Source organism: Stenella coeruleoalba (genome assembly GCF_951394435.1).
Source record: "Stenella coeruleoalba genome assembly, chromosome: 11".
Lineage (NCBI taxonomy): Eukaryota > Metazoa > Chordata > Mammalia > Artiodactyla > Delphinidae > Stenella > Stenella coeruleoalba.
This window is the reverse complement of record NC_137157.1, coordinates 6,618,341-6,759,219: the sequence shown is the minus strand read 5'-3', so window position 1 is coordinate 6,759,219 and position 140,879 is coordinate 6,618,341. Positions and strand designations below refer to the sequence as shown.

The 140,879-nt window shown below is 51.2% G+C and overlaps 4 protein-coding genes across 6 annotated transcripts; 1 reads left to right on the top strand and 3 right to left on the bottom strand.

Annotated features, from left to right (window-relative positions):
- Positions 1–38,467: 38,467 nt before the first annotated feature.
- Positions 38,468–54,228, top strand: SERHL2 (serine hydrolase like 2). 2 transcript variants are annotated; one of them, XM_079937931.1, is made up of 12 exons: positions 38,468–38,561; positions 39,383–39,532; positions 39,646–39,759; positions 40,140–40,181; positions 40,605–40,624; positions 41,066–41,140; positions 42,311–42,420; positions 42,786–42,865; positions 48,745–48,779; positions 51,150–51,232; positions 53,078–53,174; positions 54,103–54,228. In XM_079937931.1, the coding sequence occupies exons 1-12, from the start codon at positions 38,558–38,560 to the stop codon at positions 54,220–54,222; spliced, it is 930 nt and encodes a 309-aa protein (XP_079794057.1). In that variant the 5' UTR covers positions 38,468–38,557; the 3' UTR covers positions 54,223–54,228. The 2 variants fall into 2 exon arrangements, with proteins under 2 accessions (XP_079794057.1, XP_079794056.1); XM_079937930.1 differs by having other exon boundaries at positions 38,494–38,567.
- A 652-nt stretch (positions 54,229–54,880) lies between these two features.
- RRP7A (ribosomal RNA processing 7 homolog A) lies at positions 54,881–62,287 on the bottom strand. The gene is made up of 7 exons (XM_079937929.1): positions 61,986–62,287; positions 60,218–60,360; positions 57,932–58,057; positions 57,085–57,202; positions 56,673–56,770; positions 56,161–56,359; positions 54,881–55,018 (listed from the first exon to the last, which is right to left on the bottom strand). Exons 1-7 carry the CDS (start codon positions 62,236–62,238, stop codon positions 54,933–54,935), a joined length of 1,023 nt encoding a protein of 340 aa, XP_079794055.1. The 5' UTR covers positions 62,239–62,287; the 3' UTR covers positions 54,881–54,932.
- An 11,112-nt stretch (positions 62,288–73,399) lies between these two features.
- On the bottom strand, positions 73,400–97,292 carry POLDIP3 (DNA polymerase delta interacting protein 3). Of its 2 annotated transcripts, XM_079935830.1 has the most exons (9): positions 97,157–97,292; positions 86,311–86,701; positions 85,464–85,550; positions 84,148–84,243; positions 82,211–82,390; positions 81,573–81,650; positions 78,640–78,769; positions 77,506–77,572; positions 73,400–76,491 (listed from the first exon to the last, which is right to left on the bottom strand). In XM_079935830.1, the coding sequence occupies exons 1-9, from the start codon at positions 97,213–97,215 to the stop codon at positions 76,314–76,316; spliced, it is 1,266 nt and encodes a 421-aa protein (XP_079791956.1). In that variant the 5' UTR covers positions 97,216–97,292; the 3' UTR covers positions 73,400–76,313. The 2 variants fall into 2 exon arrangements, with proteins under 2 accessions (XP_079791956.1, XP_079791957.1); XM_079935831.1 differs by lacking the exon at positions 77,506–77,572 and having other exon boundaries at positions 76,359–76,491.
- A 5,050-nt stretch (positions 97,293–102,342) lies between these two features.
- Positions 102,343–127,742, bottom strand: CYB5R3 (cytochrome b5 reductase 3). Its single transcript, XM_079936861.1, has 9 exons — positions 127,460–127,742; positions 118,314–118,445; positions 114,907–114,979; positions 114,442–114,548; positions 112,091–112,220; positions 111,510–111,593; positions 111,217–111,302; positions 107,211–107,310; positions 102,343–103,452 (listed from the first exon to the last, which is right to left on the bottom strand). Exons 1-9 carry the CDS (start codon positions 127,478–127,480, stop codon positions 103,280–103,282), a joined length of 906 nt encoding a protein of 301 aa, XP_079792987.1. The 5' UTR covers positions 127,481–127,742; the 3' UTR covers positions 102,343–103,279.
- Positions 127,743–140,879: the final 13,137 nt, after the last annotated feature.

The window sequence follows — 140,879 nt, the reverse complement described above, 5'->3', positions numbered from 1 at the left end:
TTCTTATTTGTTTATTGTGTCTCCCTGCCCCCCCGTGCAGGCTCTGTGAGGGCAGAGATTTTTAATGTCTTGTTCACTACTGTATCCCTAGTGCTGAAAACACTGCTTAGCACACGGAGGTGCCTGAGAGAGTAGCTAGATGAGGGTGGGGATGCTACTTTGGATATGGTGGTCAGAGGCGACTTGTCTGAGGGGTTGGCACTGAAGTTAAGGTCTGTATCGGTTTCCTGTTGCTGCTGTAACAAAGTACTACAAACTTAGTGGCTTAAAACAACACAGATGTATTATCTGACAGTTCTGGGGGTTAGAAGTCCATGATGCATCTCAACGAGCTAAAATCAAGGTGTTGGCAGAGATTCATTCCTTTCTGCAGGCTCCGAGAGAGAATTAGCATCCTTGCCTTTTCTAGCTTCTAGGGGTCACCCACATTCCTTGGCTCCGGGTACCTGCCTCCATCTTCAAAGCCTGATGGTCGGCCAAGTCTTTCTCATGATGCCATCTCTCAGTTCTGAATCCTCTGCCTTTCTCATCCCAATTTAAGGACTCTTAGGATTACACTGGGCCCACCCAGATAATCCAGGATAATCTCATTAAATCAGCTGATTAGCAAACATCATTCCATCTGCAATCTTAATTCCCCTTTGCATGGAACGTAATATATTTACAGGTTCCAGGGATTGGGACATAGATACCTTTGCAGGAGGGGCATTATTCTGCCCTAGTGGGGATGCTTCTTTGGATAAGGCGGTCAGGAAAGGCCTCCCTAAAGAGTTGGCATTGAAGGCAAGATCTGAAGGACAAAGAGGAGCCACCTGTGTGAAGAGACAGAAGAGGTTTTCAGGCAGAGGGAGTAGCATGTGCAAAGACCCTGGGGCAGAGAAGAGCTTGGCTTATCAAGAAGCAGAAGGTCGCCCAGAGAGGCTACAGTATACCGAGCAAGGAGGAGAGTGGTCCCAGGTGAGGCTGGGGAGGGAGGCAGGAGTCAGCGCAGATGCCATGGTTTTCTCTCTCCCAGGCTAGGTCATGTAGGTTCGTGTGTGAGGCAGCTGCATATTTCTAAATTTAAAAAATTTTTTAAATTTATTTATTTTTGGCTGCGTTGGGTCTTTGTTGCTGCATGCGGGCTTTCTCTAGTTGTAGTGAGGGGGGGCTGCTCTTTGTGAGCAGGGGCTGCTCCTTGTTTGTTTCTCATTCCAGTGGCTTCTCTTGTTGTGGAGCATGGGCTCTAGAGAGCAGGCTCAGTAGTTGTGGTGCACGGGCTTAGTTGCTCCGTGGCATGTGGGATCTTCCCGGACCAGGGCTCGAACCCATGTCCCCTGCATTGGCAGGCAGATTCTTAACCACTGTGCCACCAGGGAAGCCCATGGGCAGCTGCATTTTAATAATATGATTCTTGTGGGTTTGCTCTATGAAGTTGTTTGCAGTCTGACAGTATAAAACAGATAATTGCTATTCATTGACAAGGCCACCTTTTAAACTTGATGAACTGACTGATTTACCCTTCAAAGAGAAGAAAAATAATTTATTCTCTCACAGTTCTGGACACCTGACGTCTGAAATCAAGGTTTCAGTAGGACCCCGCTCCCTCTGAAGGCTCTAGAGGAGGATCCTTCCTTGCCTCTTCTAGCTTCTGGTGGTTCCCGGCTGCTATGAACTGAATGCCTATGTCCCCCCAGATCCAAATGTTGGAACCCTAACCCCCCAGTGTGATGGTATTAGGACACGAGTCCTTCGGGAGGTAATCGGGTTTAGATTAGATCATGGGGCCGGAGCTCCCATAATGGGATTAGTGCCTTTATGAGAAGAAAGACAAGATCTCTCGCTCATCCCTCTCCTCCTCTCTCTGCCACGTGTGAACACAGGAAGAAGGCAGCCATCTACAAACCAAAAGAAGAGCCTTCAGCAGACATCACATCTGTCAGCACCTCGATCCTGAACTTCCCAACCTCCAGAACTATGAGAAATAAATGTCTGTTTCAGCCACCAGTCTGCGGTATTGTATTAGAGCAGCCTGGACCGACTGAGACGCCGGCAGTCCATGGTGGTCCTCGGCTCGTGGCAGCAGCACTCCAGTCTCTGCCTCCATCATCACGTGGCCATCTTCCCTTTGTGTCAGTGCCTTTATGTCCAAATTTTCCTCTTCTTATGAGCACATCAGTCACTGGATTCGGGCCCACCCTAGTGGGACCCCAACTTAACTGGATTACATCTGCAAAGATGCTATTTCCAAATAAGGTCACATTCACAGGTTCCAGGTAGACATGAATATTTGAGGGACACTGTCCAACCCAGGCCACCTCCAGTTCCATATGGCCCTCTGTTACTATCTCCCCAGGCCACCCCAACCCACTCTCCTTGAGCTGCCCTGGCCCAGAGCTACCTTATCAGACTGACATTTTTTTTTTTTTTTTTGCGGTACGCGGGCCTCTCACTATAGTGGCCTCTCCCGCTGCGGAGCACAGGCTCCGGACGCGCAGGCTCAGCGGCCATGGCTCACGGGCCCAGCCGCTCCGCGGCATGTGGGATCTTCCCGACCGGGGCACGAACCCGTGTCCCCTGCATCGGCAGGCGGACTCCCAACCACTGCGCCACCAGGGAAGCCCCAGACTGACTTTTCCTGTTTGTGGATTTGTATACATGTTGCCTCTCCTCTCCATACCCTATCACCCTGCCCCCAATTTTGACTGCAGCCGCAACTATTTTTTTTTTTATCAGTAAGTCTTTTTACAATGCAGTTGCCTAGCAGACTGAATGCAGTTTAAATCCTCCAGATACCTCCTTTCAGGTCCATTTCTCTCTGTAAAGTGCTTGTCTTAGAAAATCTGGGAAGAATCTGAGTTTGCTCTTTATATCAACTAATTAGTATATACAGGCTCACCCTCCTATATGGTTACAGCTATCCTGAGCTGCTGACTGACTTCAGGCCACAGTACAAAGGAGACTTGTGCCAAAGAGGCTCAGGGAAGGAAGAGCTGAGTGACACTGTAGTCAGAATGCTGTTCTCCATCATCTCCCAGTGGACACTCACTGCTGCATCCTGTTACTCAGATGGTCGTAGAACCCAAGGAGGCCACTAGCCATCCTCCATTTGGTAAAGGAGGAAACTGGGGTTTTGGAGGTTTACAGGACTTCCTCAAAGCCACAGCAAGTATGTGATAAAAGGAAGGCTCTGGAGTGAAATTGATAAGTGGTTTCTTAATATGATAAAATATATATACTTTGTTCCTAAAGCTAGAATCTAACTTAATGGGTAAATACTAAGGGCATTTCCATAAGATCAGCAATAAACCAAAGAGGCCCTCTACTATTCAACCCTGGACTGGAGGCATCAGGCATCTCACTACTTGTGAGAAAAGAGAAATCAATAAGAGGTACAAGAATTGGGGAGAAAAGGAGTAAATCTATCACTTGCAAGTGATATGACTGTGTACCTGGAAAGCCCTAAAAGTATTTTGTATTTGTCTTCATTGTTACATTTCTGGAGTTGTTCATTTCTTGGTGTAAATCCAGGTTTTTATCTGGTATCATACACCTTCTAGCTGAAAAACCTCCCTTGATGTTTCTTATAGCACAAGCCTGCTGGGAATTCATTCTCTTGGCTTTTGTTTTTCTAAAAACATCTGTATTTTTGCCTTAATTTTTGAAAGATATTTTCACTGGGTATAGCCTTTTTAAAATATATATATTTTAAAAATATTTATTTATTTATTTGGCTGCGTCAGGTCTCAGTTGTGGCATGCTGGATCTTCCTTGAGGAATGCGGGATCTTTCGTTGCAGTACTCGGGCTTCTCTGTAGTTGCAGCGCACAGGCTCAGTAGCTGCAGCGCGGGCTTAGTTGCCCTGCACCACGTGGGATCTTAGTTCCCCAACCAGGGATCGAACCCGCGTCACCTGCATTGGAAGGCGGATTCTTAACCACTGGACCACCAGGGAAGTCCCTGGGTATAGCCTTTTGAGTTGACAATATTTTCTTTCAGCTCTTTAAAGATGCAATTCTTATCTTTGTTCCTCTGAATGTAATGTATCTTTTTCTCTGGCTACCTTCAAGATTTTCACGTTACCTTTGGTTTTCAGAAGTTTTAATATAATATGTCTAGATTAAAAAAAAAAAAAAAAGGAAGGCTCTGGAATCATGCCTCCACTTCTCTACCCAATCCCCCACCTGTTGGCATCCAAGCCTTGGAAGGACTTGCCACCAACTGGTCTTGTAAGATGACAGCAGCTACCCTTGGTGCTTGTAATAGCCAAGGGTCCCACCTCCAGCTAGCTCAGGTCCTAGAAAATGTGCCAGCTACACTGTGCCACACGGGGCCACAGCCGAAGGGACGTGGGATATTACTGCCTCTGGGGTGGGTAGTGGAAACTAAGAGGAAGAACTTACCAGCTGTTTAGACCCTGTTGCATTCACCCTTCAAACACTCTGGTGGCTCTGGTTCAGTGACCCCCCCGTTAGTTGGTTCCCATCTTTCAGGTTTTCTGAACATGCAAATGAACTGCGCAGTAAATCCCCCCACAGGCAAAGCCACGATTTCCTCAGCAGGTGGACGCGGAACGCTCAATGACCTAGAATAATCGACGCTTTGCAACAAGCACTTTTTCTTCCTACTCACTATCGCTGCGCTTTAAGAGGAGAAAGGCGTAACCGCTCTCGCACGGTTACAAAGAGACACTTGGAAACATGCTGCTGGGGGCCGCTCTGTCACCAGGAAAGACAACGGAATACGTTTTAAATGTCTTTTCCCCTTGCTCTGTCAAGCAAAAGCATCGGAACCCTTCTGGGAATTCACCGGCCCAGGAAAGAAAATGAGGCCCCGCGGTTGGCGCCACTTGCGCGCCCTCCGCTCAGCTCCCGCCCAAGGTCGGTGGCCGCCGCCCGAGGTCGCAGGGGCGGGGTCGCCAGCGCGGGCTCCCAGCGGTCGTGTAGTTGGGACGCGCTCGCTAAACGCAGTCGTTCTCTGCAATGGCTCACGGCCCTTTCTGTTTTGAAGGCGCCTCTGTTCATTCCCATTGAACCGCCTTCTGCAGAGGGCGACCCCGATTGCAAAGTCCCCAAGCGCTGTTTTCCTCTTTTTCTGTCCCCACTGGACAGACCCTTAAGGCTCCGCGTACGTTTGGTGCCCAACAGAGGACCTGGCGCGCGTCGACCCCCGCTAATGCTTGAGGGATGGATCCCTACCTACCCTGTCGCCAACGTGCGATCCCAAAGGAACACCCATTTCTCAGGCTTTAAAAAATTCCTCTTGAAAAAAAAATTTTAAGTCACCAAAGATTCTAGCCAGCAGGAACTTCAAAGATGGAGAGCTTGAAATTACTTGCTCCGAACGTCTTGCTGAACCAGCAGAGTCCTTCTGACCATTGATCTGCAAACCTGCTGGGTCAGGAATCAATGCTGGTCCTGGTGCTGGTGACAATGGTGTGTGACAATGTGGCCAATTTGGCCCACTTGAGGGAAAGGCCAATCCGAATCAGTGGAAGTTCTGAATTAGACAAAGTGTAATAAAATTTAAGCATTTTAAATGACTGATTTACAATCTTATTTATAAATTATTCATGCATACTATAAAGAAAGGGTTTATTAAGGTAAATTTGGGGCAGGCCCCATCAGTCATACTTGAATGAAATAATGTTTTGACTCTTGCTGTAAATACAATTGAGGACCAAAGTAAATCATTTCAACTTTTGTCACTACCCAGGAGGAATGAAGATTCAGTATTTATCACCAAACAAGACACCCAAGTAAAGAAAGTTTTTCTTTCGTTAACTAAACTTATAAAACAGTATAATAAAATCAACAATACTTAAGTAAAAGTATAATAAAATATCTGCGAAAAACATGACCAAATGATCATTTTTTTAAAAAATCAATATTTGCTATTTAGGAGCCAACATATCCTTACCCAGAATATAAGGTTCCTAATACCAGAAAAATCATTTTAACCATGATCTTTGACCATCTTTGCAGCTAGGACTTTAAGAATGTTTAGATCTGGACCTAACTTGTGTTATTCAGAGTTCTGTAGGAAGGTTCACTAGGCAAAAATCAACTCTGAGTTAATGGGAAGTCCCTGGCGGTCCAGTGGTTAAGACTCTGCTCTTCCACTGCAGGGGGCGCGAGTTTGATCCCTAGTTGGGGAATTAAGATCCCGCATGCCAGGCGGCCAAAAAAATTTCAAAAAAAATTTAAATCCTGAATTAAGACCAAGACTGAGCTTGGACTCCCCCCTCGAGTTGCAAAATATTTATTAAATACCTTTAAGGGAAAAAAATATATTTTTTTGGCTGCACTGTTCAGCTTGTGGAATCTTATTTCCCCCACGAGGGACTGAACCCGGGTCCTTGGCAGTGAGAGCACGGAGTCCTAACCACTAGACCAGCAGGGAATTCCCATAAGGGAAAATCATTAAGTCCACTAAACTATGCATCACAGACAACCTCTGTGGGGCATATGTTTCTGTTTTTTTAATTTAAAACATATTCATACACACAAAAAACATTTTCCAGAATCCTTGTGCCTAATAATTGTGTGCTTACAGAAAATGTGGGCCAAATGGCTTAAAATTATTACCTTCAAGAGACATTTCGGGGGACTTCCCTGATGGTCCAGTGGGTAAGACTCCGCACTCCCAATGCAGGGGGCCTGGGTTCCATCCCTAGTCAGGGAACTAGATCCCGCATGCATGCCACAACTAAGAGTCCACATGCCACAACCAAGAAGTCCATATGCTGCAAGTAAAGATCCCTCATGCCGCAACTAAGACCCAGAGGAGTCAAAATAAACAAACAAACAAAAAAAATTTTTTAAGACATTTTGGATAAAGATTATGGAATAATTCATCCCTCAATACCTAACTTCCCCATGGTGTGTTTTTTGTCCCTTTTATTTTCTATTTGCAAGCTTCTTTGGTCAACACCCACTTTATAGACAAAAGAACTGGAGCACAGAGGCCACACACTGAACCAGTGACAGAATTGATCACAGACACATGAGCTGTCCTCTTCCACCAGAAGCCACGGTCCTCGAGGGCTCCACACCCACCCACTTGTCTATCTGTAGGACTGAGTATTTTAGAGATGCATAGAGTTGAACAATTCAGTATTGAAGTGCAAACTTGTTTTAAAAGGCTGCCTACAGTTCCAATAAGTTTTTAAAATCTGATTTGATGTTTAATATAAAATAAATATTGAATATCAACCATATATTGAGGTTTTAATGAAAAATATAATCCAGAAACCAGAAGTCAGGTTTACAGGTGCCTAAAGGACATACAAAGTGTTGAGATGATAAATGATGCCCATGCGTGAGATCCATACTACAAGATTCAGCATGCAATTCATTTATCAGGTGATCTTTTGTGCTGTTTCTATTTCCTTGCATTTTAGGGTTTGGACCCTAAACCTATAATTTTAGAAAAAGTACTGCTAACAATTTTTTAAATCGGGAATACATAATAATATCTCATAGAACTACTATTCCATGAAATAGTTTGGGAAATGGTGTTTTCATATAAATCCAACCAGTTTTAAGAGGATGAAAAAAATTTTTTTTGAGGATGAAAATTTTTTCCTTTACCTCCAAAATTTTAAAAAATCAAATCAAGAATACAATGGCTGGGCTTCCCTGGTGGTGCAGTGGTTAAGTAATCCACCTGCCAGTGCAGGGGACACGGGTTCGATCCCTGGTCCAGGAAGATCCCACATGCCGTGGAGCAACTGAGCCCGTGCACCACAACTACTGAGCCTGTGCTCTAGAGCCCACATGCTACAACTACTGAAGCATGCGTGCCCTAGAACCCGTGCTCCGCAACAAGAGAAGCCACCGCAATGAGAAGCCTGCGCACCGCAACGAAGAGTAGCCCCCACTCGCCGCAATTAGAGAAAGCCCGCATGCAGCAATGAAGACCCAATGCAGCCAAAAATAAAAAATTAATTAATTTAAAAAAGAAGAATACAATGGGCATAGTCTAGAAGAAAAACCTACAGGCTGAAGTCAGGAGGTCCTGGGAAAATCATTTCATTTCTCCAGGTCTTAATCTCTTGTTCCCCAAGGTCCAGGGTTCAGCTTACACCAGACTCTGTGACCTGGCCCTACACCTCATGCCATGGGCCTCCTACGCAGCTATCAATACAAGGCTGCTCCACAAGGGCTCAACATATTTTTGCTAAATGAATCAATGACCCTATAAAAACACATACAAATTACGATGGTATGGCGGTGTTGTGAGGAAAATTGAACAGCCATCTCCCTATAAAGCACTGTCATTAAAGAGGACATTTATCGGGCTTTTAAATTAATTCGGCTTTCCCATCTTTTATCTACGCATTAATATATTTTTGTAATATCCTATTTGGGGCTCACTTGCAGAGTTTGCCAGGAGAAACAGAGAGAGGAATAGTGGGAGGTGAAAAACCCAGACTGCTTTCTGTGTGCTTCTACTGACACCAAAGGTTTATCGTGAAACTGACACTCTGAGCCCAATCTCGCTTGCCACAAAGACTGTCGAGTATATACCTGCTCTGGTTGTCCAAGAAAGGCACACGAGGAGCTGTCTGTAGTAGGAAAACGAGGTATACCTACTGACTGAGTCTTTTTTTTTTTTTTTTTTTGGCTGCGTTGCATCTTCGTTGCTGTGCGCGGGCTTTCTCTAGTTGTGTCGAGCGGGGGCTACTCTTTGTTGCGGTGTGTGGGCTTCTCATTGCGGTGGCTTCTCTTGTGGAGCACGGGCTCTAGGGCACTTGGGCTTCAGTAGTTGTGGCGTGCAGGCTCAGTAGTTGCGGTGTGGCATGTGGGATCTTAGTTACCCAACCAGGGATCGAACCCGCATCCCTGGCATTGGAAGGCAGATTCTTAACCACTGGACCACCAGGGAAGTCCCCAAAAGTATTTCTTGATCAATGTAAACATTCTAAAAATCACTGAAAAGGGTATAAAGTACATTGTCTATATCATTGGGGAAAAGTATGTTGTACTTCCTATTTTACACATATTTCTACCTAATTTTTAAAAGGCTTTCAGGAACCAAATCTTCTGACTCAGATTTTGACTGAAGTCTGAACTCCCAGAGTCACAACACTGGCACAGTACAGTCCCCTGTGACACGAACAGGATTAATTGTAAAGTTTCCAGAACCGAGGCGCACCCTGCTGAGGAGGCCCTTCACCCCTCATGCTATAATGCAATATTCAGTTATCTTCCACGTTGAAATACAAATCCTTCCTACAGGATATTTTGCCCCAGTATCACATCATTAGTGATGACAGCCCTATTGTATATTCAAGCTCACCATGAGCCATAGAACAGTGTGCGCCTTTGTATGAATTACCTTGTTCAGCAATGACTTATCCCCGCTCTGCGATGAGGAACTGAGGCTCGGAGAGGTGAAGTAACAGTCCAGAGTCACACAGCAGGGACTGCCTGGACCAGTATTCAAACCCAGGCCATCAGCTTCCTGAGCCTGAGCGCATACCCTTTGCTGCACCTCCTCACAAAATTAGTCTTGAGAAAGTTACTGCACCATTTTTTGTTTTTATTTTTATAAATTTATTTATTTATTTTTGGCTGCATTGGGTCTTTGTTGCTGTGCGCGGGCTTTCTCTAGTTGGCGGCGAGCAGGGGCCATTCTTCGTTGCGGCGCGCGGGCCTCTCACTGCAGTGGCTTCTCTTGTTGCGGAGCACAGGCTCTAGGGTGCACAGGCTTCAGTAGTTGTGGCGCACGGGCTCAGTAGTTGTGGCTCGCGTCCTCTAGAGCACAGGCTCAGTAGTTGTGGCGCACGGGCTTAGCTGCTCTGCGGCATGTGGGATCTTCCCGGACCAGGGCTCGAACCTGTGTCCCCTGCATTGGCAGGCGGATTCTTAACCACTGCACCACTAGGGAAGTCCCATGCACCATTTTAAAGTGGGGAACCGGAGGCAGAAAGGGCCAACAGCAACTCTCACAGGCATCCAGGTGGCAGGAAGTCAGCAGCATTCAGCAGACACATTTGGGGCTGTCCTGAGCCAGGGGCCCCTAACTTTTTGTGTCCAAGACTTCAGTGAGGGCTCTGGCACACTCTCCACAAACATGCACAAGATGCACACACACAAAACTTCACATAGTCCGTGGGATCATCTAAAGTGCATGGGATCCCAATTAGGAATACGCCTTGCTCCCCTCCCCAATCCTAAAGGAATTTCTGTTTATCTGAAGTTTTAGAATTTTTGATTTACTAATTCCAATAACTGAAATGTCGGGAAAAATAAATCACTTTTTTTCTTCAAGACCAAATGTCGGGACTTGCCTGCTGACACAGACTTCCCTGGTGACACAGCTAAGCCCCTGCGGTGCCACAACTGCTGAGCCTGCGCTCTAGAGCCCTCGAGCCACAACTACTGAAGCCCACGTGCCTAGAGCCTGTGTTCCGCAACAAAGAGAAGCCACCACAATGAGAAGCCCGCACACCGCAACGAAGAGTAGCCCCCGCTCGCCGCAACTAGAGAAAGCCCGCATGCAGCAGCGAAAACCCAACGCAGCCAAAAATAAATAAATAAATTTATTTTTAAAAAAAGACCAAATGTCCCACACATCCTTGCCTCCTTCTATTTCCCCCCTCTATCTCCCCTGCCAATAAATCTGTCTAAAGCCCACCGGTTAGTTGTGGCATGCATATGGGATCTAGTTCCCTGAACTGGGATCGAACCCAGGCCCCCTGCAGTGGGAGCACTGAGTCTTATCCACTGTGGCACAAAGGGAGTCCCCACTTGCGACTTTAGAATCCATTGTAAGGATGCTGGCTTTAACGGAGGGAAAGGAGGAGCCATTGCAAGGTAGGGACAGGGCATCACTCCGGCTGCTGTGTTGAGAAAAGATTTTAGGAAACAAAAGGTTACATAGGGTGAGGCACTCTGGCAGTATTTCAGATGCGAGATGAGGGTGGCTCCAACTGTCTGGCAGCAATAGAGGTGGTGAGGAGAGACGGATTCTGCATTTATTTTAACGCAGAGCCAACGGCATCTCGTGATAGATGGGTTCTGGGGTGAAAGAAGAAGAGAAAGAAAGGATGATTGTAAGGGTTTGGGCCTGAGTGACAGGGGCTGGAGTTGCACTCAACAGAGAGAGCAGGACTGAAAGGCAAGATGAGACATGCGGATTGGGATGGCCCGAGACAGATGTGGACACAGGGATGCTGAGAAGGCAGCGGGGTGCCCGAGAGGAGAGGTTCCAGCCAGAGATAGAAAGGTGGGAGCTGTCAGCCATCACCAAAGCCATGAGAAATTACTGCCAAAGGAGAGAAAAGGTAAAATTTAAAAATTAATTTCTGGTTCATTTATAAATGTTCACTCAAAGAAACAGAAGATCCTAAGTATATTAATTCGGATTTTTACAGAAAATCAAGTTATCACATATAAATTTAGTACAAGCTACAGTGGAGTAGATGACACTTTCAGCTCTTTGTTGGGCCTCTTTCCCTTGATGCTACTCCTGTCGGTTTTTTAAAAGCGTAAAACATTACATGACATCTTAGGTTGTGTCAGCTGTCGGGGTTATGTGTCTATTTTATTCAGCTCAGGATTATGCTGGCCTTTCCAAATGGCCAAAAAGCTTGTAAACTTTTTGATGTCAAATCAGGGAAGGTGCATATAATCTATTTTAAGATAAAAATTAGGTTCTGAATATGTGACTAGTATCTTATTTCAGAACTGCCACTGCTGCATCATTTAATAGTTTTCACCCATGATCTGATCTGATGCTGGAAACACCCATGAGGTGCGTTAGAAAAGCACCCTCCCCGATGGCTGAGGATCACGGAATGCCTGACAATCTTCCAGGCTCTGAATGTGAAGCCTGTGGATTCCAGGACCTGCCCAGGCTCCAGTCAGACCCTCTGGCTCCAGGCCCAGTTCTCACTCTACTTCTTATGGCTCTTCTTGATTAAAAAAGGAGAAACCCATCAACTTGAGGAGAGTCAGAAAACATGGAGCAAAGGGAAGCATAAAGAGAAAAGAGAAAACATTCCCAGATAAGTAAGCATGAAGGCAGCAACAAAACAAGGGCAAGACAGTAGCTCTTAAACTCCCACTATTCACTTAAGACCCCAAATTCAACCATCAGTATTGCAGTTTGGCACATACTAAAAAGATTCTACATTTTAAAGGGTAAAATTCATCCCCTGTCCTACTGCGCAGTAATCCAGAGCCCTTTACCAGATGAGACCAGCTGCTGTCGAGTTTCTTCAAGTGCGAGGAATCACGTGGGACCTGGCCACGCCTTCAGCTTCCAGGAAGCCTTCGTATCGGTGTCCTTGACCCCATTTCCCTCTCCTTAAAAATTAGCCTCCATTTTTACCTCTGAGGAATACTAGTTTATGAATATATAAATAGCCAAGAAGCCTCTATGACCTATTTTAAGACTCCAGAGAGAGCAGCCTCCACCTTTGAACTATTCTCCTACTCACCTCAAAGCTGGATGCTATCTTAGAATGGATCCCCAACTAGAAGGGGAAGAAAGGCTATAATTTCTTACGTGGTTACTTGGTCAGACACGGAGGCGCGTCACAGGAGCTGGATTTGGAATGTGTCCTCACAAGAGTCAGAAGACCTGGGTTATGGTCCTGGGTCTGCCCTTCATTAGCAGGGTGACCTTGGAAAAGCCCTTCATCCCCATCAGATGGTGATGTGGTTTTGCTGGCCTGTCTCAAAAGGATGCTGTGATCCAATGAGAAAATTCACTCACTCAGTAAATATTTGGTAAATCATGCATGAAGAAATGTGGTGTAAATTGTAAAATGCTAACAATGAAAGATATTGTTACTTTTCAACAGAAGGCAATGAACATCGTATTCTATTGGTATACAAGATCCCAAATGCCCATGGCAACCCTCTGAGCTGTCAGTGGAGGAGGGAACAGTTATGAACAAAATCCTACTCACTTTAGGTGCATACTCGCCAGTCTTTTTGTTTTTGTTTTGTTTTTTCTATTAGTATTTAATGCATGCCTACTTTTTTTAAAAATTAATTAATTTATTTATTTAGGCTGTGTTGGGTCTTCATTTCTGTGCGAGGGCTTTCTCTAGTTGTGGCGAGCGGGGGCCACTCTTCATCGCAGTGCGCGGGGCTCTCACTGTCGCGGCCTCTCTTGTTACAGAGCACAGGCTCCAGACGCGCAGGCTCAGTAGCTGTGGCTCACGGGCCCAGTTGCTCCGCGGCATGTGGGATCTTCCCAGACCAGGGCTCGAACCCGTGTCTTCTGCATTGGCAGGCAGATTCTCAACCACTGCACCACCAGGGAAGCCCATGCCTACTTTTTTATATAAATTTATTTTTATTTATTTTTGGCTGCGTTGGGTCTTTGTTGCTGCACACAGTCTTTCTCTAGTTGCAGCGAGCGGGGGCTTCTCTTCATTGCACGGGCTTCTCATTGCGGTGGCTTCTCTTGTTGCAGAGCACAGGCTCTAGGCACGCGAGCTTCAGTAGTTGCGGCTCGTGGGCTCAGTAGTTGTGGCTCGCGGGCTCTAGAGCGCAGGCTCTGTAGTCGTGGCTCATGGGCTTAGTTGTTCCATGGCATGTGGTATCTTCCGGTACCAGGGCTCAAACCGGTGTCCCCTGAACTGGCAGGCGGATTCTTAACCACCGCGCCACCGGGGAAGCCTTGGGGGGCTGTTTAGATGGGATGGCGCAGGAGCAATAAGGGCAAGCGCCCTCGGGGCCCTGGAGGTCTCGGTGGGGAGCTGGACTTAATTCTGAGTGGCTGGGAAGCCGGTGAAGGATTCTGAGGTGAGGTGTAGCCTGGTCTCACTTACATTTTAAAGGGATCATTCCATTTGCTCTGGGGACTGTTTCCCTAGTGCAGGGGCGGGAGGGGGTCGAGATCAGGATGGGCTTTGGGGTGGGGGGAGGAAGAAACGGACCGACTCTGGATTAATTCTGAAGATAAAGCCAGTGGGATTTGCTGATGAACTAGAACACTTTTACCCATTTTTAAACTTCCTGCTACTACCTTATCTGCCGTGCCAGGTCCTACTGGTTCTACTGCATATGCCTCACTCCAGTCAAGGCCCATTTTTCTGCCCAAATGTAAGTGGTCAGGGCAGCCCCTGTTGGCCGCACTGGCCTCCTGCCCTAACCCAGCAGCGCCGAGCAAACTGTACAGGCAAACCCGAGCCCGAGATCCCACTGCGAGGGTTCACGCGCATTCACTGTGTGTGTGCTGTGGCCTTATCTAAAAGCCTAGATGGACGGCAACAACGTGAACGCCCATCCACAGATAAATTATGGTACATCCATGCTCCGAAAACTGACAAAATTGTTAAAAAGAACGTGGTAGATATATACGTGCTGACAGCAGAGATGTCTGCAACATAGATATTTTCAGTAAAAGTAAATTGCATAAAAATATGTACGCTTTCCCTTTTTATTTAAGAAGACATGATCTATATGTTTGCATGAGCATAGAACAGAGAGCTGGGGAGGACACATACCCCATTGTGAACGGTTACTCCCCCCAGGTGTGGGAGGAGAGAGGTCCAGAGGGAGGACCGTATGGATCTCTGCACTGTTTTACTTTTTTACAGTTATTAAGTGTTGTTTTTATAAGAAAAAATGAGATCTTTTCCCCAAAGGTCCTGTCCGGCTCTTGCAGGAACTAGTGGACCATCTCTGCCCGTTCCCACCCCCTCCATCTCTCGGTCTCATCTCTCCCAATACCTTGCCCCCCTAGTCCTGCCAGGCAGTGCCTTCCAGGCTGTTTCTGGCTCTCAGCGTTTGGCTTCGCTCCCTGGACTCCATTAAAGCCTCTTTTCCATCTGGCAGTGCCCACAACCCACCATCTGGGGATGGCCCACACTCCCGGATCCTACCCAGCCTGCCTATAACCCGACCACTAAATGCTCCTGGGCCCCCTTCTCTAACCTGGCCCCCATGCCCCTGCCCTGGAATGTCTAAAACACTGATACGCTTTGAATCACTTCTCTGCTGGGAAACTTCCAAGGTTTCCACTGCCTATGAAATAAAACCCAAACGCTCTGGCATGGCAATAAAGGCCCTTCACAAAACTTGGCCCAATTTCTCTGCCCGCTTCGGGCCAGTCTCCTGCTTCCTGTTACCCAAGCTCAAGCCACAGCAAACCGGTCAAGGTTCCGAATACGCCAGGCCCTGTAGGCCTTGTTGTCCTTATGCCTTTGCTCAAGGAGCCTGGAATCAGCTCCCCACTGGTCCTTCTCCTCCACCCCCTTCAACTGACCCCAGGCAAACAAATACTTAACTGTCAAAGCCTCTGTCAAATTCCCCTCCTCCTGGAAGCATTCTCAATCCTACCTCCGTCCTGCAGAAATAGTTAATCCCTGCCTGCTCTGTATTCTGTAGCATTTTGTCATAGCCTACTCCAGGAGTTGACTCCAGGAGTCAACGAAACGGGGCCCGTGGGCCAAATCTAGCCTGCCACTGATTTTTGTATGGCCTGCAAACTAGGTGTATCTTTTACATTGTTAAGCAGTGAGCAAAAATCAAAAGGAGAATACTTCATGACACATGAAAATTATCTGAAATTTAAATTTCAGTCCATAAGTAAATTTGATTGGAACACAGCAACACTAGTGTACTTAGTTAGCTAGGGTCCACGGGTGCTTTTCACGCTACAGTGACAGAGTTGAATAGACTGTGTGACCACAAAGTCTAAAATATTTACTATCTGGCTTTTTATAGAAAAAGTTTGCCAACCCCTGGGCTACTCTTTTTTTTGTTGTTTTAATTTTTGGCTGCCTCAGGTCTTAGTTGTGGCATGCAGGATCTTTTGTTGCAGCGCGCAGGCTCTTGTTGCCGCTCGCGGACTTCTCTCTCATTGAGGTGTGTGGGCTCAGTAGTTGTGGCGTGTGGGCTTAGTTGCCCCACGGCATGTGGGATCTTAGTTCCCCGACCAGGGATTGAACCCACATCCCCTGCACTGGAAGGCAGATTCTTTACCACTGGACCACCAGGGAAGTCCCTGGGCTACTCTATGTTTGTATTTATATAGATGTCAATTTTCAACAAGACAGTAAACCCACAAAAACAAGAATTTATTGTACTTCTCTGTTTATTTGTAGCCCTTAATACTGTATCCAGCATGTAGCAGAATTTCAATATTTAGTGAACAAACGCATTGCTGTGTTCTTGAAAGGGAGAATGTACTGGGTTCCTAATTCACAGAGGGAATGTCACCATGAAAGAAAGATCAATGCCAGGTGCCATTGGGATTGGAGGTTAGCATTTTTTTTCATGAGGTAGAGAGAGAATAAAACGTGTCACAAGTTCAATTCCACTTACAATTCCTACTGATTAAGGACAAAAACTGAGATGTTAATAAACACTTAAAAGTTGCTTTTCAGGAAAAATTCCCGGGCTGTATTGATTCCACTGATTTTATTATCCTAACGCAGGCTCTTTTAGTAGGGGCCGTATTTACCTACGACTTTGTTTAAAATACACAGGGCTAAGACTTCCCTGGTGGCACAGTGGTTAAGAATCCTCCTGCCGGGGCTTCCCTGGTGGCACAGTGGTTGGGAATCCACCTGCCAATGCAGGGGACATGGGTTCGAGCCCTGGTCTGGGAAGATCCCACATGCCACGGAGCAACTAAGCCCGTGAGCCACAACTACTGGGCCCATGTGCTGCAACTACTGAAGCCCATGCGCCTAGAGCCCGTGCTCCACAACAAGAGAAGCCACTGCAATGAGAAGCCCACACACCGCAACGAAGACCCAACACAGCCAAAAATAAATAAATGAATAAATTAAAAAAAAAAAAAAAAGAATCCTCCTGCCAACGCAGGGGACACAGGCTGGAGCCCCTAGCTGGGGAAGAGCCCACATGCCACGAAGCAACTGAGCCCGCGCACCACAACTACTGAAGCCCGCACGCCTAGAGCCCGCACTCCGCAACAAGAGAAGCCACCGCAGTGAGAAGCCCGCGCACTGCAACGAAGAGTAGCCCCCGCTCTCCGCAACTAGAGAAAACCCATGCGCAGCAACGAAGACCCACTGCAGCCAAAAATTAATTAATTAATTAATTAATTTAAAAAAGAAAAGATACACAGGGCCTCTCCATTTCCTCTCTTATCACATCTAAAGACATGATTAGTTTCCAAAGTCCACCATAATTTGGTCCCGCCCTACCCATCCAACCCCAAATCGGAATTCTCTCCCCACAGGCAAGGCTGGCTCTCCAGTCTCCCCAGGCACCTGTCTCCTGCCAAGGCCACCTATCAAACTCTAAGCATCCTTGAAGACTTACCTCAAGCCCACTCCTCCTTCCCTGAAGATTCTGACTCCTCTAGGTTTCCAGGACGTGTATTAAAAACAAAGCAATTACCTCTGCTAGACCTTTTGGCACTTGATAGAGCTTGGAAAGCTAGTAGCCATAATGGAACTGTATATTCTCTGTGAAAGAAAACTTCATCTCACCCCGCTTGTGTATCCCACATGAGGTGAGACCCTCAGCAAATGCTTAAAGGTTTACTGAGTTGGTGGGGGTCAAAAGATGAGTAGCCAAGATTAGACAAGAACCCAAAGCTGTAATGAATGGAGAGCTAAAGTTAATTCTATAATGGAAAATACACATAGGATGCTAATGGCAAGTCAGTGGGATCAGCAAGGGGTTTAGGGAATAGGTACCTGTGAAATCATCAGTGAATGCTGGAGAACTTTTTAAGATACAGAAATAGGACAGATATTGCACACTAAAGGTACAAAAGCACATAGTCATCCTTGGTCCTTCCCAAGACTTCTCTAGGCCTGGGTGTGGGAGGTGAGAAAAAGTTGGATTAAACTAGTTAACAGTTATTAAGGGCTTTACATGGACTCATTAGCTTAAATTTCACAACAACCCTATGAGATTATCATCCCATTTTACAGATGCAGACAAAGAGACACAGAGTCATCTGGCACTGATAACTTACATGTCACAACCATGTAGGTTATCAGTGTCAGAACCAGGATTGAAACCCAAGCATCAGGCCATGGCATCTTAGGTAATAAACATACTATATCACATACTATATCAAAACTGTGCTAAGTATTACGTATTTTATAAAATTATTTATATAAAAATAAAGTTAAATTAAATATAAGTATTTTCTTTAATCCTACAATAAGTTTTAAGTATGTAGCTCAATTTTTTAAAACACTTATGCATTTTAAATCAGTAATGCCAAAATATAAACATTCAAATGAAATGTATGCAGCTTACAATAACTTGACACATTCTTAAACTTAAAATACATCACACCAAGAAGCTTAAAAAGCAGTTAAAATTGCAACCTTTGAACATTATATGTCAGTTTTCACACAGTAAAACAGAGGAGTTTTGACTGTGTACATAAATTGCATTTCCAATAGGCTAAAGAAGCATTAAGAAGTTTTCTATCTATAGTCTCTTTTCTCACTGAATAAATTTTTCATGCTATTTTTATCTACCATTTATTTTGTGTAGGACACCGAGCCAGGCACCCTACTGGCATTATCTCATTGATTAAATGATTCAGTGCACAAAGTTCTAAGACCCATGCTGGGCATAGCTAGTGCTCAATAAATGTTGGCCATTACGATCTCACTTAATCTTCACATGCCGCGTCATTCCTAACGAGGGAAGGAGTATTGTGCTCCACCACAAATCTGGACACTGTGTTCAGTCCAGAGTGACCCATCTAGTACGCGGCAGAGCCCAGCCGAGGTCAGGTTTGTCCCTTCTTGCACTGCCACTTCTCACTTCGTACTTGATTTCAGAACATTCTTGGAAAGGATTTGGTGGCTTGTCAAAAAATATAGTCCATTTCAGACACATGGCATAACGTAGATTACATGTGGACTGGAGACTACTGACTCATTCCCTGTGGGAATTGGAGGAGATCCGTGGAAGAGGGAACACAGGGTGCAGAGACTGCCAGAAGAACAAATGAGACCTGGTCCTACCCTGAACACAGCTTCTGAGAGGGCTCTGCCTCTGTGCCAGGCAGAGGACTGATGCTGAGGTGCTGACTGCCCTGGGGAGCTAACTGACTAGCAGCAAAACAGCCCAAAGACAAAGAGAAAATAGCTGCAAACGGGGATGAATGACGAAAGCAAACAGGGTGCTGAGCTGGGGACCAGAGTTACAACTTTAGATGTTCAGGTAGCAGTTTCTTATACTTTTCCTACCAAATGTTTTATAATCAAATGCTATGGACAAGGGAAGCTATATACTCTCCTTCTTCCCTATCCACCTGGCACTTTCCATAATGGTAAACTGAATGGATACCTTTTCTTTTCTTTTTTTTTTTTTGACTTCATAGGACAAAATTCTACTCTTGGGTGACAAGTGCCAGAGTATCAAGAAAGTTTTGTACGTGCCTTGACAACGAAACGTCTAGAACGGGGCAGGGAGGGGGGGAGGCGGCGGTGGCGGCGCATTTGCTAGATTAAATACCTTTTTTTTTTTTTTTTCATGTTTGCTTTCAGGATCCTCCAACTGGGAGTTTCTGGGGCAAAGGGTAGATGCCCAGACATTCTTCTTTGGAGCTGTCTCCACAGACAGCGATTGATAAGAGGCAAAGGAAAACACAAAGACCTCAAGGCAGATTTAGACACTGAGTAGGTGTGTGCTGCCCCATGAATTAGTAATGAACTACAAACCTCCCAGGATGAACCGAACAGATGAGGGCTTTTTTTTTTTTTTTTTTTTGGTGTTATAAACTTCAGTTACTCTCCAACTATGTATCTAAAGCATAAGGCTCCAAAAAAACAAAAAAAAAGCATAAAGCTCCCTTGGGTAAAGCCCACAGCATTTGCCTCATTGTCTTAGTAAAATCCCAAGTGAGGAAAGCAGAGTTTTATTTCAACTGAAGACATTATTTGACCTGAAAACAGTTTTGAGAAACAGCTATATAAACAATATCCAATCTATTTCCAAGCTGAAGGCAGGGGGTAGCGTAGTGGGTGCTGGGAGTGGTTGGGTGGCTATTTCCACATATACTTGGTCTAAAACTTAGGACTATGAATTCTTCCAATAGGAGCTGGTCTCCCACTGTCTCCAAGGATATGAAGACATATATGCAATGTATAAAGATGGCATTTGGGATGCTTAATTTACATATTCTTTGTGAGCATTATTATTATAATTATTATGTATCATTGTACAGTTTCATGTTTGAAGATGGATGAAAAAAGCTAGAGAGAGAAGAGACAGAAAATACATGATATGAAGATAGGTTAAAGACTTTCATTATTTAACCTGGAGGAAAGAAGGTTGAAGCGCATACAATTAATAATTGTCTTCAATTATTTGGAAATTTATCACGTAGAAGTTGATAAATTGCCCTCCATTTCCAAAAGCAACAAGAGATGGTGTGCTAAAAGTGTAACAGAAAGTGTTTAAGTTAGAACTTCGGAAAAATAAATGTTATGAGACCAAGGAAGAAGGTGAAATCTATTTCTTTCTAGCCCTGTATCGATGGACCAATAAGTACGTTCTTCTAAATGATGCAGGTACGGTGGGTCTTATCACTCAATCGGTTACATTCGGAAGCCCTTTCTGTCTTACACTACTTTGATAAACCGTACTCTATCAACCGCTAGCCCAACGTGGGCACAGTTCTAGAATACTCCGAGGTCCCAGAATGTCCCTGGTACCATCGATTCAACCTAAAACAAACTGACGATCCTTACAATTCCTGCCTGGTGAATCAGAAGTATTCTCCAATACTGGTTCTGAGTTGACCCCGAAGGTCCTCCCGGCAGTTTAAGAAGCAACGTTCAAAGAATCAAATCACAAACGAATCAACAATTTGTAAAAACATTATTCTGTTTTCTGTACATATCTGAAACCCCATTCCCAAGTGCCAAATCTAACTTTTCAGTGACTGTCCAATTAAAAGCGCCCTAAGACTTTGTACGGCGGCAGCAGGAGATGTGCTTTAGAATCTTTGACCCCGAAGTGGTCCTTGAACCAAAAACGTCTAGAGAACCCCACCGGAGTGTATGTGTATTCCTCTCCATTTTCTCACACAGGGGTCGGAAGGAAGACCCTTCCTCCCTTTTCTCTTTAAATTAAGGCCAGATCAGTAGCAGCCTAAGCGCGAAGGGACTGCAGGCCTTGGTAGGAAGCTGCTGGACGCTCTCGCGGCGCCTGCCCGGGTCCCCGCGTCCGCCCGGGGAGGACGCGGGCAAGGGCTGCAATAAGGAGGGAGGCCGCCAGGGGCCGCTCCAGTCCCGCCCGGGAAGCGCCGCACGGCTTCCTGGGGGTTGACCCGCGCACGAGGTCCTCACCGCCCGAGGTCCGCGCGGCGCTGCGTGTTTGGCGTCCCGCGGCGGCCGGGGCCTCCGTGGACCGTCCAGTGCCCCCTCATGCGTCTCCCCCTTTCTGCTCGCGCTCACCCTAAACCCCGCAGCGCCCACCTGCGTCCTCGCACCGGCCGGGTGCCGGTGCGGCCCGAGCCGCTCTCGAGGGGTCGAATTCCGGGTCTGCAGGAGGCGGGTCTTCTTCGAACTCTATGTCCCGGTAAGGATGAAATGCCTCTCTCCCCTTCCATTCGGCCTGTCACCCCACTGCCCTCAATTAAGGAAGCTTTCTTTCTCCAAAAAAGTGTCGCGTAAGTCGCGGCCGGGATGGAGACTCGCCCCGCCCCCGAAGGGGTTCTAGAAGGAAGGAGAACGGGGGTGGGGGGGGGCGGTGAGGACCACACACACAAACACACACTCGCTGTCTCCCTCCCTCCTGCACCCCTTCACCCCACCCCCCAGCCACGCAGGCAGCCCCCGGCCCCAGAACGGCTCCTCTGGCCCCCACCCGCCCCCGCTCCCCTCCCCCACGGTACCCGCCCGCGCCCCGCCTTCCCCGCGCCCCTTGCGCACCTGGAAGCAAATTCACGCCTGGAAACCATCCAAAGGGCGGGAGGCGGCTGGTGCTGGGTGGTGAGAGAATCAAATTGAAACGAACCTCTCAGTCGTTGGAAAAGCATTTCCCCACCCGCCTGTCCCGACCTGCAGGATTGGTTAAAATACTTCTGTTTACTCAGTGGCAATACGAGAGGTTTGGATGAAATTTTTTTCTGGAGCCCATCTGAGGGCCTCTGAGCGTCTATACCGCGTTCAGCCTGGAGACTTTTCCAGATTTTAAATGGGGACTGAGCTGCTGTCTCACGAGAGGAGGAAATTCCTTGAGACCAGGAACAGGAACCCAAGGGAAAGCACCGTGGTAAAAATGCAGCTGGTGGGAATTAATGCACGTGTGTGTCGCCTACTGCAGGCATCAGAGATGGGACCTGGTCTAGGGCACTGTGATGGTGAGATGGGTAAGGGAAGGAGCCCCGCACCTTGTGGGCCCTCAGTCCTTGTTGAAAGAGAGAAGCCGGCTGGGCTGGGTGAAGCACCTCACATCTCCGCCCTAGGACGGTGGGGGGACCTGATGGGCTGTGTGAGGGAGGTTCAGAAAAAGGATGAAGTGCCAAGGCCAGACTTTACCTCCCTTGCAAAGTTTTCCCCCGGCCTACTCTGCTATGCTGGAGGCTGAAATGATTACCACCCTGACCTCCCTCAAACTATGTTCCATTTAGTAAACATTAATCTAGGAAGACCCAACACTAGAGCCAGCAAGGAAGCAGAGATGCTTATTGGGAGGAACTACGGCATCGTCATAGCAACCATCAGTTATACCACCAGTCCCTTTCAACTATAAGCCTCTTATCTTAGGTTGGGTGCCCTGGGAAACAAAGCTGGAGTCTCTTATTCGTGCATGCAGACAGCTTATTGGGCAGCCTCTGAGTAAATCAGAGAAGCTGCACTGGACAAAAGTTGAACTTCGATGCAGCTGGGAGCCTGACCCAATTCCATAGGGAGCTCAGAAGCTGGGATGGTCCTTCAGCGTTGTCCTGAATCAAGGTAGGGGGCCAGCCCTTTGTACCCCTGCATGGACCAGTCGTTGGTGGTGGACTGCGCTAGGGAGGTCATATCCTTGGTCATGGCTGGTCCCTTCAGTAAAGGGCAAGTCTCAGGGAAGAACTCAGCTGTGAGCTGTCACAGCCGATGGCTGGAGGAATGGCACCCCGGCCCTCGGAGGATCTGGCTGGCACACCACAGCACCCCCTCCACGCCTTGAGGGCATCCTGTTTCATTCTCTGCTGCTCTACGCACATCTGATTTTTTTTTTTCCCCCACCGCTTAGGTTGCAGGGATAGATGATGGTCATACTACAGCTCCTAATTTTTTAAAAAAATGTGTTCCATTCTGAAGAGAGGCCTAGAGTAAGGCTGGAATATCAAACCCAATTCCAGATTTGCGGGACAACTTGGCCCAACTTGGATCAGGTTGCCCACCCCAGTAACTGGTTAGGGACCCGGGTTCGATCCCTGGTCAGGGAACTAAGATCCCACATGCCACGGGGCAACTGAGCCCACGTGCCGTGACTACTGAGCCTGTGCACTCTGGAGCCCTCACGCCACAACTAGAGAGAAGCCTGTGCGCTGCAACGAAAGATCCCGTGTGCCGCAACTAAGACCTGATGCAGCCAAATAAATAAATAAATATCTTTTAAAAAATAAAATAATGTAGTGTAGGCAGAGTTGACCCTTGTCACAGTTATTGAGCAAAAAGAAAGAAAGAAAACCCCACTTATTCTGTTATATGGTAGGAGTTGAAGAATTCTAGTCTGTGTTGCTCTGGTTGCTTAATCAACTAGGAAGAACCTACCCCCTTTTACTGTAGAGACCATGGCGGGCAGGATGCAGGATTCAGGGCAAGGACGTTCCCTGAAGCTGACTGGGGGGTGCTAACACGTTAGAACTAGGAGACACGGAGACCATACACTGCTTCATTTTACAGCAAGAAAACGTGTTGCATACATGACTTGGAGCCAGAAGAACTAAACGCAGTTGGGCTCCCTGTTCTGTGCTCCTTTCATAACTCAGGGAAGCTTTGGGTCCTGGGCTCCTCTGTCTGACTCTGGCAATAACTACATTGACAATCTGTCAGCCCTCCTCACTCCTGTCCCTCTCCCCGAGCTCCCCCCTGTGGCTTGAGGATAATGATATCGCCTATTATTGAATGCTGACCGAGTGCCATGCATCGGGCTAGGAGCTTTCTCTGCGTTTTCTAGTCTACCCTGTGAATCAGGTGTTAGGGATCTACTGGATTGCTTCTCTTCTCTTCCCCTGCCTCTTATAAGACAATCGATTTAATAAAAGGTAATCCATACTATGAATTTTTATAACAAGGATTTATTCATTTTGTGATTAAAAAGGTAAAGCAGTTATCCATATGTGTGACCATACGTGAGCCCAAGCTGTAACGACATTTTAAGGAAGGAAGGACACCCTAGAATGCAGTTCCCTTAATTGTAACCTTTGAAAAAAAGAGAAGCCCAAAGTGAGAGAATCTCTGACTGCCTGTCAGGATCGTATTTCCTGGGCAACAGCAAAGGTCTGTGGGTTATGCAGTCCTCGGCAACTCAAGGGTCTATGGCTAATGCCCAGGTGGCAGCAAGGGTCTCTGGGTAATGCCCGGGAGGCAGCAAGGGTCTCTGGGTAATGCCTGGGCGGCAGCAAGGGTCTATGGGTAATGCCCGGGTGGCAGCAAGGGTCTCTGTGTCATTTAGTCCTGGAAAGCGCAAGGGTCTTTGGGGCATGTGTTTCTGGGTAACAGCCAGTGTCTGTAGGTAACGCAGTCTGTCGCTGGGATGTGACGTGAATGACATGGTTTTACTTAAACACCCAGAACATGTTTCCGGTGCATTTGGCTACACCCCCTCTTCCTCGTGGAAGGACTCTGTTTGGGTCAGCCCCTCACCCACTTTGCACTTGCTCATTGTCAGGATGGGTAACGGGAAGCCCTTCTGGAGGCTCACACCACGTGGACTTCACCGTAGAGGCCCAGGCGGCTATCATCCTGTCCCAAAATGTCCGTGACCAGGCTCCAAAACCAGAGATGCCTATGTATCGTGTTGTGTATAATTTTTGGTTATTAATTTACTTTTAAACATTCAGTAATTCTCATCCCAGCATTCTTCCGCCTTTGTTTCATTTACGGGGGTACCGTGTTCTTGTGCCAGCCGGGGCCTCACGTCAGAAATCTGAACCTCAGCCTTGTGGAGCCTCGTGCCCTAAGCTTCCCAGTCCTTCCTCATTCACGTTTACCTCAGCCCCAGAGGTGCTCGCCTCTGCTGGGTTGCTACCTCAGTTACGCCTTCTCTTTTATTCCACCCAGTAGTTAACCATCTTTTACCTCGTTAATAATTCTTTGTATTGAAATTTTCCCTGTTCAAATCACTTGTATGATTTTTGCCCCCTGCCTGGACCCTGACAGATAGATACTGGTAGAAATTCCCTGTTTGACTCACAGACTTAGAGAACAAACTTATGGTTACCAGAGGGGAAGGGATAGTCAGGGAGTTTGGGATTGACGTGTATACACTGCTTTATTTATTTATTTTTGGCTGCATTGGGTCTTCATTGCTGTGCGCGGGCTTTCTCTAGTTGTGGCGAGGGAGGGCTCCTCTTCATTGCAGTGCAAGGGCTTCTCATTGCAGTGGCTTCTCTTGTTGCTCAGCACGGGCTCTAGGCGCATGGGCTTCAGTGGTTGTGGCACGCAGGCTTCAGTAGTTGTGGCTCGCGGGCTCTAGCGCTCAGGCTCAGTAGTTGTGGCGCATGGGCTTAGTTGCTCCACGGCACGTGGGATCTTCCTGGACCAGGGCTCGAACCCGTGTCCCCTGCATTAGCAGGTGGATTCTTAACCACTGCGCCACCAGGGAAGTCCCTACATTGCTATATTTAAAACGGTTAACCAACAAGGACCTACTGTATAGCACAGGGAACTCTGCTCAATGTTATGTGGCAGCCTGGATGGGAGGGGAGTTTGGGGGAGAATGGATACATGTATATGTATGGCCGAGTCCTTTTGCTATGCACCTGAAACTATCACAACATTGCTAATCAGCTATACTCTAATATAAAATAAAATGGTTTTTTTTAAAAAAAGCCTGTTTGAAGTAGGTTCAAGACAGCTGGGCAGAGAGGGGGCAAGTCAGCGGGAGGAGACATCGCTGAAGGAATTTTGATATGAAGCTGAATTGAGAAATGGGGCCAAAGTTGAAAGGGGATTGGGGGGGGTTGTTTTGTTTTGTTTTGCTTATTTAACATTTTATTATGGAAAATTTCAAACGTATACCAAAGTAGAGAGCATACACCCCATATATAAAAAGAGTATAACAAACCCCCATATACCCACGTTATGGGTTGAAATGTGTCCCCCCAAAAATATGTTGGCATTCTAATCCTCAGTACCTGTGAATGTGACCTTATTTGGAAATAAGGCCTTTACAGAGATAATCAAGCTAAAATGAAGTCCTAAGTGTGGGTCCTAATCCAATATGACAGGTGTCCTCATCAAAAGGGGAAATCTGGACACAGAGACAGGCACACACAGAAGAAAGAAGATGTGAAGACACAGAAATCACCATGTGAAGATGGAGGCAGAGATCGGAGTGATGTATCTACAAGCCCAGGAACACCAGAGATCGCCAGCAACCCCCAAAGCTGAGAGAGAGGCCTGAAGAGATTCTCCCTCAGGACCAGCCTTGCTGACACCTTGATCTTGGACTTCTAGCCTCTAGAACTGTGAGACAATAAATGTCTGTTGTTTAAGTCCCCCAGTTTGTGGTACTTTGTCCCGGTGGTACTTTTGTACCCAGGTGGGTTGGGTACAACCCATCACCAAATTTCCTCTCCACCCACACCCACTTCTCCTTCTCAGATGCTTTAAAGGCAACAGTAAGGGGGAGGAGACATCCCAAATGGAAGGCCATCCTGGGCCAGGGCCTATGCTGGGGTGGGGATGGGTGCCATGGTGGTCCCAGGAGCCCTCTGGAAGGAACATGCAGAGGAACTGCAAGCATTCAGTTGTTTTAGTGATGGGGAGACAGGCTTGGACGGGCCTTTCCTTGTGGAGTGCAGTCCTCTCCACTGCAGAGGCCAGGCCGAGCCTTACTAACTTTTCCCTGAGCCTTTGCACCACTCACTCCAGACAGGTGGCCAGGATGTATGAATACATAATTATAACACAAGTATACAAATTCAACAAAGATGCTTCCTCTTCCTTCTCCATTCCACTCTCTAGACAAACCCTAATCAGTTTCAGTTGGCAGGGATGTCACTTCACCCTTTTTTGTGACACTTGTCTTTCCTCTTCTACTGTTTTGATTTGAGCTTTACTACATTTTCTTTCAAATACTCCCAGGTCCCTATGTACCTTGTCCTGCCCTTGAGATGGAGCCTGGCCTTGTTGCCTTCCCACCTCACCTTCTGTTCACTCCTCAATGCACTGTATCAGGATACTGACCCCATCTCACCAGTGAACCGAGTGATAACCATCCCCTAACCTTACACTCCCATTAGCACAGCTCCAGCTTCAGCTTGTGCTGTTCTCTTTGCAGTGCTTGATTCTGTTGACCACTCCCTTCTTTTTTTTTTTTTTTTTTTTGGCTCTGTAGATTAGACCACTCCCTTCTTGACAGTCTCCTCCTTTGGCTTCCCAGAGATCGCACACTTCTATGGGTGGCAGACCACTTCTCCTCCCAAGGGTCTGACTGCACTGCGTAAGACTCCCTTTGTGGGCCCCCCTCCCCTTGCCTGTCCAGGAAATGCCAGGGCTCCTCAGGATCTCCCAGACCTTTCCCCTTCCTGCACTGCACGCCCTCCAAGTAGACCTCATTCATCTCCATGGCATCACCTGCCAGCTGTAGGCCCATGGTTCCAATTCTATATCTCCGTCGTTAAAGACACTAAACATTGTATTTTAAATTGTATGTCATATATAGAAGAGTATGTAAGATATCTGTAACACTTTGAAGATTTATGAAAATAAGGCAAACACTTATATAACCACCAAACAGTTTTGGAGCTAGAACATTGCCATCATTTTAGATGGTCCCTATGTGTCTCTCCCTGATCACATTCCCAAGACTAATATTCCTCCCCTTGTTATACCTTATAGTTTACCACTATGTATTAATCCGTAAGCTATATTTTTTAGATATTCCACTTCTATTGAACCAAGCTTCCTCAGGTAACAATTGTAAATTCTGGGGAAAAATATAAAAAACAATGACCTGAAGGCACCAGAAAGCAACCGAAACAAGCAGATACTGGATGGGGGTTGACACTTGGAAAAGAAAGGAACCGAGTGAGTTTCCCACTTCTTAAAATAGATTTAGGCTAAAAGCAGGCCCCAATCCTCACAGCTAAAAGAGGTATACAGACAGCTAAAACCTGAATAGAGCCCCACAGTCTTCCTAGTTTGAAAACTGAAAAACAGATTGTGGCAAAAGCTGGCAAGTTAAGTAGGGGAGTTCCAAAGGAGAGAACGAGAGTTGAGGAGCCCCAAAATCTGTATATATATCCTGTCCAGACCTCTGATTGACCACTGAATTATGTAGGCATGGGGTAGACTCCAAGAAGCCCAGCTGAGGCTAAAAGAGCAACACTGAAATTTGAGCTGCTTTTTACTAAAAGGGAGACCAAATTTGCAGAAGGAGTTCAGCCAAGTTAATTGCTAAAATAGATAAATCAATATTCTGTGGAAGAGCTGTATCCAGACTCTATATCATGTATTATTCACAATAACCAGAACAGAATCCAAATTACTCAACATATAAACAGGAAAATATGACCAAGAGAAAGAAAAAAAAAAAAAGCAATGGAAACTGACCCCAAGAGAACCCAGATGTTGGAATTAGCAAAGATATTTAAAGTAGTTGTTATAAGTGTGCTTAAGGACATAAAAGAAAATACACTAATGACTACTGGAAAGACAGTAAATTTGAGCAGAGTAATAGAAGCTAGAAAGAAGACCCAAATGGAAATTCTAGAACTGAAAAGTACAATATCTGAAATTTAAAATTCATTGAATGGGCTTAGCTACAGATTGAAGATGACAGAAGAAATAAAGAACCTGAAGACAGATCAATAAAAATTATCCAATCTGAAAAACAGAAAAAGATTGAACAATATATATGTATTAGTTTCCTATCACTGCTGTAACAAACTTAGTGGCTTAAAAACAACACAAATGTATTATCTCAGAGTTCTGTAGGTCAGAAGCCTGACACAGGTCTCACTGAGCTGAAAATCGATGTGTCCACAGAGCTGTGTTTCTTTCTGAGGCTCTAGAGGAGAATCCATTGCTGGCCCTTTCCAGCGTCTCGAGGCCACCCACATTGCTCGGCTCATGACCGCTTCCTCCTTCTTCTAAGCCAGCAACATTTCACATCGCTGTGCCTTTCTTCTGTAATCACATGTTCCGCTCTGACTTTTCTATTTTGCCCCCTTTTCTGCTTTCAAGGACCTTTGTGATTTCTTTGAGCCCACTTAGATAATCCACATTAATCTCCCCATCTCAAGGTCCTTATTATTGCATCTGCAAGGTCTCTTTTGCCACGTGAAGTAACACATTCACAGGTTCCAGGTATTAGGACACGAGCGTCTTTGGGAGGCTTTTTTCTGCCTACTACAATGTACTTTATAGTTTTTCTCCTTTTTGAACTCCTTGTAAAGTGTATTACACTGTCATTCTCTCTCTTTTTTTAAAAAAAATAAGTTTATTTATTTTTGGCTGCGTTGGGTCTTCGTTGCTGTGCAGGCTTTCTCTAGTTGTGTCGAGCATGCGCTGCTCTTCGTTGCGGTGCACGGGCTTCTCATTGCGGTGGCTTCTCGTTGCGGGGCACGGACTGTAGGCACGCAGGCTTCAGTAGTTGCAGCATGTGGACTCAGTAGTTGTGGCGTACAGGCTTAGTTGCTCTGCGGCATGTGGGATCTTCCTGGACCAGGGCTCGAACCCGTGTCCCCTGCATTGGCAGGCGGATTCTTAACCACTGCGCCACCAGGGAAGTCCCTGTCATTCTCTTTTGTGTACTGCTTCTTTCACTCACCATGATGTTTGTAACTTCCATGTCTGGTAATGTGTGTAGCGCTCATTCATTTTTTTGTCATTGCTATATTGTAGTCCATCGAATTTCATATACCACAATTTATTCATCTTTGTTGATGGACATTTAGATCATTCATCTTTTGGCTTTCACAAGCAATACTACTTGTACATATATCTTGATGCATATGTATACCATTTTCTCTACGTTTTATACCTAAAAGATAAACTGTTGGGTCATAGAGTATCAATCTTCAACTTTAATAGCTGATGTCAAACTGTTTTTCAAAGTGCCTCAATTTATACACACACACACACACACCCCACCCCTGCCACCAGCAGCTTCAATTGCTCCACATCCTACCCAATACTTGGTATTATCAAACTTTAAAAATGTTGCCAGACTTCCCTGGTGGTGCAGTGGCTAAGAATATGCCTGCCAATGCAGGGGACATGTGTTCGAGCCCTGGCCCAGGAAGATCCCACATGCCACGGAGCAACTAAGCCCATGCGCCACAACTACTGAGGCTGTGCTCTAGAGCCCGCGAGCCACAGCTACTGAGCCCTCGCACCACAACTACTGAAGCCCACGCGCCTAGAGCCCGTGCTCTGCAATAAGAGAAGCTACCTCACTGAGAAGCACGCACACCGCAATGAAGAGTAGCCCCCACTCGCCGCAACTAGAGAAAGCCCGCGTGCAGCAACAAGGACCCAACGCAGCCAAAAATAAATAAATAAATTGATAAAATTTAAAAAAAAATTTTTTTGCTGATCTGGTGGGTATGTAATCACAGCAACCAGTGTCTAGTTAAGTCAACAGAAAAACTAGGTATTTCAACAGAGGGAATTTAATGAGGGAAATTGTTTACAAAAATGTTGATACAGAAGGAAGGGCAAACTAAGAAAGATTGCAAGATTAGTAATTGCAAGAAGCTGACACAGCTCCTAGGGCTGATGCAACAGGAGGAAGGTTGACACATCCTCCAACACTGGCTGCTCAGAACTGATAGAGGCGCACTTGACATTCTCTGGGAACACAGAAGGGGCTCCTCCTATGATGCTGTTCCTGCAGTTCTGCAAGGACAGTCACTATTTCTGGTACATTCACTGTAGCTTGTGAGAGCACCTCTTTGTAGCCGATGGCTCAATCCCGTATCCACCCGGTCACCCTGGTCAGAATCCTTGGAGCCATCCTGATGCCCTCCTCTTCCAGTCTCTTCCCCACTCCTCAGCCACCCCAAACCCTGTCTGTTCTACCTTCCAAATCTCTCTAACCTGGGCTGTCTCCTCTCTCCTGTCATCGCGGACTGCAGGGACTCCTGACACATCTCTCTACTCCAGCTCCCAGCACTGGGTCTGGCGAAAAGTGCCTGCCCACAAAATGTTTCTTTGATGATCTGAAAACAGAAGGGTTGGGGGCAGATGAACCATAAGATCCCCTCCAGTTAGACATTCTGGGATAAAGAGAGAAAGCGGCTTCCCTTTCTAACCTGAGTCAACAGGAGGACAGTGGTGGCCACACTGATGGTGCAGCTGGACCAGTTGTTGAGCTACTGAGATGTTCTCACACCTGCTAGTGAGGAGCCTCCGCGAGCCCCTCCAGGGACGCCCTGCAGACCTCCCCAGCACTGAGGGGTTAAGGTGGACCCCAGCCTGGCGAGTGCTTAAACATTTGAACATCGCTCTGGAAGGGTGAGTCTGGGAGGAGAGTTAGTTTCACTGAGTCAAGATCTGTTGGTTTGGGTGAACTCTATTCTGTGACTTTTAAAATTAATTAATTGATTGATTAATTAATTAATTATACAGTAGGTCCTTGGTTATCTATTTTAAATATAGCAGTGTGTCTTTTGTGACTTTTTGTTTTGTTTTGTTTTAATAGAGGTATAACTGACATTCAATAATAGTTTTAGTTTCAGGTGTATAACATAGCGATTCAACGTGTGTACACATTGTGAAGTGGTCACTACAATAAGCTTAGTTACCATGTGTCACCTTACAAAGTTAATACAATATTACTGACTATATTCCCCATGCTGTACATTGTATCCCTGTAATTTTATTTTATTAACATCTTTATTGGAGTATAATTGCTTTACAATGGTGTGTTAGTTTCTGCTGTATAACAAAGTGAATCAGCTATACATATACATATATCCCCATATCCCCTCCCTCGCACCCTCCCTATCCCACCCCTCTAGGTGGTCACAAAGCACCGAGCTGATCTCCCTGTGCTATGCAGCTGCTTCCCACTAGCTATCTATTTTACATTTGGTAGTGGATATATGTCATTTTGTGACTTTTAAAGTCTAAATGAAATGAGGTGAAAACCCAGACTCCCTGGGCAAAAGGGAAGCTGTGGGTATTCTCAGAAGGGGCTTGCTATTTAGCCCCTCAAAGAAGGGGCTTAGGCTTAGTTGCTCCGTAGCATGTGGGATCTTCCCGGACCAGGGCTTCCCTGGTGGCGCAGCGGTTGAGAGTCCGCCTGCCGATGCAGGGGACACAGGTTCGTGCCCCGGTCCGGGAGGGTCCCGCATCCCGCGGAGCGGCTGGGCCCGTGAGCCATGGCCGCTGAGCCTGCGCATCCGGAGCCTGTGCTCTGCAACGGGAGAGGCCACGACAGTGAGAGGCCCGCGTACTGCAAAAAAAAAAAAAAAAAAAAAAAAATGTTTCCTTGCCTTGTTTGTGGCAAGGAAACAGAGAGCAGAGTCAATTCCCTCCATCTCATCAGTCACCTTGGGGCTCTAAGGAAACAGGTCAGGCCCTGCCTCAGGGCAGGAAGGGGAGGGGAGGAGGGAACAGCTGGCTTGGCAGACGGTGCTTAGGCCTCTGTGCTTCAGGCCAGTAGGATAGGGCAGGCTGGCAGCCAACTCAGCCTAAGGACAGCAGGGCAGACGCAGCTCTTGTGACTACACGTAGTGGAGTGACAGAGTGTATTACCCGCCCTGAGCTCAGGTTTCAGCAAAGGCTTTTAATAGCTCCGGAGGGTTTGCCAAGCTGCCCTGGACTATGTCACTTACTCTGAAGCTACTTGCCCAGGGCCAGGCACACCACAGGGACCCAGCATTTCTGTCCATCCCCACCTTCAGGCATTCAAGTACCCCTCGCCGAGACCCCGGGCACACCAGCCCCTCAGTCCGACCAGGTTGGGCCAACACCCGTCACTGTTTCAGTTGGCTCTGGCTATACCCTATGTCCCCTAAGTTACAACCAGCATCCCTGAATCCGTGCCCAAACCAAAGAGGATCTGCTGCCCTGAAGCCTCAGGAGTGTGCGGGCGCCCCCTCCACGCAGAGCCCCGTCTTCAGGGGGTGGAGGGGGGAACTGCCCTGAGCCCATGAGGGTCACCCTCTGTCAGGGCCCCCGTGACAGGGTGTGTATTTGTGTAGAGTAGGGAACTCCCTAACGTTTTTTTCTAACGGTGTGAAACTACCTGACCCACAGGGGACTGAAAATGAGATATGCGCAACGTCCCACACAGAGACTGACCCACAAAACTGGAGACCAGAGGCCCACTCTCCGGGCACTCTAAGGAACTAAAAAGAAAAATACAATTTTTGAGGTGCACTGGTTTTCCGAGGTTATGTATCATTCCTTATTCTTTCATTTATTAATTCATTTAACAAACAAACTTCCAAGCTCCTTTCACGTGCCATAGCTGTTCCAGTAAACCTACTGCTGTGTAACCATCCACCCAAGACTTAATGACAAAGGCCTTTCTGCGGATGACTCAAATCTACAAGTGAAATAAGAAAAGATGGCTGATTTGACTACATAAAAATTTAAAAACTTCTGTGTGGCAATAGATTCAAATGACAAGCATTTAGGAAAAAAATATGCAACTCATATCACAAAAAAAGAACTAATCTCTCAAATAATTAAGAGTTCTAAGAAATGGGGGGGGGTGGGAATAGCAAAAATAGAGACAGCACATTCTAAAAACACAAATGGCCCTTAAGTTCGTAAAGAGATCAAGCCCATTAACCCAAAAAGAGAACTTCTAATTATAAGTACCCTGTGATACAATTTCTCATCTATCAGACTGACATAAATTCAAAAGCTGGATACTGGCCCCCTCTGTCAAGGCCACAGGGGAGTAGGCAGGCTTGTCCAGCACAGGTAGAGGGCAGAATGAGACAGTCTGGCGATGTGGAAGCATCCAGCAACATCACGGTTGTGTTAGCCTTTGCTCCAGTTCTCCCTCCTCTGGGAGATTAACTTACAGTGATCCCTGACCGCGGTATACTATGCAGCATTGCTGTGAAGCAAAAAAATGGGAAACATTTCTTTTGAGAGTCAATTTTCTCTCCGTAAGGGACAGATAAATAAAACTGTGGCTTATTCACACAGTTGAAGACTACATAAGTGTAAAAATAGCATGAGGAAACATGTTTTTTTTTTAATGAATGTGGACAAAGCTCAAGGATATACTGCTAAGGCACAGAATAGTGAGTATAGCAAGCTAGTGCCAGAAAAGTGGGAAGATTTGCCCACACGTACATTACAAACAAAAAACAAAAAACCCCACGGGGCTTCCCTGGTGGCACAGTGGTTGAGAGTCCGCCTGCCGATGCAGGGGACACGGGTTCGTGCCCCGGTCCGGGAAGATCCCACATGCCGCGGAGCCTGCGCGTCCGGAGCCTGTGCTCCGCAACGGGAGAGGCCACAACAGTGAGAGGCCCGCGTGCCGCAAAAAAAAAAAAAACCCACGAAGAATACTAAGAAATTAATAGAAGTTTCCTGAAGTGAGTGGTGGGAGTGGGTTGGCCAGGGATGGGGTGAAAACAAGATACCCCACTGCACACCTTCTTGTGTGTTTCTTCTTTGAACTACATGAGTGTGTTATCTCTTTAAAAAATTAAATATGCATAACTCAATGAGAAGGAAATATACCATGTCGAGTTATATGGGACACAGCTAAAATCGTCTTTAGAAGTTTAAAGCTTTAAATACATTGAATAGGATACAAGGGGGAAACTTTTTTTTTAGTTAAAGAAAGTTGGAACAGAGCAAAACAAGCTTGTTAATAATGGCTGTACATTTCACAGTGCAACACACAGGCTATACTATATTTAATCAAATTAAACTATAAGTCAAGTTTCTTGTCAGGGTTGTTTTTTTTTTTAATGAAACTCTTAAGTGTTGGTATAATTTTAACTCACAGAAAAAGTTGCAGAGGTACTACAGAATTTCCTCTATGCCCTTCACCTAGTTTCCTGTGATGTTAATGCCTTGCATAACCATGATACAAAGCTAGAAATTAACATTGGTACATTACTGTGAACTAAACTCTAGATTTTAGATTTTTCCAAGAATGTCCCTTTGCTGTTCCAGGATCCAATCCAGGATACCACACTGCATTTAGTATCAAGGATTGCTTTTATTTCATAAACTTAGCCGAGGGACTTTCCTCTTGCTGATGAAGGAGGAACTCCTGGGCACATTTCTGGCTCTCACTTATTAATCCCTTCCCACCTCTCTGGATGTGGTCACTATTTTAACCGGAGGAACACAGCAAGGTAGTAAGGACGTAAGACCTTAAGACTTACTCCCTGACTTCCCGCACTGTGTGCTGCTGCTTTCGCGAGCCCAGAGGGACAGGCTGGGAGGGAATGTTCTTTGTAATTCTCAGCCAATTCAATCGGCAGAAGTTGACTGAGCCTCAACGGTGTGCAAGGCACTCTGGTAGATGCTAAGGGGGAAAACAGAGTTGAGTAAGACCTTTTCCTAATTTTAGGAGCTGACCCACCCAGGAAGTGGACCCAGTTGAATACAACACCAGACAGGGGGTCAGAGGCAGCATACCAGCAGCAAAAACAAGAGATGGGGAGATGCATCCCACCTGAGAGGACTGAAGAGGGCTTCCTGGAGCAGGTGACTTTCGAACCATGCCTTGAAAGAAGGGTAGGGTTTCAAGGGTTGGCAAAGGGGAACGGAATTCTGGACTGAAGAAATGGTGTAAGCAAAGGTGCAGCAGCGTGAAAATGTGGGCACATGCAGAGAACCAGTAGCCCGGGATTCCTGGTGCTGGATATGTGTGTTAAAAGGAGGGAGACTGACCTCAGGGAGGGCCTCCAGTGCTGGGCGGGAGATCCACCTCCCTCCAGAGGGTAGTGATGCCAAAGGTCAGAGCTGCAGCCATGCTGTAGGGTGAGCTGGTGGCAATGGGATACGTGGGGTGGAGCAGGGGGCCTGGGGGAAGGGATTTCTCTTGTCTTCCTGGGGTGATGGGCACCCAGCCCGGGGGGGGTCAGTGGAATGGAAGGGGGCAGAGGCAGGCAGGGAAAGGCCGCGGTGGGATCACGGTCAGGATGTGAATGTGAGGATGAGGAAGGAGGCGGAGGTGGGTGACTGAGGCGAGCCTGAGGGACAGATGAGGTAGCGGATATGGTCTGTTCTGAAGGGGCCGGTTGGGCTGAGGGAATTTGAGGTCAAATGTGCTAGAAGTCCCCACTCAGAGGTCAGGCTGGAGCCTGGTGCCAGGTATAAATGTGGCATCGTCCATGAAGAGGTGGCAGTGTGTCCCCAGGGCAGAGGAGGAAGGAGCCTCTTCACAGGGGCCATGTCCCCATTACTTCTGTCAGCTAAAAAAATATATTCACAACCTAAAAGTTGAGAGTTATGTTTTATTCGGTGGGAATTTTTTAGGACTTCAAGCCTGGGAGGCAGCATCTCAAGTAACCCTGAGAGAACTGCTCCGAGGAGGTGAGGGGTGGGGGGACCCAGGATAGATGGGAGTTTTGCAACAAAGGGCAGGTAGTCTGAACATCAAAAGATTATTGTTAATTAAAGAAAACCAGGGACTTCCCTGGTGTTCCAGTGGCTAGGGCTCCACGCTCCCAATGCAGGGGGCCCGGGTTTGATCCCAGGTCAGGGAACTAGATCCCGCATGCTGCAAGGAAGATCACACATGACGCAACTTGAAAAAAAAAAAAAAAGATCCCGCATGCTGCAAGGAAGATCCCACATGTGGCAACGCAGATCCCTCGTGCTGCAACTAAGACGCAGAGCAGCCAAATAAATACATAAATATTAAAAAAAAATAAAATAAAAAATAAAATCAGATATCTCAAGTTAAGGAATTCAGTACTTTTCTGTGTATGGGAAGATGCAAGAGTCTGGGCTCACTGAAATTATTCCTTTGATACACAACCTCAGCTATCTGGGGCCAGTATCCCGTGTTTTCACATCCTGAGTTTCCTCAGGGCTCACCGTAGGGAGTGGCTGCAGTCTGATGGCTGCTAGATGGCAGGTGTTCTTTCCTTCCTAAGTCTGCTTAGGACTCTCCAGCTCACCACTGGCTGTGGCTGCAACGGCTGATGAACTGTGACATCCTTTGTTCACTGATATGGCGGTCAATATTCCATTGATCACTTCTGTCACCTCAGGATCTGTGACCCCCTGCATAACTTGTCAAGGAAGCCAAAGCATTTCTGGAACTCATGGACACCACTGTGCATGTAACCACCTAGAGATGGTCTCGTCAACCCCAGCTCCCAGCCTCCCCAGACCCCCACCATTCAGTAAGGTCCAAACTCCTTAGCTCCACACTCAGACCCATCCTCACCCTTATCCACATTTTCCAGCCACCAACTTTCCCTGCATTGTGACCCGCCCCCCAGCATGTCCACCAGCCCTGTCTTCAGGACCAGGGTCTCTGATCACCTCCCCCCCCCCCCCCCCCCGGCACACACACACCCCAGGGAGAATTTACTGTACAGCTCTCTCTCCAGCCCTCAGCCGGCTGGATTCTGGTTCCAGTTAGGAGCTCTGCTGGACTGTGACCCCTCAGGGACCACATGGATTCTCTCCTAGGCCTTCCAACTAGCAAATGGTGCTGAGTGAATAGGAAATATTTTCCCTTACTTGTCCTAGACTAGCCACTTTCAGAGACTCAAAGGATGCACACTACACTGCCTTTATTATAGGATTTAGCACCCCAAACATCCCCTTGGGGTACTTGATCCTCTCCAGGCTCAATGTCATCGTCTATAACCCTTCCTCACCTGGGGGGTTCCTCATGTTCCCAATTTATACATTCATTCCTTCACCCATACAACAACTATTAAGGCTGGCTCATGCCAGGCAGGGTGAGGACCCCAGGACACAGTGAGAATACGGTGGACGCAGCCCCTCCTTCCAGGAGGACATTAAACCACTAAAAGAGAGTCACCCCACCTTTAGGCCTACGGTACTGGTCAGTGAGGACCCACGGGGTGCCCCGCTCGCTGGGGCAGCTCCTGGGCCTTCGCCAGCTCCTGGTCCCGCGCAGGGGCAGGGGTGGCCATGTGGACTGTCCAAGGGTCGCGGTTCCACCACCCACGTGTCAAGCAGGGCCGGCTCTGCTCCCTGCGACGCGGCCCCGGGTGTAGCCCGAGATTTTGAAGGTCGTTTGGCCACAGCCCCCGGGTTCCCCAGCGGCTCGGCTCACAGCCTGCGCCGGGCGGGCGGGGACGGCTTTCCCCGTGCGGGCGGCGGCGGGAGCTGAAGGTCAAATCCGACCACCTTCGGGATCCAGCCAGCCCGCCGGAAGTCCTGCGGGCGGGGCGGGCGGGGCGGGGCGGGGGTCTGGCCGCCGAAGGGCGGAACCCGGAACTCTGGCGTCCCTAGGCTCCGGCGCGACTTAGCTGGATGGAGAGACGGCCGCCTTGAGACCGCGGGACGCGAGCGATGGGTGAAGGTTCCCAGTCCGGGGCCCCCGAGACCGGAGTGTGATGGGGGAGGCCACGTGGGCGCTTCCATCCGCCCACCCACTTACTTGGGACCGCGGTGGGGGGGTGCCCGCCGCCCTCCTGGCGGTAGCAACTCCTGCGTCCGCAGCCTCTGGAGCAGGCCGAGCCACACCGGCGGTGGGGGGCGCGGGGGGACGGGGGGGCGGGGACCTGGCCTCACTTGACCTCCCAGGGTTCCGGGAGCCCCAGGTCAGAGAGGCAAATTCGCGGGCGTCTGGGGGTAGGCAGGTCTCAGGCCCGGCCGGGAGAGCCTGAAGGGCGAAAATGTTAGCCCTGGGCGACGGAGGAAGCAGCCCTGACTTGAGCAGGCCGGAGACAGTGTAGTGCCCGGTGGTCGGGACTGGGGCCTGGGGTCGTGCCGCCCGCGCTAAATCCTCGCTCCGCCCCATTCTCTCTGTGTGACCTGGAGAATGGCCTGCACCTCCCTGTGCCTCAGTTTCTGGGTTTGCGAAGGGACAGAAAAGGAAACTGAGGGTTGAGAGGTTTTACTAACTTGCTCAAGGTCACACAGCCAGCAAGTGGCAGAGCCCAGGCCTAGCTAACCCCCCAACCTATTCTAGAAAGTTCTGCTGTGAAGCCCTCCCAAGGTTTTCCTCACCCAGTGGACCCCGCTTAGCTTTCCTCATCTGGCTCTCTCCCCATAACCCCCGGGGGCAGCGCAGGCAGCTGAGCCCCCTGGGTACTGCCAATGCTCTGGACACCTTGGGTGTGGATGAGGGGCTCCGGAAGTTCAGGCTCCATGAATGGTCACTCTGTGTTTCAGGTCTAATCTCAGAGCTGAAGCTCGCTATGCCCTGGGGCCACATTGCTGCCAAAGCCTGGGGCTCCCATAAGAGCCCCCCAGTTCTCTGCCTTCACGGGTGGCTGGACAATGCCAACTCCTTTGACAGACTCATCCCTCTTCTCCCGAAAGGTGGGCGTGAGGCTGAATGGAAGCCAAGGGGTGAGGCAGTGGGACTGCAGGAGAATCAGGAAGGGGAGGTGGCTGACCTAGACGCCTTCCCCTACCCTTTCCCTCTGTCTCAGACTTTTATTACGTTGCCATGGATTTCGGAGGTCATGGGCTGTCATCCCATTATAGCCCAGGTTTCCCGTATGACCACCAAAACTTTGTGAGTGAGGTCCGAAGGGTCGCAGCAGGTGAGTAAGAGACAGAGCCTGTATGTTCATCTCTGTGTGTTGTGGGGGGGTGTGTGTGGGGGGGTGCTCTGGGACATGCCCTCATCCTTGGAGTTGGTTGTGGTGGCCAGGAAGCAACGCTGGCTTGGGCGTGACTTGAGGTCTGGCCCCAGTTCTGCCAGGAATTCATGGGTGACTTTGGGAAAGCTGGAGAGAGCTGGCAAGAAGAGCACACTTCTTCCTGCGAGTTCCACCCCTGCTGTGGAACTGGGACTCCTTTAAGTGGGTTTCCTGAGTGGGGCATCCCAGATGCTGGGGAGGGATTTCCAGAGCACAGCGACTGCAGGACAGAGGGTGCGGGGAGGCTGGGCCCATCCAGACCTGGCTCCGTGTGTTTTCAGCCCTGAAATGGAACCGTTTTTCCCTCCTGGGCCACAGTTTTGGTGAGTACGCTTTGGCCAAGACCTGACTGGTCTTGGGCTGTGGGGCTGTGAGGAAGGGAGGGGAGTTGGTACACAGGTATCTTTCCCTTGCACTTCTGGAACCGCAAGGGGAGATGGAGGGGGTTCATCAGACATTGACCCTTGGGCACCATGCCCTCTGGCCTCAGGTAGCTCCCCAAGGACACGTGGCCCCGTAGATAGCAGTCTCCGGATCTGACGAGGGAAACAGGGTCATGTCTGATGCAGGGACCCCGTGGCCCCAGAGAGGGAGCCTCAAGTTTGATAGTGAATGCAGAGCCCGGCCTGCTGGTGGGGGCCAGGAGCCTGGCCCCTGGCTCGGGGCTGGCTCGACCCCTGGGAAGGAGTTTTAGAAGGACTTTGAGAGCTGGGGAATATCAGCTAACTACTCTTTCGTCCCCCCAGGTGGCACTGTGGGTGGAATGGTGAGTAGCTTACAGTGACCGTCCCTGCTCGTGCTCCAGGTGGGTGGGGAGAGCAGGACGACGAAGGGGAACTTGCCTGGAGAGGGGGGTGCCTCCTCGCATCGGGGGTTCCAGGCGCGTTTTAGTGACTGTGCCAGCTTCCTTTGTAGGCCCGTGATAATCACTGTTGTGAGGGCATTCCTGATGGAGTTAAGTGTTCCAACAGTGCCCGTCTCCTCCGTCACAGAGAACCCTGGAGTCCAGCCCCAGGGTCGGGAGCTTGATGCTGAATGCAGATGGGAGTAGGGGAGAGAAGGGTGCCCTGAAGGGACAGGAGATTCTTGCTGGCCTCTTGGGCAGCACCCTTTCCCCAGCCTAAAACACCGGTGTCCCCACAGGAAAGTGAGTCCCTTTCCCTGCCTACTCTCCCCTTCATCTTTCCCCTTTTGTGTCACATTATAGTTTTCCTGTATCTTCCCTGAGATGGTGGATAAACTTGTCTTGCTGGAATCCTCGCCATTTATCCTGGAAACTAACGTAAGGACAGGGCTTTTCATGCATGCTGTCGCTGGGGAAGACCTGGGTCCGGTCCCAGGTAGTGCCCTCAGCCCTGCCTCCCTCAGTGGGGCGGGAGGAGGTGGCAGAGGGTAGACAAAGGGCCTCAGGGCCCCCCCCCCACCAGAGGACAGGGTTATGCTACTTACACCCTAGGAGTGGGCAAGGAACAGGGCGTGTGGGCCTGGGTCATCCTTGGGAACCCTGTGTGTGGCCTGGAGTCTGCAGGATGCCAGGTGGGTCACGAGGCGGCAGGGGTGAGAGAGGGTAGAAGCAGTGGGTTGAGGAAGCTCTGGGGGCGCACGGTTGGGTGCGCCCACCTGCACTTGTGCTCAGTCAAGTACCTTTGAGCTGTGCACACACTGCACAACTGCACACAGTAGACCTGAGTGTGGACCCGTGGGAAAAGTGCTGACCCCTCTCGCCACCACCACCAATGACAACAACCAGAGCTAACTCTGCATCTGAGGGCTGGCTCTGCCGTTTCCCTGCTCTGTGACCCTAGGCAGGTCACTTTGCCTCTCTGGGCCTCAGTTTCCTCACCTGTAAAATGAGGAGGTTGGAGTAGAGGACTGTGGAGGTGCCCTCCAGCTGTGACAGGTGGTCATTCTGTTCCTGAGGGCTCAGCCTCACATGGGTCCTTCATCAGTTTCAGTTTTCTTGTCCATAAAATGATCACAGATTCCATAAGGGCAAGAACCATAGCTGTCTCTTTACCACCACCTGCCGAGTCCCGGCACACAGTAAGTGCTTGATAAACGTGCGTTGCATGAGCAGAGAGCTCGTAGGTTACTGCGAGGATTCACTGAGACAGCGGTGGCTGCCACTCTTGCTTCTTTACCGGTTTCACCCACTGAGTTGACACACACAGTGCCCCCAGGGGCTTCCTCCATCTTCAACCTGATCCGTCCAGCTGTCCCGGGCCTCAGGCAGGGCTGGGATGGCTGTGACCGAGGCAGTCACAGGGCTAACTGGCAGGGACTGATCCCATGCCGCCGCCCGCTGGGTCAGAATGCATCTTGGGCCAGGCGGGTGTGCAGCTGAGGGGCTCTTGAGGGTGGAGGGTGGGGCTGGGCGAGGGAGCAGGCCCCTTTGCGTGCGTGCAGCTGGGAGCCCCGCCCTGCCCACCCAGCAGAACCCATGAATCCTTAGGAACTGGAGAACATGCTGAGCTACAAGCGGAAAGCCATAGAGAACATGCTGCAGGTGGAGGCCTCCAAGAAGCCCTCCCAAGTGGTCAGCCCGGAGGAGATGCTGCAGGGGTGGGTGCCGGCGGGTGAGACCGGTAGCGTCAGAGGCCTGGGGGAGCTCTGGACCACGGAGGGAAGAGATCTCTGGGGCACGGAGGAAGCTTCCTTCTCCTACTGGCAAATCCACAGCAAGCCTGCTTCTCCCTGTGCTCACCTGGCGCTCCTTAGCCGCCCCAGCTGGGGCTTGAGCTGCGTTCTCCCCACCCCTCCGCATGCTCTCTGCCCCCCTCTCCACACACACACACCCCCACACCGATGCGAACATCCCCATCGGTACAGGCCTGTGTCCTAGTGGGGTAGCCTTTTCCCTGCCCTCCTCTCCTTTCATCTGGCCTCCCCTGCCCCAAGGCATCCAGTGTCCTCCTTGTCTCCCCCAGGTTCCTGAAGAACAACAGTCATGTGGGAGAAGAGTGTGGGAAACTCCTACTGCAGAGAGGAACCACACAGGTGGCCACAGGTAAGGGACTCGCTGTCCAAGGCCGTTGCTTATTGGCACTGTGCTTACTGAGGAATGATGATGGCTGGGCTTTATGGCTGCTTGCTCGGGCCCAGGCATGATACTTAGTGCTTTACAAAAAGTATCTCCTTTAGCGCTCCTACTGCCCTATTTTCATCCCGTTTAAAGCAGGGGAAACTGAGGCTCAGAAGGGCCAAGCGGCTTGTGCCAGGTCAGGCGGCTACTGCCTATCCTGGAAAGCCACGTCCTGTGGGGAGCTTGGTCAGGGGTCTTGGGACTAAATGTTGGGGTACAGCACAGCCCTGCTCTGCTGATCCTGTGTGGTGGGTGCCTGGTGTCCGAGGCTAGGCTTTGAGGACTCCCGTGGGGCAAGCGACTTTGAAGGTGGTTTTCCGAATGGAGAAGCGGAGGTGGGGGCACCTTGGCTTTGAAGGTGGTTTTCAGAATGGAGAAGCGGAGGTGGGGGCACCTTGGCTTCAGGGCAGCATCAGCCCTGTGTTTTCTACACTTTATCTCCCAACATATTCATTGAAGAAACCTTTTACTCGGAGTCCGCTCTGTGCCCTGCCCCTTTCGAGGCTGCAGGAGCATGGTGAACCAGAACAGACACCCGCCCTCTCCTGGTGGCCCAGTACCCGGCCAGCACAACTCCAGGGGGCGCCACCCACAAGCGCCCTTGCTGGCAGCGACTGCCCCAGGAACTCAGAGATTGTGGGCAAGCTCCTTCCCACAGTCAGACTCCCTGGTCTTCTTAGGTGACTTCAGTTTGTAAAGAACCAAACGAGGCAGGGGTCAAAACCCCAAATGCCTGTGGGAGCTGAACAAGTTGTGAAATTATGCCGGCTGCTGGGAGTGGGGCCGTGAGAAGTGGTGGGGATTGTGGCACTGAGACCGTGCGCCCTGCAGGAGGGCGGCTCCCAGGGCTTATCACATGGGAACTCGGGGCTCCTGTGGCCAGAATTTCTAGCTGCTCAAAAGGAGCCAGAGGTCTGCTGTGCTGTAATATTTTTTTTGGCCGCACCACGTGGCACGCAGGATCTTAGTTCCCCAACCAGGGATCAAACTCATGCCCCCTGCAGTGGCAGCGCGGAGTCTTAACCACTGGACCGCCAGGGAAGTCCCTGCTGTGTTGTAATGTTTCTCAGAAGTTGCCAGCACACCGTTAGGTCAAGTGCAATACACCTAAGGAGGTTGGAGACCCGTTCTTGTCTTGGTTACCGTCTCTGAGCGTTTGTCTGGCCCTTCCTGCAAATCCATCATGGAGGAGGGAGGTCAATGGCAGAGGGCGTGGGCCCCAGCTTCCCTGATGTGCTGGTACAGATGGCGGGCCAGAGGGGCCCCCGTGCAGAAGTGGGCTAATCCGGAATTAGACGTGCACCTGGCCTGGGAAGCCGATTTGGCCAGCCCAGGGTCACATGAAACAGTGAGCAGAGGTCCGCTGAGCCACTTGTCAAGGGGGTGGGCAGAGGGGGTGGGAGGGGTGGGCAGTGGGCAGGCGGCTGGATCGTTGTGTCGGGCCCAGCCCCTCCGCAGCAGTGTGGCCCTTTGAGGCCCGGGGTTAACCTAAAAGAAGACCAAGCAGCCTCCCAGACCCAAGTGGGCGGGGTGACAGCGGGGGAGCTGGCATTCCAGGACCCTCCTGAGCCTGTTCCCTCAGGCCCCAGAGCCTCCGAGAGCCCCCATTCCGTTCTGGAGCCGCACACACTTCCGTCATCCAACCCCATACCCCCCAACTCTGAATTCCTTCCCTAGGGCTGCCGTCACAAAGTCCCACAGATGGGGCAGCTTCAACAGCAGACGTTTACGTTTACTGTCTCACTGTTTCAGAGGCCAGAAGCCAAGGCCAGAGCGCTGGCAGGGCTGTGACAGGCTGTCCGTGCCTGTCTCCTGGCTTCTGGTGGCCTCAGGTGTTCCTTGGCTCATGTGTGACCCTCTCCCCACGTCTTCACAGGGTGTGAGGTGAGAGCGCTTTGGAAAAAACGGGGTAAGGGGCTCAGGATGTTCAGTAGAAGGGCCTGGGTTGGCCTTGTGGAGAAGGTGACTCCTGAACCCCGTGATGCAGATGAGCTGCCGGCAAGGGCTTGGTGCACGAGCTCCATCAGGCTTGTGGGAGAAACGAGGCCGTGAGCCAGGGCGAGGAGGGAGGCCAGCTCCTATCTTATCTGCCTCTTATCTGCGTTCCCATCACAGCCCTGGCCCAGGCCTTCGGAATGAGGTCAACGTGTTAGCGTTAGCGTGAAGGAGGGAAGGTCCAGCTCCGGGTGGGGTTAATGACCAAGGACTGTCTGTTGTCAGTATCCACCGCCTGCAGCCGGCCCACCATGGGGGTGCTCAGACCCTGTCACAGGCTGGGCTGCCCTGGGGCTGTGGGCATGATTTCTTTTGACTTGCGCAGTTTAAACACAACAATTTGGCGCGAGGGGGATTTTGAATAGGTTGTTCATATTTAGAATGGAGAGAGTTTATGTAAAAATGGAGATTTCCGGTTTCTTTTGAAAAATGGCAACACCTGGCAGCACATTCTGCCTTCCACATAGGCAAGAACAGCTGCGCGGAGACCCTGCTGTGTGCGAGCGGGCGCTGCACCCACTCTGCCCAGCCTCTGCGGTGAGTCCGTGACCTTGGCAGGCCCCAGCAGAGGAAGCGGGTGGTGCACCCACCATCCTGATACCTCCTGGTATCCACCAACACAGAGGCTCTCCAAACTCAGAGATTTTTATGGGGGCTTTATCACATAGGCGTGAATGATGGTTAACCCAGGCTCTAGCCGCTCTCCCTTCCCCGAAGGGCCGGGCTGGAAGTTCCACGTTCCTAATCATGGCTTGATCTTTCTAGTGACCAGCCCCCATCCTGAAGCCATCAAGAACCCACCAAGGGTCACCTCATTAGAACAAAAGACACTCCTATCGCTCAGGAAATTCCAAGGGATTTAGGAGCTCTGTGTCGGAGATCAAATGTTCGGACAAAAGATGCTTCTTGCACTTTCACCACTTTAGGAAATAACAACAGTTTTTAGGAGCTCCGGCTGGGAGCCAAGGACCAGGACTAAAATACATGTTTTGTTATATCACAGTGTCACAGTCCCTAACTGTTGGCAGGGAAGCGGGGAGTCTATGGTCCTGATAATATCTCCTGCATTCAAGACCATTTCATTTTTTAAAATTATTTAATTATTTGTTTAATTATTTATTTATTAATTTTTGGCTGCGTTGGGTCTTCGTTGCTGCGCACTGGCTTTCTCTAGTTGCGGCCAGCCGGGGCTACTCTTCGTTGCGGTGTGCGGGCTTCTCATTGCGGTGGCTTCTCTTGTCGTGGAGCACGGGCTCTAGGCGCACAGGCTTCAGCAGTTGTGGCACGAGGGCTCAATAGTTGTGGCTCGCAGGCTCTAGAGCACAGGCTCAGTAGTTGTGGTGCACGGGCTTAGTTGTTCCACGGCATGTCGAATCTTCCTGGACCAGGGCTCAAACCCGTGTCCCCTGCATTGGCAGGCGGATTCTTAACTACTGTGCCACCAGGGAAGCCCCTGGACTCCTTATTTAAGTGACATCTGTGCTGGCCCACTGGTCTGAGAAACACCATTCCTGCCCTCACAAAGGTCATTGTCACAGGAGAGGCAGACAGAAAAGCAGCCGGCTGCGGGAGTGCCTGGGGCTACGTCAGGATGTGTCAGGTGGAAGCAGGCTTGAAAAGAGCTGGAGGACTTGACCACAGGGAGGAGCAATTCTTAGGGCAGAGAAAACAGCACGATGGGGGTCCCCAATACCTGGGGGGTCACCCCACCCCCAAGAAAACCCCCTTTTTAAGTCTTTTCACATCCTCTCAGCACCTGAAACCCAGGCCTGGAGGAAGGAGGAGGGCAGTGAGCCTGGGGGCAGGGGCACCCAGGGGTCACCCCTGGTCCTGCACATGCAGCAGGGCCAGTCATCTGTGCAGGGAGGTCGTGGCTGGAGCTGAAGGCAGCCCAGAAGCCTCAGCCGTGGTTTGATCAGGCTGAGATGATCTAGTAGTGTGGAAACCAGAAAACCTTCCAACGACATAGTCCTTCTAAGTATTTTGAGTCACAGATGTCTAAGAACCTCTATCAACAATTAGCTGTGGGGCTTCCCTGGTAACGCAGTGGTTAAGAATCCGCCTGCCAGTGCAGGGGACACAGGTTCGAGCCCTGGTCCGGGAAGATCCCACATGCCGCGGAGCAACTAAGCCCGTGAGCCACAGCTACTGAGCCTGTGCTCTAGAGCCCACGAGCCATAACTACTAAGCCCGTACGCCACAACTACTGGATCCCACGTGCCTGGTGCCCGTGCTGCACAATAAGAGAAGCCACTGAAACAACGAAGAGTAGCCCCCGCTCGCCGCAACTAGAGAAAGCCCGCGCACAGCAGCAAAGACCCAACGCAGCCAAAAATAAATAAATAAATAAATTTTAAAAAAGAAACAGCTGTGAGTTAAAAAGAGCCCAAACCCCTTGTTGTCCTGGAAGATATGATCTAGCAGAGGGTAAATGATAGAGTGCATTAGAAAGTGCCGGGAGGGACTTCCCTGGTGGTCCAGTGGTTAAGAATCCACCTTCCAGTGCAGGGGATGCGGGTTTGATCCCTCGTCGGGGAACTAATATCCTACATGCCACGGGGCAGCTAAGCCTGCGCCACAACTACTGAGCCAACATGCTCTGGAGCCCGTGAGTCACAACTAGAGAGAAGCCTGCGCACCACGATGAAGATCCCAGGTGCAGCAGCTGAGACCCGATGCAGCCAAATAATAAATGCTAAAGAAAGAAAGAAAGTGCTGGGAGTTACGGAGAGAAATAAATCAGCGGGGGATGGAGGGGCTCTGGTAAGATGTTTGTGGGTGTAAAGGGGAGGTCCAGGAGGCCTGGCTGGGATGGTGGCATTTGAGCAAAGGTGTGTAGGGAGGAGGGAGCAGCCTTGCTTCTCCTGGCCGGCGCGTTCTCCTGGGGTGACCCACGTCACCGTATCATCTCCCTTTCTCACTCCCTGCGCTGCTCACATCAGGCAGCCTCCAGGGTCTGAGATTCTGTGACCTCCCTGAGACCCTGCAGCCCTTTTTTTTGTTTTTTTTTTAGTATTTATGCATGCATGCATGCTGCGCCGGCTCTTAGTTGCGGCACGTGGGAGTTTCGTTGTGGCACACGGGCTTCTTAGTTGCCGTATGTGGACTCTTAGTTGCGGTACGTGGACTCTTAGTTGCAGCATGCAGACTTTTAGTTGTGGCAGGCATGCGGGATCTAGTTCTCCGACCAGGGATCGAACCCGGGCCCCTTGCATTGGGAGCACGGAGTCTTATCCACTGAACCACCAGGGAAGTCCCCTGGCAGCCCTTCCTTGAGGAGACATTGCCCAGGCGGGAACTGCTGGGTGTCCATCCTCATTAGGTGAGGCCAAGTTGCCCCCACTGGGACCGTGGCAGAGAACCCAGCTGGAGCTGGGACGACCCAGGCCTCTCAACCCCTCCAGCCTTTCTTTTTTGGCTCGATTTCTCTCCAACAAGTGAGGATGCAATCCTTAGCTCTTAGGCACTTCCTGGTGCTTAAAGATCCGAGTGAACATTTTAAGGTTCTCAGAGATGAGACTACGATGCCGGGTGGGTAATTGTCCCACCACCATCATTCTGTGCTGCCCTCTGGGATGGCCGGGGAGGCACCTGCATGGGCGTTCCTGTCCGTGGCAGGGTAGCTGTGGGCAAGCTCTGCTCTGGCTGAACCCCAAGAGGATATTGGGGGTGGTCTCTGCAGGTCCAGGCTGAAGAAATGAGCCCCGGCTGCACGGGGCCCAGGGTCCCAGGGGAGCCGAGCTGAGTTCCCCCCGCCCCCCGCACCCTAACAGGCGGCGCTGAGGCCATGTCTCCATGCTTCCTTCCAGGTCTGTTTCTGAACAGAGATCGGAGGATCACTAGGGTGAGTGCTGCTGTCTTCCCACCCTTCACAGTGTGCCTGTCAGCTTCTTTCTTTTTCTTTTTTTATGGTAGTAAAATATACATAGTATGATATTTATGCTATATGTAAATTCTGTGCCCAGTAATCCCAGCCCTAGATATGTGCCCGGCAACAGTGTGTGCTGTGCGCTCCATAAGACATGGATGAGAACATTCCTGGCAGCTTTATTCATCATAGCCCCAAAGGAGAAATCACCCAAATGTCCATCAACAATAGAATGCATGAACTGTTACACAGTCATACAGTGGAACACCACACAGGAATGAAAAAAGCACAGTTACAGAGCAAAAGCCGCCCAAACCAAAGAACACAATGATTCTATGTATATGAAGTTCAAAAAGTGGCAAAATTGATCTAGGGGGGTGCCCTTGGAGAAAACCCCTGAAGGGAGCCTGCTGGGTGCTGAGGGGTTCCAGGCCTTCATCCGGGTCATGGCTGCACGGCCGCATCCGTATGTCAAAGGCCATAATGGGCTGACACCCAGGTCTGTGGACTTCGCTGTAAGTTATACTTGAATTACAAAAGAAAAATACAGATCTGAGGATGTAAGTGGACTAGGAAAAGGAGGTCAAAGGAGAGATGGAGAGGAAGAGAAAAAAGAAGCCAGAGGGACTTCCCTGGTGGTGCAGTGGTTAAGAATCCACCTGCCAATGCAGAGGACACGGGTTTGAGCCCTGGTCCGGGAAGATCCCACATGCCACGGAGCAACTAAGTCCGTGCACCACAACTACTGAGCCTGCCCTCTAGAGCCCGCGAGCCACAACTACTGAGCCCACGTGCCACAACAGCTGAAGCCTGCGCGCCTAGAGCCCGTGCTCTGCAGCAAGAGAAGCCACCGCAATGAGAAGCCCGCACACCTCGATGAAGAGTAGCCCCCGCTCGCCGCAACTAGAGAAAGCCCGCGCGCAGCAACGAGGACCCAGTGCAGCCAAAACATAAATTAATTAAAAAAACGAGGCTGAGAAGCTGGGGTAGGAGGTGAGGGGCAGTTCACGCCTGAGCTGAGTCCTGGCACCACCTCCTGTTAGCTGTTGACTGTGACATAAGGACTTAGCGTTTCTGATCCTTCGGGGAGGAGATAATGTGTGACGTGTCTGGGTCCTCAGTAAATGCTCATGCATTGGGCCTCGTGGTTGATAGGGGAGCCTCTGCTTCTGGAAAAGCCCCTGAGGTCACTGTGGCCCGAGGAGCAGGAGGTGGCTGGGAGGGGTTAGTGCAGAACGACGACAGTAAGTGGCTGAGCAGGCAGCTGTGTGCCCGTGTCTTCACAGGAGTCGTAGCTTCATCGTGATGCTGTAGCACAGCGCGACAGTCGGTCCGTATGGGAGCTCTCTTGAATTAACCCGCTCAGTACACGCTCACTGAGCCCGCCTCTGTCGCGCCGTGTGCCGAGAGCTGTGAACACAGAGAAAATCCTGAGAGCTGCTGCCCTCAGAGGCTTCTTGGCCTAGAGCGGCACAGTCCAATAGAAGTATAATGTGAGCTCGTGTTAATGTCACGTCTTCTAGTGGCCGTATGAACAGTGAAAACAGGTGAAATCAACTTTAATAATATTTTCTAACTCAGTGTATCCAAGGTGTTACCACTTCAGCATGTAATCAACATAAAAAATTATTGAGATATTTGACATATTGTTTTCTTATACTAAGTCTTCGAAATCCAGCGTGCAGTTTACACCTACAGTGTGTCTCAGGCTGGACTAGCCCCATTTCAAGCTCTCAGTAGCCACAGATGGCGGATGGTTACCGTGTGGACAGTATAGACCTAGACCTCTTAAATGGTCCTAAGATGGGGAGGTCAGGGCTGTGATGGAGGCCAGCAGTGGCTGCGGAGACACCAAGGTGCACTCTTTCTGCACTGTGGCCTAAGCAGGTTTCTTTCTCATGGAAACAGTCGGTGGAGGTAAGTGGGCTGTGCTTGCCGAGAGTCCAGAGCCCAGGCTGGCTGGGCAGCGTTACAGGGCAGCCCGTGGACCGGGAAAGGAGGTGTGGAGGGGCCACGCCTCAGTCCCAAACCTAAGCCCAGAAGTAGCCCAGGTCACTTGTCTGCATTTAGTTGCATGGCCACACCTGGCTGAGGGGAGTCTGGGACATGTCTAGCTGGGCAACCATGAGCCCAGGAAGAGGGAGAACAGATTTGGAGGTGGAGGGGGGAAGTCTCTGGCCTGAGGGAGTTAAAGCCCTCTGTTGAGGCAGTGATACGGTTGGGCAGTGGGCTTGGTCCTGGTTAGGTGGCCAAAGGGGCCCCCACTGTTCCCAAGGGAGACCGGTTTCTGCCCCCGGCAATGCCAGAGCCTTGTGGTGAGAATTCTCTGGGGTTTTGTCTCTGCAGCCAGAGTATTACTTCAATTTCATCAGCAGGGAGCTGTTTGTGCATTCCATCAGGAAGCTGCAGGCCCGCGTCCTGTTCATCAAGTAAGTCTGAACCAAGCACCCCAGACAGACGTGAGTGCCAGGAATCTCCAGGTCTCCTGGTGTGGGACCTCTTCGCCATCTTTCTTGGGCAGCCCCCCGGCCGCTGGTGTGTGGAAGGCAGGCAAGGCAGTGGGAGGGCTTGGGCAGCTGGGGATGGGAAAGGACTGCACCGCACTTTTCAGCAGGTGTCTGTATCTGTGGGGGGCACGCCCAGGTAAGGCAGAGAGACTGGCAGACACTGGAGTCTGGCCCTTGCCCTCCCCAGTCCTCCAGCCACCCTGGGCCCCTGACATCCCCAGACCTACACTGCTCCTGTCTGCTGTCCTCCCTTCCCCCACCTGCTAGCCAGAAGCCATCCACTGCCTCTGGGGGCCACGGCACAGTGAACATCCTTTGGTGTGGCTTAGGTGCCACCACCCACTCCACTGCAGCCATCCTGGACTGGCAGGAACTGTGACTTCCAGGGACACATCTGCCGAGCACAGGGGTTTAGAAGGCATGGACTCGATAGGGGCAGATCCAGACCACAGTGAGATACACTGCACACCCCTAGGATGGCCAGACTCTAAAAGTGAGATAGCAAGTGTTGGTGAGGATGCGGAGAAACTAGAACCCTTGCATGCTGCTGTAGGATTGTAAACTTTTTTGTTGTTTTTAAATGGCTGCATTGGGTCTTCGTTGCTGCGCACGGGCTTCCTGTAGTTGCGGTGAGCGGGGGCTACTCTTTGTGGCGGTGCGTGGGCTTCTCATTGTGGTGGCTTCTCTTGTTGCAGAGCACGGGCTCTAGGTGCGCGGGCTTCAGTAGTTGCAGCGCGTGGGCTCTAGAGCTCAGGCTCAGTAGCTGTGGTGCACGGGCTTAGTTGCTCCACGGCATGCGGGATCTTCCCGGACCAGGGCTCAAACCCATGTCCCCTGCATTGGCAGGCGGATTCTTAACCACTGTGCCACCAGGGAAGCCCCTGGTATTGTAAAATGGTGCAGCCGCTTTGGAAAAGTCTGGCAGTTTCTCAAGCCATTAAATTACCATGACCCCGCAGTTCCACTCCCAGGTGTTTCCAGCGTCTGTGCACACAACAGCTTGTACTGATGGCACACAGCAGCGTCTTTCCTGATCGAATGAATAGTGTTGGAGGCAACCCAGATGTCCATCAATGGACAGATAAGCAAAACATGCTCCATCCGTACAACGGACTCTTGTTCAGTGACAAGCGGAATGAAGCACTGATACACACTGTGACGTGGACGGACCTTAACAACATTAGGCTAATTGAAAGGAGCCAGGCACAGGAGTCCAGGGAGCATATGAGTCCATTCACATGCAAGTCCAGATAGGGAAACATACAGAGACAAGGCCGATCAGTGGTTGTGTAAGACCGGGAGCTCTATGTGGAAACTGTAGGTGCGGGATGTTTTGTTGTTGTTGAGGTGATTAATTATGTTCTAAAATTGACAGTGGTGATGCTTGCACAACTCTGAATATACCAAAATCCATGGAACTGCGCACTTTAAATGGGTGAAATTATCTCCATAAAGCTGCTAAAAGAGAAAGAACGCACGGACTCTGAGCCCGTTCAGATCCCAGCTCCGCCATTCAGTGGCTGTGACCATGGCCAGGTCCCCTGAGATAAACCTGAATTGCTTCACTTGAGCAGGCCTCAGTGAGCTGTGAGTGCCTGCGGGGACTGAATAACTCAATCCTGAATTAAACCTGGGCTCCAAGGGACCCAGCTGTGGGAAGATTGGAGGGACGCCCAGGCTGGTCTCAGTCTCAGAGCCTGGAGCCCAGGGCTAGGGGAGAGCATGCAAGGAGGTGGTCCCAGATGAACCTTTCTTCTCGTTTCCCAGAGCAACCCAAGGGTTTTACGATCTGAGGAGAGAGAATGATGCCAACACGGAGCTCGTGCTATTCGTGACCAGCTCACTGAGATCCACCCTGAAAGAGGTGGGTACGTAGGGCTCAGGGCAGCTGGGCTGCAGGAGGGGCTGCCAGGCCGCCCCGGGCTCCAGCTCACCCATCTCTTTTCTTGCACTGGGACCTCTGGTCTGGCCCTAGGTCTAACAGGTGACCCCCCAGGAGCTACCAGGCCTCACTCCCTGCTGCGGTCCCTGGAGACCTGGGGTCACATATAAATCAGCACAGAAAGCAGACTTCTCATTGGCAGAATCTCCTGGCTTTATTGTCCTCACATATTCCCTACGCCACACCCAACTCAGCACTGCCACGATTTCCTAGGGTCCCACATGGGAACAGATGACCAGTCTCATCAGTGGGTGCTGGCCTCCCAGTTGGAGGGCTGGGACGTGTGCTGTGACTTTGCCCTTTGCCTGGGTTCCTGGGAGCACCTGGCATTTTATGACCATCATCCACCATAAACACCTGACCCTGGGGCCTGTGCAGACGACTGGGTGTCACTAGAGGGAAGCCCGTGTGGCTGGCTGGCCAACTGCAGTGCCTTCCTGCCTTGTCGGCCTTTCTCCCGGGCAAGGGCGAGTTTGAAAGGCTGATGGTCTATTCCTTTTGCAAGTGGACCTTATAAGATGCTCAGAACCAGCAGCAGCCCCGACTACCAGCCCCCTCCCCAGCCTAGCTCTACAACTTCAGCTCAGAATGGCCTAGAACCCCAGGGTTTGGGCTCCTCCCTCCCAGACAGGCCTTTCTCACTGGTTTTGAGCCAGGCCCTGACACCCCCCAGGGGGTGCTGTGACTGACTGGGGCCCGCGAGGCTACGGGTCAGGCACTGCCAAGGCTCCTGTGGTGGACACTTGGAACCACTGGGAGGCAGCAGGCCGTGGGAAAGCCCCAGTGCGCCAGAGGGGCCCGCAGAGCCCTCCACTGGATCATCTCACCACGTGTCCCCTCCCTTCCCCAGAGGTTCCAGTACGAGCAAGTCCCCGGCAACCACTACGTCCACATGAACCAACCCCAGCACATGGCTGGTATCATCAGCTCCTTTTTAGAGAGCAAGGAGAGGATCCCAGCCCACCTGTAGCCCTGGGCCAGGGGCTACAGACGCCTGCTCAGCCCCCGACTCCCAGCTCCCAAGCCCAGGCCAGGCGTGGTGGGGACAGGGCCCCCTGGTCCTGAAGACCAGCGTGGCCGGAAGAGAATCCTGTGGCAGAGCTGGGGGGGGGGGAGGGGATACAAGATTCTGACACTAACATCTGTGACTTCAAGGGGGAGACGGTGTCTGGGTGTGGGAGTTACCTGTTTTGTGACTGGGTAGCAGGCAGAGGGAGGGGCTGGGATAGGCCCACCGGTCTTTTGTAGCCTTCTCTTGCCGCCCAGCTGGATGAAAAATAAAATGTTCTTGTATTCTTTCTGCGTTTGAGGCTGTCTCACTGCCCATGGGGCTTCTCCGTTAGGCAGAAGGGGAGAACACAGCAGACACTCAGCCCTGAGAGGAGAGTCCAGAGACAGGCTGGGGACAGAGCCCATGACAGGGAAGGAGCCACTTTCTGGGCCAGTGGCTTCCGGAGTCCAGGTCCTTGCGCCGGGCCCCAGGACTGCCGAAGCACAGGAGCCAAGGGGTGACACTGTCCTTTACCCCACATCACGTGGGCTCAGATCTCTGGGGCTGACGTGTGGTCCCTCAGCCTGGGCACGGCCGCTGAGATGAGTGCTGCAGGCCCTGTGTCCTCGCTGGCCACGCACTGCCACCCAGTCCCCACCCCTCTCCACGGGGCCCGCGGAGGGTGAGGCTCAGTAGGGTCGGAACTTGCGCTGGGCCCGCATCAGCTCGATCCTCTGCTTGTCCTCCTGGAACTTCTTGCGCAGCTGCGCGAGATCTGGGGTGAGAGGGGGTAAGACGAGACAGGGCCGGGATCAGACAGGCCGAGCGGAAGCTGCCCCCGCTGCCCCCCACTCACGAGGGCAGCAGCCCCTCCCTCAGTCCCCACTCCCCGCTGGGGGCACTCCGCACAGCCGCCCCCCTCCCCCGTCGCCTCTGCGGTGGGAACCGGAACCAGACTGCAGCCCAGTTGGAGGGCAAAGGCTGAAGTGGAGCAGAAGGGACACCCGAGGTTTCAGGCGGAAAATTCACCAGGACGAAGAGAAAGCAGAGAAAGCCACAAGGCACTTGCTCCCTTACTACCCCGCCTCCAACACGCCCCCCAAGGTGAAGGAAGAAGGTTCTGGGGCTGCTGGGAGACCCCCGGGACATCTCTCCCAGCCCCTCCTCACGGCAGCTATCAGGCCGGGGGCGCGCGTCAGGAATAAGGGGCCTCCACCCCGAGACTGCCACAGAATTCACGCGGCGACTCCGGTCACCAAGGGTGACCGGGTCGGGACACCGGGTGTGGGGTTTTGAGCCCAAGGGAGGGGAGGCTGGTGGAGGCCCGTCAGGCGGGGCCAGAGGAGCGCAGAGCGAAGGAGCGGTGGGCACGGTGTGGGCAGGAGCAGTGAGGCAGGTGAGGGCGCGGTGTGACCGGGCGGCGGGGTCAGGGCCTCCCCCGTGCAAGGCCAGGACCCTCTCCCGGGTCCACGGGGAAGCCGTCCTGCCAGCAGGAGACCAGGCAGCCCGGGCTGCGAGCTCAGCATCATAGCCCCCGAGAGCAGCCACAGGTGGTCAGGGGCTCCCTCTGCGTGTGGCCACCCTCTGCGTGTGGCTCCTTGCCGGAGGCTGACAAGGGCCTGGAGGTGGGGCCTACATCCCAGGTGCCTGTGCAGCCTCAATACCCAGAAGCACCCGCAGCTGCCTCGGGAGCAACAGGGAGCCCACGACACGGGGACGCTGCCAGGCTGGGACCGTAACCCCAGAGCCTGTTAGGAAGTCTGCGCCCAAGAACGCCCTACCCGCCCGCAGGCCTGGCGCCTGCCGTCAGGAGCTCCGTGTCCGGCCAGGGCTGGCAGAGCGGCCACAAGACCGCGTCCACAGCCTGGGCGCCCAGGGCAGGGGGCCGAAGGACAGGGGCCTGGGGCGCGCCCTTACGCTCCATCTTGGTCTCGCGGTGCTGCCAGGCATAGAAGTTGAGCAGCTCCTTGCGTGCACGCTTCCGCTTCTCCCTCTCCAGCACCCGCAGGCTGGCCGCCTCTGTCCTCGGGAGCACCGGCCGCCGGCCGCGGCGGGTCACCTTCACCCAGCCCTCCTCGTCAGGGACCCCTTCCTCCTCCTTGGCCTTAGCCTCCTCCTGCAAAGAACGTGGCCCTGGGATGGGCAGGTGCCTGGGAGCCACCCTGCGGCCCCAGGAGCACCTCACCTCCCCCTCTCCGCTCTCCCTCCCGTGCCCAGGACCGCCCTGGCGCCGCACCCAGCACCGTGTGAGCGGCTGAGTGTGGGGGAAGGGCGGGGGGCAGACGTGCCAACGCTGCCTCCTCCTCCACCCTCGACCGTCCTTTCCCTAGAGACCATTCCGAGACTAGATGTTACCCAGCCAGGAGGCCCAGGGCTCAGCAGAGAGAGAGGAGCCTGGACTCCACCAGCTGCCCGTGCGGAAGGCCCACCTCAGCCATCTTCTCGTCGTACGTCTCCATGAACGTGTCCACCTCGACTCTCAGGGCCTCCGGGTCCGGCACCGAGTCTGCGTAGTCTCTGATCCACTCTGAGGGAGGAGGGAGCGAGAGAGAGACGGATTCCAGGCCCGCCCCTCGGGGCCCCGCCCAGGACCTTGCAGGCCAGGTGGGGTCTTCTTGCACAGGCCGCAGGGAGGGAGACTCGTGGGCCAGGGTTTGGGGCGTGAGGAAGAGCCTAGTGGTGGCAAGCTGGGCCCTCACCTATGCCCACCCCGAGTGCCAAGCTCAAGCCTCCCACACCTGCTCTGAGGGCGAGGGGACACGGCAGACGCCAGCCCACAAAGCTCCCCTCCCCGACCCAGGGCCCAGGAAGGAGGCGCCCGCTGGCACCCGGGGTACTGACTGTGAACGCCGCTCTTCACAGGGTGACTCTCTGTCGAGACCAGCAGAGGGCCCTTCAGGGCCAAGGCAGCTGACACCCCACGTGGCTTCTGGAACACCACGTAGGCCACCTGGAACCCCTGGGAGGAGAAGAGATGTCAGTGCCAGGAGCCTTCCCATCCTCCCAGCCATCCCAGGCCTGGCCCAAGGGCTCCCCCCTGCCCTCAGCCTGACTTGTCGCGGGGCCGGGGGAGATGTGCTGGGCTGTTCCTGAACGTGAAGGTAACCAGGAGGTTGTTCTAATCCAGGGGAGGGGCGGCCACACTCCTAGTTATGCAACTTCTGCTAAAAATGACCCGATCCCACCTCTTCACCAGGGAGAGGTGAGACACTCAGGACTTTTGTTCCAGGTGTGGGAGGGACTCAGGGAAGAGCGTGTCTCCCTGGGCCAGGAGTGGACAGACAGATGGGGCGCTCACTAGTTCAAACTCCACTAAACAGGAGGAGGTGTGGACTCAAGGCACACAGGGAAACGAGGCCCAGGCCACCAAGCCTAAGAAAGAATTGACCTCAATGCGGGACACAGCGGGTGGCTCAGGGAGGCCCCTTGGGCAGTGAGCAGAGATGCCCCTGAGCTTTCACCCAGGACAATGGAAAGAGCCAGACAGGACACGGCAAATCTGGGAAAGGAGTGGAGCTGTTTACCTGACAGCCCTCCTAGACCACACAGGCCAGGACTGGCCTGAGCACAGGGAACGCTTGCAAGTCCCACTGCCACCCCTGACACCACCTTCCCCTTACACACTGGGGACACTACCCTAGCCCGACCCACATCATCCTTCAAGCAGACCCCAGTGGTGGAGGCTCACAGGAACTGGCTTGGGGTGAAAGAACTTTGACTTTGGCTCCTTTGGGCTCTCAGCAAGATCCGGCTTCTCCTGTAACTCCACCGACTGGACAGGGCCGCAGGGGGACAGCAGGCGGGACAGGCACTCCTGCCGTGGCCGGAGAGAAGCACAGTATGAGCGGCTACAGGGCCTTTCTGGAGCCTCCCTCTGCCCTGGGCGGCACTGCCAGGGGACCGGGGCCCAGAAGGTCTCGGAGTCCAACCTGGGGGCGTGCACAGAAGGCCTGGGCAAGCCACCACCTCCTCAACACAGAGGTCACAACCCCGGCCCCCCCACGGCCCCAGACAGCAACCTTGTGAATTTTCATGTTCAAAGCTGTGGGTAAAAAGTCCAATGGCCGGGGACTCGGGAGGGAGGACACAGAGGTGAGACAAAATTCAGGTATAAGCTTTTTGGTTTTATGACAGGACCCTGCTAGAAGCACGTGCCCAGGATACGCTTGGTCTGTTCCTGAAAGGGATTTCTCCGTTTGAAAGTGAATGATCCGGGACTTCCCTGGTGGCGCAGTGGTTAAGAATCCGCCTGCCAATGCAGGGGACACGGGTTCAAGCCCTGGTTTGGAAAGATCCCACATGCTGCGGAGCAACTAAGCCCATGCACCACAACTACTGAGCCTGCGCTCTAGAGCCTGCGAGCCACAACTACTAAAGCCCACGTGCCTAGAGCCCGTGCTCCGCAACAAGAGAAGCCACCGTGATGAGAAGCCCGCTCACCGCAACTAGAGAAAGCCTGCGCGCAGCAACAAAGACCCAATGCAGCCAAAAATAAATAAATAATAAAATAAATTTTAAAAAAAAAAGTGAATGACCCGTAAAGTAGGAGTGGGTTCTCAACTTTTAAAAAAAATTATTACAAGAACAGGTGGGACATTTTTACTTTTATTCTGAGTACTCTGATTTTATACAAAAACCAACTAAGTTTTACTACCTGAATCAGCCATTTAAAAAGAGTTAAATCTGGGAATTCCCTGGCTGTCTAGTGATTAGGGCTCCATGCTTCCACTGCAGGGGGCACGGGTTCAATCCCTGGTTGGGGAACTAAGATCCCACATGCCGCGAGGCACAGCCGGAAAAAAAAAAAAAAAGAGTTAAATCTACTCCGCTGGAATCAGGATGCTGGTTATCCTTGGTGGGGGGAGGGGCATGACAGGACTTCTGGGGGTGCGGGTGATGTTCTGTTTCTCCACCTGGGTACTGATGCCACAGGTTCACTCAGTTTGTGAAATGCAGTGAGTGCTACACTTGGGTCCAGGCCCTTCTCCATACATACACTAGTCTTCAGGAAAAGTTAAAAATGACACCCTCTCCTCTCACTGTTACTTTTTCTCTTTAACTGTAGAGGAATCTTTTAGAAATTAGTATTTCTTTTCTGTAAAAAAACATCGAAAATCCAGCAATTCCTTTAGTTTCTCTTCTGTAAAATAATGAAATACTAAATTTAACAGCTTTTTTTTTTTTAACAGCTTTTGTGAAAAAAAATTAACAGACATGTCTGCATAGTAGACTCAGAGGTAATTTTATTTTCTTCTACTTTTCCTATTTTTTACTATGGACATGTATCAGATTTTTATTTTTTTTAACATTTATTTACCTATTTGGCTGTGCTGGGTCTTAGCTGCGGCACGAGGGATCTTCGTTGTGGCATGCAGACTCTTAGTTGCGGCATGCGGGATCTAGTTCCCCAACCAGAGATCGAACCTGGGCCCCCTGCGCTGGGAGCACGGAGCCTTAACCACTGGACCACCAGGGAAGTCCCGTCCCTCAATTTTTTTAAAAAAAGACAATGATTATGTTGTCAGATGTCACACAAGTAGTTGGCACAACTTTCACAATACTCAAGAAGAATGTTTGAGAACATGTGCCTCTGTCTTCGTATGGAATTATGGTAGACAGAGACAGTTATGCACCGATCGCTTTAAGCAACAGAACATTTCAGCTGTATTATTAACAGTACCTGCAATGGACATGTATCAATTTTATAATCAGGGGAAAAAAAATACATAACTCAAACAATTCTGGGTAACATACAAAAAGCTCTGGGTTCCCTAGGGAATTATATTTTTTACCACACACCTTTAAAAGGCCAATCTCCTGTCACAAGAGAGGCAGCCTTACAGATACCACCCCTCAGGGCTTCAGTTAGCTGTTTCCACTGCACCACTAAGGACTTGGCGGGGGGCCCATAGGAGCCCAGCTCTGCCTGGAGCCCCCGCCCCAGGCTCAGGTTCCCTCCCAGGCACCAGTTTACCTCTGTGCAGTATGGGGGCACATTGAGGACAAAAAGGGTCCGTTTCTGAGGCCAGGAAGACTTGGTGCCTTCTCGAACTTTGTGCTCTCTCACATAGAGGTAATGAGAAGACTGCTGCTTTTCAGAGAATTTGATGGGAATGGCTGGAAGGAAAATGGGGACGGGGAGGGACAGCATGAAAGTCAGGTTCAGGCTGTCCGCTTCCAGTCCTGTGTGTCTGTCTGTCCATCCATCCTTCACTGAGCCCTTCCCCTAGGCAAGGCCTGTGCAGGGTATTATGCAGGCTGGGAGGGTGAACAGATAATCTGCCCAGAAAGGGCTCCCAAGCTTGCGGGAGAGAGAATGTGAACAGGATGCGTAAGGAGAGAAGTTCCAACTCCGCTGCTCTTGGGGTAAACAGCCAAGTCCTTACCATGGCCGCCTCTGCAGCCTCTCCTCACCCCACCCTCCCCCCTCCACACCACATGCTGGCCCCTCCGGCCTCCTCTCTGTTCCTCCAATAAGCCAGGGCCTCACACATGCTCTCCCTTTCCTGAAACATCAACCCTCGTCCTTCCACCCATCCTTCAGGTTTTCACTTCACTTCCTCAGGAGAGCCTTACACGCCAGGTTAGATCCACCTGCTCTGCGCCTTCTTACCTTCTCTCACGGTCTCTATGTCTCTATTTGTGTGATTTTTTTTTGGCCACACCATGGCATGCGGTATCTTAGTTCCGCGACCAGGGATCGAACCCGTGCCCCCTGCAGTGGAAGCACGGAGTCCTAACCACTGGACCGCCAGGGGAGTCCCTTGTGCGATGATCAGGCCGATAGCTGGCATTCCCATAAACTTTAACCCTCATCAAGCTAAGGAATGTTCTGCTTTTCTCACCACCTTCTTCAGAGCACAGTGAGGATACAGTTGCAACCCCTGCGCTCAGGAAGCTCACATGGCGAAGGGAGAAAAGGACAAGAAGTAAGCATGTAACAAGGTCGTATCAAATAGGAAGGAAACACACAGAGTGAAGTAGTGCAGGGTGATGGGTGGCAGAAGCCTGAGGACAGGCCATCGATCGGGACCAGCTCTTCGAGGAAGAAACATTAAAGCTTAGACCAGAATGACAGGAAGCCGTGGAACAGCGCAGAGCCGTCTGAGGAAGAAGACCCAGTAAGTTACAAAAACGCTGAGGGTGTAAAGAGCTTGTTGCCTCAGAGGAACAGAAAGAGCTGTAGGTTAGCAGGAGCCAGGCTATGCGGGGCCACGCAGGTCAATGGTGGGAAGTGTGGATCTTGTTTTAGGTGCTAACTTTCGCCTCTGGAGGGAGTTCAGTGGGTATGGGCGTGTGAGGCAAGCTCTGATTTAAATCTGACTTTAGAAAGAACATTCTGGCTCCTGGGTGGAAAACGGAAGGCAGGAGAACCAGTGCGGAGGGCACAGGCCAGGTGAGCGCTGAGGGGGCTGGACTAGGAACTGCAAAGGGGAGCTGGTAAGCGGACGGGCGCACCTCAGGGGGAGAGTGTAGACGGACGCGGGTTCGCCCTGAGAGAGCGTAGACAGAGGTGGCTTCACTCAAGGGAAGCGTTAACCAAACTAGGCTCGTCCCGGGCGAGTGGAGCCAGATGGGAACAGGGCGCCGCGCGGGTCTTGGGGGGCCCCGGGCCTCACAACCTTCCGGGCCTCATGTCCAACTGTGTGGCTGCTCCTGGGGGCCCAGAGCCACTGCCGACCCCGAGCCTCCTGCCGACGAAGCCTGGCCGTCCCCCGGCCCCGCGTCCCGCAGCCCCTCACCTGAGTAACCCGGCGGGCTCAGAATCCCCTTCTCAGACTCCCGCGCCGCACGCTTCCTCCCGCGCGCCACCATCTTGCCAACCGGAAGCCGCGGCGGCCGCTGGGAGTTGTAGTTCGGCTCAGGGAGCCGTTTCCGTGACGACGGCCGCGCCTGGGGGCCCCGCCCCTCGGTTCCAGGCCCGCCTATCCCGGCCCCTACTCCCCGACCCCCCCGCCACTCCCTCCCGCCGTGCTCCCAGGGCGCCACCTTCATTTGCTCGGATTAAAGTCTGACCGTGAATGTGGGGGTAAATTCCGTAGAGCTGGGCCGCTCACGGGTGCGACCTCTACTTTCCGTTCATTCATTAATCCATTCCACAAATAGCAGTGAATACTCCTGGCACTGTCCTCAGCGCTAGAGATACAGGGGTGAAATAAAATAGAGCCTTCCCAGAGTTTATTTTCTAATGAGGGAAAAGAAACTATGACCACTGGGACTTCTCTGGTGGTTCAGTGAGTAAAACTCTGCGCCCCCAATGCAGCAGGCCCAGGTTCAATCCCTGGTCGGGGAACTAGATCCCGCATGCATGTCACAACTAAAGATCTCGCATGCCGTAATGAAGACCCGGCACACCCAAAAATAAACAAATAATTTGAAAAATTATAATAATAAAAAAGAAACCAGTAAACATCTAAGAAGCAACATATAAAGCACACGCATCAGTGCAAAGTGCGGGGAGTGTGGTGAGAGAAGGTGTTGTCATTTTAAATAAGACGAAGCCCTCATTGAAGTGACATTGAACAAAATACTGAAGGAGGTGGGGGAGCAGGGCGTTCAGGTGAAGAGATTCTGGGCAGAGGGAACTGGCGAGGGGCCCTGAGGCTGGAGCCTACCTGGTGTGGTAGAGAAATAGCAGAGAGCACAGGGAGCCAGAGGAAGAATCGGTCAGGGGGCAGGGGCCTTGGTGGGTCAGGTAGGATCGGGTAGGCCACTGGAAGCACTTTAACTGTTACTCTAAGTGTGATGGGGGCCACTGTGGGATTTTGAGCAGAGAGGAGTCACTGTATTACAGTTAGACTGTGGGGGGCAAGGGCAGCAGCGGGGTTGTTTAGGACACCATCGCAATAATCTGGGGGAAAGATGATGGCTTGGTCACCAAGGAAGTAGTAGTGGAGGTGGTGAGAAGTAGTTGGATTCTGGGTATGTTCTGAATAATTCCAATGGGATTTGATGACCGATCGGGTATGCAGTGTGAGAAAAAAGAGAGATCCAGGACTACTGCCAGGTTTCAGTGTCTGAGCAACTAGAAGAATGGTGTTGTCATTTACTGAGATGGGAAGACTGTAGGAGAGGTGGGCTTGGAGCAGGAAAAGGTGGGCAGATCTGGACTTTGCCGTGGACCACGTTGAGATGCCCATTAGACATCCCAGGGGAGAGGTCAGGTGGGCAGAGAGATATGAAACTGAAGATCACAGAAGAGGTCTGACTTGGGAAATACATGTGGGAGCTGGTGATGTACAGATGTTATTGAAAGCTGTGAGAGAGGGTGTCATCACCCAGGGAGTGAATGTAGACAGAGGAGAGAAGTCCAAGGACTCTATTTATCTGATGACCAAAGGCCCACTCAGACCATGTACCCAACTCCCCTTGAAATTTCCAGTATTCCCCTTGTCCCAGTGTACAGTTACTTCTTGGAAGTGGCTGTGGGTCCCTTTGGGGAAGGCCTGGTGGAACTGCTACTACAAATGTTTGCTCTGGTATTATAGCATTCTTCTCAAGGGAACCCAGCCTCCCTTTCAATCAGTGACCTCTGGGTCTGAGGACTGACTTGGGTCTGGAAACTGGGTGAGGGGTTGAGATTTTTTCCATTAGCAGCTGGCGTTAGCCTCCTGTTTACTTGTTTTCCTTCTTTCTTTGATGATAAAAGTCAAGAAATATCATGGTTGCCATAGTCCCTGGGAATACCATGGTCTGCGAGCCATCAGCACAGAACCCTGCAGGCCCACGCTCCCTGGCTGCCGCTTGGCCTTGCTCCCGTTCTGGTAGTTACATCAACCCCAGCCTCTGCTCTCTGGAATCCTGTCATCCCCACTGACCTCTGGGAGCCCAGCTCCAAGGTACTGTCCACCCCTCTGGCCTCAGAGGCAGCCGCCCGAGCCCCCTGTGGCATCAGTGATCCTCACTCGTGCATCCCTTGTGCTTGAGTGAAGGCAGCTCCTGTGGGCCCTCTGAGCATGCAGCCAGCTGGGTTCTCTGGTCTTACGTCCACCTCTGAGCCTTTTGGTCCCTTCTCAATACCCTGCCAAGATCGTCCTGTTACCTCCCTCTTATTTAGTGGGGCCACCATTTCTTCCACACTTCAAGGAGCCATCTCAGTGGCATATCAGGACTGGCTCCAGGGCTCTTGCCAGATCACATCCTGAGCCTCGGGGGAGTGGCTCCATGTCTGTGAACCCTCCCTCACCCAACCTAATATTCTGCTCTCTTCCCACCGGAGCCCTCAAGACCCACCTTGGACATGGTCTTGTTCTGCTGGCACATCTCGGCCAGTTTCTGCAGCCAGTGTGGGGAATCATCTCAGTTCTCTCATGGCAGGGGCAGGACTTCCCCAGCTGGGCTGTGGGGAGACGCGATCATAATTATTGGTCCAGAAGCAAAGAGGGAATTTAGGGAGCAGATCTTGAGGAGGGAAAGCATTGCTTCAAGGCTTCTACCTTAGGGGGTGTATTAGTCAGGGCTCTCCAGAGAACAAGAACCAGTAAGATATAGAGATAGATACATAGATAGATAGATAGATAGATAGATAGAAGAGATTTATTATAAAAATTGGCTCATGTGATTATGGAAGCCAAGAAGCTCCATGATCGGCTGTCTGCAAGCTGGTGGTTTGGTTAAGTCTGTGTGTGGAGGTCTGAGAACCAGAAGCGCGGATGTCTGAGGGCAGAAGAAGATGGATGTCCCAGCTCAAGCAAAGGGAGCCAATTTACCCTTCCTTTGTCTTTTTGTTCTGTTTGGGCCCCCAACAGACTAGGTGATGCCCACCCACACTGGTGAGGGCCATGTCTTATCCAGGCTACCACCGATTCAAATGCTGATCTATACTGGACACACCCTCACAGACACACCCAGAAAGAATTTGTTTACCAGTTATCTGGGCTCCCTTATCCCTGTCAAGCTGCCAGACAGAATCAACAATCACAGGGAGCTCCCTGCTGGCCTAGTGGTTGGGATTCTGGGCTTTCATTGCTGGGGTCCAGGTTTGGTCCCAGGTCAGGGAACTGAGGTCCCGCAAGCCTCATGGGAAAAAAAAAAAAAAGAATTAACCATCACAGGGGGGACTTTGCGTGGTCTCCAGGTAAGAGGCTGCTATTCTTAAGCAAGAGGGAATGGGCCACTTCTACTGGCTCAGGGGGTTAATGGGAATCTGGGGTTCAAGATCCTTAAGCCCATCTACCAGATGTCCCCCTGCTAGGTTTCAGTGTCCCACTCCTTCCCTTCTGTGACCATGACTGGAGCACAGGCTTTAGCAGAGTCATCTTTTTGGCCTGCTTCAGAACTCCACTCTTCTCAGGCAGGTTCTGGGCCTTCACCAGTACAGGCTGCAGTAGACAAGAGTCTTTAAACACTGATATTGAAACCTCCTGGCTTTCACACTGGGCCATGGATTGATAAATGTCTGTCCTGAGCCTGTTATTTTCTCCCTCAGCACATCATTGCCACTTAATAATAATCAAGTTCACTTTCCATATAAATTACCATTGCCCCATGTATCTCAAATGTTAGAGACATTACCTAAGCCAGTGTACCCCCTTCCCCAATGTGCCCCATCCCAGGGCAGAAGAGATGAGTCTTAGTAATTATGAGATTCAGCATGCCAAGTGTTATCACAACAAGTTTCAGCTAGCTGTTGCTGCATAACAAATTTCCCCACAACTTAACTGCTCAAAACAATAGCTGTTTTATTACCTCTCATGATTTTGTGGGTTAGGAATTTGGGCCAGGTGATTCCTTTGCTCCATATAGCATTGACTGAGGTCATTCAGTTTGCATATGGTCTGGTCTGAAGGGGCCAAGTCAGGTTCACACATATGTGGCATCTTAGCAGGGATGGCTGGAAGGCTGGGCTCACGTGGGACTGTCAGCTAGAGCACCTACCCATGGCTTTCCCAATATATGGTCTCAGTAGTGAGTCTTCATACGTGGTGGCTCAAGGCCACCAGAGGGTGTTCCGGGGGTAGGAAGTGGGGAAGTGGCCAACGTTTCAAAGTCTGGGGCCAGAAGCTGGCTGAGTCATGTCTGGTCAAAACAGTTACAGAGCCTACTCAGATTCAGGAGGGGCACAGACCCCACCCCTTGAAGGGAAGAGTGTCAAATAATTTGCAGCTATCTTTAATCCACCATAATACCTACTCCAGTTACTGTCACCAACTGGATCTTTGTTGCCATCTAGCTGTTGAGCCTTCCAATTCCAGAATCTAATTCTGAGTATCTATTTCTTAGACTCCCTTCTGGTACCAATTGTTCTAGAGTGGGTTCTCCCAGAAGCAGACCTTGGAACAAGGATTCAGGCGCAAGTAGTTTATTTGGTAGGTGATCCCAGGAGACACCACTAGGGAATTTAGTGCATGGCTGTAAGTTCCAACACTCCACCTTGAGTAGACTGATAGCTTTGTCTCCTCTTCCCTCTTTAGCCTTTGAAATCCAGTATTTAAGTCCCTGTATCAACAAATACCTGTAGGGTAGCTATAGCTTCCCTGCTAACTTAACATTCCAATATCTAGATTCTTCATTTTTGTGCCTGGAGATATTCCTTATTTTCACAGGTGTACAGCACTGAAAGGAAGGTTGTTATATGAAGAGTTTCTAGGTGTTTTGTAAGGAGAAGGTTTTCCATGTAACTTAGTTCTGCTTATTGCTGGAAGCAAAGGTCCTATTTTTTCAGCTTCATATGATCTCTGGGAGATTTTTTCTAAAGATGGCTGCCAACAATTCCTCCCACCCCTGCAAATACCTGCCACTCCTTTCATCAAGAGCTGGAGGCTATGTCCCCACTTGAATCTGGCCAGTCTTGTGACTTGCTTTGACCAACAGATTGTGACAGAAGTCATATACTGGGGTTTTCAAGCCCAGGATTTAAGTTTATAGCCTCCAACCTCCTGGAATCTAGCCATATAAAGAAACTTGACCTAGACTTCTGAGAGAGAGAGACCACATGGAGAGAGGGAGGCCGCCAGCTGAGTCGTGTGAATTAAGTTGTATCAGTTGTTCTAGCCCCAGCTGTACTGATGGAATGAAGCTGTAGGAGTGAACCCCACTAACACCATGTGGCGGAGAGACGAGTCATCCCTGCTAAGCCCTGCCCAAGTAGCAGAATACTGAGAACATAAATTATTCTTGCTGTTTTAAGTCACTACGTTTTTCATAACAGCTTTATTGAGATATAATTCACATACCATAAAACTCGCTGTTTCAAAGTATGTAATTCGGTGGGTTTTAGTATATTCACGAGGTTGTGCCACCATCACTGCTATCTAATTCTAGAACATGTTGAGAATCCTAAAAAGAAACCCCATATCCATTACCAGCCACCCAGTCTTCTCCTTCTGCCTTCAGCCCCTGGTAACCACTAGTCGCTGTGGACTTGTTTATTCTGGACATTTCATATATATGGAAACGTACAATATGTGGTCTTTTGTGACTGGCTTCCTTTGCTTAGCATAATTTTTTCAAGGTTCATCCATGTTGCAGCATGTATCAGTACTTCATTCCTTTATTTAAAATTGTGGTAAAATAAACATAAAACTTTACCATTTTAATCACTTTTAAGTGCACAATGTAGTGGCATTTGGTACATTCACATTGTCGTGCAACTGTCCCCATTGTCCACCTCCAGAACTTCCTCACTCTCCCAAATTTAACGTCTGTACCCGCTTTCCCCTTTTCCCAGCCCCTGTTAACCACTATTCTACTTTCTGTTTCTATGAGTTTGACTACATTAGGTACTTCATATAAGTACCTTATTTCATCTTATTTCATGCATCTTATTTCACTTGCCATGTTTTCAAGGTTAATTAATGTTGTAGCATGTATCAGAAGTTCCTGTCTTTTTAAGGCTGAATAATATTTCATTGTATGTATATACCACATTTTCTTTATCCATTCATCTGTCAATGGACATATGGGTGTTCCTACTTTTGGCTGTTATGAATAATGTTGCTATGAATATTCATGTACAAGTTTTGTGCAGACATGTTTTAATTTCTGTTGGGTATATATCTAGGAGTGGAATTTCTTGGTTATATGGTAACTCTATGTTTAACTTTTTGAGGAACAGCCAGACTGTTTTCCAAAGTGACTGTCCCATTTTAAAATCCCACCAGCAATGTATGAGGTTTCCAAGTTCTCCACATCCTTACCATGACTTGTTATTATCTATCTTTCATTAGAAGTATCTTACTGGAAGGTACTGTACTGAAGTGGTATCTTACTGGAGTTTGATTTAATTTCCCTAATGACTAATGGGTTTGAGCATCTTTTCATGCGCTTGTTGGCCATTTGTGTATCTTTTTTTTTTTTTTCTTTTCAGAAATGTCTATTCAAATCCTTTGCTCATTTTGGGAGGTTATTTGTCCTTTTATTTTTATTTTTTAAACTATATATTTATTTATTTGGCTGTGCTGGGTCTTGGCTGCAGCACGCGGGATATAGTTCCCTGACCAGGGATCAAACCTGGGCCCCCTGCATTGGGAGCACAGAGTCTTAACCACTGGACCACCAGGGAAATCCCAGTCCTTTTATTGCTGAGCTTCCGTTATTCATCTTTTCTGAATACAATTCCCTCATCAGATATATGATTTGCAAACATCTTCTCCTATCTCCTGAGTTGTCTTTTCACTTTGTCAAAGGTGTCCTTTAAAGCACAGATTTTCAAATTTTGATGAAATTTATTTTTTGTGGATATCCAGTTGTCTGCACCATTGTTGAAAAGACTATTCTTTTTCCTCACTGAATTGTCTTGGCACCCTTGTCAAAAATTGATTGACCAGGGGAATTCCCTGGTGGTCCAGTGGTTAGGACTCCACGCTTCCACTACATGGGGCACGGGTTCGACCCCTGGTCGGGGAACTAAAATCCTGCAAGCCACCGGACGCAGCCAAAAAAAAAATTAATTTATCGGATATGTGAGGCTTACTTTTGGACTCTCCACTGCATTCCATTGATCTATATGTCTATTCTTATACTAGTACCATACTATTTTTTTTTTTAATTTTCTCTTGGGCTTCCCTGGTGGCTCAGTCGTTAAGAATCCGCCTGCCAACGCAGGGGACATGGGTTCGAGCCCTGGTCCGGGAAGATCCCACATGCCACGGAGCAGCTAAGCCCGTGCGTCACAACTACTGAGCCTGCACTCTAGAGCCCGTGAACCACAACTACTGAGCCCGCGTGCCTAAAGCCTGTGCTCTGCAACAAGAGAAGCCACCTCAGTGAGAAGCCCATGCACCGCAACGAAGACCCAACACAGCCAAAAATAAATAAATAAAATAAATTTTTTTTAAAAAAGAATTTTCTTCCGTTTTCAAGACTTTCTATACTTTAATAGTTGGGGTTTTTTTTTGGGCCACGCCACACGGCACGTGGGATCTTAGTTCCCCGACTAGGGATCAAACCTACATCCCCTGCATTGGTAGTGTGGAGTCTTAACCACTGGACCACCAGGGAAGTCCCATTACCACACTGTCTTGATAGCTTTGTACTTAAATTTTGAAATCAGGAAGTGTGAGTCCTTCAATTCTTTTTCAAGACTCTTTTGGCTACTCAGGGTCCCTTTAAATTCTTTAAAAATATGTTTTATAGTTTTCAGACTATGCGTTTAACCCTTGTTATATTTATGTATAAGTATTCTAACACTTGTTACATTTATGTATAAGTAGTTTATTCTTTTTGATTCTATGCTAAGTGGAATTGTTTATTTTCTTGTGATTTTTAGATTTTTCATTGCAAGTGTATCGATTACATACTTTTTTGATTGTTTGCATGATATATTTTTCTATCCTTTTACTTTCAACCTTATAGTTATATTTGAAGTGAGTTTCTTGTAGATAGCATGTAGTTAAGTCACACTTTTTCATCCACTTTGCCAATCTCTGTCTTTCAATAGATATACTTAGACCACTTGCACTTAATAGAATTAGTGATGTTAGGGCTTGAGTCTCCCATCTTTTTTGTTTTCTGTTCTTTTCTTTTTTCTGCCTTCCTGTGGGTTACTTGAATTTTTTTTTTGAATTCCATTTTGATTTATCTATAGTGTTTTGGGGTGTATTATCTTTTTTTAGAAGTTGTTATAAGAATTACATTAAATACACATAAGTTACCACAGTATACTGTTAACATTTTATCAATGTTGTTGACATTTCTAAGTGTAGAAACCTTCCTTCTCTTGATATCCCTTAGTACTTTCCCATTTATAAAGTAATTGTTTTAAATATTTCCTTTACATACATTGAGAACATCAATTTTATAATTTTTGCTTCAACCATCAACCATAATTTAGAAAACATAAAAGAAGGAAAATATTTACCCAAGTTTCACTATTTCTGCTGTTCCTTCTTCCTTCCTTTTTGATGCTCCAAGTTTTCTTATTTTCTCCTTTATGTTCAGAGCTCTTTTTGGCTGTGTTGGGTCTTCATTGCTGCGCACGTGCTTTCTCTAGTTGTCGCGAGTGGGGGCTACTCTTTGTTGCAGCACACGGGCTTCTCATTGTGGTGGCTTCTCCCGTTGCGGAGCATGGGCTCTAGGCATGCAGGCTTCAGCAGTTGTGGCTCGTGGGCTCAGTAGTTGTGGCTCATGGGCTTCAGTAGTTGAGACGTGGGCTCTAGAGCACAGGCTCAGCAGTTGTGGCGCACGAGCTTAGCTGCTCCGTGGCATGTGGGACCCTCCCGGACCAGGGCTTGAACCCGTGTCCCCTACATTGGCAGGCAGGTTCTCAACCACTGCGCCACCAGGGAAGCCCTAGCCATTCTTTTAGGGTAGGACTGCTGGTAACAAATTCTCCTAGTTTTCCTACATCTAAGAATGTCTAAGTCCCCTCTACGTTCTGAAGGATATTTTTCACTTGATATAGAATTCTCAGTTGACGATACTTTTCTTTCACTACTTGAAGTGTGCCACTTCCTTCTGGCCTCATGTTTTCTGATGAGGAATCTCCTGTCCCTTTATAGGTAAGATATCATTTCTCTTTTGCTGCTTTTGAGATTCTCTTTAGTTTTCAGTTTAGCTGTGATGTGTCTTGGTGTGCATTTCGTTAGGTTTACCTTGTTTAGGCTTCTCTGAATTTGCAGGGGTATTTTTTCTTTTTTTTAATCTTTTGGCCATGCTGCGCGACATGTGGCATCTTATTCCCTAACCAGAGATTGAACCCACGCCCCCTGCCTTGGAAGCGTGGAGTCCTAACCACTGCCAGGGAAGTCCCATGCAGGTTTTCATCTTTTGCCATTTCTGGGAAGCTTGCAGCCATTCTTTGTTTTTTTTTTTTTTTTTTTTTTTGCCATGCCACATGGCTTGTGAGATCTTAGCTCCCCAACCAGGAATTGAACCCAGACCACAGCAGTGAAAGCCCAGAATCCTAACCACTAGGCCACCAGGGAACTCCTGACAGCCATTATTTCTTCAACTGCTTTTCAGTCCCACCCTTACTTTTCTCCTTCTGGGACTCTGATGACACAGACTTTAGACTTTTTGTTTTAGTACCATAGATCCCCATAGTCCTTCATTATTATTTTTTAAGTCTATTTTCTCTGCTGTTCAAGTTGGGTAGTTTCTATTGTTTTAACTTCAAGTTCACTGATTCTTCTCCATTTGGGGGGGGCGGTAATTGTATTTTTCAACTTTATTTGGCTGCACCGCACAGCTTGTGGGATCCTAGTTCCCTGACCAGTGATAAAACCCACAGCCCCAGCAGTGAGAGCGCTAAGTCCTAACCACTGGACCTCCAGGGCATTCCCTGTTTTTTTTTTTTAAATACATTTAAAATTTTTATTTATTTTTGGCTGTGTTGGGTCTTTGTTGCTGCACACAGGCTTTCTCTAGTTGCCGCGAGCAGGGACTACTCTTCGTTGCGGTGTGCAGGCTTCTCATTATGGTGGCTTCTCTTGTTGTGGAGCAGAGACTCTAGGTGCGCAGCCTTCAGTAGTTGTGGCACGTGGGCTCAGTAGTTGTGGCTCGCAGGCTCTAGAGCGCAGGCTCAGTAGTTGTGGTGCACGGGCTTAGTTGCTCTGCAGCATGTGGGATCTTCCCAGACCAGGGCTCGTACCCGTGTCCCCTGCATTGGCAGGCGGATTCTTAACCACTGCGCCACCAGGGAAGCCCTGTATTTTTTGACTTTAAATGGTTCTTTACATTTTCTATTTCCTTGCTGAGACTTGTTGCAGTGTTAATTGCTCATCAACACATTTATGATGGCCACTTTTAAATCCCTGTCAATAATTCTAACATCTCTGTCATCGTGGTGTCGATGTCCATTGTCTTTTCTCCTTCAGGGTGTGATTTTCCTGATCTTTGGTATGAGTGACTTTTGACTGAAACATGGACATTTTGGGTATTATGTTAAGAAGACTCTGGATCTTATTTAAATCTTCCTACAGCACACCTCCTCTGACGGGCATGAAAAGGCACTGCTTCATTACTGCCAGGTGTGGGTGGCAGTGAGCTCCATCATCCCACCACACCTCTACTAAAACCCTGGTTGGGAGGGGCTGGGGTGCCCCATTTCTCCTCCCGTGGCCTCCACGGACATCAACTTAAAGTCCCAGCTCCCTATCCGGCCTTCTCTTGACTCCAGCCCTGCAGAGATTTGGGGGTGCCCCCAGTACAGCCTAGCAAGGATTGGAAGTCTAGGACCCAACTTGGCATTTACTGGTGAAGGTGGGGCTGCAGTTCTTCCTGTGGTGTTTCACTGGAGTTTTCTTTCCGTCTTGTTAAGCTAACCCCTTTCCGGTCCTCACCTGGGTTTTTTGGTTGTTGGTCTGCTTCTCTAGCACCCAGCTTGGCTTGTATGAAGCAAAAAGAAAACCCAGGGAACTCAATGCCAGTCGTTCACTGGGTCCCAAGGTCCCCAGCCAGTCTTTCTTCTCTCCACCTTCCAGTCTTATGTTTGTTTTATATAAAATATCCAGGGCTGTATTTAGTGGAAAGGATACGGATAAGTACTTCCATCCCATCTTCCCATATAAGAATGTAAAATGGTGCAGCCACTGTGTAAATCAGAATGGTGATTCTTCAAAATATTAAAAATAGAACTGCCACATGATCCAGCAATTCCACTTCTGGGTATATAGCCAAAGAATTGAAAGCAGGGTCTTGAAGGTTTTGAAGAGATATTTGTACACCCATGTTCATAGTATTATTCACAACAGCTAAAACATGGAAGCAACCCAAGTGCCCAACAGATGAATGGATAAGCAAAATGTGGTATATACATACAGTGGAATATTACTCAACCTTAAAAAGGAAATTGACACATGCTACAACATGGATGAACCTTAAGGACATTATGCTAAGTGAAATTAGCCAGTCACAAGACGACAAATACTGTCTGACTCCACTTACATGAGTAGTCAAAATCATAAAGACAGAAAATAGAATAGTAGTTGCCAGGGGCAGGGGAGGATCTCAGGAGAGGAATGAGGAGCTGGTGTTTAAGGGAGAATTTCAGCTCCTACAAGATGAAAAAGCTCTGGAGGTGGATGGTGGTGATGGCTGTACAGCAATGTGAATGTATTTAATACCACTGAACTGTACACTTAAACATAGTTAAGATGATAAATTTTGTGTGTATAATTTCTTTTTTTCTAATGCATAGTTGATCTAAGAAGTAAATTTCACCCGTAAGTGTAACTTCAAGGCAAGGGCTCCCCTGTTCCCTATGAACAGACCTTACTATGTTGGAGCTGACCATGCTTAATACACAGTGAGGCACTTTAGGCCCAGAAGGTACCGAGTTCCTCTGCCAGGTGCTTCCAATACACTGATGCTCACATTCTCTCAGCTGCGGAGACTGCAGTTCAGTGAGTCCTGGGAACAACTGTCCCAAGGTCATAGCTGGTGAGCCGTAAAGCAGAGGTAAATCCTCGTTTCCTTGTGCCAAATTCCATGAGGCCTCTTAGCATAATCTTTTCAGAAATGACAGCTCTAAAGTAGGAATAACAAATGTTTATTCAGAAATGGATAACACAGTCTCCTCCATCCCTTAATGCCTCTTCCTCTCCTTTTGAACAAAAGAGACACAGATGGGGAATGCAGGGGGGTGGGAGGTGAAGGACACAAGGATTGGCCTACCACCTTCTGTTTCCCACGATGCCATCCTGTAGAACAGGGGGGCAAACAGGCTCTGCCCTGCAATGTACCATATGGCCAGCCAGAGGACAGGGCCCAGATGGCCAGGCAGCTGCAAGTGGGCTCACTGAAACCCTGTGATAAGCAGAGCAGCCTGGCATGGTACTGGAAGGGAGACAGGAGGATAAAGCCATGCAGTCGGGATACGTACCGTCCCTCCCGAAAGCAGAGTCCACGCAGTGATCTGTCTCCAGTACCTGCGAAACCAGGTCCTAGTGTCTTATGGACATTCTCTGGGGCCAAGGAGGGGAAAGTGTAGGAGGCGTGTCTCCCAGCTGCTGAAGAGAACTAAGTTTGCACCCATTCAAAGAGGGAGAAGGGAACGAAAGCAGCCTTCTTTAAAGTACTAGAAAGTGGAGCAGCAACAGGCAGATTCCTCGGGCTTCCCAGGCCTGGGCAACCTCAGACCTGGAGGACTGAGCTCGGTTCAAACCCTGGGTCCCCCCTGCTTGACAGATTTAACTCTGTGGAAACATGAGTTTCCAGGTTTTTCTTCACTGGACTGGCCCCAAGTAGGTCATGAGAGATCCTTAGTGTCTCAGGTCCCGTTTATACTTTCTAGGCTTGTGCCTTCCATACCACCTGCTACTGATCTGTAGCCCTCCCAGAATCCCGCCCCCCAAAACATGCCAGCTCTGCTAGGCTGGCTTCCCTTTACAGTCCCAACAAACCGGCAGGAAACTGAGAATGAATGTCACTGGAGCGATGCTGTGCTGGTATATTCTGGGGCTACCCCAGGTTCTACAGTTTTGCCCCAAATGCCTGGAACCATACTGAGGGAACAACTCACCAGCTTGCCTGGAAAGGCTGCTTTGCTCTTTCACCTCCCTCCCCACCACCCATCTCCCCTACCCCGACTGCCAAGGCAGGAAAATACCCTCCCATCAGGGTGGGTCCCTCACAACAGTGGAGCAGTGCCCCCTGGTGGCTGCTGGATATATGCCGCCTCTCAGCATCCCTAACTATTGTCCTGTTCCTGTACCTAAGGCCAGAAAAAAAAATCTAGCAGTAAGTCAACAACTCCTATTCAAATAACCCCCCAGACCCAGAGTCACAGAACAGGAGGCAGACCCTTTGAAACACCCAACTAGCAGAGAGCTGGCATTTGCACCAAAACCAGGGTGTGACAATGCTGTACTGCGTGAGAAATGGCAGGCTAATGATGAAAGCCCCTCCCAGCAGTGACACCCAGAAGGCCAAGAGAGCTGGGGTGGGGTACTCGGCACAATTCAAGGGAAGAGGGGAGTGTGAACTCAAGAATTTACTCTAGGTTGACAGAGACAGTACAGGTCCCCCAAACCAAGAGCCAGCGGTGCACTCTTCCTAGCGAAGCAAGTCTCACCCTGCCCTTGCCACAGGGTCCTCTCCAGACACACTGGTCTGGAGCCAACTGCGGTGAGAGGACAAGGGGCCTGTGACCTGATCCCCACCTAGGCCACCTCCACTGACCAGGAGAGTGAGCGGCAGAGATCTTGAGCTGACCTGGTTCCTATTAGGATGGCAGGGGCTTCCATTCCCCACTTCGAAAAGTTTAAAAAAGAGAAAGGGGAGTCAAACCCTCACCCCTGAAGAAAGAGCAGTGTCCTTCAAACAGCCCCTGGCCTGCATTCCATTGGGCCTCAAGAAGGCCACCCAGAGAATTCAGGGCACCATTTCCAGATAGAAAAAAACAATTTAGGGCTGAGTTTAGGGGGAGACACTCTGAGCAACACAAGCTTACCTTGGTGATGAGGTGGAGAGAGAAGAGACATACTACAGGAAATGTTAACATACAGAAGAGCACGGGGTAGAACACAACACAGAAAGGCGGGTACCATCCAGTGAGGAAGCTCTCTACCCCCGGCGACCCTTCCCACGCTCAGGGGCCTCCAGTCCAATGGCCCATAGGTCACAAGCTTTGTTTTGGGAAACAGAGCCACCCTCCTCTGCCCCCGCTTCTGGCTGTCTCGCTCCCCAGCTCAAAGTTTGATTTTGAATTCTGTGGGCTGTGTGGTCACAGAGGCCCCTGAGGACTTGAAAAGTGCCTTCAGGATGGTGTCAGGGTCCACTTCGGCAGGAGGGTTGGATGAGGCGGCAGAATTCACCCTGCGAGGCAGCTCACTCTCCTTTTTCACTGAGGGGCTGTCGCTCAGCCGTCTGTAGAGAGCAGAGAAAAGTCAAAGTCCTTGTGGGTTTCCCGTACGTAGAGAGCGTTCCCACTGTTAGCTGAGGATCTCTCAAAAGCTGAGCACCAAACATAATGCTTTCTGTACCCTTTTACTCCATTTCTTACAGCAAACCTATCATTTTTTAAATTTGCTGATGAGACAATTGAGATGCAGTCTGCTATGATCTGGGGTTTTAAGTTTAGGAAACACTGCATGTCCCTCAGGGATGGTCAAACACACATCGGCATATTACACATTCTGAGAAGTCTTATAGATTTAACTGGGTTTAGCCCAGTGGTTCCCAAACTCACTAGGTCATAAAACGCACATTTTTCAGAATACAACTTAATCCTGGAACACCGTTTAAGAAACTTATGTAAGTCACACGACGCAATATCCAGGGTTCAAAGTGCCGTCTTTCGGTATTTCAAAGTCTATTTCAGGCCTGCCCCACACTACCCCTCCCACCTTGGCAAGGTTAACATTCTCCCTGGGTCTGTGTATCCTTGTCTACAAAAGGACTTCCTTCTGAATGTCAGTCTAGACATTTTCTGCATCTCAGGCTTCAAAAAGTCCTCAGTCCTAGACCAGGCAATGTATGCCTGGGTATGTAACAAAACAAGGGGTAGCACCCAGCACTGCCCCCCAGAGTCAATCATGAGGAGGCAGGGTTTTCCGCTCACCCGGACAACGCACACACAGTTGTGCAAAGAGGGACACAACTGGCCTGCTCGCCACTTTCTTCTCAGGTGTTTCTAAATTATAAGGCTGGGAACGAGGTCTTAATGTTAGCCCCTGTGGGGTTAATCCCCTGCAGAAGTGATGTAACAAGCTACTTTGTACAAATTTAAGCTTCCTGATTGTCTGCCTGCTATCAGAGCAGAGGAAATGGAATGGAGCTGTGATACAGGCAGTTTACCCCTCCGAACAGAGAGATGATCATGCAGAGTAGGCAAGCAGAAAAGCTCCACTTGGTCCCCAGCACCCCACCTTTGGAACTTACAGCAGGATGGGCTGGTCTGAGGTGATAACATTCCCATTCATGTGGAGGTTGCATTTCATTGGTTGCCCTGAAAAACCAAAAAAGAAAAGGCTCTGCCATGGGACTTCAGCTCCTCACACAAAAGGACATGGACTGCCATTTTCATTACCAGGAGTCAAAGCATACACCACTGGCAGCTCTGGCTGCACAGCTAGGGATGGGGCTGTCAGGTTTTGGCAAAGCCAGAGACTAAGAAAACCCCAGGGTTATGAGGTCCATGAAACCTTGCCAATGATGGCACCAAGAAGCCAAGTGGCAACAGAACTGGCTTCATGCAGGAGATCAGAGTCAAAGTAAGGGAAAAAGTGGACTCAGCATGAAGCAATCCAAACTTGTTTGTGAAACAAGTAGTAAGGGAAAATGCTTACGGTATAAAATTAAGTGAAAAAAAGATTCAAAGTCTATGTTCAGATGTCTACTTTGTCCATGAAGGATTAACCTTACAAGGACTGGATTCCCACTTTATATAGCATGTGATAAGTGTAACAGTAACAGCACAAAAAAAGGGGAAGAGGGAATAGAGCCCTATAGGAGTAATATTTCTAAATCTCACTGCAACTGCGTTAATACTAACCTGAAATAGATTCTGATAACCTACAATGTATACTGTAAACCCTTGAGCAACCATTAAGAAAGTGACTCAAAAAATATAGTGGAAAAAAATCATTAAAAGAACTAAAATGCTGCACTAGATTTTCATATAATTCAAAAGAAAGCCACATAAAGTGTAAACAGATTAAATAATCCAATGAAAAAGCAGAGGCTGAGATAACCAACAAGGATCTACTGTATAGCACTATACTCAATATTTTGTAATGACCTATATGGGAAAAGAATCTGAAAAAGAATGTGTGTGTGTGTGTGTGTGTGTGTGTGTGTGTATCTATCTCTGAATCACTGTGCAGTACATCTGAAACTAACATTGTAATTCAACTATACTTCAATTAAAAACATAACATCTCTGCTTGCTCTTAGTACACAGGTGGGCCCGGAGGGTTTAATGCACCAGGAGGTCAAACCACCCATCTCAGAGGAAGGCCTGCTGTGAGCAGTGAGGAGCAGCAAGGTGAGGTGGCTGCTTTCTCCCTGACTTACCATCCAGACACCGGTTGTTATACTTCTTATATGCAGTGATGGCATCGTCCTTCTTCACGAAGACCACCTCTGCTACCCCAGGATGGACCAGCCGAGCTCGCTTCAGGGCTCCACAAACACAAAAAAGCTCCTGTGAAGAACAAGACGGGTTAGTTAGGGTTGAGGGAGAATTTTGGGCAGTCATCCTTCCAGCCTGCCATTCACACACTCCAGACAGGGCTCTGGGTTGACTGGTGGCCGCACTCTGACTGAACATGCCCAGCAGCCAAGATTTCAGGGAGGCTCCATTTTAGGTGGTCCTGGGACATCCACAGGCCTCAACCTGGGACCAGATGAGGGGAAGAGCTGTTCTGGCAGTGAGAACTGAGTCTGGGCTTACAAGCCTTGGAGTCCCTGTGACTCCAAGTCACCCCCAAAGTCCTCCTGCCTCAGTGCCCACTTCCTCAACAAGGGTAATAGTTATGGAATATGGAATTTCTGTCAAGAGTGTCTGTAATGAGAATGGACAGACATATAGGCTCATCAAAGACAGTGGCTAATATATCATCTGGGAATCAGTTAGAAACACAAATTCTGGAGTTCTATACAGGGTGACCAATCATCCTGGTTTGGCTAGATTGAGGGGTTTCAACTGAAATCATTTTCAAGGCAGTGCTTTGTACACTTGTGTCATCATCATCATTTATTCCAACTCCAATCCCTCCTCATTTCACAGACTGAGGCCAGAGAGGGAACCCAATATGGATACAGACTGCAAAGGCCAACTAGCACCCAAGCCATTTCTTCACCTGCAACTGCCTTCACAAGTTGGTTATAGGGACAAAAAGAAGATTTACGAAAAGGTCGTTGAAATGATTTGTTTCTAATGATAAAAGGGAAAATGCTACATATCAAAACCAAGATACGGAACTGAATACTAAGTGTGATTCTAACTTTATTAGTTTTTCTTTTAACATTACCTATTTGGGTAGAAAAGAGGTGAGGATGACTATTATTGGCAGTTCACTATGATTATTGGCAGTTTACTATGAGTAGTAATCATTACAGGTAATTCGTTTTTCATTCCTCTGTAATTTCAAAGATCCTGCATACAAAATGCCTGCCACACAGTAAGTATATAAATAATAATAGCTATAATTAACTCAATAAATAAAAGCTATTATTACTTTTATAATCAGGAAAAAATTGCTTTCTTTCTAATTTGTCAAGTCTTATACAAAGTAGGCAACAATTTCTATTCTCATGTGCACTGTTCACAAAGTGATCACCCAGCACTCACATTTCACAATTAAAACCATTAACAAACGTGGCGGCCAGTGTGGGCTGTTACAGAACCTGGGACTCAGCTGCAGGGAGAGGCTGGAGTCCAGCTGCATTCATTCTGTGATCTATCAGTTGAGTAAAAAGGGCACCTGGGTTCTTTAACAGTCTTATTGGTGCCTGAATGAAAATGAGGTTGAAAAGTCCTGGCTGAAAGAGAAATACCGTATGCTAACACATATATATGGAATTTAAGGAAAAAAAAATGTCATGAATAACCTAGGGGTAAGACAGGAATAAAGACACAGACCTACTAGAGAACGGACTTGAGGATATGGGGAGGGGGGAAGGGTAAGCTGTGACAAAGCGAGAGAGAGAGGCATGGACATATATACACTACCAAACGTAAAATAGATAGCTAGTGGGAAGCAGCCGCATAGCACAGGGAGATCAGCTTGGTGCTTTGTGACGGCCTGGAGGGGTGGGATAGGGAGGGTGCGAGAGAGGGAGACACAAGAGGGAAGAGATATGGGAACATATGTATATGTATAACTGATTCACTTTGTTATAAAGCAGAAACTAACACACCATTGTAAAGCAATTATACTCCAATATAGATGAAAAAAAAAAAAAAAGAAAAGAAAAGTCCTGGCTAAGTCTGGGCCACCCTTCACTAGGTACCTGAATTGGGTTTTGCCCATGACTGCCAAGGGTGGGACAGGATGGACCAGAAGCGCAATCCAGAGGGGCCAACCACTAGGTAACACCAGTCCATTTCATCCCTTTTACTTTGGAGCTATCATGAAAACCCCTAAAGGAGGAAGAAATTCCAAAGACTGAGGAAAATATGAACCACTGGATTTTGCACAGTGGGACTAAATGATCCCATTCTAGCACAATTCCATGGCCCTGAGATTTAGGTTGGGCACCTGGCTCTGTTTTTGTTTAGGTTTTTTTGGGGGGGGGGGGGCACACTGCATGGCTTACAGGATCTTAGTTCCCCGACCAGGGATTGAACCCAGGCCCCGGCAGTGAAAGTGCCGAGTCCTAACCACCGGACCACCAGGGAATTCCCCTGGCTCTGGTTTAGAAGCTGTGAGGAAAAGGGTTCACATACCTGGCCTGACTGCTCTCCTTTGGAAGGTCTGCTTCCAAGGCTGGCCCTTGGCTGGCATCTGGGAACTTAAGATTCTGGGAGGGCTCCCATAACCCTAACTGATAAGAGTGGCGCACTGAGCCTAAATTGTTTGTGCCGACAATACAGTTTATGCTAAACACTTGCTTTCCTTCTGAGTCTGGAATTTTGGTGCTAGGCAGAGGGTGCCTACATGACTCGTCCCTGATAAAAACCCTGGGCACTGAGTCTCTAATGAGCTTCCCTGGTTTCACACATGTCATTACAACCAACCGCTGGGGGAATAAAGTGTATCCTGTGTGGCTCCAATGGGAGAGGACTCCAGAAGTTTGAGTGTGCTTTTCTCCAGCCTTTGCCCCACGAATATTTTCCCTCTGTTAATTTTGCTTTGTTCCTGTAATGAATCTTAGCCCTGATACAACTCTATGCTAAGTCCTGTGAGTCCTCTTAGACAATCAGCTAACCGGGGGGTGCTCTTGGGGACCCTTGAAACAGAAGTGGCTTGAGAGTTGAACTTCTGGCAGGCCACAGTACTCACAACAATGTCCTCCTCGGTGACTCGAGGGTGCAGATTATTCACGGTCATCTTGGTGCCTTCCAAAGGGCTGAGGACAGGCTGCCACAGACAAAAGAACGTTACCAGAAGTCAGTGAACAGCAGAGCTCACTTCAGGCAAACGACCAGGAAGGCCCAGAGGAAACCCCCATGGAGAGCCTGTCACAATTGGGCCCCTCTAATCATGCCCCCCTCACCCTATGCCAGGGAATGGAACCTCTCATCATCTCCCAAATACGCCGGGCCCTTTCGGGCCGAGCCTCTGCCTGGAAGGCCATTCACGTTTCACGACCCGCCCGGCTCAGATGGCGCTTTCTCTTTAAAGCCTTCCTGTATCTGTTCAGTTGAATTAGATGCTCTTTCCTCAGTGCTCCTGGCAGCCCTCTGTTGTATCACCAGGCACAGTGCTCTGTCTGCAGCTCTGTTTTCCCTATTTGCCTGTGAGCTCTCTGAGGGCAGGGGCCACTGGATCTTGGTTTGCTCATTTGTAAAACGGGGGTGGCAACGCCCACCTCAAAGGCACTATGAGGACCCAACCGGATGCACACAGCACACTGCCCACCCAGCACAGGCTAACTCTCAACTAGTGTGGTCACTTCCTCTCCTTCACCTTCACCTCACCTCAGCAGGCGGCAGCTCTTTGGGGGGATCCTCCTTGTTCACTAACGTCCGGGACATGTTGGTCAAGGCTTTTGTTCGAACAGAGGAGGGGAGAGCAGGAGCTGTGTATGCATCATTCTGAACCACTTTGGTGAGAGGAAGGGCCTTGGACATGGAAAGCTTGGAACTGCTCACCCCAGCCTAAACAAAGAGGAAGAGAGGAATCTGAAAAGCTAGGGACCCAGACACCCCAAGGGGCTGACAACCCCCAGTATCTCAAGGCCTCCCACCTCCCAGTTCCATTATCGATCTAAAGCCAGAAAGGTGCCAGCTGCCAGGGAAGGGGCAGGAGGAGAGAAAAACGGCCTGCACGTGTGTTCACAGAAGCCACTTTCCAGTGTGGGAAGCCCTTTCCAAGAAGCTTCCACGCAGTCCTGAACAGGAGCCACAGGCTCACCCATACCGTTTAGACTTTATAAAAACCCTACAATTTGGAGTTAAGAGGCCAAAAACTCGGGGTCAGGTTCACTCCTAGATACGCTTCTATCACGATGGGCTGGCTGGGAATAGGAACTCACTCTTAAGAAGGCCTGGACTCCCAGCTTTTTGGTCCCTGTTCTGCACAGAGGAACAATGTGTAGCCCTGCCTCCTCAGCTCCCAGACTGTCAGGGACATGCTGGCAGAGTCAGCATGTGCAAAGCAGCAGAAACAGCTCCATCCCTCACTCCCCTGTTACCCCTAAGTGCGGATGTGATCCCTTGGAAATATAAACCAGTGAACTCCCTGGTTTTAATGTGTCTGAGGAAAAAAAAATGCATGAGGCAGAAGTGGCAGGTGGTCTTGTCGTAGGAAAAAGGAGGAATGCAGCAGCCAGACAGGCAGATGATGGGACAGGGTCAATTCACCAGCTTCTGCCAATCCAGGTGAATCTAGATTCATGCTGGATCCCACATTTCTCAAGCTGTTTTCTGAATCTCAAGAGCCAGTGAGTGTAGTGGTTAAACACATAGCCTGGGAGCCAGACTGCTTAGGCTTAAATCCTTGATCCACTACTTACAAGCTGAGCAGATTTATTTCACCTCTCTGTGCCTAATTCCTCATCCGTAAAATAGGGGTAATAATAGTACCCATCTCACAGGGAGGGAAGGAAAGGAAGTCTTAAATAAGTTAATATAAACACAGGGTTTTTTCCAATTAGGGTTAGCCACTAACTGAGTTAGGAAAGGCCCAGCCCCTTTGTAACAAACTGGCATCATTCAGCTTCACACATCACATTAAGAGCTTCAACGGTAACCAGGAAATTAGTCCACATATTCAGTGCAGTGACCAAAACTGAGTCTTTGGGTCTCTGAAGACCAAACAAAGGCACTTAGCTTGGGCACCCACTTGCCTCCCTATGTGTAATCTGGCCGCATGCACTGAGCTGAGCGTGATGTTCAGAGGTCCCTGATATTCCGAGGAACTACTTTCTTTCCTTCTCTGCATCAGCATCCTAGTCCATCGAGCTTTCCCTGCATGCAGGCTGCACCTGGTGCAGCCTTCAGGCAAGGCTCAGTTTATTCTTGCTAACACACTGCCAAGGGAATCCAGACTCAAGAATGGAGCCAGAGCTGCTGACCATGGAAGGAAGGGGACCAGGCAGAATGTCCTGCCACAAAGGAAATAAAATGTGATTCTGTCCTGTGGGATCACTTATATTTCCCCTGCAGTGACTCAGACACAGCAATTGGGAGCTGCAGCTCTGCACTTCACTATCTGTGGGATCTTGAACAAGTCAGTGGACGTGCTGCTGGTCTCAGCATTTATAAAAGCCAGGGGTTGGACTAGTTCCGGTTTTGATAATCTCATGACCCAAATGAAGAAATATTTCTGAATTGAAAGGCCCTACTCTCCACCACCTCTCCCATGAACCTGATCAGACACACCCAGAGTGTAGGAAGAAGGTAAGATGTCATACCACGTGGTGGAGAAAGCTGCCTGAGGCTGCAAATTTCATCTGTTTACTAGGAATGGGAGCTATAACATCATCATCTTCATCCAGGTCATATAAATTCTGAAAATAAAGAAATATAAGCTAACGTGGTATGCAGGCTCTCAACAGACATTTGGAGTAAGGACAACAGGGAGATGAGGGCTGGAGTAAGTGAGGTGGGGAGAGAAGTGGGTGCAGGGGGAGTGCCTGGGGAAACTGGTCTGGGAGACTGGGGCTCAAGTCCTGGCAGGCTGCCTCCCTGCCCCCAAGGGCGCAATGAAAGTGCTGCAATTCCAGTTACATCAGAAGTACCTTTCTACAAGTGGGTACCTTGTAGTTACCTATCAAGGGCCCCTAAAATGTCTGTTTATATCCTTTGGCTTACAAAGTCTGTGCCAGGCAATCTGGCCTATAGAAATAAACCCAAACTCTAGAAAAAGCTTTTTTCCTCCAAGATGTTCATAGAAGGATTTCTAACAGTGGAAATTACAGGAAAATGGTTGAAATAAACTCGAATGTCAACTCAATGGATCAAGCAGTTATTAAAATGTTTACAGTAAATGTGAAACAGAAAAACGCTTGAGTTATAAAGTGAAAACAAACAACATGAAACTGGATAATAACATAATCACAACTACAACTATGCATTAAATAAATAATAATCACACACACACACACACACACACACACACACACACACACACACACAACACAGGAAGGAACCAGGGCAGAATTTCAACAGGGGCTGGCTGTAGAGAGCCAGAGCGTGAGGACTTTTTTATCCCCTTCCTTAACCTTTCTCTGTTTTGCAAAATTTCTGTATAAGCACATACTACTTTTATAAAAAAAATAAAAATAAAAAAAATTTCAATTTGCCTCTCTCTCCCTATGCATTTAAGAAATTTCTTTTTAAAACTCATACACTGCAAAAAGTGTCAAATGTAATTAATCCCTCCTCCAACTCTTCAAATTGGAACCTTGGGCCAGGCCTCAGTTAATCCACTTGGAAGGCCACATCAAAACACGCAAGTGTGGGGGACTTCACTGGTGGTCCAGTGGGTAAGACTCCGTACTCCCAATGCAGGGGGTCTGGGTTTGATCCCTGGTCGGAAAGCTAGATCCTGCATGCGTGCCGCAACTAAGAAGTCTGCGTGCCGCAACTAAGAGTCTGCACATCGCAACTAAGAACTCCGCATGCTGCAACTAAGACCCAGCACAGGCAAAATAAATAAATAAATATTAAAAAATTTAAACAAACAAACAAAACCACACACGTGTGTATACACACACACACAGTCCACCTGTTTGGCCTGGTGGTTATTGACGACGTTGATCTTCATTCCAGCAGGATGGGCATGAGTTGGTGCCATGGCCTTCTGCTGTGGAACCTAGAAATACCCAGTGGTCACAATTCATCCCACAGGGCCTGCATGTGTTCTCTATATGAGTAGAGGATCACTTAACTTAAAATATGGTGGGCACTCAGTTTTGGTCTGTGGTAAAAGGCCCTACAAGACCGCCTTATGCCCAAAGCAGGAAAGCGACAGGAAGACTCATCATCCCAGAGATCATGTGACAATGCATTTGCAGGGCTCAATGAACCTGGCTTAATAAATGTTCACTGCTGCTGCTGTTCCTTTTACCAAAGATGCTGAGAAGATTAAATGATATTGTTTCCATTCCCTTTGGGGCAGCGGCTGTGCAAGTGGCCAAGACCCTGCACTAAGAGCCAGGTCTGATTGGGCTTCTATCCTGGTCCTCCCTCCCACTGACCGGTTGTGTAACTGTGCACAATTACTCACATCTCTGAGACTTAGATTCTTCTTTTATAAAACTGGGGTAATAATCCATGGTTGCAGTGAGGAATACATGTTAAGTACCTGCTACATAGCACGAGCTCAGTCAATGTTTTGTCCTTTCCTCTCACTTCCCTCTACTACTATCTCACTTAGAAAATCACTTAATTTCTCTGGACTACCCCCCACCCTTTTCTTTTACAGAAAAGTGAGATGATATCTTGCCTACCTCATATGGTTACTACACAAACAGCTGGGGGAATTGTCACTTTGCCTAAACACTCCTGGTCCTTGGCCTGAAACTACAGCTGTTACTGGTTTCCAGGAATCTGTGACAGGAGCCACAACCTACCTGGATGGTTTTAGTGAGCTTCAGAGCAGGAGTCACTGTCCCAATGGGTGGGCTCATGAAGGCAGCAGGGGAATTCCGCTTCAAGCTGATCTTCTCCCGGGCATCAGCCACCTGGTGGGGCTTCTGGGGCACCGTGCTCTGCTGCTTGCGGGAATTCAGCATCTCTCTGGCATCTTGCACTTTCCCTTTGATCCGGAACCTGGCATCTTTCTGCAAAAGCTTTTCCCGGGCATCCTTGACTCCCAGCTTGAGCCGGGCATCTGAGAGGCCAATCTTCTGCCGAGCATCAAATCTCTGCTGGAAGGTGGCTGTGCGTGCTGGCTGGCCGAGAAGGCTCTGTTGGATCCCAACACGAGATCGGACACCTCCAACTCCTGGTCTGGCATTGAGCCTGCAAATAAAAACTGCAACATTAAGAGGATCTGGATATCAACAGCAGGCTGTGGAAGTAGAGCCATGGTAATACCGGAAACAAAGAAAGTCCTGGAGAAACCAGAAAGCTGCTCCCTGTCAGAGGAAACAATGAATAGAGACTTCCGTAGTTTTATGACTTTTAACTCTGCACTGTAAACAACGTTAGGAGGGAGGGCCTGCTGGTTTCTATCACTAGGTAAGACTGTTTTTGCTCCCAGACCAGGTGTTTTTAGACAGTATGATAGACACCGCCAAACAATACCACAAAAAATAAGAATATTTCCCAGATATCAAAACCCCACACACTTGAAGAGCAACTTCAGTTTCCAAAGTGCTTCCACATCCTTGCTCTCAATCAGCACTCTCAGCACCCTGTGAAGCAGGCATTATTATGCCCATTTTACAGCAGAAGAAACAGGCTTAGAGAGCTTGAGTGATTAACGAAGGGTGCCCAGCTGGCCTCTGGCAGCCTCCTGCCTCCAGGGCAGGCAGATATCCCCACTGGGCTGGGACCAAGAAAGCCAACACATGGGTCTGGCTTGGAGCCAGAGGACTAACAGACTAAGATATAAAGACTTGGTAGACAGAAAAATAATCACTCTGAACTGTTTCTATTCACAATACTCTGACTCCAAATGTGTAGGTTTTTTCCTCACGCCAACTAATTCTCTAAGTCTCTAGACACCAACTGGGTGTCTGACAGCTCAATTCTGACACTAACTACCTAGAGTTGGCACAGACTCCACAGGTTAAAGGCTCAGTCCCACAAGACTGCCCTCAAGTCAGAGGTCAATTCCAAGTCCTGGGCTTCCTGTTCATCTGATCGACGGGCTATAAATGGAGGGTTCACACGACCCCCCCTCCTCAAGTTACATAATTTGCTAGAATACCTTACAGGACTGAGGGAAACAGTTTACTTATTATTACCAGTTTATTACAAAGGATACAATTCAAGAACAGCCAAAGAGAAGATATGTGTAAGGCAAAGTACAGAGAAAGGGTATGGCAACACCACCCTCCTGGCACATGGATGTGTTCACCAACCCAAAGTTTCTCCAAACTCAATTGTATAGGGGTTTCTATGGAGGTTCCATTACCATAATTGATCAAATCACTGGCTACTGATGATAAGCTCAATCTCTAGCCCCTCTTTTCTCCCTGGAGGTCCAGGGTAGGGAGTGGGGTGGAGCTGCAAGTTCCAACAGGCTAATCATGCCTAGGTCTTTCTGGTGACCAGCCCCTGTCCTGAAGCTCCCTAGGGGCCTACCAAGAGCTGCCTCATTAGAACAAAAGATGCTCCTATCACCCTTATCACTCAGGAAATTCCAAGGGTTTTAGAAACTGTGTGCCAGGACAAAGACCAAATATATACTTATCACAGTCTGCAACAACAAAAATGTCAATCCAGAAACTGTTAAAACTGGAAAGGAACGAAACTCCATAAAACAAGTCCCATTCTCTTCTGGGGCTCCTTCGTTGGCTCTTCTAATGGCTTGCGAGGAAACAGAAGACGCTTCTAGTCCAATCCTGGAAGTCCTCTCTGGGATCTGTGGGCTTCTGCCCACCCCACCATAAGGCTTCCAGCCACACAAACAGTCCTGTGGCAGGTGCCCTGCCTGGGGACACCAACTCCTACGCCTCCTCTTTGGGAAACCCTCTCTGATTCTTCCAGGACAGCCCTCCTTTGTGTCTATTATCCTTTGTGTTCTTCCTTTCTCTCCCTACCCTGGACTGGGAGGGAAGTGGCGGATGGGGCTCATTCCTGATTCACTGCCCCGTGCTTTGTAAGTGTTGCTGAGCCCTGGCTCAGTATCAGAAACATCTAAGGAGCTTCTTAAAAATATAGATAGCTCTAAAAAAAGGAAAGAAAACTAACAAACAAAAAAATACAGCTCTCTAAACCCCACCCCAGAGCTACTGAGTCCAAAATCTGGGTGAAGGCCTGGGCATATGCATTTTTCACTCGACAGGTGATCCTGGAGAACAGCAGTGTTGAAAATCTCTGACCTGGAGTTAGAAGGTAAAACTACTGAATAAACAAGTTCCTATACCATGTCCCACATCACTGCGCAGGCCTCCCAGGAGGCATCCTTCATAGTGGGCAAGCCACTGGGTTCTCCTACTGCCTCTTTCTTCCTCAGCCAGCGGGAGTGAGACTGTCCACCAGCTCCTCTGCTAACAGCAGGAGTGCAACCAAAGGTGAGTCTTCCTGGCACCAGTAAAAGAAAACCTGGACCTTCATCTTGTTATTCTAAGCATAGTGGAAAAACACCTGCTGCCACTACTATGCCAGAGCCAGACCTAAGGCAGTGATGCATAACGTCATTTTCTTTGAAAAATGGCAAATTAGGATTTAAGTACTTTCCGGTGGGTTTATACAAAAAACAGGTGGAAGGGACTTCCCTGGTGGTCCAGTGGTTAAGACTCCGCACTCCCAATGCAGGGGGTCTGGGTTCGATCCCTGGTCAGGGAACTAGATCTCACATGCCACAACTAAAAAAAAGATCCTGCAGGCCACAACTAAAGAAAGATCTCACACGCATCAACGAAGATCCCGCATACCACAACTAGGACCTGGAGCAACCAAATAAATAATTAAATAAATAAATATTTAAAAACAACAACAACAATAAAAAAACAGGTGGAAGAGAGAGTGGAAGGGATCATTTACAGAATCAATCAGATTAGGTTTAAGGTGGGTAGGTGGGACTGCTTGTCCATCCCTGCTCTATTTTCTCATGTAGAGACTCTGGGAGACTGAGGGGACTTCCCTGGTGGCACAGTGGTTAAGAATCTGCCTGCCAATGCAAGGGACACTGATTCAATCCCTAGTCCGGGAAGATCCCACATGCCGTGGAGCAACTAAGCCCGTGCAACACAACTACTGAGCCTGCGCTCTAGAGCCCATGAGCCACAACTACTGAAGCCCGCGTGCCACAACTACTGAAGCTGCGAGCCTAGAACCTGTGCTCCGCAACAAGAGAAGCCACCGCAAAGAGAAGCATGCACACTGCAACGAAGAGTAGCCCCTGCTCGCCCCAAGTAGAGAAAGCCCACGTGCAGCAACGAAGACCCAATGCAGCCATAAATAAATAAATAAATTTATATATGTTAAAAAAAAACCCAAAACTGAAATTGAGTTATTTGTAGTGAGGTGGATGGACCTAGAGTCTGTCATACAGAGTGAAGTAAACCAGAAAGAGAAAAACAAATACCGTATGCTAACACATATATATGGAATCCAAAAAAAAAATGGTTCTGAAGAACCTAGAGGCAGGGCAGGAATAAAGATGCAGACATAGAGAATGGACTTGAGGACACGGGGAGGGGGAAGGGTAAGCTGGGACAAAGTGAGAGAGGGGCATGGACATATATACACTACCAAATGTAAAACAGATAGCTAGTGGGAGGCAGCCACAAAGCACAGGGAGATCAGCTCGGTGATTTGTGACCACCTACAGGGGTGGGATAGGGAGGGTGCAAGGGAGACGCAAGAGAGAGGGGATATGGGGATATATGTATATGTATAGCTTTGTTGTACAGCGGAAAAAGAACACTGTAAAGCAATAATACTCCAATAAAGATGTTAAAAACAAAACAAAGTCTGTGGGGCCATGGGAGGGCTTAGAGGTAGCCCAGGGTTTCTGGAAAGAGTAGTGTCAAAAGGCACCCTAGGCAGACCAAATGTGGAGAGCGCCCCCTACAGCCCACAGCTTGTAGTGTCTTTGCTCTCGCAGAGGGGGAGGGGGGAGCTGAGGAGGCGTTTAAGTTCTCCCCATTTCCCCACCCTCAAGAGCATTCTTTCACTTCTCCCATATAACTTCCACAGCTGAAGGCTCTCTCCTTGGAGCCCTCAAAGCACTGAATAAAGCTTCTATTAAAGCACTTACCACGCAGCATCACAATGATTTGTTTACAAGCCTGCATCATCCACAGGATTAAGAGCTTCCCAGAGGGTACATCCTACAGCTCTTCCCCTATGTCAACAGTGCCCCAGGGGAATGACAAAGGCTCAGAGAGCTATGTCAGGGATCCTACAGGCTACTAACTTACATTCTCCTTTTAGGCTCACAATCTCTGAGATCACCTGCCATCACTTCCATTTTACAGAGGAGAAACCAAATCAAAGAGCTAGTGGCATGGCTGGGACTGGACCCCAGACTCCAGACTCTTTCCATTATAACAGATTCCAAGCTTCTCTCTTTCCTACTCCAAGCCCCAGGGGAGGTAAGACGGGAGAAGGGGTGGCTGCCCTGGAAGGGCTTCTCCTAGAGAAAACTGCCCCTGCAAAGCCAGTCCTCCACCCAGCCCTCACCAACTGGTCCAGTGCCCTGCTAGGATCCTGGCCACCAATTGCTCTCCCAGCTGAGAGAGGGGCACCCACACAGCCATGGCACAGGGCCACTCTGGCCCTTACTCCAAAAGTGGAACCCACAAGGATCTTGCTGAGCTGCAGGAGCTTCAGGAAAGGTCTCCCGGAAGAGAAAGCAGCTGGTCTCTTTGTAATGAGTGGACATTACAAAGGGAACCAGGCTGCATACACACTGACAGTAGAATACTTCATTGACGACCAGGTCCACCACACAGTGGACGTCAGACACATCCTAACCCAAACCTGAGCCTGGCCTCCTGAATGAAGATGTCCTATCTTCATCTGTCTTCTCCAAATCCCACCTCCTCCCATCACCAGGGTACCCCTACCAAAGGTTCCTGATATTTATAACTACAGGAGGTGGGATGATCTTATCGTGTGATACACCATGATTTTACAATACCATAAAATTGGGCAAATCTAGACCCAATGGCATAATTATGCTTTCAAAAAGTCAAGTTACCCAATTTCACCAGTCATTCAAGCAATTAAACATTATTGCCAAGAAAAAAAAAGAAAAAGCTACTGAAAGCAACTATTTTGAATAATTAAAGGAACAATGAGATTCTTTTTTAAATGGATGTAGGATTATCAGCTTATCTCTCTTTTTTTTTAAAAACAATTATTTTATTTATTTGTTTTTGGCTGCGTTGGGTCCTTGTTGCTACGCAGGCTTTCTCTAGTTGCAGGGCGTGGGCTTCAGTAGTTGTGGCACGTGGGCTAAGTCGTCGTGGCTCACGGGCTCTAGAGCGCAGGCTCAGTAGTTGTGGTGCATGGGCTTAGTTGCTCCGTGGCATGTGGGATCTTCCCGGACCAGGGCTCGAACCCGTGTTCCCTGCATTGGCAGGTGGATTCTTAACCCCTGCGCCACCAAGGAAGTCCCAACAATGAGATTCTTGAAAACAAAATTCATATCCTTGAACAGAGAATGAAGAAAGGGGCAGATTCAAAAGTTTTCTGGTTCATTCCAATTGGGTCTGAAAAGTAAACCTTTGCAGAAGGAAGGGCGGGGGAGATTAGGCTTCTGAAACCTTAATTTATTCATATTCCTCAACAATTTCCCTTCTCTGATAATTTGTAATGGCTGTTTGAAGTGTTGCCATTGAGAATTCACAGAAGTCCCTGGTTGATAAGCAATGTCTGCCATGGCCACACAAGGGGCAACTGGCTACCACGGTTTATGAAAGATTTTACAAAGAAGGCACTCTCAACTAACAGCTTTGAGCACTTACTACAGATCCATAAACTTTGACCCACCTCCTTTAACCCTCACAACTCTGAGAATTAGGTTATTATCCACCTTTTATAGATGAGGAAACAGATTCAAGGAGAGTAACTATCCCAAATAACAGAGCTATAATGGTGAAACCTGGATTTGAACTTCACTATACCTAGTTAAAATACCAATAAATCAAGCGTGGGTCAAAAATAAAGAACAGGACTCAAGGAGTTAAGGAAGGGTGAATACTGTCCCCAAGCTAAGGAAAAAATTAGGACTCCAGTCACATCCAGGGATATAGCGTACCCTCTAGTGACGAGAGGGTGAGCACACACACTGAGGCTGGCGGACAGGGTGCTCACCAGAAACCCACACACCATACTGCTTGTCTAGCAAGGAAGACCACCAAGATGTCCCGTGCTGGTATTTTTATCTATTTGAACAGCACAAAAAGGTACATTTTGGGGAGGGAGGTGATACAGCTGTGGACGCAAGAGCACGAGTAAGCTACTTTCCCTCAATTCCATGTATTCAGTTCCCTGGTTACACCAGTTCTTTCAACTCCTTTCATAAGCAGCTTTAGGGGGTTTCAGTGTTCAGGCTTTTTATAATCATTGCTCCTCTCCCTGCATGAAAAGACAGCCATTCATCCCAGCAAGCAGCAGTACTGCTTATATGGCAGGCATTAGTCATCAGGAATTTTTCAAATAAACACTCCTGCTAGAAGCAGGTCTCTAAAACATAGAACCAGTTATGTTACCCTCCTGCTCCAAGAACTGCTAAGAGTTCTCTAACAAAGCCCAACCCCTCAGTGGAACCACTAGTCTGGCCCCCACTGCCTGCAGCCTCACCTCCCACGGCGGACTATCTGATGTTCCCGAAACACATTCTGCACTTCTGGCCTCAGTAAATGTTCGGGATGGGGAGAGAGGGAGGTTTTGAGCAAGTCTCTTAACTGCCTGGCCCCATCACACCTTAAACAGTGCAACTGTACACTGCTTCCAGACGCTCCCCAGGCACGCCACCAGGTCCTAGGAAGAGTGGTGTGGGCGAGAGGGCAAACGCCCTCTGGAGCCTGTGCCCCTCCCCCAGTCCCCTGCTGGAGCCTGGCATACACATGACCAGGGAGGGTCTGTCTGAGGCTAGGAATGCCTCACCCTCTTGGATCTACCTGTGGAGAGCAGAGTGGCAGCTGGCTCTGGACAGATGTCCGGTCCAAAGGATTCGGGCCCACAAGGGGGACCCTGGACTATTCTAAAGTGGATTTTAATCCATGGGGGTCTCTGGGTTAGAATGTATGTGTTGAGGTCATCTTAGGGAGGAAACACAGTTTAGTTCTAACAATTACTGAGGGTCAATTCTGAACTATGTGCTTTAGAGACACAAGGAAAAACAAGACATGATCCCCTTACCCTCCAAGAGAGTCTTGTGCAGATGTTTCATTTTAAATTATAATTCTTCCCTTCTAAGCTAATGTAGCAACTCATTTACCTCCTCCTTGTTTTAGATCTATTTTCCTTCACCTTATTTCAATAAGGAAACCAGCAGTGAGTACCAGGACCAGAGCCCTGGCCTGAACTCAAAAGTTCCCTAACCTCCTCTCCCCACGGCTCCAAGGACTCTCACATATGCATCTGGCCCAGAGCTGCTCACCTCCAGCACACTCAAGGCCCAACTTCCCTACTAAGGCTGCCGTGTCACCTTCATCTAACGACATGGAGGGAGTGACAGACAGCTATCCTGTGAGGGGTGAACTGAGCAAACCAAAGACGAGGTGACTTGACTAACCAAATCAGTGATACTCTCACATCTAAAGGAAGAAATCGACAAGAGGGGCAGGCCCACGCCACAGCTGGTGCCCAGTGCTGCCCTGGAAGGACTCATCTATGGGTCTTGAACAACTGAAGCCACTAGAGATGTGCTGTGTGTGGGGAAGGAGAGCACCTCACCATGGCCTGGATAAAGTACCATGAAATCATTCCCCCCTTTCTCTAATTTCATATTAATCAAGGAACCTTTTGATGATTAACTGGGGGCCAGGTAATAACAATGATGATGACACCTTTCTTGACTCACACAGTCCGATGAACACAAAACAGAATGGCTGCTCTGAAGAACAAGCAAATTCCATGACCTGTGAAAAGGGGTTATTCACACTTCCACGGGCTCAGTCCTTTGCTATTTCCACTAAGAAGAGGAAAGAAGTTTTCTGAGATGGTCATAGGTTCTTTCTTCCTAAATTATTAAGCACAAAGTTCTTCCTGGGACATCCATGCTACATTAAACCAAAGTTTCCAGTAAGGTGATTTCTTCTAGAAAGCATGTAAAATACCCATTTGTTTATTGTAGGAACTGACGTTTGTTCACTGAAATTTGTTCAGACCTTTCAGTCCTTGCTGGGGACTCCCTCCCCACCCCATCTAGTTTTTCCCTTTGCTGGCTGTGCAAGCAAACTAAAAATGGAGATTCCAGCAGGTTTAACCCAAACACAGCATGCAGTCCAGTTTCTTCTACACTGTCTCTTGGCCTGCACTTCCCCCAATCCAATCTTCACATAAAAGCAAAGCAATATTCTCACACTGAAGACTGGATGTTACTTCTGTACTTAAAAGCCTTCCTTAACGATGATGATAACTAACATCTATTGGGCACTCAGTACCCATCAGATGCTTTCTGATGTACTTTAGATACACTGATTGACTAAGTCCTGACAACACCTAATGAAGTGAATATTATCCATGTTTTATAGATAAGGGAAGAGAGGCATGAAGTGGTTAAGTAATTTTCATAAGATCATATGGTAAGTGGGAGAAGCAGGGATTGAAACTTGGCAGTCTGACTCTAGGACCCCAATGCTTAGCTATTATGTCCCCTGGGGGAAGGGATTTGGGCTTCTAGTCTTTTTTTCTTTTTTTTGCGGTACGCGGGCCTCTCGTTGTTGTGGCCTCTCCCGTTGCGGAGCACAGGCTCCGGACGCACAGGCTCAGCAGCCATGGCTCACGGGCCCAGCCGCTCCACAGCATGTGGGACCTTCCCGGACTGGGGCACGAACCCGTGTCCCCTGCATCGGCAGGCGGACTCTCAACCACTGCGCCACCAGGGAAGCCCTGGGCTTCTACTCTTTTAAAGTCATTTGCTAAACCCTTACTATCTGGTACAAACTTTAAAATATACATTCTTACATTCTCATTTAATTCTCTCAACCACCTACCAGGAACCATTATTACAAATGAGGAAACTGCCCAGCTCAGAAGTCACCTGGCCAGGGAGGTACAGACCCAACAATGGGCCTTGCCAAGGGACCAGGTCTGCCTGGCTGCACAGTCTCTGCTCTTCCCAGGGGTCCACATATCCTCCCTTCCCTGCATGCCCACCCAATGCCCAACACAAGACTGCACACATCAACACCAAAAAAAGTACAGACGGCCTGCAGTCAGGAACTGAGGGAAGTGACTGCAGGAAGCGCAGGTCCTGGGAAGCTGGCTCATTCGGCAACTGTCGAGCAAACCTGTGAGACCTGGATGGGCTTAGAAGTGGCCCGAGGACCCAGCACCAATTCCACACCAGTTACTAGAGGGAAGACCTAGGAGAGAACCACTCACACGTAATGGTAGAGTAAATTAATGCTGGGTGCCTGTCATGAACCAGAAGCCAGGTGAAGCGCTGGCTGGTGAATTCCGTGGTGGCGGGCGCAGTGGCTATGTGTGCAGAGGTGAGGGTGGGGGGATACCTTTCAGAGAGTAAAAGAATCCATTTTCTAGCCACAGGCACGCAGGCAGTGTTAATAAATTCACGTCTGCTGAGTGAATGACTACCTGAGAAAACTACATCTACCTTTACAGCCCGGCTGTTTACAGGACATGTGAACTAATTTAACGCGTGCTGGAAAACTACTGGCCTAAGTTCCCACTCTTTCATACAGGTGAACTGGAGCGCACAAAGGCTGGAAATGACTAACAACGTTTGAAGGTCCAGGGGAAGTCCGGAGCACCTAACTGCGAACCATCCCCGCGACTCCTCACCCAAATACAGAACAGTCTTCTCTGCGAACCATCGAGAAACAGCCGGCCTCCAGCCCCGTCCCACCTGTTTCTCTGCCCAAGCCTGAGGCCAACTCAGCCAGCTCATAAAGTGCACTCGGCACCGATCTCAGCTCTCCGTGGCTTCGGGCAACTCACTCCGCCTCCAGCTCCTCATCTGGAAAATGGGGAAAACATTAAGAGCGGGCCAGCAGGGCTGCGAAAAGAGCAAAGACCGCCTGGGCAGCAAAGCGCTTAGAGAACCTGAAATGCCGCACAAAGGGAGTCGAGTGTTAGAGAACAAGCAGGCGCAAGATTTGGAAATTAAAGGTCTGGGTGTGGATCTCGGCTTCGGCACTAACAGACCGGCAGAGTCTGAGCAAATCACTTGCCCGCGCAACTCCAGTCGTCCTAACTCTGAGGCCGCGCTGAGACCGTGGGGCAGCGCCCGGCTCCTCAGACGAGGGGCTGCGCCGGAGAGACCCTCCGGGCCGCGGACAGCGCGTCCCCTCCACAACCGCAGCTCCGCCCCCCGCGGGGCGCCCCTCGGGCCGCTCCCACAAGCCCCTCAGTCCGGCCCCTCCGCCGTCAGCGGTCCGACCGGCCTCTCCCCGGCCCGCCGGAGCGACGGCGCCTGCAGCCAGTGGGCAGCCGGGCGGCCGGGCCCGCGGCGGCGGCGGCGGCCGGGCCAATGGGGAGCGCGGCTGTGGCAGGGGGCGGGAGCAGACGGACCTCCGCGTCGCGCCCAGACCGTTCCCTCCTCCGCCCCGAGCCCCGCTAAGACTCGGGCCGTGAACCCCGAAAGGAGAAAAGGCCGCTCACCGCCCCTTCGCCGCAGCCCCTCGCTTCCGGATGAGCTCGTCCAGGGAGATGTCCGCCATCTTGCACCGCCGCGCGAGCCGCGAGCAGCTAATCGTCCCTCAGCCCTGGAGCCCGCCCCTTCGGCCGCTACGGAGCAACTAGCGGCTTCCGGCGTCCGGCTGACGAAGTCTCGCGACAGATCAAACCGAGCAAGAACCGGAAGGGGCGGGGCTCTCCCCGTGAGCCTTTGCGACGTCCGCTGCTTATCTGCATACGGCGGGTCGTAGCCCTACCGTTCCCTCTTTCTCCAGACGAGCAAATAAAATGAAAAGCAACAGAAAAGAATTAAATGAGTAAGACAATCTTCAAAGGAAAGAGGTTCTCGGTTCGACGGTCAACTTTGCCACTCACCGTAGGGCTAATGAGAATGGGATTCATTACCTAGGAAGTAAGCGTTAGTAGAGGTTTATGCCTTAAACTTATGAGTAAGGAAAATAACGATTCGGGGTGACGCCCGAATCCTCACTGCTAATGTGAGACGAATTTTTGAGCGGGTAAAGGTTGCCCCTACGGTGACCCGCCTACTTTGCGGGATGCCTGGGTGTTGCGATCTGCCCGTACCCCTTGCATTTAAAAGGTAGAATTTAGAAATTAACCCATTTGAGGAAAGTTAAAAACGAACTAAGGAATTACGTTGTCGATTAACGGTGGTGGTCAAACCTCGCGCCCCTATCCGGGGTTGTTAACCCGTAAAAGGGTTAATATTGGGTTAAAATAATACAGTCAGTTCTTTGGAGCTTACTAGCGGCGTCGACTGGGAGTGTTACCAGTTAATTGTTAGGGGGAGACAACGTGCACTTCACGGGAGCCTCGTTGTGTGGGTTATAATGCAGTGCTTACGTACCACGGCTCACACTTCTGGGCCGTAGAACGTTTACAACCGAATGTTTTTGCCAGCCTGACCGTTGTCTTCCTGATCTGCACAATGGGGCACATGAACTACGTCGCTGCGAGGGCCAAATGAAGTGTTCCGAATCTGTATTTTTTTTTTTAATTTATGTAATCTCAGTCTCCAGCACTGATCCCGGTGGGAGATTCAGTATGTCGAACCAGTGAATGAAAAATACAACAACAGCAGGAAACGGAATTCCTTGGCGATCCAGTGGTGAGGACTGCGCGGTTCTGCTGCAGCGAGCCCGGGGTTAGATCCCTGATCGCGGAAGTAAAACCCCCGCACGCAGCGCGGTGTGGCCGAAACACCGCAAACAGAAACATAAAACAAAGACTAAACGTGCAACGCGTTTTAGACCAGCGCCGAACAAAGATTAAGTGCCCTATGAATCACTGCTGTAAGTACAACGGGTGAGTGGAGTTATGTGTTCTCGACAGAACATCACACCGCAGATGAAAACCTGGCATCAGAAAGAAGGTCCGTGGAGAGACGAGCTGGTGAAGATTGGGCACCGGAGGAGGGAAATCCAGGTCCCCGCCTTAGCAGCCGTGATTGGCTGCTGGCTGGCCCTCCTTTTCTCAGTCGTGAAACAGGACCATTAACTCCTCCCTCCGCGAGGTGCCGGGAAAGAACGCGGAAACCAGGAACCAACCCTTGGCCGGCTGCACAGCGAAGGGCAGGCAGGTGCGCAGGATTAGGAAAGGGCCAGAGGAGCGCGGGAGTTAAGGCCCTTTCGCACCTCCACGCGAAGAAAGCGAAGTGTAAAAATAGCGCTTAAATAATTTCCTTAAACTACCCCAATAGTGGAGTCATTGATGTCATGTAATTCTGTGACTGCCGGATTGCCCTCCTCCAGAAGCGTTTCGGAACTTCGTGGGGTCTTATTTGGGTGTCGGGACGGCAGGGATCCGGTCACGTGGAGGCGGGGACGGGATGGGACGTCCCACTGGGTCTCCCAACGCTCGGGACATTCCCGGGGCGGAGGCGCCGGTTACGATTCTTTGATCCTGGGTTTCGCTCCATTTCTTGTATGAACACGCAGGACTTTTTTCCTGGTGTAAACAAATATGGGATTGCCAGCAACGCACTTGCGCTGTAGCCAAAGGAACTGGGTCCTGCCTTACTTGGAGACTAACCAACAATTGTGACCCGCCTGGGAAAACCGCACCCCTGTCGGCAGAGCGGGGAAGGCGGGCGGCATTAGAGGCTGCGCCAGTGCGGGGACCATGCGTCCATGCAGACTCCTGATGCTTCCGTCTACGGGCCTTGGGGCCACCAGCATTTACATGCTGAAATGTGCATCATTTTATGAAGTCCTTTCCTTTTTTGCTTTTATAGTATGTTTGGGTTTTGCATTTTTGTTTTTAATATTCATTTATTCGGCTGCGTTGGGTCGTAGTTGTGTAGGCTCTCCGTTGTGGCGCTCAGGGCTTCCTCTCCAGTTGTGGAGCGCGGGCTCCAGAGAGCGTGGGGTCAGTAGTTGCACGCAGGCTCTAGAGTGCGTACGGTTAGTTACCCCGCGGCATGTGGGCTCTTAGTTCCCTGACCAGGGATCAAACCTGCGTCCCCTGCATTGGAAGGCAGATTCTTAACCGCTGGACCACCAGGGAAGTCCCCTTTGTGTTGATTTTTTTAAAAATTCTGTATAGGTGGGTGGTATCAGCGGTGACTTCAGGAGCGTAAAGCGGCTGTTATAAATGTTGTTTTTAAATGGTGTCACGTCTGAGAGGGTGGAGAATCACTGGCTTATTCACTCACCCATTTTACAGGTGGGGAGACAGACTTACAAGAGGGTAGGGACCAGGTCCAATTTACGTCCTTCTTCCCAGCTTCAGCAGACAGCCTCTTGTGGGCTCAGGCTGTGTGCAGCAAGTCTCAACGCTCAGGCCCGTTTTCTTATCCTCCAGATGGGGACAGGCACCAGGAGACCTAATGTGTGTCAGACGCTCAGCAGTGTCCTCAGCAGACGGTAGGTGTGGAGAGTCAAGCGCTCAGCAGAGTCCTCAGCAGACGGTAGGTGTAGAGAAGAGCCATCAGGGCCTGAGAGGCCCAGGCTGAGTCCTTCCCCTGCCCACTGAGGAGTCCCAGCCCTGCTCCAGGATGTGTGAGGGCCAGAGACAGAATGGAAGGTGAGAGATGAAAGGGGAGAGTGGCTCTCTAGCCCGGAGGCCTCCTGTGAACTCCCCTGTCTTCTCCTCTTCCCCACTCCACTCCAGCCACACTGGCCCTCACTGTGTCCCAGGGCCTCCGCACTTGCTGGTCACTCCCGCTGGAGTACCCCTCTAGCCCTGCCTCCCTCTCCAGTCTCATCCTCACTGTCCCCTCAGCCACCTGCCTTCCTTGATCTGTTTCTGGAAGTTTCTTCCACAAGCTTGTTCTAGCCACAAGGCCTTCACACTTGCTGTTCCGCCTTGAACACCTACCCCAGTGGGGCCAGCTCCTTCCCTTCACATCGCAGCACAAAGGTCACCTCCTCAGAGGGAGTTCCTGCTGCCCAACTCTGAGAACAGCCCTCATTCCCACACTGTCCCGCCTTTTTTTGTTTTTTAATTTTATTTTTATTTTTGGTTGCGATGGGTCTTTGTTGCTGCACAGGGACTTTCTCTAGTTGCGGTGAGCGGGGGCTATTCTTCATTGCAGTGCGCGGGCTTCTCATTGTGGTGGCTTCTCTTGTGGAGCACGGGCTCTAGGCACGTGGGCTCAGCAGTTGTGGCTTGCAGACTCTAGAGCGCAGGCTCAGTAGTTGTGGCACACAGGCTTAGTTGCTCCGAGGCATGTGGGATCTTCCCAGACCAGGCCTTGAACCCGTGTCCCCTGCATTGACAGGTGGATTCTTAACCAGCGTGCCACCAGAGAAGCCCCACACTGTCCCATCTTTAACTTCCATCTTGGCATTTCCCATCACCAGTTACTTGTCTAGTGTCTTTCTTGTGAACACCCCAGGAGCAGGGAAGGGTGTGTCTGGAGCAGCCTTGGCCCTGGCCCTGGCCCTGGAAGAGTGCCTGAATGAATGAAGACACTCCCTTCCTCACCTGTAGCTTCCCCAGGACAGGGCGACACCTGCCTTGCCTCAGGCCCGACCTCCACCCTGAAAGCCATTCACTGCCCTGAGCCTCAGTCTCTCTGTTGGAAATAGGTGCTACTGACTTCTCTCTACTTCTCTCAGGGCTCTCCAAAGGACAGAGTAAAAAGGAAAACACTGGGGACACACAGGGTTGTCCAAAGTTGGGACTGGGGACACCTTTTAACACGGCTGAGATGATGTGAATAAGGCTGGGTGTAAGGGGAGGGTTAAAAGTTGGACCCCCCACTGTCCACACTCCATCTATTCCCAGGAATCTACCCTAAAAGAAGTCATAAGAAAGGAGGGTGAAGGACTGCCCTACTGGTGCAGTGCCTAAGAATCCGCCTGCCAGTGCAGGGGCCACGGGTTCGAGCCCTGGCTTGGGAAGAGCCCACATGCCGTGGAGCAACTAAGCCCGTGTGCCACGACTACTGAGCCTGCGCTCTGGAGCCCGCGAGCCACAACTACTGAGTCTGCGTGCCACAACTACTGAAGCCTGCGTGCCTAGAGTCTGTGCTCCACGACAAGAGAAGCCACCGCAATGAGAAGCCCACGAACCGCAACGAAGCGTAGCCCCCGCTCGCCACAACTAGAGAAAGCCCGCAAGCAGCAACGAGGACCCAACGCAGCCAAAAATAAAAATAAATTTAAAATAAATTTTTTAAAAAAAGGAGGGTGAACATGGCCACTGTTATTTACAAAATCTGCAAACTGGAAACAGCCTAACTGTCCAACAACAGGGATTTGCTACATAAGAAGATCATGATCCATGTGGGCCTACGGCGAGTTTCTGACCACAGCGGGAAAGCACATCTGACATTAGGGGAAAGCAGAGGCCACACAGTGGATGTCGTGGTGTCATCCAAGTTCTAAGTGCTGGCCTCTAGCTTCCGGCATTTTTTCCCCTGTGTATACTCTTCTGAACTCTCCCAATATATATACATATATTTTTTGGCTGCACCACATTAGCTTGTGGGATCTTAGTTCTCCGACCAGGGCTCAAACCCAGGCCCCCTGCAGCGGAAGCACGGAGTCCTAACCACTGGACTGCCAGGGAAGTCCCCAAGTTTTCTACTATAAACACAAACGTCAGAAATAAATGCCAGGCCTTACACAGCCCCTTCCTCTCCCCCTCCCTCCCCCACAAGGACATAGGTCACAGAGCCTCCAGGAGCTACAAAAGTGTTCAGATTAGCAAAGTTTTACTTCAACGTTATGTGTGCTCATAAATGACTCTGAAAAGCCGATATGCAAGAGGATGACACGCTGTGGTCTAAAGGCAACGTCGAGGCCACTGAGAATGTCCCTCAGACAAGAGGCTCTGCTCAAAATCTCCCCCACCTGGGGTGAGGGCAGCAGGAGGGGGGTCTGGGACAGAGGGATAAACACATCATCTCAGCTCTCCCATCAGGACTGGCGGCCCGGGACCCCAAGCTGGTCGATCAGAGGTCAACTGCTTGGAACTCCCAAAGCTGCCTGAACGTTCTGGTGTTTCAGGGAAATGCGAAGGCTCCCGGAGGGCCCGTGTGCCGGATGGAAGGGCCCTTGGTCAGCCCCCTCCTAGTCCAGCCCCAGGGGGAGCCCAACTCCCTGCTGGCCGGGCCTGTGCCCTGGGGTCAGGGCAGCCTCTCACCCCAGCAGCCCCGTCAACAGGACGTGTTGGTGTTACCCACCACGTAGTGTCAGGTGCCGAGGCCTGGCTGTGGCCCTGAAGCAGGCAGTGGGTGGGGCCTGGCACCTGCAGCTATGGGCTGCCCGTATATTTATGTTTATTTCCAGAGTGTGGTATGCTCTGGGGAGGGTGGGCAGCATGGTGCTGGCAGCCTCGGCCCAGTAGTGTGTGTGTTTTGTGTGTGGGGGGGACATCTCCAGTGAGGCCCAGACAGAAATCTGCCCTAAAGGTGGCCGACAGCAGCCACCTGTAACAGAGCCCTGCTCCCAAAGGGGCCCCTCGGGGGGCCAGCCCAGCGGGGTGACCTCCCAGGCACGGGCAGGCCAGGCTGAACCCGGCTGCAGCAGGAGACGTGGGGGAGAGTGGTGTTAACAAACGACAGCAGGAGGAGTGGGTACGGACAGGGCGACAGGGCGCGGTGAGTGTGGGGCGGAGCCACTGGCCAGGGCCCGCCCATCAGAAGGCGAAGCAGCGCTCCTTGGGGTGGCCCACGCGGTCCAGGTTGGGCAGGCAGGCGTACTGGATCATGGGCGGGGGTCCGCACATCAGCACCAGCGGCTCCTCCTCTGGGGGCGGAAGGTGGTCCCGGATCATCTCCTCGTTCACGAAGCCCTGGCTGTAGTCCCAGGCTGCGGGGTGGGAGACCAAGTGAGCCCGAGTATGGCTGTGTGACCAACTGCCAACTGCCCACCCGCCCAGCACCCTCTCCTCCGTGACGAAGTTCCTGTGCCATGAATTCCTCCCTTCTTTCCACAAACACTGAAGAGTGAAGAGGCTGAGCCAAGTAAACCCTCAGCCCGATCCCCTGCCCCCAAGCCTGGCTCACCTGTGCCACAAAGGCAAGCCCATCAACTTTCCCCACCACGCTTCCCAGCGTGCAATGCATTTCATTTCCACTGGCCTCTCATGTGGCCCTCAGAAACGCCCTGTGGGCGGACAGGGCAGGGGTTACTGATCCCGTTTTACAGATGTGGGAACTGAGGCCAAGAGGACCCAGAGTTGAGTTGTCCCAGGTCACACAAAAAGGCATGGACAGGGCTGGGACGTTAGCCCCAGGTCCCAGAGGTCCCCCAGCCAGTGCCAGGCTGGTCAGGGTGACATTTCCTGGCCCACCACCCTCCATGCTACCTACTGGCCCTGTGCCCACTGTCTGGCTCTTCCCTCTACTGCATGTCGGTCCACGAGGAGCTGTGTCTGGTCCACAGCTGTAGTCCCAGTGCCCAGACAGCCCCATACACAGTAGTTATGCAATAAATGATGAGTAACGGAATGCGTCCCAAATAAGCAATCGGTGAGCCTGAAAACAGCAAGGCCAGGACCCAGGCTGAAGCTCCAGATGCAGGACCCTCGTGGCAGCAACAGCTCCTCTAGGTCCTGCCGGCCTCCCTGTCTCGCACATGCACGTGTACATGCGCAGTGTGTCTCCAGGTTTCACCTGAGATCCAGAGCCACCTTTTATTCCTACAAGTCACTGCTGGTGCCCGCGGCGAGAACCTGGTGCCCCGAGGCTGGCAGGGCTCTCGTCCCACCCAGGCCCTCAGGACTGACCTGCCAGCAGGGGCTGCTCAGGGAGGGGAACCAGCCAGTTCCAGGAGCACGGTGGGCCCACGGGGACGGCAGGCTGGCAGGGCTCCGCCAGGAGAATGGGGCTCTGATGACTGGGGCCCGAGGAGAGGCGGAGGAGGCGACACCCAGCCCGGCTCCACTCTGGCTCCGATCTACGCCTTGGCTTCCACATCTGCGCTCAGGGCCGTAACTCCCCCATCACGGCAGACAATGCTCTCTGCATCACATCATGTACACTCCATGGGGGGGGGGGGGTCCCTTGCGAGGGGCCAAGCCAGTCCCAGCTGGTCTTGGGATGAGGAAGAGTCTGCTGTGCTGAGCAACGGGGTATTCTTTACCTCATGGACACTGAGCTGAGTAACTGACCCCATCTCCCTTTTCACTTTGGCTGCTGGGAAGCTCAGAGTGATATACATGGCCACCCACAGCAAGTGTGCATCACAGCCCATGCTTCTGTACAAACCTCATTCCCAATTCCATTCTATGGCCCTGCCCTTGTTTTTCTTTCACTCCCACTTTCCATTTATACCACTCCGACTCACTCTATGAGTCTTTGTAAGGTGCCTAAAATCCCTCTGGAACAAGGCGGGACATAGGTAGGTAGATAACATTTTATTAACAGATCTAAAATTACTTTGAAAAAACCTGCATGGGACTAAACCATATTTGCTAGTGTAATGAATGTACAGGTATGTAAGACACATCTCAATTTCACAAGGACGTTTTTAGATAGTGTATTTTTCTCTACTTGTATACTGAAGGTGACTCTGTAGGGGAAACAGGGTCAGCTGGCCCCTCTCCCCTGTTCTTTTGCTTAGCTCCACACTGCCTGCTGGCCTGGTGCCATTTTCCTCCTCAGCGTCTACCCTTTTCAGCTTATACCTAATGTTACGGCAATACCCGAACTACCCTCGAACTGTGGTCAGGGTAATAATAAACGTAAGTGTAGAATACCGGGAGACTACCCAACTGCATTTCTCCTTGGCCAGTAACTGGTTACTCTTAAAACTGTCCCCAGGAGGCACGTCAGTTTGGCGTTGCCAGGTGTCACCACCAGAGGGCAGTGTCCACTCCTCCTGTGGCCAGGCCGTGTGCAGGCAACAGGAGTAGAGACCCCTGCAAGGACACTCCCATCGTGGCCAATGAGCCTACCTGACCACACTCTAGAACCTGCAACCAGAAGGGAGCTAAACCAGCTTTCATTTCCCCCTTTTGAATGAGACGTGGGTACAAGATAAATATTCCTTTCTTGGGCTTCCCGGGTGAGGCAGGGGACACGGGTTCGTGCCCCGGTCCGGGAGGATCCCACATGCCGCGGAGCGGCTGGGCCCGTAAGCCATGGCTGCTGAGCTGGATGGGAGAGGCCACAGCAGTGAGGGGCCCGCGTATCGCAAAAAAAAAAAAAAAAAAAAAAAATCCTTTCTTTACTGGAAGCTCGGACTCCCAGAACCAGTGCCTCCTGTGCGACCTCCAGTCTCTATGACTCCACTTTGTCTTTTCTGGGTCTCACTAATCACCTGCTACTGTACTTTATAATTTACTAATAAACCTGTTTCCTGTTCATCCTCCCCAGCTAGAACATCAGCTCGGGCCAGGCTGGTTTTGGGAACACACAGAGTGAAGGGTCCGACCAGGAGAAGACCCACTGAGACACGGGTGGGCCCAGGACGGCTGGTCCAGCCAGAAGCCCTGGAACAAGACTGTCAGGTCCATGGATCCACCAGGGGCCCAGGATTCGATTTGGTCAACCCAGGAGGGTGGCTCCTCTCTCAGGGATGGACCCTGTTGAGATGGGTACCCCCAGAGCCCGCCTGCTCATTTCTGGGGGAAGCAGAGGGTGGCCTGTTCCCCACACTGTGGTGGTTGAGTCCCAGGGGACCGGGTGGCTGTGTGAGGAGGAGGAGGCAAAGCAAGGGCAGTGTGGCAGCAAGCTGGTGCCCACGTGGGTGCTTTGAAAACGTCCAGTTTCCAATATTTAAAAATTTCCCATGAAAATGCAGGCCCCCAGCTTCCCCTGAAAAATGGAAAGGCTGGCCTCCAGGGCGGTACTCCTGCACAGCAGGGCTGCCCGCAGCTGGGAGGGGGCTGCCCCTCTGCACAGGCAGATGCTCTCCAATTCGTCACAGTCCCCACCACTCCCTATAGTCTCCTAACCCTGAAGCCAAACATCACTGGTGTTATCTACCAAGAAGCCTCAGCTGCTGCTTTTCTTACAACAGAGAAGAAGTTAAGATATTTTTTGGAACCACATCTACCTAAGGCATGAGAATGGAGTACAGTTTAGCTCCCAGAGGGCAACCTTGTTTCAGGTTTTAGGGGCAGCCCTCATTCACCGCCTCCTATGTGACCTTGGCAAACAGCTTAAACACCTGGATAAGTAGAATGAAGGTAACTGTACATCAGCCCAGCCCACACTCCAGGGCTGATGATTAGAGAGAAAATGGGTGTAAAGTGCCTTACAGGGTATACACTGCAACGTGGAAACACTCACCCTCACCCCAGCACTGGCCCTGGAGACCTGCCCCACAGTGAGCCCCGGCCCAAGGGGAGAACGCTGGCCTTGTTTGTCCAGCTGAGAGCAGGGCAGGCAGGGGAAGGTCTGGGGCTCTGGAGGAGGCGGGTGTGAATTCAAGCCCTAGCTCTGGGGTTTTCCCACTGTGTTCCCTCTCTAATCCCTCCTTCCTCATCACCTTCCTCTCACAGGGCCACAGTGAGCACCAAAGGAGACCATGCAAGCAGAAGCCTCCACAACGGCAGAGGGCTCCGCCAGGTGAGCATGGGCCGGCACCTCCACCCAGCCCACCCGCCTGGACGCTCTCACCTTCAGGGGCTTTGTCCACTGTGTACCAGAGCTTGAAGCGCGCAGAATGTTCGTTCCTCAGTTCCTCCAGCTCCGGCCGCAGCAGGATGTCCTTCTCAGTCTGCAGGGGGACAGGACCCAGCGGTCAGGAGGGACAGCGACAGGGACTGCTTTTGGAGACCCTCGTCATCCCGCCCACCCATGGGCCGCACACTTGGCAAAGCTTCCAGGGAAAGTATAAGTCTTTCTATGTTCTGGCGTCTCAGCTTGTACGTCCACAGTCTAGGAAATACAGATACTACTTCCCCAGATCACACCTGGCCCTCCGCAGCCTTGCCCACGCCAATCCCTCTGCTTGGCCTGCAGCTCCCCACTTTCCGTCCCCACTGATTTCGTTTAGCCAGCCCCACGTGGCCCTGTAGAGTTCAGCTTGTCACCTCCTCCAGGAAGCCTTCTCAGACCCCCAGGGAGCATCAGCAATCTGCTCCTGAAACAGCCCCTCTTTCCATTCCTAACCACAGACTTTGCCCTGTATGTCTGCAGGTCACTCACAGACGGACAGGGCTCCTCAGGCCAGTGGGTGGCGTGACTGATCTCATAAGACTGTTGTGAAACTGGGGGCCAAAGAGCCCTGTCGATCAGAAAAGGTCACAAACCTCTCCTGAGCCCCAGGCTGGGTGAGGGAGACCACGGGAGAGGCGTGGAGATTGTTCTGAGCGACCTCTTCTCCTTTTTTTTTTTTTTTAACATCTTTATTGGAGTATTAATTGCTTTATAATGGTGTGTTAGTTTCTGCTTTATAACAAAATGAATCAGCTGTACATATACATATGTTCCCATATCCCCTCCCTCTTGCGTCTCTGAGCATCCTCTTTATGAACAATGCCTCTCTGACCGCCCTCACTGCCCTGTTCCTGAGGATAAACTCGAGGGAGCGGAGTTCAGGGTAGAAAATTCCACATGGTTAGGGCGTTCAACACAGCAGCTGCTTTACAATCCCCGGGTAGGTTACACCAAGGCGCACACCAGCAGCGTGCCCAGGAGTGTCCACCTCCCTACGCCTCTGCCAGCACTGGGTAATGATCCTTTAAGCTTTGGCAATCAGGTTAATGGAAAGTAAAGCTTATGTTTTATTTTTTATTATTAATAAGTAAGTTTGTCACTGGTCTAGTAATATCTTATTAGTTTGTAAAAACTTTTTATATGAAGGATATTAATTTTCATTGGTGATGCATTATGTCTCATCCCCAGTTACTTATCTTTCTACCTTATTTATAGTTTGTGTTTTTCCCCAGGGGAGCTTTTCATTTTTAAGCAGATGGTTCCATCAATCTTCTCCTTGACGGGCTCTCCCTGGTGTCTTGCTTAGACTGACCATCCTTGTTCACTCATTCATCAATACTTCCTGTAAAAATGCTCACCTTCTACTTTTTTTTTTTTCTAAGAAAAGGGCATATGTTGAACTCATACTTTATTTATTTTTTAATTAATTAATTTATTTATGGCTGTGTTGGGTCTTCGTTTCTGTGCGAGGGCTTTCTCCAGTTGTGGCAAGCGGGGGCCACTCTTCATCGCGGTGTGCGGGCCTCTCATTATCGCGGCCTCTCTTGTTGCGGAGCACAGGCTCCAGACGCGCAGGCTCAGTAGTTGTGGCTCACGGGCCTAGTTGCTCCGCGGCATGTGGGATCCTCCCAGACCAGGGCTCGAACCCGTGTCCCCTGCATTGGCAGGCAGATTCTCAACCACTGTGCCACCAGGGAAGCCCTCACCTTCTACTTTTAAAGCTTCAATTTTTTACATGTGTATCTTTAACCTAAACTTCATTTTGGTACAAGGTAAGGTAGGGATCTACTTCGTTTTTTCCAAGTGCATAGCAACTAACTCAACACTCCTTTTCCTTTCTCTTTTCACGTTTGGTATGTCACCTGCATCAGATACAAAGTCTCTCCTACACTTGGGTCTGTTTCTAGGCCAGGGCTGTTCAACGGAGTTTTCTACAATGATGGGAACGTTCTACAATAGATCTGTGTTATCCAACAGGGTGACCACTGGCCACATGTGGCTATGAAACCAATGAAATGTGGCTAGTGAGACTGGGAGAGCGCGTTTTTAACTTTGTTCAATCGTGTAACTAGCCACATGTCCCAGCACAGTCTAGATTTCCTGTTGTGCCATCCAGACGTGCAGTTAAGTCCAGTAAGCCCAGGTCTCACGTGTGGCTCCAGAACCATGCCATTTTTATCACCGACACTTTCCAGTATGTTCTAATATCCAGTGCGCTAAGTTCTGCCTTGTCACTCTTCTTTTTCAAAACTTTCTTGGCTGTGCATGTGTACTTTGTCTTCCAGGCCATACTGCATCATTTTGTCATGTTAAAGGGGAGAAAATATCCCCACTGGGACTTCGAGTATTACTTGATGAAGAACTGACACCTTCGGAATATCTGTCTCCCTGTCCAAGAACCAGGTCGCCCCGCCGTTTATTAACGCTCCCTAATGCCCTTCTGAAAAGTCGTGCTTCCCTTAGGCTGGGGGCAGAGCCCCGGCCTCCCCTGGACTCAGGATGCCATCCTCAACCTGCCTCCCCACCAGCCTCCACTCCCATCACTAGGTCACTCCAGGAAGAATGCACACGTCTGCAACGTAAAACGCTCCTATCCAAGGCCATCTCAACCCTCACAACCGTCCCAAGAGGTGGGTCCCCCGTTATCCTACATTACGGATGGGCAAATGGAGGTGCTGCGGCCCCCGTCCAAGCCAAGCACGGAGGTCACTGAGGACGGGGGAGGGAGGGGCAACGACTCAACTGGAGCAAAGCAGCAGTTCCCACAGTGTGGCCTGCAGACCCCTGGGGTCCCCGAGACCCTTCAGAGGGACCTTGAGGTCAGAACGATTTTCATATGATACTTAGTTGCATTCTTCACTCTCCTCCCTCACGGCTTCCAGAGGCTACAGGACTCGTGACACTGCACTGACTAAAGTGCAGAGAGAGATACAGAATCCACCGCCCCTGCTAACGGGCACAAAGATGCCCGTCCAGGCGACAGAGGGCTGACGGCCTCCACAGAGACTGCCCCAGTACTACCAAGCTGAACGCTGCCCACCCTCTCAACCCCACCAGCCAGCTTGGAATTTCTGGCTGCCTCCACCCACCCCTAGTCAAGGCCACCTCAGTTGGCCTCAGAGCAGTTTTCTGCAGCTGTGTGGGACCTCAGCCCGGGGACCTCAGCCCGGCCCCCCCGCCTCCAGGCTCAATGTCCTCACAGATGACATGGAGTGGAGCCTGGGCCAGATGGACCCAGAGGCAAACTGACCTGAACCACATCTGAGAGGCGCAGGGGGCCTGGGCACGGCCCCCACACAGGCAGGGGGTGCCTCGTCTTAGCTTCCCCCAAAAGGGGCATCACTGTAAGATCCACGTATTCAGTCATGAAACACTGAACCTAGAAAGACCCTTGTGATGACCTTGCTTCATCATCTCATTCCACAGCGAGGGAGCAAAGCCCAGAAAGGGAGAGTGACTTGTCCAAGGCCACACAGCAGGCCGGGGCGGGCAGGCAGCGGGTGTGGGGAGGAGGACATGCATTCAGGAGCCGGGGAGCCCAGGTCCAAACCCTGTCCCAACTCCCCCAGCTCAGGGACCTCGCGCGGGTGGGACCTTGGCACGTCATCTGTGAAAACGGCCCTTCGGGCTCCTCCCACTTCACTGGTGAGTTCCAAACTCTGTGTACGGTGAAGGGAACCCTGAGGTGCCAAGGAAGCAGCCAGAGGAGCTGTGGGTGCTCCAGGGGCCTCACCCCTCCACCAAACAGCCCCACTCGGGTGAGACGCTCTGAGCTCCGCACTGAAAAGCCTGACCCCACCAGCCCCTGTGAGGGCTGCTGTGCACAGAACGTTCAGAGCACCCCTCACATTTCAGCCTCCCTGAGCACCTCCGCAAAGCTGTGCAGACCCCTGAGCAGTGCCTGCTGGGCCTCGCCCCCTCTCAGCAGGAGTCGGGTTTGCAGACCTCAGGTCCACCCACTGACCTGGTTGGCAAAGAGCAGATGGCACACGGTCTGATCATCCGGGTCCTTCATGATCGCACGGATCACCTGCAGCATTGGGGTGATGCCTGCAACACAGCCACCCCCCACACACCGCGTGAGCGCCTGCTGCATACGCGCAGGCCCAGTGCCAGGCAGATGCCCAGAGCTGCCAGGACAACTGGGACCTTGGGAAGCTCCCAGTCACTTGTAATCTGTGCCGCATCCCACACCCTGGCCCCGAACCACGACATCCGCCCGCTAGGGACTCAGTGAGGGGCTCCGGGTCCACATACCCGTTCCTCCTGCAATCATGCCCACAGACTTCACCGTTGTGATGACAGGGCTGGATTTCTTGTCCGGACGGATGGCAAACGTTCCTGGGGAGAGGAGAAGGGGTGAGGCCCAGTTCTCAGACATGCTGTGCCTGGGGGTCGGAAGGGCTGGAGAAGCTGCCCCCGCCTCAGGGGTTGGGGCGCGGCGGCCACCACAGCCCCCAGCCAGTCAGGGTGAGGGGGATGGGAAGGCGGCACCGGGACCAGCTCAGATGCAAAGAGGAGCTCGAGGACGAGTTCCTCACTGCGCATGGCTGGGGAGCAGGGAGGCTGGAGAATCAGGGGCGGCCCAGCTCAGCCCTACCCCTTGTTCGTTCTCAGCCAAGCAAAGCTGGTCTGTGGGCCGCATCTGGCCCCCAGAGGCAGCTGGTCTGCAACCCCTGTGCCGGCCACCTTGATTCCTAACAGCCAGGGAAACGGAGGCCCCAGAGAGGAGATGGCTTGCCCTGCGAGAGTCACCCATCCAGACAGCAGCAGAGTCGGGACCTGCACCCAGCATCCACCGCCCCCACTGGGTCCTCGGGGAGTCCAACCCGGATCACCTTTGCCCTGGTAGACCAGCAGCCCATTTGGGCCTCGGAACTCAATGGTGTCTCCAATCTTCATGCTTTCCAGGTACTGGGACATCTTCCCTCCAGCGGGAAACTTGGGGTGGGTGTCTTTGAAGTAAACCTGCAAGACACCCACAGTCCTCAGCTCCCCGTTCCCAGGGCTGCCGGGGTGAGCTCTGGGCCACAGTGGGAAGACACTCTTCTGGGGTCTTCTGCGGCTGTGTGTGGCCTTCTCACACGATGCCCCTTCCACCCATCAAAACTTACCCGTCTGTGTCCCGTCCCCCGCAGTGGTCTGCCCTCCCCATAACATCCCCTTGGAGGGCAGCGCATCAGCCTGGTGTCCGAGGCAGCGACCCGAGGGCCTGCTGCATAATGTTCTGCCAGGAAGCATCTCTGTGACCACCCCCCACCCCCTCCCCCGGCAGGAGATCCCCATGGCTGTCAGCTCAGTAAAGGCTCTGGGAAGCCGGCTCACCAGGCCCTTCTGGTGGATGTTCAATTCTTTCCACTTCGAGCTGCCATAAAAACATCACTCTTGGAACAATTTCCTTCCCGGTGCCTTTTGTGATTTCAGCTTTGGAAAAAGGGATGTGCTACAACGCTCGTACAGAGAGATGGGCAGACAGGGGAGGAGCTCCAGGGCTGGGATGGCTGCACCACGGGGCATTTCTGCTGGGCTTTGAAGGGCAAGCAGGAGTGATGAGCAGAGAAGGGGGAGAGGCAGTGGGGGAGGGACAGCATGGGCAAAGGCCAGGGCTTGGGGCCTCGGGGGTGGGGTGGGGAGAAGAGCTTGCGGCTACAGCACAGGGGATGTGTCTGTGTGTCTGGGGTGCGGGGCAGGGAGAGTGGAGGGAGAGTGGGCAGAGCCCACTGCGTGCCAGGCTGGGGGCCTGACCTTTAGCCAGGGCCAAGGGGGCCAGTGAGGTCTCCAAGCCAGGAAGGGCCTGGTCCTGGTGAGTATTCCATCTCTACTTGAATCCCCCCAACACCTCCTCCACATCTGGCTCGAGAGACTTCAGCAAGAACAGATGCTGAACTCTCACCACCTTCCCTTTCCTTCCGGACAAAGCCCCAGACTACCAGGGCCTCCAAGGATCTGCCTGGCCCTGCTGACCTCTCCCTTTTCGGTCCCTCAAGTCCTCAAGCCTCCTCCTGACCTCAGGGCCTTTGCACCTGGAAGGTCCTTTTCCTCCGTCTCCACCTGGCTGCCGCCTCCTCAGCCGCCAGACCTTGCCTCGCTGTTGCCTGCTCAGGGGGGCAGCTCTCATCACCCCACCCCCACCCCAGCTCTGGTGCCCATTCTAGGTGCTCAGTCTCTTGTGCTTGTCCCCTGAACAAACACTGACCTCTGTGTGACCACCTGTTCAGTGTCCATTCTCCAGCCAAAGACAAGATACCGAGGCCGGTGGGCCTGGGCACCCAGCACAGGGTCTAAATGACACCAAGCGAAGAGGAGATCCAGGCCAGAGCCAGGACTGACAGGCCCAGCTCCCTTCCTGCCCTCACAGACACAGCGCCCAGCCCAGGACCCTGTAAGACCCAGGGCTGAAGCTGAGGCCCAGCGGGGGTCTCTGCTCCTGTCCCCCCACCCAAGGGTCCAGTGAGGGGGCCCTGGGGCCTGCACAGTGGAGTTGAGAGAGCAAGCCTGATCCCCGGGGGTGCTGAGCCAGGGCAGCCATGGAGGTTTGGGCCTTGACTAGGGAGGGTCTCTAACATCCAGCCCACCGGCCTGGGCTGGTTCACACTTTTGGGTGGGTGTGTAATCAGAGAACACGGATCACTGCTGGAAAGTTTGTGTTTCTAATTTCCATAAAAATGTGCCGGGCTCTAGCTGTCATTTCTCCTTCTGTTCAGCATCTTGTTTTTTAAGATCCTTGCTGGTTGCTCTACGTCTCTCTGGTCTGTTGCCTCTAATGGCTACATCTTCCCACAGCGCACACCCAGCCCCCTGCCGGTGATGGATCCCAGAAAGCCCCTCACCCCGGCTCCCGGACACCGTCCCATGAGCTCCTCATACTGCACCCCCAGCGGGCCCGTGGGATGCTTCCCAGGGGAAGAGCAGGTGCCCAGCTCACTGGGCTTCGCCAGTCCGAGAGCAGGAAGGTGAGCCCTCCACGGGCTGGTGGGCCTGCCTGGTTCCTCTTCTGCAGATGCACAGCCTGAGCCCGACCCCAGCCCTCTGCCGAGACCCCAAAGCTTGGCTTGTGCTAAGAACTATGATCTGCTGTTCACTCGGGAACCAGGCACAGCGAGCACAGGGCCTTCAGAGATCAGACTGTGGGGCCTTGGCTGCGAGGTGGTCACCCCCGCGCCAAGCAGCTGTGGCCCCAAGGCCTCACCTTGATGACCAGGTCCACGAAGCCCTTGTCGTCATCGCTGGAGACGGGCGTGTAGGGCCGAATGACTAGGTTCCCGTCGATTCGAGCCGAGAGGTAGATGTGCTGGCCTGCAGGACAGCAGGGGTGAGTGTGGGCTGACTGCCCCTGCAGGGCCCCCTGGGTCTTGTCAGCCCACTTCGCTGCACCCCGTCCAGCATTCAAAGCCTAGCCTGACCTCGGCTCCCACTGCTCCCTTCGCCACCCCCAGGGACTCCCATCACGTCCCATCTCTTTGCCTTTGCTCGTGCTCGTGCCACTGCCGGGGACACTGAAGCAACTGGCCTCTTATCCTGACACTCACCCTTGAAGGCCCAGGGTGGCTGTCACCTCCTCCCTGAAGCCTTCCCTGCACTAACTGAAATGCAAAGCCCCCACCTCTCTGTCCCAGCACCGGCTCCACGTGTGCTGGGTTGGGGCCGCACTCACCGACAGGGAGGCCCAGGATGTGCTGGGGTGACGGCAGAGCAAAGCGGAACCGGCGGGTATCATGGCTGATGACCTGCAACGAAGCGTGAGCTGCTGCATGGCACCCAGGGCAGAGGGGCCCCCAGACTCAGAGTGCCCACCCCTCCCCAGGACCTGCACACGCGTGTGCAAGGGCACAGAGGTCAGATGCACACTGGGTGTGCCTCTGCTCTCACTGGCCCAGAGAAGGGCACTGACCCACCCAGGGCCACAGGGCAAGGTGGTCGGAGCAGGGAGTGAGCTCAAGATCCCAAAGGGAGGGACTTCCCTGGTGGCGCAGTGGTTAAGAATCCGCCTGCCAATGCAGGGGACACAGGTTCGAGCCCTGCTCCGGGAAGATCCCACATGCCGTGGAGCAACTAAGCCTGTGCGCCACAACTACTGAGCCTGCGCTCTAGAGCCCATGAGCCACAACTACTGAGCCCTCGTGCCACAACTACTGAAGCCTGCGCGCCTAGAGCCTGTGCTTTAAAAAAAAAAGATTCCAAAGGGAGGCTGCCAGACAGCCCAGAAAATTCCAGGGACAGGAGGAAAGGATCCACCTCTGCCACAGCTTGAGAAGTGTCCTGGGGAGGCAGAAACAGCTCAGGGACTGGGCCAGCAGTGGGGCAGAGCTGAGACAAGGCCCCATGTGCCCAGGCCTGGGACTCAAGAGAGGGGCTCTAGAAGCCACTACACTAACAGCCGTCCCCGCCCCGAGAAGTGGGACAGCATGACCGTGGCTGGGCTGCAGAGGGCAGGAGGCATGGCAGCCTTGCTGCCCAGGAGGTCACTGGGGCTGGCCATGGCCAAGACAGGGTGTGCACCCAGGGTGTGGTCAATGGGTGAAGGCCATTCCCCCTCCACGGTGGGGCAGAGGCTGCTTAAGAGTGAGGCTGGGCTGAGGAAGGAGCCCAGTCTTGACTGGGGCCAGGGAGGCGAGCATCCCACAGTGAGCTGTGTCAGAGCTGGGAACCGAACCCAGTGCCCGCACTCCGACCTGGGCTCCGGAAGGCCCCTGTGAGGTCTCCCCTGCACCAGGTGCAGCAGGATGGTGGGTGTCGAGGGGCCGTTTGGAAGGCAGGCAGCTAGCTGTCCAGCACATGTTGACGCCCACACGAGGAAGGTCCAGTGATGGAGAGTGTTACCACCAGGGGGGGAGACGCCAGACCTCTCCAAAGGGACAGAGCGTCACTCTAAGCATCACTGAAGCATGTGAGCCAAGGCAGGTGGCCTGGATCTCAGGAGAGACGGTGCCCAGCCACCACTTAGGACGCAGTGCTTGTCGGCGGCCAGTGGGCCTCTCTGCCCCACAGTCCGGGCCTGAAGCTGCAAACGGAGCCCCAGGGCCTCCCGCAAGCGGATCCCAGGATTATCAACTGGTCCTGGGGCTCAAGGTCAGAAACCCACGTGCCAGATGTTTTTTGGGGAAGAACAGAAGTGAGAGAAAGACACTGATGATTACTAGCCCAGCACAGCAAAAGTCATGAGGCTAACGTGTGTGAGGGCGCGGCACGGTGCTGGCCGTGATGGCCCGAGCAGTAGACTCAGAGCTGTGGGCAACCTTGCTGATCGCCTGGTCCAGTCCCGTTCAGAGAGGGGAAGGGCCGACAGCCGGGACCCCTCCCTGGGCCACAGCAAAATAACCAAGAGCAGGCCCACCTGCTGGCCCACCACTAGGCTACAATGGGGGAGGGGAACTGCTAGCACGTGTGCCTCCTGATCAATCCAAGGGGCCTGGAGGGTCCACCGTGTGACATCCTGTGACAAAATACCAGACAGTCATCAAAACTAATGAATCAGGCCTTCCCTGGCGGCTCAGTGGTTGAGAGTCCGCCTGCCGATGCGGGGGATGCGGGTTCGTGCCCGGTCCGGGAGGATCCCACATGCCGCGGAGCGGCTGGGCCCGTGAGCCATGGCCGCTGAGCCTGCGCGTCCGGAGCCTGTGCTCCGCAACGGGAGAGGCCACAACAGTGAGAGGCCCGCGTACCGCAAAAAAAAAAAAAAAAAAAAAAAAAAAAAAAAAAAATTAAAAAATAATGAATCAGCTTTGGGTTAGACATGTAAAGGTGTCCATATTGTACAGCTCGGTAAAAACTCAAGTTATTAAAAAAGAGAAACTAAGTATACACACACCTGAACCTCCACACATCATGTACACAGGAATGTACTACCAGAACGGCTCATGGTGACCCGTGAAGGGGACCCTCTGCAAAGGGGTTATGGGGGAGGGGAACGTTCACACCTCATGAACAGAGCACATATAAACATGTGCTTTTATTTTATAAAAGTGAAATTTTTATAGCGAGCACATATAAATCATACATTACTTTGGGAATTAAAAAACAACAACAAAGAAAAAGAACTTTATAAAAGGAAAAGCTTTTACAACATTGTTATTTCATTTTAGTAAGAAAAAATTGTGTATAAGATATATTGAGAGGATAAGTGTGGTCTCATCTGGGAAGCAGTAATTTTTTTTTCTTTTTCTTTTCTTTTTGCCTCTCTCTGGTTTTCAACTTCTATGAAATCCTGTTACAAGTACAGTCACAGGAGCCCCAGCTCTCATGGGGAGCCCGGGTGCAGACTAGAGCCCAGGACTCAGGCTTCCGGCAAGTGACTGACTTTCTCTGCCCCATGACTCAGTTTTCCCTGTCACACCCCTCCTGAGGCAGCTGTGGTGGCCAGAAATAGCACATGGGAGGGGCTCTGATGAGAGAGAGTAAGGAGGGAAACAGCCTTACAGGGTGGGCGGCTGGGCAAAGGAGGGAGAGGATGGTTTTAAATCACGATCAGAGGTCTGAAAAAGAAAAGCATCAAGTGGGGAGGGCAGGAGCAAGCCTGTGGGAGGAGCAGATGGAGCCGCCCCGCCCGCCCGCAGGGAATCTGACAGATGCAAAAGACTCTAGGGGCCCTGAGTGGGTGACCCTGCGGGCGGGGAAGGAGGAGGGGAGGAGACCTTATCTTTAAGGAAGGGGCACTGGGATGGGAGCCGCGAGGCCTAGGTCTAAGTCCTGGTCCTGCCCCTAACTCACAGTGTGACCTGAGTTTCTCCTCTCTTGTCCTCTGTTTTCACAGCCATTAAATGGTTACTTGGACCCAAGAGTCCTTACAGGGTCCCTCCCACTCTGACCTTCTGGGGAATAGTGAGTGTGGTTCAAAGAACCAGCTCTGTGGGCAAAGACCTGAGTTCAAAGCCCTCTGCCGCTTACTGGTAGCCTTAGAAAGGGACCACCTTGCTTTCCCCATCTGTAAAATGGGCAGATAATGGGACCTACTTCACAAGGGGCCATGCCCCGAGCACATAGTAGGTGCCTGTGAAATGCTGTGATGCTGACAAGGACAGAGAGGTGCCCATGCCCCACGACGCCCTCAGGCCCCACACTGACCTCCTTGTCAATCAGCCGCAGCGGGTACTTGATGTCCGGGTTCTCGAGGGTGATGGCTGGGGTGGAGCGCTGGAACAGTTTCATGAACAGGCTATACAGGAACCAGACTGGGGAGAGGACCACGTGGCCCAACTGAAACGACAGGACAGACCCACGAGGTCAGACTGCCCCCTGCCCTTCCTCCAAACACACCTCCGGGCCTCTCCCCTACCAGGAATGCCCTCTCCCCATCATGTTCATTCAGGGAACCCCAGCTCCATTTTGGTGCCAGCTGGGAGAAGTTACAAAAATCAGACTCATGAAACCCATCACTGTGTTACTGAGTCGTTGGAAAAGCTCCATTTTCCCTGAGGAATGGGGACAAAGAAAGCTACATAACTGAGCATGTAGCCCTTTTCACTTTGGCTGCCAGGAAGCTCAGCATAAAGTTCCCAAGTACCTGTGCTTAATCTTGAGCACTGTGTATCTGTGCTCCCTCCCTCCCTCCCTTTAGTCAATTTCCCTGGCCCTATTAAGTGATGTCAAGTGCTAGCTCTATTTAGACAAACAGACAAACCCCTGAGCCCTGGGGTTCTGCCTTCAGATGCGGGGGCAGCCGAGGCACTGAGCTAGACACTAGGAAGCTCTGCTCCTTGCTGGCTGTGTGACTCTGCACAAGTCCCTTCCCCTCTCTGAACTGAACTGGACCAGGTGATCTGCAAGGTCCCCTGGAGCTCTGAGAGTCTACTCCTAGCATCATGCAGAGCCCTGCACAGGGGTTAACCTCATGACAACCCTATGGGGTAGGCACTGTCATCACCACCACTTTACAGATGAGGAAACAGCTCAGAGAGGTGAAGCAACTCACCCACAGCCACACAGCAGGCAGGTGGGGAGCTGCAACTCAAACCTGAGTCCACCTGCCTCCCCAACCACACTCTTAAACATCAGGCCTCACCCTCATCATCACTCACCCTCTTGCGTGGCTCTGAGAACCTCTTCCTTGCCAGCCCCCTGCCCCCCATATCGCAGCCTCACAAAGACCCTAGAGGCGGTTTGGATTTTTTAAAAACAGAGAAAGCCCACATCCCATGGCCAAATAAAACTGCTTAGGTTTACCTGGAGAGGACACCCTTGCAAGGAAAGACAACCAGCCTGCTGCTCTTTCTAGCTATTTTTGTCCCTGCGAAAAGCACTTAGCCTCTCTGCCCTGTTTCTCCATCTGTGAAATGGGAGTCATAAGCTACACTCTCTGGCTGTGAAGATGGAGATCGGCTAACCCAGGCCGTCCCCCAGCAGGCACTTGACCTCACTGGGTATCTGTGTGCAGCAGCTACCTTTGGCCATCCGGAAGTCGAGTCCTGGGCAGCCTCCACTATCTGGACCACAAGTGAGACTCAGGAAGAGAACAACAGCCTCAAGACCGCTCAGACCAACCCTACAGTGGAGAACCTGGCAGACCCCACCCTAACCAGGGAGCAGCACAGGAAAGGGGCCAGCTGACACCGTGCACCTCCTGACACGAAGCAAGAAGGGCCCAGCACCGCGCTGTGCCTTCCTTCAGGAGCACACAGCCTGCCTCTGACACAAGGAAACACCGAGCGCCTTTCGCCGCGAGAACTGGCACCACTCTTCAAAAACGTCAAAGCCAGGGCTTCCCTGCTGGCGCAGTGGTTGAGAGTCCGCCTGCCAATGCAGGAGACGCGGGTTCGTGCCCCGGTCCGGGAAGATCCCACATGCCGCGGAGCAACTAAGCCCGTGCGCCATGGCCTCTGAGCCTGCGCGTCCGGAGCCTGTGCTCCGCAACGGGAGAGGCCACAACAGTGAGAGGCCTGCGTACCGCAAAAAAAAAAAAAAATGAGAAACGAAGGCCGAGGAATGGGTCCAGATTAAAGGAGGCTCTGGTGGTTCGGAGGGTGCTCCCCTAAAACTCATGTCCACCCAGATCCTGGGGATGGAAAAGGGTTTTTGCACGTGTAATTAAACTAAGGATCTTGAGATGAGATCCTCTTGGATCCCCCTGGTGGGCCCCAGATCCCACGACAAGTGTCCTTCTAAGACAGAGGAGAAGACTCAGAGGAGAAGGTCGTGTGAAGACAGAGACTGGAGTGATGTGGTGACACGCCAAGGAGGCCAAGGACTGCTGGAAGCCACCAGAAGCAGGATGAGGAGGAAGGCCCCTCCCCTAGGCCTCCAGAGAGCACACCCTGCCAAAACCTTGATTTCACACTTCTGGCCTCCAGACTATGCAAGAATGAATTTCCATTGTTTTATGCTACCTAGTTTGTGGTAACTTATATGCAGCCGTAGGAAACGAATACAGTAAGTCCCCTACATATGAACGAGTTCTGATCTGAGAGCACGTTTGTAAGTCCAATTTGTTTGTTAAGTCCAACAAAGTTGGACCCAACTAACACAATCAGCTATACAGTACTGTACTGTAATAGGTTTATAATACTTTTCACACAAATAATACACAAAAAAAAACAAACAAAAAAATAAAGAAAACATTTTAAATCTTGCAGTACAGTACCTTGAAAAGTTCACTAGTATAGTACAACAGCTGGCATATAGGGGCTGGCATCGAGTGAACAGGCAAGAAGAGTTACTGACTGGAGGAGAGAGAGGAGGTGGGAGACGGTAGAGCTGAAGGATCGTCAGCCATAGGAGACGGAGGGCAAGCTGCAATTTCACTCACGCCTGACGTTGGTGTCTTTCACTCACACACGTTCGCACCTTTGAAAGTTTGCAACTTGTAGGGGACTTACTGTACAGAGGCCAAAGAGACAGAACAACTGAATACAATGTGTGGTTCTGAATTTGATTCTGGGCCAGGGGGAAAAAAAACAGTTGTAAAAGACAATCCTGAGACAATAGGTGGCATATGCATGAAGGCTCACAGATTAGACAATAGCACCGTATCAGTGTTACATTCCTGATTTGATCATCGTCCTGTGATTATGCAAAAGAATGTCCTTGTTCTTAGGAGATAGATGCTGAAGTATTTAGGGGCAAAGAACCATCATATCTGTCGTTTACTCTCAAATAGTTTAAAATACACACACACACAATAAAGTAAATATAGCAAATGTTAATATCTGGTATATCTTGATGAAGAGTACATAAGGGCTCTTTATACATCCTTTCAACTTTACTGTAAGTCTGAAATTATTTCAAAATAAAAAGTGAAGAAGGAAGTCCACACTAGTGGTTCATATAGTGGGGTCAACAACCAAAAGGTTTCCCAAAATACTGGTTCTCAAGAAAATTGTTTCACAGCTTGTTCACTCACCCTCCCTAGTGTACCTCCCTGACTTTAGTTCTCACAGCAGATGACCGTGTGTATTCTTCTTATCATAACACTACAAATTCCCCTTTTTGCCTTGGCTGCCAGGAAGCTCAGAGTCAAGTTCCTTGCTTGCATGGAGGCCTCTTTGCTTCCTCTGCAGGCCTCTTGAGGTAGCATGTTCTACAGAGAACAGACCTGGAATGGGCCCCTGCCCTATTGAGGATCAGGTGAGAAGATTCTCACCTCTCAAGGCCCAGCCTCACTGCTCCCTCCCTTCCCAGAAGCCCTGCCAGGACCCCCCACTCTATCAACTGGGGAGGACACTCTGGCTGAGTACCTGAGGCCTCTCTGAGCCTCGTTATTCTTGGCTATAGAAGGAAGGTGAGGGCCACTGCCTGGCCAACAGCCCAAGGGAGCTGGGATATGAGATGAGATGGGGGGCTGAGGTCACCGAAGGGTCTATAACCTGTGGAATGTGGGCATGCACACAGGTTTTTCTACCACCCTCGTGGGGCCCCCATCACCCAGGAGACGGAATACCCAAATGAAGGAAGGGCAGAGGCACCAAGATCCCACACCGGGCCTGGCCCTGCCCCCAAACCGGCCCGGCTGCTTCAAGTTGCCCAGCCGAAGCTTTGGTTACAGGCCTTTTGTCGGGCTCAAAACACCGTGCCTCTCCCGCAGACAGAGCCTCCAGGCTGGCTGCAGCCATGGCCTTGCCCCACGGGGCCCCTCGTCTGTTAACCAATGGGTCTAAACAGAAGGCCTGAGGGAGCTGGCCCCAGCGCACCCCTCCGGCCCGCACAGGGCCACACACAGGGTCTCTGGCCACCTGCCCACTTAACCCGCACCTACCATGTCCTGGCTACCAAGTGGTATTTCACCCACCCTGGGTCGCATTTAAGGCCCGTTGGCAGCCCTGGACTCTGGGGTCAGGGGACTTGGGTTTGAGACCCAGCTCAGGACTTCAGGAGAGAATCTTCACCTCTCCAGGCTCCATCTTCCTCAAGTTCATGAGGACAGTCCCACCTAGGGCTGGGGAGGAATCGAGGCTGCAACAGGCCATGTTACAGCAGACTGGCCAGTGTCCCCGAGCTGGCGCTGCTCCAAGAGTGGGACGTGAATTCTCCGGCATAATCCTCACTTCAATCCTAGGCAGTAGGTACTGTGATTATCATCAAGTTACAGATCAGGAAGGCCAGTCCTCAGAGGACTCACAGCCATTTCTCAGAGAGATTAAGTGACGCACCCATGGCCACGCAACCCAGGCCTGTCCAGCCCAAAGTGTGGCTCTTCCCAAGCCGCCTCCCAGGACAGATGCCCTGGAGCCCACAGCCCAAAGCCCCTTGCTCCAGCACAGTCCCATCTCCCGGCTCTTGCAGTGAAGCCCCAGCTGCCCAGACTAACAGGCTGCTCCGCCACCCCCAAACGCCCACCACGGCTCCCCACTGCCAACACTCCAGGTCCCCACTATCCGGTCACAAGCCTTTCTTGCCTTAGGCCTTTGCACACTCTCCCTTCTGCCCTGAATGCCCTTTCTCTTCCCTCATCCAACAACTCCTATTCCACTTCCAGAGCCCAGCTCAAACGTCAACCCTTACCCTCTAGCTAAGCAAGCCCTCAGCAGACATCCGGAGCCCCCCCCCCCCCCAACCTCTGCAAACTCCATGGGGATGAGGGCGACTCTGATGATTCCTCTGCTCCAGGCCTCTCCCACATCAGTCAGGGAAGCCATATCCATGGAGAACATTGTTTAGGGAAAAAGTTGAGTGAACCTACGTTTGCAGGAAATCACCATTGTTGGGAGTCCTGGAAATAAACTTAAACGACATTAAGAGCCCAAGTGGAGTTATGTTTGGTGCTCTCTGGAGTTTTATTTCCCCCCAGCACAGCCGTTTAAGTGGTCAGCCAAGTTTAATAACTAAGACCCCCTGGCCTGCAGCTCGCTTCACAGTCTGCAGAGCACCTTCCCTTCCATTTCCTCACTGACCCTCAGCACTGGGAGACAGGCCAACTGCATTCTTCATTTGACAAACGAGGAAACTGTGGCTCAGGGAGGCCCAGGGTGGAGTCTGGGCTTCGGTTCCCAATTTTCTGTCGTTCACCCCAAATCTCTCACCTGCCCCAAATGCCAGCCCATGGTTACGTGCTGAGCCGTGAAAATGACTCATTTGTCAACAGTTCTGAAGATGAGTCCTCAACACTGGCCTTGGCCCTTACACCGAACTTGCAGATCCCAGGCGCCAGCTTCGTGTGCCCTGGCTGCCAGCCCTGGGCTCACACGGCTGGGCCAGGTTCCCACGTGAGGTCACAGACAATGTGCGACGGCAGACCCAGGAAGGCGGGGGACCTGGTGTCTCATCTCTAGCACTCAGAGCAGAGACACTCAGTAAATATTCGTGGATAAATTCACAAAGGGACAAGAACAAGCCCCTGCACTGCAGTCTCGCTCTGACTTTTCTTACTTTGTCTGAAAGTTTCCGCAACCAGGACAAGGGACCAGATGCTTCCAGGGGGAGGGTGGGGCTCGGCCCTCCACGGAGCACAGGGCTGAGGGGTTGGATCCTGAACTCCTGGCTGTTTCCACACCTGCCTCCCAGAGGTGTGGTGGGACTGCAGCCGCTGCTGGAAGGAGCTGTGCCAGTGAGCGGTGGATAATGTGAGCGGCCTTCCTTCCAGTCCCCGTGCCCAGACGCGACACTCTCGTATCTCGCACAGTCCTTGAGCCCGGGACGCGGGCGCTATGGCCACTCCACTTCAGTGAGGACACTGAGACAGGGTGAGAACTGGCACCCAGCTCGGTCCGAGCACTGAGCCCCAGCCCTGCACAGTCCCTCTACGTCTGTGGACAGTCGGGCCACTGAGAGAGCAAGGGTGGACTCTGTACAAATTCCTCTCTGGAGGCAGTTGTGAGCCGACCCTCACTGTCAGTCAGTCCTTCAGGTCACAAACCCCAGTGGGCACAGCTGTCAGGGCCCATGTGGGATGCGGCGGACACAGGTCAGGGGACTGCGTCCCTGGGGAGCTCAAGCCAGTGTGGGAGATGGACACGGGCAGAGAAAAGGGTGCCGTGGAAAGGCGAAGCTTCATCTCTGGAAAACTGGAGGCTTTACCAGACTCACAAGGGGCTGGGATGCCCTGTTCCCCGTCCAAGGCACCACTCCCACCCCTGCAAGCAGTGGGCAGAGTAAACAGGAGGCAGGCGGCCAAAGCCAAGGTCCCACCCCAGCTCCTCCTCAGCTGTGCTGCTCACACACACACACACACACACACACACACACACACACACACACCACGTCACCCCAGCTCCCCAGGGGAGCTAGGGGACAGCTGCTTCGCCAGGCCTTGACCTGGTGCCCCATAGGCCACACAGTGCCCACCAGGAACCCACCACCTGCCTTTCCCCACCTCTGCTAACACAGGAAGGGGAGAGGGAAACGGGGTGCCAGAGTCCCAGGATGCCTCCAGGGAGCCCCCAGCTCACCCACCACAGCCGAGGGGCTGGGTAGCCCTACTACCCCCATGTGGCACCCAGCCAGCTGCTCACCCCCTGGAACTCCCCACCGGGACCCTGCCATCCACTCTACCCAGGTCAGGTCTGGGTGGGCAAAGGGACCTGCCAGGACCCCCCAGGTGCCAGCCCCCTGTGCTGAGGCTTCCCTGCCCGCTGCCCGCCAGCTGTCCAGCTGGGATCTGCGTGTCCACCTCCCTCATGGCCCCCTTCTCGGGAAGCAGGAGCAAGTGGGAGGGAGTGGAGGAAGCTCTGCAGCGAGGGGCTCCTGGCTCTGCGCTTCTGGGAAAGGGAACCCAGGAGGAGGGGCAGGTGGACAGTGGAGCTGCCCTCCACAGGGGAGACCCAGCCCTGCTTCCCAGGGGCTGGGTGTCTGGACCACGGACTAGGCACAGAGCTGCCAGGGGCAGGGGAAAAGCCTTGGACTCTACCTGTGGTGGCGGCCTGTCAGGGTCCACTGAGCACTCACAACTGTGCTGGGGGAAGGGGAGCCAGAGTCGGGGACGGCAGGCTAAGCCCCCAACATACCCCCAGGTGGCTGGCAGGTTCAAGTGCCAACCCCTCGGCGTCCCCACTTCCGGTGTGTGGGAGGAGGCCTCTCTCAGGGCCTGCACGTCTCAGATAAGACGCCTGGTGCCCAGAGCCCGTGCTGGCCTCCCACAGACGGCGTGGAGCCGCTGTGCCAGGAGGCCTGCCTGGGGTCTGCTCCGGGTATTTGGGCTCAAGTGGGAACCCCGGCAGGGCCCAGGAGGAAAGGGCAACCCTGCCACCCTTTGGATAGAGGAGGCTTAGGAGTAGGTGAAGGTCTCCTGACGCTCACACGGGGCTCTGCCCCTCATAGAGGGGCTCCAAGGGGTCCTTGGCTCCTCGGCAAAAACACTGAGCAGCCAGATCTTGGGGACACAGAGACAAACCCAACCAACACGGCTAGAAGGTGAGAAGCACTGCGGGAAAACAGCAGGGGCGGGGGTCTGGGTTCCAGTCCGGAGGCTGAGCAGTGAGGGAGGAAGGGGATTGCTGGGAACACGGTCAGGGCGTTACGCTGAGCTGGGGTGATGCCCCCAGGCTAGCCCTGGGCAAAGCCGCCCCCTGGGCTGAACGCCACCCAGAGTCCTGGGCTGGGCCACACATTCACAAGCCAACATCCAGGCCAAGAGGCCTTCTGCCGAGTCCCCAAGGGGGAGCCCCACAGAGCCAGAGGGAGGAGGTGGAGGAGGACGCCAGGCAAGAGGCTCTGGGCCTAATCCTCCCAGTGGCAGCCCTGCCCAAGTGCTCCCAGCCAGCGCCCAGGCACCCGCATGTGTGGGTGGGGACTGCCCTCTGGCCACAGCCTCAACGTGGAGCGCAAGCCACGCACCACCACTGTGGCTTCTGAGAAATTCGAAAGGCCCGAGGGCGAGGGAGGGTGGCCCTGGGCTGAACCAAAGTGACAGCATGACGATGGACTTTGCAGCTCCACAAGTTCAGACTCCGCCAGCCCGGCCCGTGGCCAAGTCTTGAGTGGCATTTCTTCATCTGTAAAATGGGGCCAACGGCTGGGGCCTCTCATGTTTGCTGGGTTAAGAGAGACCAGAGCCTAGCTTGCAGCCCACGGAGAGGGTTCAGGGGCTGTTGTCGGTAAAAACTGCGATCCAGCAACACCGCACGTGTGCGCGCACACACGCACACACACTCATTCCACACGCACACACTCCACGTGCACACACCCACTCCACATACACTCACTCCACACACACACACACACACACCTCACACCCACTCCACACGCACACACTCGCAGGTACTCACGGTCACACTCCCGCACACCTGCTCACTCTTTCACTGTCACTCACCCCCATACACACTCCTGCACACGCACACGTCACACCCACACACCCGGTCACACACACGCCCTCACAAACTCACACTCACACATACGCGCTCCCTCCTTCACACGTCACACGTGTTCAGTCGCACTCACACTAACTCACACACGGGGGCACCGGCCACGTTCACCCCCGCACTCGCTCAGCACTAGCGCACACATCCGTACTCATCGGCCGTCAGGGCTGAGGGGGGCGGCGGCGGCGGCGGCGGGCGGGGCGCCCCGAACGCGTGGCCGCCCGCCTCCGGGTGACGCCCCTTGACCGGGAGTGCTGGGCCCGGGTGCAGAGGCCCGGGCGTGAATCACGGCCGCACGGGGACGACCGGGGCGCGGCGGGCTGGGTGGGGCGGGGCCGGGTGGGGTCCTGCGACCCGCGTCCGAGCCCGGACCCCCCGCCCCTAGCGGCCGGGCGCAGTTGGCGCTGCCCGAGACGGGGGTCCGGCGCCCGCCGGTCCGCAGCGACGCCCCGGGCCCGCGGCAGCCGGCGTCCCCTCCCCGCCTACCGTGCTCAGCTGGGCCCCCATGGTGGCGCCGCTCTGCACTCGCTCCGCCGCCGCCGCCGAGACCGCCGCGCCCCGAGCCAGTCCCCCGGCCGCGTCACCGAGGAGGAGGGGCGGGCCCGAGCGCGGCCCAGTCGGGGCGCGGGGGCGGGAGGCCGAGCTAGAGGCCCGGCTCCGCCCCGCCCCGCCCGCTTCCGTCCACGGGAAGAGGGTTGAAGGGAGAGGATCCGTTAGAACGCGGGGCCGGGCGCCGGCGCAGTCGCCCCGGTAGCCTGCGGCGGGGCTCTGACCCGCTGAGTGGCCTCGGGTGGGACGCTGGCAGTCTCTGGGCCTCGTTTGCCATCCTAAAGGGGAGAAGATGGCGCCCCCTATTGATGGGATCTAAAATAAAATCCGGAAACTCCACCACGGCCTCCAAGGCCTGCAGGAGGAAGCCCCGCTTGGCCTGACCTCAGCCTGCGCCCCTGAGCACGTTGCTGGGCCTCACAGGCCTTCTTGTTCCTCAAACTGCTCGGCTTGGTCCCGCCTCCAGGCCTTTCCCTCTCTGGAACACCATCCCTAACTGCCTCAGGGTCAGCCCTGGCTTCTTGCTTGGGCATCAGGTGAGATGTTCCGTCCTCAGCAAGGCCTGCCCTGACTCCCTCTCCAGGCAACCTCTGTGGTCTTCCTGGCACTTAGCATTAAGCTAAAGTCACCCTTTGTGTTTCTTCAGGGATGGTCTGCCCGCAGCCCCACCCCATCACAGTGGACTGTGGGCTTCCTGAGAGCAGGACTCTGCTTTGAAGTCCCCTGCCTGCCTGGAACCCAGCACAGAACATAGAGTAGCATATAGTAGGTGCTCAATAAATACTTGTTGAATGAGTGAATTCAACAGACAGTGGGCAGGTGCGTGCTCTGTGTAGGCCCATGCTGGCCCGCCGGGGCTCTCTGGCCTTGATTGCAAAGGAAGTAATCAAATAGGAAAGCTTTACTTGAGCATGTGCAGCCAGTAAGTTCTCACGACTAGGTGCTTCCTAGGCCACCCACGGCACAGGTGCCCTCTCCAGAGACACCTTCCACAGAGGCCAGGGGAGCCACAGGCCACCCGGAACCTTAGCATTTCCCCCAGTCACTTCTCGTTTTCTCCGTGTTCTTTGTTACACCTGGACTGGTGATGGTTATCACGAATGTGGATGTCTGATGTTGGATTTTCTTCTCGTGAAATTTGGAGGTGACGAAGTTGCCTTTCTCCTTTATTTTATTTTATTTTTTTGCGGTACGCGGGCCCCTCACCGCCGCGGCCTCTCCCCTTGCGGAGCACAGGTTCTGGACGCGCAGGCCCAGCGGCCATGGCCCACGGGCCCAGCCGCTCCGCGGCACGCGGGATCTTCCCGGACCGGGGCACGAACCCGTGTCCCCTGCATCGGCAGGCGGACTCTCACCCGCTGCGCCACCAGGGAAGCCCGCCTTTCTCCTTTTAATCATCACCTAAATGGCCTTAAATAAACAAAACTTAAATACTATTTAGACTAAAGCTATAAATGCTAGTCCAACAAACAGTCCTAAAAAATCACAATTAGGATGGAATCTATTTTTTTGTCTTGTCATTTAAATTATTACATGCACTTGTAGACTCAAAAAGGAAATAGCTTTCCTCCTAAAGTTATCACTGCTGTTGTTGCCTCTCTTAAGATCATATTAACTGTCTATTTCTTTTCTTATTTATCTGTCTGAACCTTTTCATAATTGTTGTAGTATACAGGATTAACATTATAACAATATAAATTATTGAAGCATTTTGCTCTCACTACAGTAAAAGCTGTTGTGTTTACACCTTACCCCACTGAAACACTCCAGTGTGTAAAGCACAAAAGGAGATTTCACTCCTGGTTGCATCTGGAAGCTTCCCTAGAAAGTATCCCGCCTGCCAGGCTTGGCCTCGCATGAAGGAGTTGTGGTCCAGTTTCTTTGGGAGGGGCAGGGCAGAGTTCTCCCCAGACTCCGGGAGCTGCTCATCTCCCATATAACTGTAGGGTGGCCCCAGGGGCAGAGCGTTGGCGGGTGAGGGAGAGCGGGGAGAAGAACCAGAGGTGACATTGGTTAGGTGGCCCATTCCTGCTCTTGGAACTCAGTCCAAGTGGGGAGGGTTCAGCTGCCATTCACTGTGTGAGCACAGGCCAAGGCCTTCCCCTCTCTGGGAAAGGGTCAGGGAACAAGGTCTTTAAGACCCCTTCTACTTCTGATATTTTATTCTGGGTGGGTGTTCCTTCAGACTTTTTATTTGGAAAAATGTCCAATGTACAGAGAAGTTGCAAGCATAGTACAGTGAACCACCGGATTCACCAGCTGTTAGCCTTTGAGCCCTTTTCCCCTTCCTCCCTATCTACCGTTTACTTTGGCTGCACCGTGGAGAGTTAGTTGCAGATATGTAGCCCTTCACCTCTACACACTTCACCACACGTCTCCCAAGAACAAGGCCATTCTCCTACATACCACTGTGCAGTATCAAATTCAGGGAATTTAACATTGAAACAACACAGTTGTCTAATCCCCAGTCCACATTCCACTTGTCCCGGTTGTCCCATAATGTCCTTTCTAGCCATTATTTTTTGCGGTCCAGGCTCTAATCCCAGGTCAGGCATGGCCTTTACTTGGCCAGGGGTCTTTAGTCTCCTTTAGCCTGGAGACAGATGGGATCAAAGGGCAGGTGATGGGTCACCTGCCTGTTGGCGCCTGCCTGGTCTCCCTATTGTAAAGGTAACTTTTACTTTGATACCCTGTGAATGTCCTAATTCCCAACAAACTTTCATCCAATGCTTTTAGTTGATGATCATGTCTGAATCAATTATCACTGAGGTAGTTTAACTAACTGGTTTAGAGGTACTTTGGGAAAACACAAGCCAAAAAGGACCTTTTGTCTTAATTATTCCTCAAGGCCCTTTGGTGAGCCAGAGAACAGAAACTCTCACAAGCCTGTTTGCCTTCTGCAAAGGCAAACATCTGGTCAGCTGAGAATCCCCTACTCTACTGAGGTGTTTGATCCTTGGGAGAGGTTGGGAAACGGGACAGAGAAACCATGAGTTTCATTTTATAGAGAAGGAAACTAGGCCCAGAGAGAGGAGAGAAGTGGGCAGCAGTGGAATAATTCCTCCCATGGAGTCTCTGGGCTCCCGCCCCTTCCAGGTACCAGGGCAGAGGTTTGGAAAGGAGGCTTTCAGGCTGACTGCGGGGCAGAGTTTTCAGGGTCCAGGTTGGGGCTGTCCGACCCTTGCCAGTCTCCCTGGTCCCTATTACCTATGTAGGACCTAGGTTGCCAGATTTAGCAAATAAAAATTCAGGATGCCCAATTAGATTTGAATTTCAGATAAACAATGAATCAGTTTTTTGGTACAAGTATGTCCAAGATATTGCACTTAAATGTAGCTATACTAAAAAATTAAAAGGGGACTTCCCTGGAGGTCCAGTGGTTAAGACTCTGTGCTTCCAATGCAGGGGGTGCAGGTTCGATCCCTGGTGCGGGAGCTAAGATCCCACATGCCTCATGGTACAGCTGAAAAAAAAAAAAGCTAAAAAAACCCTCATGATGTTGTCCAGGGTGTTTGGACTGACATTAGGGTTGCCAGGTAAAATATAGAACACCCAGTTCAATTTTAATTTCAGGGAAACAATGAATAATTTTTTCTCCCTGCTGTGGGGAATTAAAAAATGCATGGCACGTGTTATCAGATATAGGAAATAAGGCAGGTAAAGTCAGTGGGGCCTTGAATGCTGGCATGAGCTGTCCTTCTCAGAGTAGCTGACAGCATTGAAAGAAGGGACTTAAGTTTGGAGGCCCTTTGCCAGACAGTTCTAGAAAGGGACCAGTCGGGGGAGACTGCAGTGGCTGGTGACATGCCATGAGGCTCAGGCCAGGGGTCAGGGGATGAAAAGAGCATTCAGGAGGCAGGACTGATGGGGCCTGAGGCCCACCAGCTGGTGTGAGTGGGCGGGAGGCTTCTGGCCTGGCATGGGAGGGGGCGGGGAAAGCCTGAGGAGCAATGGAGTCCAGTGTCTAGAGTTCAGCAGGGGCTGGGGCCGAGGAGGGGAGAGTGGCCCTGAGTCAGGGAAGGAGGGACTCAGAGGTAGGGCAGTGTGATGGGCGGTGGAGCAACCTCCTAGGAGGCATTTCTGCCATAGGAGGAGCTGGCTGGACCTCTGGGCCCTGGGAGGGGAGGGCTGGGTCTCCCCACTCCTGGAGGTGGACGGAGGTGAGGGGCCCAACCAGCCAGGCCACCTGCCCACCCCCTCTCATAGCTGAGTTTCAGGAGAGGCCAGTGAAATGATTCATTGCAAGCTAAGGTATTAACCCCCTCGGGCATTTACAATTTGAAGAGAGAGCTTGTTTAAAAAAAAAAAGCAGCAGCAGCAGCAGGGACTGGAATAGCTTTTTAGCCGGTGACTGAGGCATTACTGGTAGAATCAGGCACCTGCTCAGGCTGTGAACGAGCTTCAGCAGGGAGGGGGTGCTGGGACCGGAGGTTGGCTCCACTGTCACCAAGCCTGTCCTGCAGAGGCCTTTCTGGAAGCCACAGTCTGCTCTGGTGCAATCTCTGTGCCAGCAGAACTGGGAGGTTGATGAAACAGGAATGGGTGCCGCGCGTGCGCTGTGGCAACCGCATCAGAGTTCTCCAGAAGTATTCACAGCACAGTCCCAGCCTGCAGGATCCAAAACCCATGGAGCCAGTGGAGTCTGGCCTGCACCCCTGGACCAGCCGAGCCTGAGAGTGAGTCATCGCTTACCCAGGGCATCCTGTCTCCATCTCATAGCAGAGAGGCCGTGGCTCAGAAAGGGAAGGGCCTGGCCCAAGGTCACACAGCTGGTGAGGGTTGCGGCTGGAGTTTGAACCCAGTTCTCCTTGCTTCTGAAACTCAGCTCTCCCCACGGCCACTTGCCCCCAGAATCAGGCATCTGTTTTCCTTTTCCTTGTTGGCTTGAGCCACCTTACAGAGAATGTCAGGGACTGACTCGGGGGTGAGGGTTCTGTGTTACTGCCCCCATATCTTGCCTTCTCCAGACCAGAGATTTTCAAATCTTGGCTCTTGCTGTGTGACCTTGGGCAAATTACTCCCCTTTCTGGGTCTCAGTTTTCTTGGCAGTAAAATGGAGGATCATCTAGAACCTAGTAGAATCCAATAGAGCAAAGGTTGCAAACTGTTGGCCAAAGGTCAGCATCCAGCCCTCGGAAGAGTCTGTTCTGGGTTTTGGCTTCATTTGAACCAGTTGCCAAGTGAGTATTTCTGGCTTCTTGTGACAAATCTGAGACTCTTGCTGTACCAGCTCCCAAAGGCAGGCCCTGCAGGTGCTGGGTTTGCAGCCTCTGGTGGAGCTGATTCTATGACCTTCCCAAGGTGCCCCCATAGAGTGTAATTTTCACACTCTTTGCTCCCTGGGAAGCAGGAGATGGGTTCTAGGTGTGGCTCTGCCCCCAACCAGCTGTCTGACCTTGGGCCAGCCATCATTCCTCTCCAGGTCACATCTATAAACAGGGGCGACACACCCATCTCAGAAGGCTGTGGTGAGGATGAATCGAGATGCCAGGTGTAAAACTGCTTTACAAAGCTGGGTGTGTGGAGAGGTGGATATTAGACCTAGCAGCACCATTACCTGAGTGTCTGTGGTATGCTGAGGGCTAGGCCGGGGAATCACAAATGAATGCGACTCAGTCCCCAGAGACACGCAGAAGCACCAAGCTGAAAACAGTGGGTCCAGGCCATTCACTTGTGAGTGAAGACAACGGAGACCTCATCAAGGTGACATTTGCGTTGCTACCACCCGATTCATTCATTCACTCCTCATATCTTTACTGAGCCCCTACTTTGTTCCAGGCACTATTCTAGATGCTGGGGGTATAGCAGTGAGAAAGACAGACAAAAATGCCTTTGAGGGCTTCCCTGGTGGCGCAGTGGTTGAGAGTCTGCCTGCCGATGCAGGGGACACGGGTTCGTGCCCCGGTCCGGGAAGATCCCACATGCCGTGGAGCGGCTGGGCCCGTGAGCCATGGCCGCTGAGCCTGCGCGTCCGGAGCCTGTGCTCCGCAACGGGAGAGGCCACAGCAGTGAGAGGCCCGCGTACCGCAAAAAAAAAAAAAAAAAAAAAGCCTTTGAAAAGCTGACATTCTAGTGGGGATGGAGTGTGGAGAATAAACAAGAAACGATTTTTTAAAAACAGACATGTAACTTCGCTGAGAAAAGGAAAGAGAGAGCAGGGTCAGAGGGTACAGGTAGTAGTGGGAGTTGCTGTTTTATGTCAGGACCAGGGAGGTCTTCCTGAGGTGATGCTAGCAGAGACCTAAAGAAAGTCAGTGAGCAAGCCCTGTGGATAACTGGGGAAAGAGGGTTCCAGGAAGTAAGAGCAGCAAGTGCAAAGACTGAAGCAGGAGTATGCTTGGCTTCTTTTTTTTTTTAAATTAATTAATTATTATTTTTCTGGCTGCATTGAGTCTTCACTGCTGCGCATGGGCTTTCTCTAGTTGCGGCGAGCATGGGCTACTCTTCGTCGCAGTGCATGGGCTTCTCACTGCAGTGGCTTCTCTTGTTGCGGAGCACAGCCTCTAGGCACGTGGGCTCAGTAGTTGTGGTGCTCGGGCTTAGTTGCTCCGTGGCATGTGGGATCTTCCCGGACCAGGGCTCAAACCCGTGTCCCCCGCACTGGCAGGCGGATTCTTAACCACTGCGCCACCAGGGAAGCCCACTTGGCTTCTTTAAGAAGCAGCAATGATGTCAGTGTGTTCCATTACTGTGAGGCTAGCTTTGACCACTTGGCCAAGCCATGTCTGCCAGGCTTCTCCCTGTAAAGGTCTCTATTTAATAAGTCATCCATGGGATGGTCCTTTGAGACTGTGATTATATGATTTGACTTAATCCTCACAGCAACCCTAAAGCAGTTTTAAAACATATCTGTAAATTCTCTGATATCCCATCCATTGGGAGATGGGGGTCTGTGTCCCCTCCCCTTGAATCTGGGTTCTGTAACTTCTTGACCAATAGAAGCTCTGTGACACTGCCATTTTGGTGGGAGCCAGACCATAAGAAATTGGTGGCTTCCACTTCCTGTCTTTTGGGACAGGAAACCCAGCCACCATGCTATGAGGAAGCACAAGCAGCCCATAGAGAGGCCCACGCGGAGAGGAGCCAAGGTCTCTGACCCTCAGCTTGGCTGAGCTCCCCAGCCAACAGCCGACACCAATTTGCTGGCCATGTGAGTATACCACCTTGGAAGCAAGTCCTCCAGCCCCCAGTTAAGCACCCCAGCTGACACCCTGTGGAGAGATGACCCACCCCCCACAAGCCCTGCTCAAATTGCACATCCGTAGGCAAATTTAAAGACTATTGTTTTGTTTTATACCACTAAGTTTTAGAGCGGTTGGTTACACGATAATAGTTGACTGGAGCAAACCTCATGAAGAAAGCCGCCCCATTTTACAGACGAGAAACTGAGGCAGAGAGGGTTGGAACATCTACCCAAGTTCTCACAGCCAGTTAGTGGGGGAACCAGCATTTGAAATCAGCTTCTTCATGTTATATTTTGGTGAACGGAGGTTTTTTTATCTTAGCGAAGTCCAATTTACCCATATTTTCTTTATGATTAATATGTTTTGTGCAGACATACTATTTTGAAACTTTTTTTTTCACATATGACTAAGTAACGTCTTTTGATGTTAAACACATAATGGTGTTTGACAGTTGCCCGATGTTCTGTTACATGGGATGCTATCATTTATTTGACCAAGCTCCATTGATAGGTATTTAGTTCTTTCCTAACTTTTCACTGCATTGAACAACACTGTGGGGAACACCTTGCACATATATCCCTGCATTGTTCCAATTATTTCATAAAAATAAGTGCTCAGACGTGGAATTGCTTGGGCAAAGAGTGAGCAAAGTTTTAAAGCTTCCTAGTAATATAGCCACACTGCCAGTGGGTACATTATGTAAGTGGGAATGGGTTTTCTGAGGCTGTCATAACAGATTACAACAAACTTACTGGCTTCAATAAACAGAAATTTAGTTTCTCACAGTTCAGGAGCTCAGAAGTATGAAATCAAGGTTGGTTCTCTCTGGAGGCCCTGAGGGAGAAACCTTTCTGTGGCAGCATAATTCCAATCTCTGCCTCTGTTTTTTTGTGGTTTTTTTGTTTGTTTTTTGTTTTTGCAGTATGCGGGCCTCTCACTGTTGTGGGCTCTCCTGTTGTGGAGCACAGGCTCCAGACACGCAGGCTCAGCGGCCATGGCTCACGGGCCCAGCCGCTCCGCGGCATGTGGGATCTTCCCGGACCGGGGCACGAACCCGTGTCCCCTGCATCGGCAGGCGGACTCTCAACCACTGCACCACCAGGGAAGCCCTCTGCCTCTGTTTTCATGTGGCCTTCTTCTCTCTGTGTCTGTGTCCTCTCCTCTTCTTCTTTTATTTATTTATTTATTATTTATTTATTTATTTAGCTGTGTTGGGTCTTAGTTGTGGCACTTGGGATTTTCGTTGGGGTGTATGGGCTTCTCTAGTTGCGGCGCGTGGGCTTCTCTCTCTAGCTGTGGCGCACAGGCTCTCTAGTCGTGGCACGTGGGCTCCAGAGTGTGTGGGCTCAGTAGTTGCGGGGTGTGTGCTTAGTTGCCCCGTGGCATGTGGGATCTTATTTCCCTGACCAGGGATGGAACCCATATCCCCTGCATTGGAAGGCGGATTCTTAACCACTGGACCACAAGGGAAGTCCCTCTCCTCTTCTTTTAAGGACACCAGTCACTGGATTTAGGGCCCCCTAAATCCAGGATGATTTATTCTTGAAATCTTTATATAATTGCATCTGTGAAGACCTTCTTCCCAATAAGGTCACAGTCTGAGGTTCCACGTGGAACCCACTACAACCCACTACAAACCTGGTCTTTCTTTGTCCCTTGGTTAGAAAGGTTGTTGGGGGTAGAAAGGATATCCCCAGGGCTTCCCTGGTGGCACAGTGGTTAAGAATCCACCTGCCAATGCAGGGGACACAGGTTCGAGCCCTGGTCCAGGAAGATCCCACATGTCGCGGAGCAACTAATGCCGTGCGCCACAAATACTGAGCCTGCGCTCTAGAGCCCATGAGTCACAACTACTGAGCCCACGTGTCACAACTACTGAGCCCGCACCACTAGAGCCCGTGCTCGACAACAAGAGAAGCCACAGCAACAAGAAGCCCGCGCACCGCAAAGAAGAGTAGCCCCTGCTCGCTGCAACTAGAGAAAGTCTGCGCAGCAATGAAGACCCAATGTAGCCAAAAATAAAAATAAATAAATTTAAAAAAAGAAAGAAAAAAAGGAAAGGATATCCCCAACTTGAGCTCAAGCTAGGGCTCAGACAGATCTGTGCAGACCTGGGCAGGTCTGGATGGAAGTCCCTGATGGTGATGGGGCAAGCCTGGCTGACAGCTGTTTGTGTGAGGGGCTGAGCAGCCCCCTGGGAGGGCAGCTATCCTTGGGAGCAGGGAGCTGGGCACCTCGTATGACAGTACCTGCACCTCCTGAGCACCTCCCAGCACTGTCCAGGCACTTCCTCGGGTGCCATGTGAGGTGAGCTGGACCCCAAAACAAAGTTAACCACCGAGGGAAGGGGCAATTCTGAGTCTCTCTCATGGTGTCCATCACTGGCATTGGTCTCTAAGCCATCCCTGGGGCTGGGCTGCCTGCCATCTTGCCACTACCCATGTGAAAACAAGAGCCCGAGCAGGCCAGTGAAAGAAGGGCTGCCCACCGCAGCCTGATCATCAAGGAGAGTCAGTGTGCAGGCTTCAGCAAGAAGGAAGCAAACCATACCCAGGTATTCTGATGGACAGACGGAACGACTATGGGTACCACATGGGAGGGGTCAAGGGCCCGAGAAGGCGTAGGACCCAGAGCGCTCCTGGTTGAAGAGCTGGTGTTATTGAGGGCTTCCTGTAGTAACTCATTCAATCCCCCAATATGCTGAGGAAACTGAAGCACCGAGCTATTCAGTAACATGCCAAAGGCGACACACTAGTGATGCTGGAAGGGACTCAAAGCCAAGGCTGGCTTGCTCCAGGGTCCATGTTCTTAACGTGATCGCAACTGCCTGGGATGGAAACCCGATTCAAACCACCTGCGCAGGAAGGAGTTTACTGAAGGCCCCTGCCAGGTCTCCCTGCCCCACTTCTTTGCCTCTTTTTGCCAACAGTAGGTGTCTTCCCAGGGGGTGGACCTCCTGGCCCGCCGCTGGGTCTGAGTAGAGAAATCCTAGAGAAGGACCTTGATTGGTCTGTTTTGCCACGTGCCCATCTTTGGACCAATGAGTGATGCCAAAGGGCTGGCGCTCTCCAATTGGCCCAGTTTGGGTCAGGTGCCTACCCCTTAGCCAATCACTCTGGTGAGGGAGGCGGAGTCAAGTGGGGAGTTGGTAACTCCCCTTGGGATGGAAGGGGTGGTGCAAGGTGGGTGCAGGGAGGGGTCCCAGGATAAAGGGCAAGCGGGCCTGTGACCATGGTGGGGTGGTGCTGGTGGTTAAAGTGAGCTGTGAGCTGGGTGGCACCCAATGGGAGTCACCACTGGATCCTAGAGCTAGAAAGGCTCCATCCCTGACTTGGCTTGGGCAAGGGGAGGATCGGAAGGTGCTCTGAGAACCTCAAAACACTGTGTGATTTTGTCCAAGGAGGAAGGGAGCCAGCCCCACACGAGCTGCCCTGTGCGTGTGGCAGCGGCCAGGGGCTTTTCCTGCGTGGAGAGATCGGATCAGAGGTGTTGATCTGGGCTCTGCTTTCTCTTGTTTTCCCCTGTATTTTCCTCCTTCCCTTTCCCTGTGCTCACTGCCCCAGGGGAAGGGTGAGGCAGAGCAGAAAGCCAGCAGCCTGCCTGGGGCAGGGGGAGGGCTCCCAGCATGGACAGAGCTCCTTGAGGACACACGGAGGAGGAAAGTCTCCCAGCCCTGACTGGAGGGGTGGACCCAGGGCTGGAGAAGTGGGGAGCAGCTAAGGGAGAGTGTAGATCCTGGAGCCAAGGCGTCTGCCCCCAGCGCTACTGCTGGCTAATAGGATGGCTTGTGTGAGTTAGAGGAAGATGCCCCCACCTCTGCCCCATGCTGGGATCCAGGGCGTGGTGAGTGACCACACTGTGTGTCAAGCTGGGTTTCCACTCCCACCTCTGCTAGGTTCTTGCACAACAGCACAAGATGGTTCTAACTGCACCTGCTTCCTGGGTGGGCTACACTGCCAGAGAGCAGGGGCCTTCCTGGTGTATCTGGGCCACTGGGACCCAGGCAGTCTCCCCAGAGAAGCCTCTTGAACCCCACAGGGATGAAGAGGAAACAGGGAGCTGCTCAGTTTCAGCCATCCTATGCTGATTTGTGAAGATGGGTGACCAGCAGAAACCTGTGAGGACCAGTGACCAAGGACCAGCCCCACCCAGTTCCTCCTCCGAAACTCCTGCTCTGAAACTCCCCTCCCTCCTCCTCTGAAACTCCCCTCCCTCCCTCCCTCCCTCCCTCCCTTCTTTCCTTCCTTCCTTCCTTCTTTCAGATTGTTCAACCTTTGCCTATTGGGAGCTCTTTCAGTTGGCCTGTGTCCCCTTAAGGTAGTGTATGTGTGTGTGTTTGAGCCCTTCCTTAGTTTCTGGCACTGCTAGGTACTCCAGGCTCATTTTGTATAACCCCTGCCCTAGTTCTAGAACCAGGCATTTCTCCAAGGAGACTGGGTTCCTTGTAGTGGAGAACGGCGTTGGAAACCAAGGTCTGGCTGCGTAATGTTCCACCGTGTGGATCTATACGTATCCATCCATCTAGTTACGGATGTTTAGGCTCTTTCCACTTTTTGGCTATTACGAATAATGCTGCTAGGAACAGCACTTGTGTACAAAGTTTTGTGTGGGCACGTGTCTTCATGTCTCCTGGTGATAGACCTAGAAGTGGAGGTCATACGACTCTATGTTTATGTGGCTGAGGAACCGCCAGTTTTCCAAAGTGGCTGCGTTATTTTACAGAACCACCAGCAGTGCATGAACTTGCAGCTTCTCCACATTCAAACCAGTGCTTGTCATTGTCTGTCTTTTTGATGACAGCCATGCTAGTGGGTGAGAAACGGTATTGACTTGTATTTCCCTAAGAGCTAATGGTGTCAAGAGCATCTTTTCGCTTGTTTGGCCATTTGTGTATCTTCTTCAGAGAAATGTCCATTCAGACCCTATGCCCACTGTTAATTGGGTTGTCTTGATTACTGCTTTTTGGTGCCCCTTCCATTTGGGCCTGAGGAGATAGCCTCTCTGGCTTCTTCCAGTCCCGACCTTGATTTTAAAGAAATGAATGGGGCACAGTGGGCCTTGGTAGGGGGCCGCCTCATCAATTCCCAGAGGTTTTGGCGACCAGGTGTGTGATGAGAATGTGGCAGCCGTGAGGATGAGGGGCCCTAACTCCGTGAAGCAGGGAGGGGGCTGGAGGGCATGCTTTGTCCCTGTAGAACTGTAGGAGTTGGGGACCACTGGGGCATCTGTTCTCGAACAGCTGACACAAAACAGAGGCAGAACTTGCTCCCTTCTCTGGCACCCCATCCCTCCATGCCCATAGGAGCCCTGCTGGGCTCCTCCCCAGGCCACCCACACCTGAATGAGATCCAGGACGTTTGTCCCCAAACTGGTTTGTGCCTGTTGAGTCTTTGCTATTGTAACCCCTGAAGTAACTCAGTGTTATGTAAGCTGCTGAAACTTGAGGGCAAACAGAAAAATTGTGGAGGTTTCTGTGAAAATAAACTTGAATCCCATGGAAAAGTTTGATATAGGTAAGTTGCTTGACAGTATTCTGCGGAATGGGGAAATTCCCCGGCGATCCAGTGGTTAGGACTCTGCGCTGCCACTGCAGGCTGCACAGGTTCCATTCCCGGTCGGGGAACTAAAATCCCATGTGCTGCGCAGCGCAGCCCAAAAAACAACAAAAAAAGAAATCTGCAAATTAGGTGAGTGAAATGACTGTTTAACATTGAGAAGAAATCATCAAAATCTAGACAGGCTCTGTACTTGGATGGCTTCTCGAGCCTCTGAAGGTTTGACCTCTACCTGGGAGCCAAGCCTAGAAGCCCCAGATGCTGCCTGATGGGGCTGGGTTAGGCCAAAAGCATGATCGTGTCTCCAGGCAGCAGCCCCAGCCTCTAGAAAGGTCTGGGTCCTCATCGACAGATTCCAAGGGGATGTCCACTTAACACCAGTTAAAGCAAACTGTTTAAGGCACGTGTGTGCCGGGACTTCCCTGGTGATCCAGTGGGTAAGACTCTGCGTTCCCCATGCAGGGGGCCTGGGTTCGATCCCTGGTCGGGGAACTAGATCCCACATGTGTGCTGCACTAAGAGTCTGCATGCCGCAAGTAAGAAGTCCACATGCCACAACTCAGTCCACATGCTTCAACAAAGAAGTCCACATGCCTACAACTAAAAGATCCTGCATGC

Excerpts from the sequence above, each read along its gene's own strand:
- CYB5R3 (XM_079936861.1), bottom strand. The coding sequence starts at position 127,480 with ATGGGGGCCCAGCTGAGCACG. Across the intron at positions 114,549-114,906 it reads CATCCTGGGCCTCCCTGTCG|GCCAGCACATCTACCTCTCG; the intron begins GTGAGTGCGGCC and ends GCTGTCCTGCAG. Across the intron at positions 111,303-111,509 it reads CATGATTGCAGGAGGAACGG|GCATCACCCCAATGCTGCAG; the intron begins GTATGTGGACCC and ends GCTGTGTTGCAG.
- POLDIP3 (XM_079935830.1), bottom strand. The coding sequence starts at position 97,215 with ATGGCGGACATCTCCCTGGACGAGCTCATCCGGAAGCGAGGGGCTGCG. Across the intron at positions 86,702-97,156 it reads GGGGCTGCGGCGAAGGGGCG|GCTCAATGCCAGACCAGGAG; the intron begins GTGAGCGGCCTT and ends TTTTATTTGCAG. Across the intron at positions 85,551-86,310 it reads AGCTCACTAAAACCATCCAG|GTTCCACAGCAGAAGGCCAT; the intron begins GTAGGTTGTGGC and ends GGGTATTTCTAG.
- SERHL2 (XM_079937930.1), top strand. Across the intron at positions 40,182-40,604 it reads CCTCCTGGGCCACAGTTTTG|GTGGCACTGTGGGTGGAATG; the intron begins GTGAGTACGCTT and ends TCGTCCCCCCAG. Across the intron at positions 53,175-54,102 it reads TGAGATCCACCCTGAAAGAG|AGGTTCCAGTACGAGCAAGT; the intron begins GTGGGTACGTAG and ends TCCCTTCCCCAG.
- RRP7A (XM_079937929.1), bottom strand. The coding sequence starts at position 62,238 with ATGAAGGTGGCGCCCTGGGAGCACGGCGGGAGGGAGTGGCGGGGGGGT. Across the intron at positions 60,361-61,985 it reads GAGCCCGCCGGGTTACTCAG|CCATTCCCATCAAATTCTCT; the intron begins GTGAGGGGCTGC and ends TTTTCCTTCCAG. Across the intron at positions 55,019-56,160 it reads CCGCGAGACCAAGATGGAGC|ATCTCGCGCAGCTGCGCAAG; the intron begins GTAAGGGCGCGC and ends CTCTCACCCCAG.